Source organism: Euphorbia lathyris, chromosome 1 (assembly GCF_963576675.1).
Source record: "Euphorbia lathyris chromosome 1, ddEupLath1.1, whole genome shotgun sequence".
Classification (NCBI taxonomy): Eukaryota; Viridiplantae; Streptophyta; class Magnoliopsida; order Malpighiales; family Euphorbiaceae; genus Euphorbia; species Euphorbia lathyris.
Genome location: NC_088910.1, coordinates 81,393,730 through 81,531,280, shown reverse-complemented (window position 1 = coordinate 81,531,280; position 137,551 = coordinate 81,393,730). Strand labels below are relative to the sequence as shown.

At 37.4% G+C, this 137,551-nt stretch overlaps 3 protein-coding genes, 1 non-coding gene and 1 pseudogene across 6 annotated transcripts; 2 read left to right on the top strand and 3 right to left on the bottom strand.

Annotated features, from left to right (window-relative positions):
* Positions 1-47,284: 47,284 nt before the first annotated feature.
* On the top strand, positions 47,285-53,258 carry LOC136210772 (protein SET DOMAIN GROUP 40). 2 transcript variants are annotated; one of them, XM_066002179.1, is made up of 7 exons: positions 47,285-47,666; positions 47,755-47,902; positions 48,004-48,135; positions 48,266-48,406; positions 48,801-49,097; positions 51,388-51,941; positions 53,015-53,258. In XM_066002179.1, exons 1-7 carry the CDS (start codon positions 47,515-47,517, stop codon positions 53,064-53,066), a joined length of 1,476 nt encoding a protein of 491 aa, XP_065858251.1. In that variant the 5' UTR covers positions 47,285-47,514; the 3' UTR covers positions 53,067-53,258. The 2 variants fall into 2 exon arrangements, with proteins under 2 accessions (XP_065858251.1, XP_065858243.1); XM_066002171.1 differs by lacking the exon at positions 53,015-53,258 and having other exon boundaries at positions 47,286-47,666; positions 51,388-52,212.
* A 5,878-nt stretch (positions 53,259-59,136) lies between these two features.
* LOC136216261 (small nucleolar RNA Z103) lies at positions 59,137-59,234 on the bottom strand (annotated as a pseudogene).
* Positions 59,235-59,287: 53 nt separating this feature from the next.
* On the bottom strand, positions 59,288-59,379 carry LOC136216260 (small nucleolar RNA Z103). Its single transcript, XR_010683253.1, has one exon. It is a non-coding gene; the product is annotated as a small nucleolar RNA Z103 (small nucleolar RNA).
* A 13,579-nt stretch (positions 59,380-72,958) lies between these two features.
* LOC136203377 (sucrose synthase 5-like) lies at positions 72,959-77,007 on the top strand. The gene is made up of 14 exons (XM_065994510.1): positions 72,959-73,394; positions 73,470-73,662; positions 73,752-73,870; positions 73,953-74,169; positions 74,255-74,350; positions 74,450-74,623; positions 74,736-74,852; positions 74,935-75,101; positions 75,180-75,404; positions 75,495-76,061; positions 76,146-76,284; positions 76,385-76,461; positions 76,700-76,729; positions 76,812-77,007. Exons 1-14 carry the CDS (start codon positions 72,997-72,999, stop codon positions 76,825-76,827), a joined length of 2,535 nt encoding a protein of 844 aa, XP_065850582.1. The 5' UTR covers positions 72,959-72,996; the 3' UTR covers positions 76,828-77,007.
* Positions 77,008-77,386: 379 nt separating this feature from the next.
* Positions 77,387-106,134, bottom strand: LOC136203366 (anaphase-promoting complex subunit 5). Of its 2 annotated transcripts, none has more exons than XM_065994492.1 (20): positions 105,869-106,134; positions 105,636-105,795; positions 105,424-105,542; positions 103,870-104,107; positions 100,148-100,331; positions 99,961-100,039; positions 99,783-99,868; positions 94,357-94,486; positions 92,528-92,560; positions 91,729-91,977; positions 90,024-90,101; positions 89,652-89,914; positions 88,545-88,604; positions 88,337-88,404; positions 84,370-84,475; positions 84,125-84,266; positions 81,324-81,422; positions 80,064-80,328; positions 78,560-78,627; positions 77,387-78,015 (listed from the first exon to the last, which is right to left on the bottom strand). In XM_065994492.1, the coding sequence occupies exons 1-20, from the start codon at positions 106,025-106,027 to the stop codon at positions 77,851-77,853; spliced, it is 2,751 nt and encodes a 916-aa protein (XP_065850564.1). In that variant the 5' UTR covers positions 106,028-106,134; the 3' UTR covers positions 77,387-77,850. The 2 variants fall into 2 exon arrangements, with proteins under 2 accessions (XP_065850564.1, XP_065850571.1); XM_065994499.1 differs by having other exon boundaries at positions 100,148-100,256.
* Between the last annotated feature and the right edge of the window lie 31,417 nt (positions 106,135-137,551).

Genomic DNA, 137,551 nt, shown 5'->3' with positions numbered 1-137,551 from the left:
TCCAGTGCCAGGTATCTTTAATGCTGGAGGATTTTGAGCAACAACTTTAAGCTGCTGAATAGCTTTAGTTTGGACATGACTCCACGATGGGGCATTCTTTTTCAACATCTTTGATAATTGGCTAGTGTGCTCAGAGACATGAGGGATGAATTCCCGGATGTAATTGATGATTCCCAAGAATTGCTGAATTTGCTTTACAGAAAGAATTTCATCAGGGAATCTCAACAATTCTTGAGAAATGTGGGATCCAGGCTGATATTGGCCATCATGGAATCTCATGCCTAAAAACTCCACTGAGTCCTGTCCAATAATGCTCTTCTTTTCAGAAAGCATTATGCCATGCTGATCTACAACGTGCTAGAATTGGGCCAAAAGACTATTATGGGCTTGGACGTCTTTTGAGAAGAGTAAGATATCATCAATGTAGATAAGAGCACTATGAAGGATGGGCTCAAAAATCTTGATCATGGTCTTTTGGAACATAGATGGGGCTATTTTTAGCCCAAAAGGCATAAATCTCCATTAATATTGGGCTGTAGGAATGCAAAATACTATCTTGTAACGATCTTCTGGATGAATCCCAAGCTGCCAAAAACCTGCTTTGAGATCAAATTTTGAAAAGATATGGGCTTCATTGAGATGGACAAATAAGGAATTAATCCTCGGAAGGGGAAATTTGTCATCTATTAGAAATCCATTGAGGGGCTTGTAGTCAATCACAAGCCTTTTCTTTGCACGAACTATTTCTGACCGCTTCTCGACATAAAATGCTTGACAAGCCCAATGAGATGTGGTTGGCTCTATCAAGCCTTGTTGCAACAATTGAGCACATTCTTTTTTTGCCAGGAGAAGGTCAGCAGGTGTCAGGCCCGGATGCATTGCCTTTGTAGGATTGACATCTTCATTAAGCTTGAAAGGCAATTTGATGAAGAAATCCTTATTTTTCCAAAGTGGTGAGGGATGCGAGAATTGTGAGTGGGAATCAGCACATGACTTCAAGAGAAGTTTTGTAATTTGTTGAAAATCTGGTGAGACTTCAGCTAGGGAGTACATCTTAGGGACGCACGTGTACAATTTTAATTGTCGTTTGTAACGAATCCCTTCAGGGAGAATTTGTAACCCTTTAGCTTTCTGATAGACATCAAAAACAACTAAGATGTCTTTGTCTGGAAGTGCTGACCCGAGGACTTTGACCCAAATGATACAGTTAGGGAAAAACTGAATCCCAATGGGGTTTTTGGATCTGAGTGTAGTGGAAAATACTTTGTCGTTTGCAGCCTTGAAATACTCATAGTGGGTTCCCCATGAGGTATTAGGCAAAATTGATGGATTAACCATCGTCTTTTGAGCCCCAGTATCCATAAGACAAATAACAAAAATGGGTCTGTCGTATTTGGACGGCAGTAGATGAATATTTACCAGGGGGTAAGTGGGAGTGAGACTCTCCGATGAGCATGATTGTAGGGAATAGATGGGAAGCAAATCATCAGAAACTGGAAAATCATCATCAGAATATTCTGAAGAAGAAGAATCTGTATAATCTTCAAGGGCAAAGATGGTTTCTGGTGTTGCTTCATCTTTCTATGAGTACAAGGATTCAACATCTGCATCTTCAAGACTGTAGGAAAGTTGTTGGACCAATTTTTGAGCCTTTTGTGGCTGATTTGGACATTTACGAGCGTAATGCCCCTTTTGACCACAAATGTAACACCGATCAGTCCGCTTATTCCGGTTGGTATTTTTCTTGAAAAACTTGAATCGTTTCTGCCGTCTAGACCCTTGATATGAATTAGGGAATTTAGAGAATCTAAAGAGCTTCTTGTAGTGTTTCTTCTTTGAGAGACGATAGTCACATTTGCTATCCTTGCACTTGATATGTAGGTAAGATTTGTTGCAAAATTTCTGAGCAAGATTCCTTTGGGACATGATATTGCTGAAGAGGCGTTGTTGCTCACACAATTTCTCTAGAGCAAGAAGAGTGAATTGGTGAATTTCCCCAATGCTGATATCAGCGAAATTTTTGCCCGTGGCTGTGATGAGACGTTGTAACTCTGGTTGGAGTTCGGTTGGTAGAGAGGCAATGTAGGTGTACCGAAGATTCAGATCATTATACCCATTTACCATGTAGTACCTCTTCACCATTCTTTGATAATGAAAGTCAAGATCTTTTTTCTTCAAAGAGCAGCATTTCATATAAAAGAATTCTTGTTTCATCTGGATGTGATATTTTTTAGGATCGCCGATGAACTGTTGATGGATCTCTCCCAGAGCATGACTAACAGTTGGAAGATTGAGAAAGGCGGCCATCTTGTATGGTCCAAGACTTTGGTACCATTCTCGAAGCGTGCCTGTAAATCGGGAGACAAATTCAGTTAGCACCTCCTTCATGGTGACATCTTACTTAGTCATTTGCAAATCTATCCATGCTGCCATTTCATGGAGATGGTCTATCCATCGATGGGGAGGGAGATGATCAAATGTGAACCAAGGAATAGATGTTGGTTTGGTAGTTTTAGGTTCTTCATAGAACATAAAATCTTCATCAGCTGGTTCTTCAACTGTGGGTTCTGTCACACCAGGGGTTGGTGCAGAAGAATGTTGTTCATCAGCCATGAGTATCTGAGTAATATCAGCAATATCAGCATCAGGTTCTGAAGGAAGATCTTCAGATGTTCCCTCTGAAGAGTCTGTAGAATATTCAGGGACAGTGGTTAGATGGCTAATTGTGGAAGCCATATTGGAAAACATAGGTTGTTTGTCTTTTGAGGGCATGTGATGTTTTGGCTTTGGATAATCTTCTTCAAATGAGCTGGAAGAAGATAAACCTTTTGTGGGTGGAGCTTGGAGTTGTTCATGGATCATCTGAAAAGGGGTATATGCTTGTGCTGGAGGTGGAAAAGGTGAAAAATGATGAGGGGATCCACAAATTCTGGAGGAGAGGTCGAAGGTTGAGATTTAACCTTTGCCAAGTCTGCTTCTACTTGAGCTAACTGATCTTTTAATCTCCTAATCTCAGCTTCTTTCTGGTTGAATTCTTGACCAAATCTTCGCTGGGAAATCAAGGTTCGAAGATTGTTGTCAACCTTTTGGATCTGTTGGGTCAGATCTTTCTGCATTTTGAGGGCAAGCTCTGTCAGAGAATCAACCTTTTAGGACATGTGTTTCTGGGAGGAAACCATATGCTCAAGCTTGTAATCAATCTTTTGAAGGTAATTATTTTGGGCTATGGCATTGTCATTCTGCCACTTTAGCACAGACTCAAAGGGCTTAGGTTCTTCAAGATGGCCAATATGGGAAGGTATGTAAGGAAAGGATATTGTTTTAGACTGGGTGTTGGTCTGTTTGGTCAAAAGTGGAAAATCTTCTGGGGTAAAACTGGTGTTCATCATGTATGGTTGTACAAGAGGTGGTAGTTCTGGAGAATGAACAGGTGGAGAAGGATGACACCGTCTCTTCAGTTTTGCAAGAAATTCAAGCTCCCTTTTGTAGATTACAAGAGGCTTTAGATAAGCTAGGATGGCCTTAAATTGAGGGTCTGGAGTGACATCTTTTCTAGGATGGATACCGATCCAGGGCGCATCATCATCATCCGGCTTTGTCGGAGCTCTGGTTGAAGACGAGCGACAAACTCCTTTCTTGGATGGCTTTGTTGTTTTCTTGCGAGAGTAATTATCGCAAGAATCTTCATCAGAATCAAGTTCTTCTACACATGTACATGATGGATCACACATCCCACTATCGGGAACATCCCAAATGAAATGACCATCTATGTGTGAAACATAGGTGTGTCGACCATCAGGCCCAAAACTATGGATGAGAATCTTCTTTTCTCTAGGAAAAGAGGCCAGAGAGATCATCATGGCTTGGTGAAAAGAGTGCCTTGGGGGTTGGAAAACTGTCTTTACCAGTCCATCTTCCCTATTCTGAAAAGATAAAGAAGTGGTTTGGACAGGTTGAGAAATCTGGTGCAATTTCTCATATGCAGTGAGCCATTCAAGAGGCATCAACTGAGTAAGCTCTTCCCTGAAGATCTGGCGAGGGATTTGTACAATTGTTGGATTGTCATCTTCTTCCGTAATTAAAAACAAGGCTTCAGATGAAGTACTCTGTGTTGGCATGTCAAGTGCATAATTCTGGAGCCGATAAATGAGTTGGTGGTGAATTGTTGCTGCAACAGCTGTAGAGATTTGTTCAGCACCAATTAGTTGTACTTGAATCTTAAAGGTGGAAGGAAGGTTTGGGTCATGTAATGAAAGGTTGAAGTTTTGAAAAAATGTTACAACAATACTACCGACATTGAGCGTTTTTAAAACTGTGCCGATGACAGCATGTTCAAACTTAAGAAATCTGGTATCCAACAGGCTTACACGTGCTGTAACTGGGAGACCCTTCCTGCCATGAAGAGTCAGAATAATACGTACTGCCCCAAGATGGAAATGGGATTATCCTTCTTGCCTCCATTTGGATATGCAAGAAGTAGGAATCTCCAAGGTGACATACTGTTCTGTACTGGTAGCTTTCAGAGAACATTAGTCCATTTTTGAAGTTTGGACATATTCTTTAGCATGCGGTCATCTGGTGGAGATCAAAGACCTGATACTTCGTGTGATAGAAGAATCACGCCTATAAATGTTATAGGGATTGATTAAGGGTAAGTTGGTTGAGTGGATTTGAGCATCTTCTGGAACATAAGAGTAATCCACAAGATTTTCAATTTTTGAGGTTTTGGTTTGTCGAAAGGATGATGGGATAGAAAGAGAAGAAGAAAGTTGGATGGGATTAGAATTAGAAGTTGAAAGTGATTCCATGATTAAATGATCTTTCCTCTGTACTCCTTAATTTAATCAATCATACTTCCATCTTATGGCTCTGATACCAGCGGCTGGGAGCTCCAGCAATTCACACCAAAAAGAAGGCCTCTTTGTAGTTTTATTACCTTTATTAATTAACTTATCATTTAAAAATATGAGAGTAATGGTAATAATTTTGTTAAATTAATAAATTGCCTAAGTCTTTAGGTTGGACCTATTCTTAAGGCTAGTAGAGTTTGTTTTAAATTTTCTTTTGTTGTATCTTCGTCAATTTGTTTTCTCTTTTATTCTGTTTTTGTAATGCTTTAAATAGTCACCTTTACTGTTGAATAGATATGTTGAACATTCCAAATATTATACCTTTGTGTTCGTTTAACATTTGGTATTAAAGCCCGTGCATAAGGCATGATAGAGAATTTCATTTTGAGTGAAAAACAGTGTGAGAGAAATAGAGTTTGTGAGAAAAGGAGAGCCGATTTATAGTAGTAGTACAAATAGAAAATTTCTGCAGCCACTGATCTCAAAGTTTGATGGATATTATGAACATTTGGCAAAGCTCATTGAAAATTTCATTTGTGCTAAGGAATATTTGAACCTAATTGAGGAAGAGATTGATTCGGTTCCACCAGGTACTCAAGCGACTGAAGCACAGATGAAGGTAATAGAGGAGTACCAATTAAAAATCGGAAGATAAAAAATTATTTCTATCAAACCATCAATAGAGAATTTATGTAGACAATTCTCAATGATGATACCTCAAAGCAGATATGAGATTCCATGAAGCAGAAATTTAAGGGTTCCGCGAGGGCAAAGAGAGCTCAATCTAGACGTTGAAGATAGAATTCAAAGTACTCAAACTGAAGGAAGGAGAGACTGTTAATACTTATTTTGGGCGAACTCTCTCCATTGCCAAATGTATAAAAGTGTGTGGAGAGACATTGCAAGAGCGAGAAGTTATGGGGAAGCTTCTCAGATCCCTAGTGCCGAAATTTAATTATGTAGTTTATTCATCACGTGATTCGAATTATGTAACTCTACCATCCTCAATTTCACCCATCAAGACATATCCCTTGGATAAGTCAGTATATCTTATAAAGATACTCTTCTTACCTCTTTGTCCAAGTTTCATAAACTTGCTTGAGGTGTCGTGAGCTACCATGGTGTTGCTTGAGGTGTTATTGTCTTTTATTTCCCCTGAACAACCAGCTTTCATTCCAGGAAGATTAATGACTAATAATGTGATGCTTGGGTTTGAGCTCAATCATTTTCTCCACATGAAACCACAAGGTAAGACGAAAAGGGCACCTCTTAAAATGGATATGTCTAAAGTGTATGATCGTGTTGAGTGGTGTTTCCTCAAGGCTATGATGCTCAAATTCGTTTTTGTTGAAAGTCTGATTTCCCTTGTAATGCAATGCGTTTCAAAAGCCAAATATCATATTGCTAGTAATGGACATTTAATTGGTCCGATTATTCCCACTCGTGATCTTAGGCAAGGAGACCTGATCTCTCCATGCCTCTTCCTGATATGTGCTGAAGGATTGACTGCTTCTATATCTAAGCTTGAAAATCTAGGCCTTATACAGGAAGGGGCGGAGCCAGGACCTATAGGTCGGGGGGGGGGGGGGGGGGGGGCTAAACCGTGAAAAAAATAATAATTTAAATGCTACTTCAGCATATTCATCAAAATAAAATGAACAATATACTAAACAAACTATATCATAAAATGAGAGCAAAAAATATATGCATTTACATTAAGAAAATTAATGCATAACAGGTGGCAATTTACCCCTCCGAGTTGCAATGTTCTAAAATTTTTGCACAATTGCTTCATTTTCGACACCGACAAAAACTCTAAATTAGATTTCCTAAATTAGAAATCCCTAAATTAGATTTTCTAAATTAAACCCTAAATTAGAAATCCCTAATTTAGAATATCTAAGTAAACAACATATGAATAATCCGTAATTTAGTAATTCCTAATTTAGAAATCATAAACCTAAACCTAGAAATAAAGTAAAGAATGAAAATAAAACACTTACTTGAAAATTGGATGTTGAATTGAGTGAGAAGATAAAACAATTGGATTGAGCAATTGAAATTTGGAAAAAAATTGGTGTGATTTGGAAAGTTTTCCAAATAATGGGAGCCTTCTCCCTTTTTGTGCACAACTCTCTTTTCTATTTCTTGTGCGAAATAGAAAAAAGAGTGTCCTTAAGATGGAAAGGGCATTTTAGCCCTTTCCATCTTTTATTTTTTTTAAACCTAGATACGAAAATGACGTCGTTTTAGCATCTAGGTTTAAAAAAAATAAAAGATGGAAAGGACTAAAATGCCCTTTATCAACATCCTAAACGAAGAAGAAGAACACTCTATTCTTCTTCTTCGCCGCCATGGCGGCTCCCTGGCAGAGCCAGGATTAAAACCCCCTCTCAGGGGGTTTCCGGCGGGGCCGGAGGGTCGGCCGACCCTCCCTGCCCCCTAGCTCCGCCCCTGTATACAGGGTTATCGCGTAGCGTGGGGTCATTTAGCAATTACTCATCTCTTATTCGATGATTACATCTACCTTTTCTTCCGTGATACTCGTGATGAATGTGAAGTTATTCGGGACTGCCCAAATCAATATTCAAAGGGTTCTGGTCAGCAAATCAACTTCGAAAAGTCTTCCTTTGATTTCAGTAAAAATTGCTCTGCGCCTATCGAAGCGAGGTGAATTTAATCCTCGATATAAATGTTTCCATTATGTCAGTAAGCATTTGGGCATGCCTTCAATCATTGGGCACGGTAAAGTTCAAATTTTCAATTATATTGAGGAAAGAATGTGTAAAAGACTCAAAGGGTGGAAGTCAATTTTTTTTATCTCGTGCTGGGAAAGAGGTGTTGATTAAATCTGTTCTTTATGCCCTCCTTTCTTATGCTATGGGACTATTTTTACTTCCTAATTAGCTCTATGTAGTCTTGTAGAGCCTTATAAATGCTTTCTGGTGGGGTTCAGGGATAGGTGACAGTAGAGACATTCACTTGAAGTCTTAGGCTCGATTGTGCCTCCCAAAATCTTAAACTGGTATGAACTTCAGAAGAATTGGAGACTTTAATTTATCCCTTCTTTCCAATTAGGGTTGGAGATTGCTGACCCAACCAGATTATCTTGTAGCTAAGGTCCATAAAGTGAGATGTTATCTGAATTCTTCTTTTCTAGAGGCTTCATGGAAACAAAATCATAGATACCTCAGGCGCAGAATAATGGCTAGTCAACATCTCATTAAAGCTAGGGCTAGAAGACTTGTTGGCTCGGGTTCATCTATCTATATCTGGAATGAACCTTGGATACCTGGCCCTATGAATCTGTATGTCATATCCTTAGTGCCTCTGTTAGGTTTTGTCACCATGGTTGCAGATCTTATTTCTTCGTTTAGTAGGATTTGCATGATAATTTTCTCCAAAGTCGTGTTTATGACAGAGATCGTGGGTAAATTTCAAAAATTCCCCTAATCCAAAATAAAATCGGATATGATAGTGAGACATTACTGTTGGTCCCGTGTAACGTGACAATATTAGTTCCAAGGGGGGGTTAGCAACTATTTAAAAAATTTCACGTTAGGCTGACTGTTAATTTTTAACTTAGACTTTCTCAAAGTCTTTTAGCACGGTGATACTGAGTAAGTTTTAGATACAAGCTTAGTCAACAGGTGACTAAGTCTGAATCTGTCCTTGAGTCAGGAGATAACACTTGAGTCTATTCCTGAACTCAGCTTCTTAGTTCACTCAACTCAGCTTATGTTCTTTTTAGCGTTTTAACTAGGCAGTATTATAGCAAGCAATAAGTTAAGGAGATAAGGGTTAGAAAGATATTACTCAGCAGACGTATCCTGGTTCGGCCTCTCCGCCTACGTCCAGTCCCCGGAATTCCTTCCGAGCTTTTTAGAATCCTTTACTGAGCTCTTTAAAGGTAGAGCACAACCCTTTTACAATAGAAAGCTGAGTATACAAGAGTACCTTCCTCTATTCCTCTACTCACTCCTATTTCTACCGTTGAGTACTATGACCGTGTACTAAGCTACTCCTTTCTATACTTCTAGAAATGATAAGTGTTTGTTTGTCCTAAACAACAATTGCTAAGACACTTTAGATGAATAGGATCACTCTAGACTTTTACACAAGATTGGAATTGGTGTAAGATTTGCCTTGCTTTTCTCACAGAACTTCGAATATCAATTTGGTCAGCGTTTTGACTTAATTGAAGATCTGCATCAAATGAAGCGTTTGAATGGCCTTTTTATAGTGACATTTGATGCACCGGTAATTTTGAATTTCGAAATAACCGTTGGAGGGAAACAGCTTCCTGTCGCTTTCACTCAGTACGTGCTCAGCGTCGTTGGCCAATGATATTCTTGCATCTTCTGTCTTCGACAGTACTCAGCAGCTTTTATTCAAGCGTTCAGAATGTTTCCACATTTTTGGCAAAGTCTTCCAGACAGCTTTCTGCATCTTCTGATCTTTACCCAAAGTAGAAATACTTTGTCTTCAAGTTTGTTCAGGTCAGCCGCTGACCCGACTTCATTGTCGCACAACTCAACAGCTTCGTCTTGAAGCTTTTAATCAAAGGCTTCTCGATCCTTCTCGTTCCTGGGTTTGCATGTTGTTCTGCTTCAGCTGCGTTTTGGTCTGTGTGGCTTTCGTCCGTTGACTTGGGCTTGACTTTCTTTTGTGGGCCTTTGGGCCTTACAACTTAATGTCTTATAAATTACTCAACATTGAACAAACACATTAGTATAAATAAATCAAAGCATTTTAAACTTAATGTGTTATAATATTTTTATCATGTAGATTTAATTTCTGTTAAATAATTTTGTCAAATCAAAATCATGTGGAAAGATGTTTCAACAAACTCCCCCATTTTGATGTTGGCAAAAATATTCAATAAGGAACTCAGTGTTGAGCTCCCCCATGATAGTTGACCTTTTCTTAAAATCTTTAAGATTCTCCCTCGTAAGGGTTGAGCTACTGACTTAGTTTTACTTTAAACATTTTAAGGTTTAATCAAGTAAGTCTAAGGTCAGCTTTAGATTAAGGTCAGCACTTGGAGCATTTTAAATTTGACCAGTATTGATACTTAGTTATGCGAAAGATTAAGTCCAATTATCAGAGTAATGATAGGCTGAGTAGTTTTACTCAGAGGCCAAGTACTTGTTCAAATTCTATGTTCCCAAGTTTTTAGTTTGTTATGTTCAATGAGTAGTTAATTAAGAAAGGCCAGCACATAAACACAACATCATATATAAAGAGAGTAGTTGAAAAAGGATGCAAGTATGTAGATAATCAGTTCAACACAAAACATGCCAGATACACAATACAAGTTTCAAGCTAAATCTAGTTTTAGTTCTACTTCTTGATATTGACTTGAACTTGATTAGTTTTGGGTTTGGGTTTGGTTTGGCTTGGTCTGGCAGTTCCTTGTTGCTGAGCTGGGATAGCAGAAGTTGGGCTTTTGTTCTTCTGCTGTTGAGTGCCTTCTGCTGGTTGCTTATCGTTCTCCCCCGTTTTGGCAGCATCACTAGGCTGAGGGGCAGAAGCATAGAATTTCCCCTTTTGAATAGCACGAGTCAGTATTGTTGAATACTGTTGCATTTGACTGGTACTCTCTTTAAGACCAGTAAAGACCTTTATGCCATCGGCCATACTTGATATGGGGATTTTAATGTGAGCGATGAGCATGCTGAGTAAAAACTCAAGTGACTTCCCAATCCAAGTAATGGAGTCGGTCATCCTAGCATATGACTGATAGTACATTCGGAGCATCGAGGAATCGTACGTATGACGCTGAGCATTGATGTGCCGAACATGTGCAAGAGTGGATCAGGTGTAGTGCAGAATGTCATTGGTCTTTACCTGGTCAGTGTCCATTTCTTCTTTACTCAGGTTGAGTAGGCGTATACCGTCACTAATTTGTTCGATGAATCATTGAGAAGTGGAGGAGATAAGTTCACGAGCTCCAGTCAGCTTAGCGGTCAGCTGGGTGAAATGTTGAGTGACTTCAGCAGAAGTTACGGATGATGAGTTCATAGCAGATAAGGCATTGAGTTTCCATTCGATTGAGTCCATGTGATTGACCATCATTAGCTGAAGTTCCGCCAGCTTGACCATGAATTCTTTCTTGGGCTTCTGAGAGACCAAGGAGGTCATAACACTCATTAGCTCCTTAAGACCTTTGAGTTCGGTCAAAAGTTGCGTGACGGATGAAAGTTGAGTAGACGCAGCAGGAATGGACCCAACAATATCGGCTTGAGATTGATCAATTTCTTGTAGAAGTATGTGAGCGAAATTGATGATTCGACGTCCTGAATCAGAGGCGTACAAAAAGTTATAGGAATCATCGTCAGTATTGATCCGTGAAGTCTCATGGGCCGTTTTCTGGTTATCAGCAGGTGATGGAGAAGTTAGGCGGTGTCCAGAAGTAGAAGTGCCAGCATGTTCATTGGCTGCACTCTTATTATTGAGGCCAGCAACATGAGCTGACTGACTTACTAACTGCTCAGTAGAGATTGGAGGTGTTTGCACAACAGTAGAGTTTACCTGCTCAATGTCAACTGAAGGCTGAATTGGGATTGTTGGTGGAGTCAATTCAGAGTTGTCCTGAGCAGGATGATTTTCCTTTGCTAGCTCGTGGTGTTGAGCAGCAGGGACTTCGAGCACTTGCTCAGTGGAAGGTTGAGCATTGGTGTTGGCAGCGACTTGACCCGTGGGAATATCTGGGTCGGCTTGTTCCTGAGTCTGAGGAACAGAGGCTTGATTTTCCTTGACTTGACTTGGAGTGGGTTCAGTGATGTCTGTGAAGAATTGGAATTGGAGCCCAGTCAAGTCAGTGATGGGGTCCCTGAGCGGAGAATCATCCAAGATGTCAATAAGGTTAGGCTTCTGTGCCTTCCGCTTGAACCGTTTTTCTGTACTGCCCTTGTGACTTTTGGTTTGAGGGGAAGGGTCAGCAGCAATAGATTCTGGGGACTCAAAAGATGAGTTGAGTCCGAGATCAGCATAAAGGTTTTCCACAACCTTGTCCTTCACTAGAGACTCAGCTCCTTGCTCATCAGCTTGCTCAGTAGCAGCTGGGTTACTGGGCTCAGCAGATTTTGTCTTGTCAGCTTCAGGCTGTTCCTCAGTATGACCTTGTTCTTCCTCCTAACCACAAGGAGTCTTTTCGAGGTCGATCTCTTGAGCTCGCAGAAAGTGAGAATCCTTGGTGATGATAAAGTCAAGAGGGGCAACTTCCAAAGGTGTCATCCCAGAGGTTTTCTTCCTCTTTAGGGGTTGCTCGAGAGTCTCCTCACTTTCTTCATCAGGGTCAGCTCTCTTCTTCTTTTTCTAGCTGACTCTGGTTTCTTTTTCACTGACTCAGGAAGTGCAGTTTTCTTCTCTCCAACCACCAACCTGATCTTCTTTACAACCTTGTTGATATCTTTGGTTTGTGGTGTTGAGGAGGGGTCATCTTTCCTTTTCTTTTCCCTCCTAGGGTGCTCAGCAGGTGCTTCTTCAACCACAACTCCCTTTCATTTCTGAGGTAACTCAGCAGGTGCTTCTTCAACCATAGCCTCTTTTCCTTTCTTAGGTTTGATCAGAAGGCTGTGAGCTAGCCCGAACAGGATTGCTGAGGTGATCTCAGTGCCCTCAACATCAATTTCCTCTTTTAAGCTGACCTGGTGATCCTGAAGAATTTTGGTGATGAGAGAACCCATCCTAAGGATCCCGGTGCTACGTTGGAAAGCCCCAATAAGAAAGACAGGCATATCGAGTGGCTTATAGGTCAGCATGTGCCAGATGAAGCACTGCTCAAAGTTTGAGGCTGAGGAGGAGGAGTTGACCTTGGGAAAGAGGTAGTTGGTTAAGATGTAGTGTGCTTGTTTTTTAGGCTAACCCATACTAGTACTGGAGATTTCACCTTTGTGGTTTTTGGGTTTACAGAACTCGGCGTTGTACTCAACCCGTTTATAATCATTTGTGCATCGCAGTTCTACACCTTCTGCTTTAAGCTTTAGCAGGATAGCAAGGTAAGAGGGGGTGATGGTGATCTCCTTATTCTTAACCTTAATGACCAGATAGTCATCGTCATCGTCATCGACTTTTAGGTTTACGTAGAATTCCTTCACTAGTTGTGGGTAAGTTGTTCCGGGAAGAGAGAAGAGGGTAGTCCATCCATTCTTTGAAATCCAGTCGCAGGTTCTTTATACTGTTGAAAACTGGAAAGAACTTCCTTTCCCTGGGTTTCTTGTTTTTCTTCTCTTTCTTCTTCTTTGAAGGAGTAGTTTGGTCAGTTTGGGGATTCTCACCGAGGATGCTGACTTCATCCATCAGTTGGTCAAGCTGACTATGGGTCTGTTCATGAGACTCTGAAGAAGTCTCGTTATACTGTTGCTCAGCTGGAGAAGGAGGATTGATGTCGGAGCAGTTGTCATCGTATTGCTCATCGGAGATGTTCTGGGAATCGTTCGACATGGTGTTCTTGAGGGATTTTTGAGAAATATAGAAGATTTGGGAATTGAGAGGGAGATCGATTGCGATATTTTCAAGTGTAAGGTAAATATTGAAAATTCTTTCACTATTTATAGCTGGTAAATGTTGATTTGATAGGTCAGAAATAACGGTGGGAATTTGAACCACTTAGCGTTAGTTATTTACTGTCATTAATGATATTTTACGGTGCATAGTGTTATAATTATGATGCTTACATCATCCTAGTAGCTATTTAATTACACGTGCAAACCCTAATGTGCAAGTTGCTTTACTTAGCAATTGAGATACTCATCACCTAGAATGCTGAGTATGTACGACGGATTTATGAATTGTAAGAAAGGATTTACTCAGTATGAGTATCAACTCAGCATAACAAACAACTCAGCATGCATTTAGTCACTCAGCATATAGAGTACTTGGAATTTATTGAAGCAGATTAAACATACCAATGGCTTCTCTAAGTGTGTTGAATTGCTCACGAGCCAGCGGCTTGGTGAAGATATCAGAAAGCTGCTCATCTGTTGGGATGTAGGTCAGCTTGATCCCACCTTTGAGTATATGGTCTCTGATGAAGTGATCCCTTATGCTGACATGCTTCATCCTTCTATGCTGGATTGGGTTATTTGATAGGTCAATGGCACTTTTATTGTCACATTTGACTTCAATCATTTTAGTTTGAACACCATAATCATCTAGCTGTTGCTTGATCCAGAGGACTTGGGCAACACAGCTTCCAGCAGCAATGTACTCAGCTTCAGTGGTTGACAAGGCTACTGACGACTGCTTCTTACTAAACCAAGACACAAGACAGCTTCCAAGGAAATGACATCCTCATGAAGTGCTTTTTCGCTCCAACTTGTCTCGTCCATAGTCAGCATCAGTGTATCCAATGAGTGTGAAATCATAAGTATTAGGATACCATAAACCTACATTCACTGAGCCTTGCAAATATCTAAGGATTATTTTTACAGCTACGTAATGAGATTCCTTAGGGTTAGATTGATATCTAGCGCAATAACATACTGAGAACTGAATGTCCGGTCTACTAGCTGTTAAGTAAAGTAGGGAGCCAATCATACCTCGATATAATTTGCTGTCTACTGACTTACCATTTTCATCAGCACAGAGGACAGTGTCAGTGCCCATTGGGGTAGATATTGGCTTACAGTTTTCAAGTTCATATTTCTTCAATATCTCCTTAGCATACTTAGTTTGATTGATGAAGATGCCATTCTTGCCTTGTTTGATTTGAAGTCCAAGGAAGAAGTTGAGTTCTCCCATCATTGATATTTCAAACTCAGTCTGCATCTGCTTACTAAATTCCTTGCACATAGACTCATTAGTAGCACAAAAAATGATGTCATCAACATATATTTGAGCCAGCAGGGTATCTTTACCCTTTCTCTTAATGAATAAGGTTGTATCAGCTTTACCTCTGACATAATTTCTAGTCAGCAGGAAACTGGTCAGCCTCTCATACCAAGCACGTGGTGCTTGTTTGAGACCGTACAGAGCCTTTTTGAGTTTATAAACATGGTTTGGGAACTTAGGATCCTCAAACCCTGGAGGCTGATTAACATAAACTTCCTCATTTAGAACTCCATTAAGAAATGCACTTTTGACATCCATTTGAAACAATTTAAAATTCATAAAACTGGCATATGCACATAATATTCTAATTGCTTCAAGCCTTGCCACTGGGGCGAAGGTCTCACCGTAGTCAATACCTTCCTACTGATTGTAGCCCTGGGCTACAAGTCTTGCTTTGTTTCTGACCACATTCCCTTGTTCATCTAGCTTGTTGCGGAAGACCCATCTTGTTCCTATAGTCTTCTAGCTTCTTGGATTTGACACTAAGTCCCAAACTTCATTCCTTTTGAACTGATCAAGCTCTTCTTGCATTGCACCCATCCAGAATTCGTCGTTCTCAGCCTCTGAAAAGTGTTGGGGTTTAGTGTCCTATAGACAATTGTTCTAGGATACAAACTTAATGTAAATGAAGTGTTCTTTATATCATTTGTTTTAATGAGATATATGTTTTCATAACTATATAAAGGCAATCCCTTTTAAGAACTAAATAAAGTCTAATAAAAGGAAATCCATAAGTTTGTTTAAAGTGATTATAAAGTGTTCATACAAACATGAAGTGAGACGAAACTTTATAATAAACTAATAAACTTAAAACCACCCCAAGTCAAGTAATATGTTTAGGATTGACATATCACTGCTGAGACTTGCATGTAACAATGTCTTCTGTCGCGACAGAAAGCTGATCTCACAAGCTTCATATATACAGATATCTGGACAGTTACGTGGATCCAATGAAAAGGAGTTCATTAGGATTGGGGACCCGACTTGAGATAACAGGATGGGTAGATTCATCCTTGTCACCTGTTTATCTCATTGGTATTAATAGGTATAAGTAATCCTCAGACTCAAAGGAATGTTAATTAGTAATTCTGGATTATGGAATGTGACGCTTTGATCCTGTTGTAACACGATCCTTAACAGAGATGACTCTGGGGTGTGAATGGCAGACATTGGGTATCACAGGAAGTAATTGCAGGATAGTTATACATTGGATTGAGCATTTATCACTCCCGATAAATGGGAGATATGTCCATGGATCGCTTGTGGAAGACTTGACTCTAAATCCTTGCAAGGTGGTAGCTTAAGATTGAAATGTAGATTTCTCTTAACCTATCTAATTGGAGTTGACTCGGCCTGTACAAGTAAAACGAACGTCTCGCTATATGTGACTTGACATTATCCATAGTCATAAGATTCATTTCAAGGATGTAGTTGATAAAGGATCGAATTATACTGTAACTAATACGGAAAGGTCAACGATAGAATCAACCTGTCTTCTTATAGCTCTGGGGGAATGTTTCCGGATTTGCCAATCACATTTTGCGTACTCATTCCGTTATGCAAAGATTAAATATAATTCTATGAAAATTAATTTAATAGTTGCATACGGCTAGAAGCAATAAGAACCTAATGGGTCACACATAAGACTTGGAACCCAAAAGAGAGACATATGTTAATTAATTAACGGAAGCCCAACTGAGCCCAATAAGGCCCAATTAATTAAGGGGGGGGGGGGGGCGATTTTATGTATATTAGATACATAAATAATTAATTTGATTTTATCAATTCTAATTAGATTAGGATTATGAATTAAATTAATTAAAGGATAAATAAGTTAGGAGTTTTAATTAGATTATATTACTCATATTATTATCCTATAAGGTTACTAGTATTATCTTTATATTTAAGATATAATTATAGATAATTAATAAGAGTTATATTCCGAATTAAATTCTTATTCAGTAACCTAATTCTATCTAACTAGGGTTTAGATACAAGAGGATATATATACCCCCTTATGCAATTTTTGAAATACCCTAAGCATACTAAGAGAGAGAATTTCGACCCTCTTGTTTGAGGACGAGATTATCTACCGCTTCCTTCCGTTCAATTGATTTTCATCTCTTTCTCTTTATCCTTGATCTTGTGTTGATTAATTAGAGACAATCTACTTTGGTTGTTATAAACGGTTGATTCTAACTTGATCTTCAATTGTTTTGTTTTGTGCTCGGGAGCTCGAAGTAAGAGTTGTTGGCACTTTGTTTGCAACGGTAGATAGAACTTCAGAAAGGTATTTCTTTTATCCCTCTTTATATGAAATAACGATTAACGGATCTTGGGTTAATGGAAATAGGTTAAAATTTTTATATTTCCGCTGCTATACGTTATCCTATTTCCCTTCAAAAAGTTCTTTGGTTCCAGAACTGAGACGAATGCTACATTGCTGAGGTATCTCCTGAGTTGATTTCTTGTCATCAGGGTATTTTTTGCAGCATCGAGAATGGTGCTTTCAGAGTGTCCTCTTGGGATTCTAATTTCTTTCGGTAGTGTAATGTCTTGAGCTGGTTGTGTTTCAACAATCTCTACAGGTACAGATTGGTTAGTGAAAACAATTTGAGTTTCGTTTTTACCTTTGGTCAGCCCTTGAAGTGGTAACTCAGCTGCTCCATTTTGGTCAGCAGGTGCTGAGTGTGGATCATCCTCAGTTGGTTGATTGACCTTCCCTGCAGGGTTAGTTTCATCGAACTCAATGTGTATTGACTCTTCTAAGACCTGAGTTCGTTTATTGAAAACTCTATATGCTTTGCTGTTTGTTGAGTAGCCTAAAAAGATAGCTTCATCAGCTTTTGAATCAAACTTAGCAAGATTGTCTTTAGTATTTAAAATAAAACATTTACAACCAAAGGCACGAAAGTATCCAATGTTGGGTTTTTGTCCTTTCCAAAGTTCGTACGAGGTCTTCTTCAATATGGGTCTGACTAGAGCCCTATTGAGTATGTAACAGGCTGTGTTGACAGCTTCACCCCAAAAGTACTTTGGAAGCCTATTCTCACTCAGCATTGTCCTGGTTATTTCAACCAAGGTTCTATTATTCCTTTCAACTACCCCATTCTGTTGAGGAGTTCTAGGAGCAGAGAAATTATGGTCAATACCGCTGGCTTCACAGAACTCAACAAACTGTTGGTTTTTGAATTCTCCACCATTATCACTTCGGATGTGAGCTAATTTTAGGTCTTTATCATTTTCAATTTTTCTAACTAATGTTGAAAACGTCTCAAAAGTTTCATCCTTGCTACTCAGCAAGATGATCCAAATGTACCGAGAAAAGCCATCTACAATGACCAAGGAAAATCTCCTACCACCCAAGCTCAGCGGCTGGACTGGTCCGAAGAGATCCAAGTGTAGCAACTCTAGTGGACGCTTGGTTGAGACAATGTTTTTACTTTGAGAAGATTTTTGGGTTTGTTTTCCTTGCTGACAAGCATTGCATAATTGATCCTTTCGAACTTAAGTTCGGCAGACCCTCAACTAATTGCTTTCTTGCTAATTTGGCCAGGAGGTCCATGCTTACATGACCAAGTCTCCTGTGCCATAGCCAGGAATTTTCTTCCTTTGACACTAAGCATATATTTTTTGAAAATTTCTTTTCTAAATTCAGCATAAAGACATTGTCAACACGAGGGGCAGTTAAAATCAACTCATTCGTTTTCCCCTCGAGTATTTTACATTCAGTGTCATCGAATATAACCTTTCTACCGCTGTCACACAGCTGAGCTACGCTCAGTAGGTTATATTCAAGTCCTCTGACTAGGGAGACTGACTCAATAGTAGGATTACCACCAACGGTTCCTGACCCTACTATCTTACGCTTTTTGTTGTCTCCAAAACTTACGCTTCCTCCTCATTTAAGCTCAAGTGTGATGAACTGAGTTTTATCACCGGTCATATGCCTCGAGCATGCGCTATCAATGTACCACAACTTTGACTTCTCAGCACACCTCAGGCCTACCTGCAATATAACTAGTTATCTTTAGGTACCCAAGTCTTTTTGGGTCCTCGTTTGTTAGGCACAGCAGGTAATACATCATTTTTAATTTTATGACGGCACACATTGGTGGTGTGGCCAGTCTTACCACAGAAGTCACAATGGACCTTCCTTTGGGGATGCCTTATTGGCGGGTCAGCACCATTATGCTGAGCATGCCAACACACATTGGTAGTGTCTGTTGGTCCCGTGTAACTTAGTAGGATTAGTTCCAAAGGGGGGGGGGGTTAGGAACTAATGTAGCTTTTTCGCTTTATAGTGCTGACTTAATTAAATGTTGACAATTTAACTTAGCTTTAGGTCAGCAAGGCTGAGTGAAGTGTGAGACAACTTTAATCAGAAACTGACTAGAGCTGTTTTAATTGTGAGTTGGGAAGTAACATTTTAGGCCAGCTTCCAACTCAGCACTCTGATTACTCAGCGTCGGCTTGTACAAATTATTTACTGAGTAATTTAAGCAAGCAACACATACATATACATATATATATATATCAAGAGATAAGGTTAGAGATTACTCAGCAGACTTATCCTGGTTCAGCCTCACCGCCTACGTCTAGTCCCCAGAATCCCTCTAGGCTTTTTCAATCCACTACTGAGCTCTTTAAAGGTAGAGCACAAACCGTTTACAATAGCAACTGAGTATGCAAGAGTACCGTCCTCTATTCGTCTACTCAATCCTATCTACCACTGAGCGTTATAACCGAACACTCAGATTTTCTCTATCGCTAAGCACTGTAACCGAGTACTCAGCTTCACACTTCTAACCTTTACAATTGATACAAGATTGTTCTCACCAAATGAAGAACATTTTAGATGAATACAATTCACTCTAGACTTTTACACAAAGATTGGAATTTGGTGTAAGAGCTTGCTTTTTCTTTTCAGACAGCTTCTATTTTGGATTTTCACTTCTGTGAAGATTTTCTTTTCTGTATGTATATTGTTGTATGTGTCGTGAATTCCAAATGATGATCTTGTCTATTTATACTGATTTCTGGAGCTTCAATGATTTGAATTCCGAAATAGCCGTTTGAGAAGAACAACCATCTTTGTCATCACGTGGTCAGCTTCCAGAGCTGCAGGCCAATCCTATCTTCTGATTTACACAGGAGGCAGGCTTGCCAGTTTCGTCTTTTTGTGCCAGGTTCATCTTCTAGCGCCAGGTTTGTCTTCTTGCCAAACGCCAGACGGTCCATGCGTCTCGAAAAGGTCCTTGATCACATTTCTGAGGCTTCTGATTTGTTGCAGAGATCTGTCAGATCTTGTCTTCTAGTAAATGGATCATTGGCGCTGTCCTGACGAATACACAACTTGATTGTTCGACTTTGCCTTTAAGATTTCCTTTATCGGGGCTGAGTTACATCTTACTCAGCTTCTTTGATCGGATTTGCCTTCAAGCGTTATTCCACAAAAGTCTTTTCTTTTAATGAGGCTGAGTTACATTCTACTCAGCTTCTGCTGTGTGTCTTTGCTTATGCTGACTTCGTTCTATCTTTCTTTTTATGAACACTTAGTTCCTGTTCTCGTTAGTTAATATACTCAACATTGAACAAACACATTAGTACAATTAAACCAAAGTACTTAAATTTAATTGTTTTAATCATGGGATTAACTTAAATAATTTTGTCAAATCAAAATCATGTGGAAAGGTGTTTCAACAAACTCCCTCATTTTGATGTTGGCAAAAGTATTAATCAAGGAACTCAGTGTTGAGCATCTCTCATGATTTTTGACCTTTTTGTTCTTCTGAGATTACTCCCCCGTAAGGGTTGCATCTGTTGACTTAGTTTAACTCTAAACCAATCGAGTGAAACTAAGGCTTGCGTTTACTAACTTAGTTCAATTCTAGACCTTCCAAGATCTAATTCAGATGAGCCTAAGGTCAGTTTTTAGAAGCAAGTCAATACTTGGAACATTTGGTCATTACTCAGCTTTGATACTTAGTTAGTCAGAGATATTATGTTAAGTTCATGTATCAGAGTTGGATTCATTTATCAGGTTTGGGGTGTACTGAGTATGATTTACTTGTTTAATCTCTATGTTCACAAGTTTTAATTTGTTGTTCAATGAGTAGTCATGTGTTCAATCAGTATATAGACACAGTAAGTGAGCATCGCATGAATATAGTCAGTTTGTAGAAAAAGATGCTAATATAGATAGTCAGCTCAACAAAATAAAACATGCCAGATATAAAGTTACAAGTCATAAGCTAAGACTATTTCTAATCTATTTCTTCATGTTGACTTGAACTTGGTTAGATTTGCCTTTGCCTTTGGCTGTTCTTTGTTGCTGACTTTGATTGCTCGGGACAGCAGAAGTTGAACCAGGCTTCTGCTGAGTTTCGACAGCTGGCTGCTTAGACTTATCTTTCTCCCCCGTTTTCTGCTGAGTTCCAGCAGCTTGCTTCGCTTGATCTTTCTCCCCCATTTTGCCAGCATCATGAGACGAAGGAGGAGGAGCATAGAATGTCCCCTGTTGAACAGCACGAGTCAGTATCGTGGAATACTGTTGCATTTGACTCGTACTCTCCCTTAGACCCTTAAAGACCTGCACGCCATCGGCCATACTTGAAGCGGGGATTTTTATGTTGGCACTGAGCATACTGAGTAAATACTCCTGAGATTTCCTGATCCAAGTAATCGAATCCATCATCCGAGCATAGGATTGATAGTACATCCTGAGCAGCGCAGTATCATACAAATGACGTTGAACATTAATGTGCCGAACATGCACAAGTGTTGACTTGGTGCAATGCAGAATTTCATTGGTCTTGACCTGGTCAGTGTCCATTTCTTCTTTGCTCAAGTTGAGTAGGCGTATACCCTCACCGATTTGTTCTATGGAGCATTGAGAAGAGGAGGAGATAAGTTCACGAGCCCCAGTTAGGTCGGCGGACAACTGGGAGAAATGCTGAGTAACCTCAGCAGAAGTTGCAGATGATGAGAGGGCGTTGATTTTCCCTTCGATTGAGTTCATATGATTCACCATCATCACCTGTAGTTCAGCCAGCTTCACTATGAATTCTTGCTTGGGCTGCTGAGAGACTAGAGAAGTCATAACACTCATCAGCTCCTTGAGACCTTTGAGTTCGGTCAAAAGTTGCGTGATGGAGGAGAATTGAGTTGGCTCAGTAGATGGGGACCCAGTAGCATCGGCTTGAGACTGATGAATCTCATGAAGTAGAGCTTGAGCTGAGTGGATGATCTTCCGTGCTGACTCAGAAGCATCCAGATAGGTGTAAGGATCATCAGTGTTGTGCTTAGGGGCTGTGTTTTTGTCAGCACTAGATGTTGGAGGATTTTGGTGCGGTCCGGAAGTACAGGTGCCAGCCCGGTCAGCAGCTGCACTTTTATTTAGACCATCAGCAGGAGCTGACTGGTTTTCGAGCTGCATAGTAGAGGAAGGAAGTGTTGGCTCGACAGTTTTATTAACCTGCTCGGGGTCAGTCTGTAGTTGAGTTGGAGTTTGAGGTTGTGGCAACTTAGAGGTGTCTTTAGCAGGTGGATTTTCCTTTGCTAACTCTTTAGGTTGAGCAGTATGAACTTCGAGCACTTGCTCAGTGGAAGGTGGAGCAGAGGTGTCGGCAGAAGTTTGACCCTTAGAAACTTGTGGGTCGGCTTGTTCCTCAGCTTGAGAAACAGAGGCTTGTTTTTCTTTCACTTGATCAGGAGTAGGTTCAGTAATGTCCGTAAAGAACTGAAATTGAAGCCCAGTGAGGTCAGTGATGGGGTCCCTTAGTGGAGATTCATCCAACAAGTCTATGACGTTGGGTTTCAAAGCTTTGCGTTTGAATCTCTTTTCGGTACTGCCCTTTTTAGATTTGGTCTGAGGAGAAGGGTCAGCAGCAATAGACTCTGGGGACTCAGAAGAGGAGTCAAGTCCAAGGTAGGAATAGAGGTTCTCCACAACCTTGTCCTTCACTAGTGACTCAGCTCTTTGCGCTTCAGCTTGCTCAGCAGCAGCTGTGTTTGTTTGCTCAGTAGGACCCATCTTATCAGCTTGAGCCGGTTCCTCAGTACGACCTAGTTTTTCTTCCTGATCACAAGGTGGTTTTTCCAAATCAATTTCTTGACTTCGTACATAGTGTGAATCCTTTGTAATTACAAAGTCAAGTGGGTTAGCATCTACTGGCTTCAACCCAGAAGTTTTCTTCCTCTTTAAAGGCTGATCATGTGTTTCCTCACTTTCTTCCTCAGGGTCAGCTCGTTCCTTCCTTTTCTCAGCTGACTCTGGCTTTTCTTGAGCTGGCTTAGCATGAGCAGCTTTCTTCTCACCAACCACTAACCTGATCTTCTTCGGAGCTTGGTTAATGTCTTTAGTTGGAGGGGTTGAGGATTGGTCAGCTTTCCTTTTTCGTTCCTTTCTGGTTCGCACAGCCGGTGCTTCTTCAACCATAACTTTATTTCCTTTCTTGGTTAGCTCAGCATTTGTTTCTTCAACCATATCTGTTGAAACACCTTTCCACAAGATTTTGATTTGACAAAATCATCCGTGATTAAGAGGCAATTAAATTTAAATGTTTTGATTTAATTGTACTAATGTGTTTGTTCAATATTGAGTGCAAAAATATATATATAAAGTAAGACAGGACAGAAGTCAGCATAAGTAAAGCTGAGTAGAACGGAAGCAAAGCTGAGTGGAAAGCAACTCAGCATGACAGAATGGAAGCTGAGTGAAGTAGAACTCAGAAGTAAAACGAAGCTGACTAAAGTTAAAGATTTCTTTAGAAACGGTTACAAAGAACGGAGCTGACCAAGTATGCACTCAGCTTAGAAGTCGAACATCCGAAGACTACGAAGAAAGCTGAATTACAGTCAGGACAACATGAAGGATCCGTTCACTAAAGGACAAAGTCTGGCAATCTTCTGCACCAATAATTGGAACCTCGAAGACACCTAAAAGACTAATTCCAAGAGTCATGGGACGTTGGATTATTGGTAAAAGACAACTGGCACAAAAAGACAAGCCAGACGCAAGAAGACAAAGCTACGCCTGAAGAAAACAGAGAAAGGGAATGGGGGACCAGTCTGAAGCTGCCCAAAAATTGTTCCCCAAAAGAGCCGTTTTGGTGTTAACAGTAACAACAATTCAAAGGATCCAAATCTGCAATTTCCTTCTATAAAAGGACAATGAAGAACCTTGGATCACAACCGAAGTATTAAGAGAAAAATACAAAGAGAGAAAATTCTGAAAGCACTCAAATACAAAAAGATCTTACACCCACTTTTCTATTCTCTGTGTAAATGCTAGATTGATTGTTGTATAATCATCTAAAGTGTTCTTTAACATAAAAAGAACAAGTCTGTGATCAATAGGAATATTGAGAGTGTTAAGTTGAGTGCTTGGTTGTAACCATTCAGTGGTAGAGAAATCTAGGTGCTGGGTTGTAGCACTTAGTAGGAGTTGAGTAGACGAATAGAGGAAGGTACTCTTGCATATTCAACTGCCTTGTAATTGGTTTGTGCTCTACCGTTAAAGAGCTCAGTATTGGATTCAAAAAGCCCGGAGGACTGGACGTAGGCAGAGAGGCCGAACCAGGATAAGTGATACTGAGTAATCTTTGAACTCTCTTTTATATTGTATGTGTTGTTTGCTATATTTACCCAGCATATAAATTGCCTAAGCTGACCTTGAGTAAATAAGTGGTGCTGAGTTAAGAAGCTGACCTCCAAGAGTGTCGATTCTCAACTCACAAGAAAACAACTTTAGTCAACATCTGACTAAAGCTGTCTTCAAACATATCTCACCAAGCTGACCAAAAAGCTGAGTTAACAAACTCTCAAAATAACTTCCAGTCAGCTTAATTAAAACGCGAAAAAGTTATATTAGTTCCTAACCCCCCATTGGAACTAATTATCAGGGACCAACAAGTGGTATCAAAGCCTAAGCTCACTACTCAAAGATTTAACAATCTTGAGTTGATCCCTAAAAATGGGTGAGAATAGCACTCGGTTCCTTCCAGGAAACCAAACAACACAGATACTCCCTGAGGGGCTATTAATCACTAGACCTCCCCTATTCTTTGGGTCAAATTATACATTCTGGAAGAATAGGATGAAAAACTTTATTCAAGCCACAAACATGAGTGCATGGCTTGCTATTGTTCAAGGTCCACATGTGCCATACAAAACTGTTAATGATGAGAAAATTGTTAAAAGTGAGGCTGAGTGGATAGAGGATGACCTCAGAAAATTACAAAATAATGCTTCGGCTATAAACATGCTTCACTGTGCGTTAGATGCTGCAGAATACAATAAGATTTCAGGTTGCGAGTTAGCACAAGAGATTTGGAAGAAGCTTGAAGTAACCTATGAAGGCACAAGCAAAGTTAAGGAGTCTAAAGTCAATCAACATATGAGACTCTACGAGCTGTTTGAGATGAATGAGAATGAAGACATCTCAGAAATGAACGCAAGGTTCACAAATATTATAAACGAGCTAAAAAGGCTTGGAAAGAACTTCACTGAAGAGGAACAGGTGAAGAAAATTCTGAGAAGTCTGCCTAAGAGTTGGCAAGCAAAGAAAACAGCCGTAGAAGAAGCTCAAGACTTGACTACCTATAAATATGATGAGCTGATCGGATCCTTGCTGACCCATGAAATCTCTATGAAAAACTTTGAAGCTAAAGAGAAAGAAAAATCAGAAGATAAGAAACAAAAGTCACTCGTCATGAAAGCTGACTCGACTGAAGCTGAGTCAACTGATGATGAGGAGATAGCCATGTTCACCAGAAAAATGAAGAAGCTGTTCAGAAGGAATGATAGAAACGGCAAAAGGTCATTTAGAAGAAATGACAAGTATAAAGCCGAGTCAAGTGACAAGTACAAGAAGGACAGCTCGAAGTCTGTCACATGCTTTGAGTGTCATCAAACTGGGCACATCAAGTCAAGTTGTCCCAACCTCAAAAAGGAGAAGAAGGAAAGCAAAAAGGCTATGGTAGCCACATGGAGTGACAGTGATGTGTCAACATCATCCGAAGCTGAGCAAAATGAAACAGCCAACATATGTTTCATGGCAGATGATGGAGCTGACCAATCCCAATCTGAGCAAGCTGACCTCTCTGAAGATTCCGAGCAGGAGGAAAACAACAATGAGGTAACATCCTTACTTTTGCTTAGAAATGAAATGGTAAATGCCCTGAGTGACTTATATACACTAACTAAGAAGTGTAACAAAAAAATTAAGGCACTCAGCAGGCGCTGTGATGAGATTGAAGAGGTCAAACTAAGTGACCTCTGATATCTTCTCCAGGACAACTCTGACCTGCATACCAACATGAAAATCTTACATAAGTTTGTCACAGAGGTTCAATCTGAGTCAAGGAAACTTAGAAAGGATATCACAATGTTACAGAGTCAAGGGAAGGGCTCAAATAGAAATAAACCCCATGCTGGGTACGCAAATACTAGTCAGCATAAGCAATTCACTCAATGTGAGTGTTGTGGAAAAAGGGGGCACACAAAGGATGTGTGTTGGCACAACAAGCGGATTGTCCAATGTGACTTCTGCGGAAGAAAAGGGCATACCACAAAAGTATGTTGGCATGCCCAACACAATAATGCTGACCATACTCAGTTCAACTCACAAAGGGTACCTTTTTGTGATTTCTGTGGTAAGCCAGGCCACACCATAAAAGTATGCCGTCACAAGTTAAAATATGATTTTGCACCTGTTTATACTAACAAGAAAGGACCCAAAAGGAATTGGGTACCTAAAAATGAATAGTTTAAACTGCAGGTCAGCTTGACATGCGTGGAGAAGTCAAAACTATGGTATATAGACAGCGCATGCTCAAGGCATATGACAGGTGATGAAACTCAGTTCATCACACTCGGGCTTAAACGAGGTGGAAGTGTAAGCTTTGGAGACAACAAGAAGGGTAAGATAGTCGGCTCAGGTACTATCGGAGGTAACCCAACTATTGAGTCTGTCTCCTTAGTTAAAGGTCTCAAATACAATCTGCTGAGTGTAGCTCAGCTTTGCAAGAGTGGCAGAAGGGTTGTATTTGATGATACTAAGTGTCAAATACTCGAGGGAAATACAAATGAATTAATTTTAACTGCCCCTCGTGTAGAAAATGTATACATGTTAAACTTAGAAAAACAGTTTTCTAAAAACATATGCTTAGTGTCTAAAGAGGACAACTCCTGGCTATGGCATAGAAGACTTGGGCATGTCAGCATGGACCTTCTTGCCAAATTAGCTAGAAAGCAATTAGTTGAGGGATTACCCAAATTAAAGTTTGAAAAAGATCAACTGTGTAAAGCCTGCCAGCAAGGCAAACAAACTAAAAAGTCATTTCATAGCAAAAATATTGTCTCAACCAAAAGACCGTTGGAATTACTACACTTGGATCTTTTTGGACCTATCCAGCCACTTAGCTTGGGAGGTAAAAAATTTTCCTTGGTTATTGTAGATGATTTCTCTCGGTACACTTGGATCATCTTGCTGAGTAGCAAGGATGAAACCTTTGAGATGTTTACCACATTGATCAAAAAGCTTGAAAATGACAAAGACCTAAGAGTAGCTCACATTAGAAGCGACAATGGTGGAGAATTCAAAAACCAACAGTTTGATGAATTCTGTGAAACCAGTGGCATTGACCACAACTTCTCTGCTCCTAGAACACCTCAACAAAATGGGGTCGTTGAAAGGAAAAATAGAACCATTGTCAAAATAGCTAGGACAATGCTGAGTGAAAATAGGCTTCCAAAGTACTTCTGGGGTGAAGCTGTTCACACGGCATGTTACATACTGAATAGGGCTCTAGTTAGATCTATACTTAAGAAAACCGCATATGAGCTTTGGAAAGGACGAAAGCCCAATATTGGATACTTTCGTGCCTTTGGGTGTAAATGCTTTATACTCAATACAAAAGACAACCTTGCTAAATTTGATGCTAAAGCTGACGAGGCGATCTTTTTAGGGTACTCAACAAACAGTAAAGCATATAGAGTATTTAATAAAAGAACTCAGGTTGTAGAAGAGTCTGTACATGTTGAGTTCGATGAAACTGACCCTACAGGTAAGTCAGCTCAGCCTGAAGAAGATGAACCAGGCTCAGCTTCCGCTGATCAACCAGAAGCCTCTGTGTCATCTATACAGGAGCTGACCTAAGGTAAGCAAGAAATTGAAATATCATTTGCTGACCAATCTATTCCTGTAGAGATTGTAGAAACACATCTTCCAAACGACTCAACACTGCCCAAGGAAATAAAGATCCCAAGAGGACATACAGAACAAGCCATTCTTGATGCCGCCAACAACAAATTAATGACCAGAGATCAGCTTAGAAAATACCTCAGCAATGTTGCATTCGTCTCAATACATGAGCCAAAGAACTTTGCTGATGCTGAGCAAGATGAATATTGGATCAATGCTATGCAAGAAGAGCTTGACCAATTTACCAGAAATGAGGTATGGGATTTAGTACCTAAACCTAGGAATCAAAAGCCCATAGGAACCAAGTGGATCTTTAGAAATAAGCTAGATGAGCATGGAAATGTGATTAGAAACAAAGCTCGACTTGTAGCCCAAGGCTATAGTCAACAAGAGGGTATAGACTATGGAGAAACATTTGCTCCTGTTGCTAGATTAGAAGCTATACGTATATTGTGTGCCTATGCCAGTTACATGAATTTTAAACTATATCAAATGGATGTGAAAAGTGCATTTCTTAATGGCTTTATAAACGAAGAGGTATATGTTAATCAACCTCCTGGGTTTGAAGATCCAAAATTTCCAAACCACGTTTATAAACTCAAAAAGGCCCTGTACGGCCTAAAGCAAGCTCCAAGAGCTTGGTATGAGAGGTTGACCAACTTCCTGCTGACCAGGAACTATGTCAGGGGAAAAGCTGACACAACCTTGTTTATTAAGAAAAAGGGTAAACATACCCTACTTGCACAGATATATGTAGATGATATAATTTTTGGTGCTACTGACGAATCTTTGTGCAAAGAATTTAGCCAACAGATGCAAACTGAGTTCGAAATGTCCATGATGGGTGAACTCAACTTCTTCCTTGGACTTCAAATCAAGCAAGGTAAGAATGTCATCTTTATAAGTCAGTCTAAGTACACCAAGGAAATGTTAAAAAAATTCAGCATGGTAGATTGCAAACCAATATCAACCCCCATGGGTACTGATACTGTCCTATGCAAGGATGAGAAGAGGAAGTCAGTTGATAGTAAACTCTATCGAGGTATGATAGGTTCTTTACTATATCTCACTGCCAGTAGACCGGATATTCAATACTCAGTATGCTATTGTGCTAGATATCAAGCTGACCCCAGGGAATCTCATCTAACTGCTATAAAAAGAATTTTTAGATACTTGCAAAGCTCAGTTGATGCAGGTCTATGGTATCCAACCTCAAATGACTTCACACTCATTGGATATACTGATGCTGACTATGGACGAGATAAGCTAGAATGGAAGAGTACTTCAGGAGGATGTCATTTCCTTGGAAGCTGTCTAGTATCTTGGTTCAGCAAGAAGCAATCATCCGTAAAGCTGTGTTGCACAAGTCCTATGGATAAAGCAACAGCTTGAGGATTACGGAGTCAAAACAAAGACAATAGAGATCAAATGCGACAACAAAAGTGCCTTTGATCTATCTAAGAATCTAGTCCAACACAGCAGGATGAAGCATGTTAGCATAAGGCATCACTTCATCAGAGACCATGTACTAAAAGATGAGATCAAGCTGACCTACGTGCCAACAAATGATCAGCTTGCAGATATCTTCACTAAACCCTTAGCACGAGAACAATTCAACACACTAAGGGAAGCAATTGGTATGTCAAATCCACTCTAAATAATTCTGTATGATTGAATGATTGCTATACTGAGTGGAAATTTGAATGAATGTGCAAATGCCATGCTAAGTAAATTAACAATAAATATCTACTCTTTATTAAGTTTAAAAATAGAAAAATAACCTCATGCTAAATAGACATAAACATTGAGTGGTTATACTAAGTAGATACAAATGATGAGTAAATATCCTATGCTGAGTAGATAGACATATTGAGTCTTCATCTTATGCTAAGTAGAAGCACATACTGAGTGCTCAAACGTATGCTGAGTCATTTAGAGATAGACAAAACATGGGCACTCAACATCACGAATGCTTCGAATTCTAGAAAAATCAAAAAGAAACCCACTCGCGTAAAATGAACCTACATGTGTAACCTCTGGCATCTTGGAAAGACGCACATTAATGACAAATCCCATGCGCCGAAGATGTCATAAATGACAGAATCTTTGTCGGTTGAACGTCCCTAGGTAAAACGACTAGTTAATGAATAAGGGCCGCCGTAAATCGGTATAAAATGTGGAAGAATCCCCACTCATGAATTCTTACGCTTGCAATCTCCTGCAAATCGAACTTCTCTCTCTCCCTAAAAAAAAACCTCAAAACCTTCAAAAATGGCTTCCGGAAAAAACAAAACCCCTAAAGCTCAAACCTCAAACAAACCCACTCAGGCTGACCAGGCGGGTCCTTCGATGGAAATAGAAAGGAAAATGATCAAAGTGCACACAAGGGTCAATAATCTGGAGGTTCTGAAGTGTCGATGGTTTTCTCCAAGCTTTGTCTCGTCTGAGAAACCATTCTGTGAATGGACCGAGAAGAACAAATGGAAAGGTCTCTTCTCTCTTTCAGGAACAACCTATCCCAGGTTAGTACGGGAATTCTACTCGAATCTACATGTTGATGCAGATGACTCTGGCTATTTGGAGACCTCAGTTAAAGGTCAGAAAATCATCATAACCCCTGCCTATCTAGCCACCTTACTAGATTTACTAGACGAAGGAATTCAGTTTAGAACGACGAAGGAGAAAGTGCCAAAAGACACGGCTGAGAAGCTCAAGGGGTTCTGTAAACCTAAGGATCATAAGGGCGAGATACCCAGCACTTGTATGGGAAAAGAACAGAAGATGGTCCATTACATGCTGACCAACTTCATATTCCCCAAACTCAACTCAGCTTCATCCGCATCAAACTTCGAACAGTGCTTCATCTGGCACATGTTGACCTACACTCCGCTCAATCTTCCCGTTTTCCTCGTTGGCGCTTTTCAACGAAGTGGTAAGAAACTCCACTTGGGATCTCTCATTACAAAAATTATTCAGGACAAGCAAATAGAGACGGTGAATGAAACAAGTACACTGGGGAGTGAAATCACTGCAGTTCTACTGGATGGACTGTTGTATAATCAACCCTTAAAGGGATATGAAGGAGCTGGAGATGCTGAGTAAGATGAAGAAGCTGAGCAACCAGAAATTGAGCTTGAAACTGAGCCTGCAAAAGATGTTGAGGCTCATGCTGAGTCACCTGAGACAGCTCAGCCTGAGAGAAGGAAGAAGAGAAAGGCTGTAGAAACCTGCTCAAAAGACATTCATGCTGTCCCAAAGAAAGTAAGGCTTTCATCAAAAGAAAAAGCTAAAGCTGACAAGGCTAAGGAGCAAGCTGAGTTAGCTGAGAAAAGAAAAAGGCAAGAAGAGCCTGAGGATGAGAAAGAAGAAACTCCAGAATCCCCTTTAAAGAAAAGGAAAAAGGGGAACTCCTTAAAGATAGTGGAAGCTGTCCCACTAGACTGTACTCAACCTGAAGGTCATGGAACTGACCAAGAAAAGGAAGTTGTAGAAGAAACTGAGCAACATGTTGAGCACCAAGAAGCTAATACTGAGCAGGAAGAATCTCCAAATGTTGAGAAATGGGGGAGTTTGTTGAAACACCTTTCCACAAGATTTTGATTTGACAAAATCATCCGTGATTAAGAGGCAATTAAATTTAAATGTTTTAATTTAATTGTACTAATGTGTTTGTTCAATATTGAGCGCAAAAGTATATATATAAAGTAAGACAGGACAGAAGTCAGCATAAGTAAAGCTGAGTAGAACGGATGCAAAGCTGAGTGGAAAGCAACTCAGCATGACAGAATGGAAGCTGAGTGAAGTAGAACTCAGAAGTAAAACGAAGCTGACTAAAGTTAAAGATTTCTTCAGAAACGGTTACAAAGAACGGAGCTGACCAAGTATGCACTCAGCTTAGAAGTCGAACATCCGAAGACTACGAAGAAAGCTGAATGACAGTCAGGACAGCATGAAGGATCCATTCACTAAAGGACAAAGTCTGGCAATCTTCTGCACCAATAATTGGAACCTCGAAGACACCTAAAAGACTAATTCCAAGAGTCATGGGACGTTGGATTATTGGTAAAAGACAACTGGCACAAAAAGACAAGCCAGACGCAAGAAGACAAACTTGACGCCTGAAGAAAACAGAGAAAGGGAATGGGGGAGCAGTCTGAAGCTGCCCAAAAATTGTTCCCCAAAAGAGCCATTTTGGTGTTAACGGTAACAACAATTCAAAGGATCCAAATCTGCAATTTCCTTCTATAAAAGGACAATGAAGAACCTTGGATCACAACCGAAGTATTAAGAGAAAAATACAAAGAGAGAAAATTCTGAAAGCACTCAAATACAAAAAGATCTTACACCCACTTTTCTATTCTCTGTGTAAATGCTAGATTGATTGTTGTATAATCATCTAAAGTGTTCTTTAGCATAAAAAGAATAAGTATGTGATCAATAGGAATATTGAGAGTGTTAAGCTGGTTGTAACCATTCAGTGGTAGAGAAATCTAGGTGCTGGGTTGTAGCACTTAGTAGGAGTTGAGTAGACGAATAGAGGAAGGTACTCTTGCATATTCAACTGCCTTGTAATTGGTTTGTGCTCTACCATTAAAGAGCTCAGTATTGGATTCAAAAATCCCGGAGGACTCTGGGGACTGGACGTAGGCAGAGAGGCCGAACCAGGATAAGTGATACTGAGTAATCTCTGAACTCTCTTTTATATTGTATGTGTTGTTTGCTATATTTACTCAGCATATAAATTGCCTAAGCTGACCTTGAGTAAATAAGTGGTGCTGAGTTAAGAAGCTGACCTCCAAGAGTGTCGATTCTCAACTCACAAGAAAACAACTTTAGTCAACATCTGACTAAAGCTGTCTTCAAACATATCTCACCAAGCTGGCCAAAAAGCTGAGTTAACAAACTCTCAAAATAACTTCCAAGTCAGCTTAATTAAAACGCGAAAAAGTTATATTAGTTCCTAACCCCCCCCCCTTGGAACTAATTATCAGGGACCAACAATATCTTCCTCAGCGAGTACTTCTTCAACCACAACTCCCTTTCCTTTCTTGGGTTTGATAGGCTGACTGTGAGCTAGCGCGAATAGGATTCTAGAAGTGATCTCAGTGCCCTCTACGTCAATTTCTCCTTTGAAGCTGACCTGGTGATCCTGAAGAATTTTGGTGATGAGAGAACCCATCCGAAGGATCCCGGTGCTGCATTGGAAAGCCCCAATAAGAAAGACGGGCATGTTGAGTGGCTTGTAGTTCAATATGTGCCAGATAAAGCACTGCTCGAAGTTTGAGGCTGAGGAGGAGGAGTTGACCTTAGGAAAGAGAAAGTTGGTCAGGATGTAGTGTGCTTGCTTTTGAGCCTGGCCCATACAGGTACTGGCAATTTCTCCTTTGTGGCTCTTGGGTTTACAAAATTCAACAATGTAATGAACCCGCTTATAATCATTTGTGCATCGCAACTCAGCACCTTCTGCTTTAAGCTTTAGCAAGTTAGCAAGATAAGAGGGGGTGATGGTGATTGCCTTGTTTTTAACTGTGGTGACTAAATGGTCATCATTGTCCTCAGCGACTGCTAGGTTAGCGTAGAACTCCTTCACCATTTCGGGTAAGTGGTTGCAGGCATAGAAAAGAGGTCGGTCCACCCCATTCTTGGAAATCCAGTCACAGAAGGGTTTTTCTTCATTGATGAAGCTCCTGGAAAACCATCGGGAATGATACACGTTTAGGCCTTTGATACTATTGAAGACTTTGAAGAACTTCCTCTCTTTAGGTTTCTTGTTCGTTTTCTCCTTCTTCTTTTTCGATTGAGTCGCTTGGTCAGTGCGAGGATTTTCACCGAGAATGCTGACCTCAGGCATTGGTTGGTCATGCTGACCATGTTTCTGAGACTCTGAGGAAGTCTCTTGGTATTCCTGCTCAGCAGGAGAGGGAGGATTTACGTCGGAGCGATTGTCATCGTATTGCTCGCCGGAGTTGTTCTGGGAGTCGCTAGACATGGTGTTCTTAAGGATTTGGGAAATACAGAAGATTAGGGATTTGAGAGAGAGAGATCGAATGCGATATAATTCAAGCGTAAAGAGGAATTAGTGGGAAATCATCCACTATTTATAGTCGGAGCGCGTTGATCTGATAGGTCAGAATGGCAGATTGGTTTTGAATCGTTTAACGGCTTTAAATTTTGACATTAATGACACATTCGGCGCTTGGTTTTCTAATCATTACGCTTACGTCATCCTAGGTGTCTACTTAAATACGTGTGTAAGCATTTATTGCGCAAGTTGTTCTACTCAGCGTCTAAGATTCTATCGTTTGAGAGTCTGAGTGTATAGTTTAGCGTAGAAGGGATTTATATCATGTGATGTAACTCAACATTTAGTAATCACTCAATATATATGGTAACTCAACATGTAGTGATTTCATAGCATTCAAGTTTACTCAGCTTATGATAGTTACTCAACATGTAATGATCACTCAACATATTATAATCACTCAACATTCATTTAGCTCAGAAATTCATTGAAGAGGATTAGACATACCGATAGCTTCCCTTAGTATGCTGAACTGCTCACGAGCCAATGGCTTCATGAAGATATCCGCAAGCTGTTCATCCGTTGGGACATAGGTCAGCTTGATCTCACCCTTGAGTACATGATCTCTGATGAAGTGATGCATTATGCTGACATGCTTCATCCTACTGTGTTGGATTAGATTTTTAGATAAGTCAATGGCACTTTTTTTGTCACATTTGACTTCAATCGTTTTTGTTTGTACTCCATAATCCTCTAGCTGTTGCTTGATCCATAGGACTTGTGCAACACAGCTTCCAGCAGCAATGTACTCAGCTTCAGTTGCTGACAGGGCAAGTGACGACTACTTCTTACTGAACCAAGATACTAAACAGCTTCCAAGGAAATGACATCCTCCTGAAGTGCTTTTCCGCTCAAGCTTGTCTCATCCATAGTTAGCGTCAGTGTATCCAATAAGTGTGAAATCATTTGTGTTTGGATACCATAAACCTGCATTCACTGAGCTTTGCAAATATCTAAGGATTCTTTTTACAGCTATGTAATGAGATTCCTTAGGGTCAGCTTGATATCTTGCGCAGTAATATACTGAGTACTGAATGTCTGGCCTACTTGCAGTTAGATAAAGTAGAGAGCCGATTATACCTCGGTATAACTTGCTGTCTACAGACTTACCTTTCTCGTCAGCACAAAGCACAGTGTCAGTACCCATTGGGGTAGATATTGGTTTACTATTTTCCATATCAAATTTTTTCAATATCTCCTTAGCATACTTAGTCTGGCTAATGAAGATGCCATTTTTACCTTGTTTGATTTGAAGTCCAAGGAAGAAGTTGAGTTCTCCCATCATTGACATCTCAAACTCAGTTTGCATCTGTTTGCTAAATTCCTTGCACATAGATTCGTTAGTAGCACTAAAGATAATATCATCTACGTATATTTGTGCCAACAGGGTATCTTTACCCTTTTTCTTAATGAATAAGGTTGTGTCAGCTTTTCCTCTGACATAGTTTCTGGTCAGCAGAAAACTGGTCAGCCTTTCGTACCAAGCACGTGGTGCTTGCTTTAGGCCGTACAGAGCCTTTTTGAGTTTATAAACGTGCTTTGGGAATTTTGGATCCTCAAACCCTGGAGGCTGACTAACATAAACCTCTTCATTTATCACTCCATTAAGAAATGCACTTTTTACATCCATTTGGAACAATTTAAAATTCATAAAGCTAGCATATGCACACAAGATTCTTATTGCTTCTAATCTAGCTACGGGTGCAAAGGTCTCACCATAGTCAATACCTTCCTGCTGAGTGTAACCTTGAGCTACAAGTCTGGCTTTGTTCCTGACTACATTACCTTATTCGTCTAGCTTATTGCGAAATACCCACTTTGTTCCTATGGCCTTTTGACTCTTCGGTTTAGGCACTAAATCCCATACTTCGTTTCTCTTGAATTGATCAAGTTCCTCTTGCATAGCGTTTATCCAGAATTCGTCGTGCTCAGCTCCTGAGAAGTTTTTCGGTTCATGAACTGAGACGAACGCAACATTACTGAGATATCTCATGAGTTGATTTTTGGTCATCAGGGTGTTTTCAGCAGCATCAAGAATGGACTTCTCTGAGTGTCCTCTTGGAATCTTGATCTCTTTTAGCAGTGTTGAGTTTTCAGGAATTGCTGTTTCAACAATCTTTGCAGGGTTATATTGGTTAGCAAATATAATTTCAGGTTCGTTCTTACCATTGGTCAGCCCTTAAGGTTGTGACTCAGTGGCTCCATTTTGGTCAGCGAAAGCTGAGCATGGGTCATCTTCGGTAGGCTGACTTATCTTCTCTGCAGGGTCAGTTTCATCGAACTCAATATGTACAGACTCTTCTACGACCTGAGTTCGTTTATTAAACACCCTATATGCTTTGCTGTTTGTTGAGTACCCTAGAAAGATAGATTCATCAGCTTTAGAATCAAACTTAGCAAGGTTGTCTTTAGTATTTAAAATAAAACATTTGCAACCAAAGGCACGAAAATATCCAATGTTGGGTTTTCGTCCTTTCCAAAGTTCATAGGGGGTTTTCTTAAGTATAGGTCTAACTAGAGCCCTATTGAGTATATAGCAAGCTGTGTTGACAACTTCACCCCAAAAATATTTTGGAAGCCTATTCTCACTCAGCATTGTCCTAGCTATTTCAACTAAGGTTTTGTTCTTCCTCTCAACTACCCCATTCTATTGAGGAGTTCTAGGAGCAGAGAAATTGTGGTCAATGTCGCTGACTTCACAGAATTCATCAAACTATTGATTTTTGAATTCTCCGCCATTATCACTTCGGATGTGAGCTAATTTTAGGTCTTTGTCATTTTCAAGTTTTCTAATCAGTGTTGAGAACATCTCAAAAGCTTCATCCTTGCTACTCAGCAAGATGACCTAAGTATACCGAGAGAAATCATCTACAATGACCAAGGAAAATCTCTTACCACCCAAGCTCAGCGGCTGGATTGGTCCGAAAAGATCCAAGTGTAGTAATTCTAATGGACGCTTGGTTGAGACTACATTTTTACTTTGAAAAGACTTCTTGGTTTGTTTACCTTACTGACAAGCATTGCACAATTGATCCTTCTGAAATCTAAGTTTGGGTAATCCCTCAACTAGTTGCTTTCTTGCTAATTTGGCTAGGAGGTCCATGCTTACATGACCAAGTCTCCTATGCCATAGCCAGGAATTATATTCCTTTGACACTAAGCATATATTCTTTGAAAACTTCTTTTCTAAGTTTAGCATGAAAACATTTTCAACACGAGGGGCAGTTAAAATCAAATCATTTGTTTTACCCTCGAGTATCCGACATTCAGTGGCATCAAATACAACCTTTCTACTTCGGGTTCTCGGTCGGTTCCCATTCGCCTGTCCCCCACCAGCTGAGCTACGCTCAATAGGTTATATTTAAGACCCCTGACTAGGGAGACTGACTCAATAGTAGGATTACCACCAACGGTACCTGATCCCACTATTTTACCCTTTTTGTTGTCTCCAAAACTTACATTTCCTCCTCGTTTATGCACAAGTGTGATGAACTGAGTTTCATCACCAGTCATATGCCTTGAGCATGCGCTGTCAATGTATCATAGCTTTGACTTCTCCACGCACCTCAGGCTCACCTGCAATTGAACTAGTTATCTTTAGGTACCCGATTCTTTTTGGGCCCTTGTTTGTTAGAGCTAACATGTGATGTATCATATTTAAGTTTGTGACGGCATACATTTACAGTGTGGCCATATTTCCCACAAAAGTCACAATATACTGCCCTTTGAGGGTGTTTCCATTTTTGGTCAGCACGGTTGTGCTGAACATGCCAACATACCTTTGTGGTATGTCCTTTCTTTCCGCAGAAGTCACATTGGACATTCTGCTGAGTATTCCACCTTTGTTGACTTGTACCTGAGTACTCAGCTTTTGGATGGAACCTCTTCTTAGCCGATGTATTCAGCTGATCTTATATTGATGTGATGTCCTTCCTCAGTTTCTTAGAATCTGATTGGACTTCAGATACAAACCTATGCATGATTTTTAGATTCTCATCTTGCCTAGTGTTGTCCTGAAGGAGATGTCGAAGGTCACTGAGTTTAACCTCCTTGATCTCATCACATCGCCTGCTGAGTGCTCTTATTTTCTTATTACACTTTTTGATCAGTGTATAAAGATCACGCAGGGCATTAACCATTTCATTTCTGAGCAGGGATATAGATGTTACCTCATTAGAGTGTTCCTCATGGTCAGATCCATCAGAGAGGTCAGCTTGCTCAGAGAGACATTGGTCAGTAGATTCGTTAGCCATGAAACAGATGTTTGCTGACTCGGTGGCATCAGCTTCTGACGAGGTTGACTCATCGCTATCACTCCATGTGGCCACCATTGCCTTTCTGCTTCATTTCTTATCCTTCTTTAAGGAAGGATAGCTTGATTTGATGTGCCCAGCTTGATGACATTTGAAGCAGGTGACGGGCTTTGAGCTGTCCTTCTTGTATCTGCTCTCGCTAGACTCAGCTTTGTGTTTATCACTTCTTTTGAATGGCCTTTTACTGTATTTTTCGTTTTTCTTAAACAGCTTCTTCATCTTCCTTGTGAACATGGCCATCTCCTCATCATCTGATGAGTCAGCTTCTGTTGAGTCAGCTTTCATGACAAGAGATTTTTGCTTCTTGTCTTCAGTTTTTTCTTTGGCCTCAAAACTCATCATGGAGATCTCGTGGGTTAGCAGAGATCCAATGAGCTCATCATATTTGTACGTGGTCAGGTCCTGAGCTTCTTCCATAGCTGTCTTCTTAGCTTGCCAGCTCTTGGGGAGACTTCTCAAGATTTTCTTCACATGTTCTTCTTCTGTGAAGTTCTTGCCTAGTCTCTTAAGCTCATTTATGATGTTAGTGAATCTTGCATTCATTTCAGAGATGTCTTCATTGTCATTCATTTCGAACAGCTCGTATAGCCGCATATGCTGATTCACTTTGGATTCTTTGACCTTGCTAGTTCCTTCATAGGCCACCTCCAGCTTCTTCCAGATTTCTTGTGCTGACTCGCAACCTGAAATCTTATTATATTCTGCAGCATCTAACGCACAGTGAAGCATGTTGATAGCCGAAGCATTATTTTGTAATTTTTTAAGGTCATCCTCTGACCACTTAGACTCACTCTTGACAGATTTTACTTCGTCAATAATTTCATATGGAACAAACGGGCTTTGGACTATAGCCATCCATGCACTCATTTGTTGCCTGAATGAAGTTTTTCATTCTGTTCTTCCAAAATGTATAGTTTGACTCGAAGAACAGAGGAGGCCGACTAATAGATAATCCCTCGGGGAGTATCTGTGTTGTTTGATTTCCTGGAAGGAAACGAGTGCTGTTCTCAGCCATTACAGGGATCAGCTCAAGATAGTTTTATCTTGAATAGTGAGCTACTCAGCTCTGATACCACTTGTTGGTCCCGTGTAACTTAGTAGGATTAGTTCCAAGGGGGGGGGGGGGGTTAGGAACTAATGTAACTTTTTCGCTTTATAGTGCTGACTTAATTAAATGTTTGACAATTTAACTTAGCTTTAGGTCAGCAAGGCTAAGTGAAGTGTGAGACATCTTTAATCAGAAATGGACTAGAGCTGTTTTAATTGTGGGTTAGGAAGTAACACTTTAGGTCAGCTTCCAACTCAGCACTCTGATTACTCAGCGTCGGCTTGTACAAATTATTTACTGAGTAATTTAAGCAAGCAACACATACATATACATATATATATCAAGAGATAAGGTTAGAGATTACTTAGCAGACTTATCCTGGTTCGGCCTCAACGCCTACGTCCAGTCCCCAGAATCCCTCCGGGCTTTTTCAATCCACTACTGAGCTCTTTAAAGGTAGAGCACAAACCGTTTACAATAGCAACTGAGTATGCAAGAGTACTGTCCTCTATTCGTCTACTTAATCCTATCTACCACTGAGCGTTATAACCGAACACTCAGATTTTCTCTACCACTGAGCACTATAACCGAGTACTCAGCTTCACACTTCTAACCTTTACAATTGATATAAGATTTTTCTCACCAAATGAAGAACACTTTAGATGAATACAATTCACTCTAGACTTTTACACAAAGATTGGAATTTGGTGTAAGAGCTTGCTTTTTCTTTTTCAGACAGCTTCTATTTTGGATTTTCACTTTTGTGAAGATTTTCTTTTCTATCTGTATATTGTTGTATGTGTCGTGAATTCCAAATGATGATCTTGTCTATTTATACTGATTTCTAGAGCTTCAATGATTTGAATTCCGAAATAGCCGTTTGAGAAGAACGATTATCTTTGTCATCACGTGGTCAGCTTCCAGAGCTGCAGGCCAATCCTGTCTTCTGATTTACACAGGAGGCAGGCTTGCCAGTTTCGTCTTCTTGCACCAGGTTCATCTTCTAGCGCCAGGTTTGTCTTCTTGACAAATGCCAGACGGTCCATGCGTCTCAAAAAGGTCCTTGATCATATTTCCGAGGCTTCTGATTTGTTGCAGAGATCTGTCGGATCTTGTCTTCTAGTAAACGGATCATTGGCGCTGTCCTGACGAATACACAACTTGATTGTTCGACTTTGCCTTTAAGATTTCCTTTGTCGGGACTGAGTTACATCTTACTCAGCTTCTTTGATCGGCTTTGCCTTCAAGCGTTATTCCACAGAAGTCTTTTCTTTTAATGAGGCTGAGTTACATTCTACTCAGCTTCTGCTGTGTGTCTTTGCTTATGCTGACTTCGTTCTATCTTTCTTTTTATGAACACTTAGTTCCTGTTCTCGTTAGTTAATATACTCAACATTGAACAAACACATTAGTACAATTAAACCAAAGTACTTAAATTTAATTGTTTTAATCATGGGATTAACTTAAATAATTTTGTCAAATCAAAATCATGTGGAAAGGTGTTTCAACAAACTCCCCCATTTTGATGTTGGCAAAAGTATTAATCAAGGAACTCAGTGTTGAGCATCTCTCATGATTTTTGACCTTTTTGTTCTTCTGAGATTACTCCCCCGTAAGGGTTGCATCTGTTGACTTAGTTTAACTCTAAACCAATCGAGTGAAACTAAGGCTTGCGTTTACTGACTTAGTTCAATTCTAGACCTTCCAAGATCTAATTTAGATGAGCCTAAGGTCAGTTTTCAGAAGCAGGTCAATACTTGGAACATTTGGTCATTACTCAGCTTTGATACTTAGTTAGTCAGAGATATTATGTTAAGTTCATGTATCAGAGTTGGATTCATTTATCAGGTTTGGGGTGTACTGAGTATGATTTACTTGTTTAATCTCTATGTTCACAAGTTTTAATTTGTTGTTCAATGAGTAGTCATGTGTTCAATCAGCATATAGACACAGTAAGTGAGCATCGCATGAATATAGTCAGTTTGTAGAAAAAGATGCTAATATAGATAGTCAGCTCAACAAAATAAAACATGCCAGATATAAAGTTACAAGTCATAAGCTAAGACTGTTTCTAATCTATTTCTTCATGTTGACTTGAACTTGGTTAGATTTGCCTTTGCCTTTGGCTGTTCTTTGTTGCTGACTTTGATTGCTCGGGACAGCAGAAGTTGAACCAGGCTTCTGCTGAGTTCCAGCAGCTGGCTGCTTAGACTTATCTTTCTCCCCCGTTTTCTGTCGAGTTCCAGCAGCTTGCTTCGCTTGATCTTTCTCCCCCATTTTGCCAGCATCATGAGACGGAGGAGAAGGAGCATAGAATGTCCCTTGTTGAACAGCACGAGTCAGTATCGTGGAATACTGTTGCATTTGACTCGTACTTTCTTGTTACACTTTTTGACAAGTGTGGAGAGATCACTCAGGGTGTTAATCATTTCATTCCTGAGAAAAGGTAGAGTTGTTACCTCAGTTGGTTGTTCCTCGTTGTCAGATGCACACCAGGAGTCAGGTTGCTCAGAAAGACATGGGTTAGTAGACTCATCTGCCATGAAGCAGATGTTTGCTGACTCAGTGGCTTCAGCTCCTAATGAGGATGATTCATCGCTATCGATCCAGGTAGCCACCATTGCCTTTCTACTGCTCTTCTTGTCCTTCCTCAGGGTAGGACAACTTGACTTGATATGGCCAGTTTGATGACATTCAAAGCATGTGATAGGCTTTGAGCTTTCCTTCTTGTATTTGTTGTCGCTTGACTCAGCTTTGTATTTGTCATTTCTCTTGAATGGCTTCCTGTTGTACTTGTCATTCTTGCAAAACAGCTTCTTCATCTTTCTTGTGAACATGGCCATTTCTTCATCATCAGATGAGTCACCGTCAGTGGAGTTAGCTTTCATGACAATAGACTTTTGCTTCTTGTCCTCAGCCTTCTCTTTCACCTCAAAGTTCTTCATTGAGATTTCGTGGGTCAGCAGAGATCCGATGAGCTCATCATATTTGTAGGTTGTCAGGTCTTGGGCTTCCTCAACGGCTGTCTTCTTTGCTTTCCAGCTTTGGGGAAGACTCCTCAGTATTTTCTTCACTTGCTCTTCCTCAGTGAAGTTCTTGCCGAGCCTCTTGAGTTCATTGATAATGTTGGTGAACCTTGAGTTCATGTCAGAAATTCCTTCACCATCATTCATCTCGAACAGCTCGTACAGCCTCATGTGTTGGTTCACCTTGGATTCCTTGACCTTACTGGTTCCTTCAAAGGTGACCTCCAGCTTCTTCCAAATCTCCTGTGCTGACTTGCAACCTGAGATTTTATTGTACTCTGCAGCATCTAACGCACAGTGAAGCATGTTTATAGCAGCGACATGATTTTGTAGTTTCTTGAGGTCATCCTCTAACCACTTAGCCTCAGCTTTGACATATGTTTGTCCGTCAACAGTTTCAACAGGAACAAACGGGCCTTGGACTATAGAAAGCCATGCACTCATGTTTGTTGCCTGAATGAAGTTTTTCATTCTGTTATTCCAAAAGGTATAGTTAGACCCAAAGAACAGAGGAGGCCTAGTAATGGACAACCCCTCATGAAGAATCTGAGTTGTCTGATTTCCTGGGAGGAAACGAGTGCTGTTCTCAGCCATTGTGGGGATTAGCTCAAGATAGTTATATCTTGTTCAGTGAGCTGTTAAGCTCTGATACCACTTGTTGGTCCCGTGTAACGTGACAATATTAGTTCCAAGGGGGGGTTAGGAACTATTTAAAAAACTTCACGTTAGGCTGACTGTTAATTTTTAACTTAGACTTTCTTAAAGTCTTTTAGCACGGTGATACTGAGTAAGTTTTAGATACAAGCTTAGTCCACAAGTGACTAAGTCTGAATCTTTCCTTGAGTCAGGAGATAGCACTTGAGTCTATTCCTGACCTCAGCTTCTCAGTTCACTCAACTCAGCTTATGTTCTTTTTAGCGTTTTAACTAGGCAGTATTATAGCAAGCAATAAGTTAAGGAGATAAGGGTTTGAAAGATATTACTCAGTAGACGTATCATGGTTCGGCCTCTCCGCCTACGTCCAGTCCCCAGAATTCCTTCCGAGCTTTTCAGAATCCTCTACTGAGCTCTTTAAAGGTAGAGCACAAACCTTTTACAATAGAAAGCTGAGTATACAAGAGTACATTCCTCTATTCCTCTACTCACTCCTATTTCTACCGCTGAGTACTATGACCGAGTACTCAGCTTCTCCTTTCTATACTTCTAGAATGATAAGTGTTTGTTTGTCCTAAACAACAATTGCTAAGACACTTTAGATGAATAGGATAACTCTAGACTTTTACACAAGATTGTAATTGGTGTAAGATTTTCTTTACTTTTCTCACAGAACTTCGAATATCAATTTGGTCAGCGTTTCGACTTAATTGAAGATCTGCATCGAATGAAGCGTTTGAATGGCCTTTTTATAGTGACACTTGATGCACCGGTAATTTTGAATTTCGAAATAACCGTTGGAGGGAAACGGCTTCCTGTCGCATTCACTCAGTACGTGCTCAGCGTCGTTGGCCAATGATATTCTTGCATCTTCTGTCTTCGACAGTACTCAGCAGCTTTTATTCAGGCGTTCAGAATGTTTCCACATTTTTGGCAAAGTCTTCCAGACAGCTTTCTGCGTCTTCTGATCTTTACCCAAAGTAGAAATGCTTTGTCTTCAAGTTTGTTCAGGTCAGCCGCTGACTTGACTTCATTGTCGCACAACTCAGCAGCTTCGTCTTGAAGCTTTTGATCAAAGCCTTCTCCATCCTTCTCGTTGCTGGGTTTGCGTTTTGTTCTGCTTCAGCTGCGTTTTGGTCTGCGTGGCTTTCGTCCGTTGAGTTGGGCTTGACTTTCTTTTGTGGGCCTTTGGGCCTTACAACTTAATGTCTTATAAATTACTCAACATTAAACAAACACATTAGTATAAATAAATCAAAGCATTTTAAACTTAATGTGTTAGAATATTTTTATCATGGAGATCTAATTTCTGTTAAATAATTTTGTCAAATCAAAATCATGTGGAAAGGTGTTTCAACAATTACCACAGACGTGAACGAGTCGAAAGTAACATCTCAAAATCAAAAGTTAAGAAATACCAATCTTATTTGAACTTAGAAACATTTTCATAATATACTGTTACATTTGTAAAAGGTCGAAAATCACTAATAATTTCCAATTACGAATCCTTTTCTCGTACGTTTTACCAAAATGAGTTTGAAACATAGAAAATGACTCCAATTCTAACATGTTAACTTTTAATTTGCCTAACCTCACAAATTAACACCACAATTGGACATTCAAATCAAAATCTGGCATACCGCAACTTCTTTATCCTTTCAAAATTGGCAACTCGAGTGCCTAAACATTCACAAGCACAAAAACAAACCTAATATCTACATGTACAAAATGGTATGCAATACCCTAGAAGACGACTTGGACAATCGTGGCCGTATCCAGTTCTCGCCCTAGTGCCAAACACTTCCCTCAATACCTCGTACTTCTTCGCCTAAAAACATTAAAACATTTGAAAATATGAGACAAAAATCTCAGTAAGCAACTATCAACTATCAACTATAGAAACTAGTTTTTACTCAATCATAGCTATATGTATACCTTTGTGAAAACATTTAACCCAAAACAAACCTTAAACTTATTCACTTGTAAACAACATCCAACTAAAACAGAGTTGTAATCAATAATCTCAAATCAAACTTAACCAAAACGTAATGATTTTTATATAAACACTTACTAAAAACCAAAGTTCGAATCAAATTCAACACCGTATCCATCACCGAGTATCCCCTCGTAAATCAATCCATAACACGCAAACATAATCGAGACGTCTCTTTAACCATGTCTAATCCCGTATTGGTCAACACTTCGTTGTCAATACCCGACTAGGTCTTTAGACTGTGTACACAGGCCATGTTCCTTACTGAACATGGTCTTCAAATATCAAACCACCCGTCCGGACTACTCCTGATGGATACAAACTTTACCAAAAATCTATATATAGAAGGTTGAATTTGATCAAAATGATTTTCATTTCTGAAATAAACCTATATATATACCTTGATGTGAGTGGTTAATTACTCAATTTGATCCTCTAAAAATCTAATTTCTTTTAAAACTTACCCTAAACTTATAATTATTACAAAAATTTGCAATTACCCTCAAAACTATACCCGTAACACTCAAATAACCGACCAATCCTAAAACGAATACAATATAACTTAGGGTTCGGGGTATAATAAATAAAAAATTAAGGACACGGACGTGACATCTGATATGTGGATTCCTCCCCCTGTTGGAAGTCTAACATGTAATGTGGATGCCTTGATCCTCAAGGACCTTGAGAAGGCGGGGTTTGGCTATATCTTGCGTGATGAATTTGGTTCCCTTTTGGCTACTAAGAACGGTGTTTTACCCTATTATTTAGATCCGCATGCGTGAGGCCTTGAGTTGGTTAAACGATATGGGTAAGCACAATGTTATAATAGAATCTGATTCGATCTATGCCGGTTTGTTGAATGCTCATTTCGATGCATCGCCCACGTCATGCTGGTGCACCTCTAACTCGATGGTGATTCAACTACATCCCTACGTATGAGAGAGTGTTTCCCTTAGTAATTGGTTAAAGGCTTGTAAAGTCCATTAGCTTATAAACTAGTTAAGATTCTCATTTCTTTCCTATGTGGGATGAGAATGCTTAATTTTCTTTTATCTTATTCCAAACCATTTCAAGTGGTTTACTTTGAGCATCAATTTCTCATTAATCACTTGTCCGGTTTGAGTTTATAATATACTGCTAAAAAGATCTCCTATTGTCTTAATTTGGTTCTTAAATTAAAATTTGAGGAGAGAGAGTTAAAAATCAGCTCCAACGGCCTGTCAATGGTTCTTCAAATCACTAAGAGCCTTTCCATCCTCTCTGTTAATAGGGAACCTGTTTCTACCTCTTAGTGCCTCCTTAATTTATTTTTTTATTAATAATGTACCATTGATGAATCTTTCTCATTAGTAAATAGAATAATAATTAATAGTTTTAATGATAAAATAATAAATAAAGAGTAAATATAAATGTATTGTTAGAAATGAATATGTATTAGCTATTTTTAAATTACTAAGAGTCTATTATTTATATTATTTTTAGTTATTTTCAGAGAATGATGTGTTCCGTGTTTTTTTTTTATTGTGTTTGGTTTTTGAGTTTGAATTAATACACTCTTTCCTAAATAAAAGATCGGTTTATCTAACCTGTGCCTCATGGCACAGGTTTAACTTTAATGATTAAAGCATTAATTATGTTTTTACGGTTCTTTTTTGGCCTAAGTATAGGGTAAATTACATCTATGGCCACTGAACTTTATTATTTTCACATTATGACTACTCAATTTCATTTCTTCCCGGTATGGCCATTGAACTTTACACTTTCTAACATCAATGGTCACTTAACGTCTCAAAACGACAATTGAAGGCTAAAAATAAAAAATCCAAAGCGTTAATAATGTTCTAAGGAACTTTAATTCTTAAAAATTTTCGTTTTGAGGTTATTTAGGTGGTGTTTGGTTAGGAGAGAGAAAGTGAATTTTAATTAGTTTGGTTTTTTGGTGGTAAGTAATTAAATTTGATAAGGCCTCAATTGAAGTTTTTTTAAATTTTCAAGAATTAAAATTCCTTAGAATATCATTAAGGCTTTGGATTTTTTATTTTTAGACTTCAATGGTCGTTTTGAGACGTTAAGTGGCTACTGGTATTAAAAAATGTAAAGTTCAATGATCATACCTGAAAGAAATGAAGTTGAGTAGTCATAATGTGAAAATAATAAAGTTCAGTGGCCATAGATATAATTTCCCCTATACTTAGGCCAAAAAAAGAACCGTAAAAACATAATTAATGCTTTAATTAAAGCTAATACCTGTGCCATGAGGCACAGGTTAGATAAACCGATAAAAGATTTAAATGATACCTAGGTTAGCAGAATTTTCAGTGCTGGATTTAGTCAAATGTGTTTCGCGCACAAAAATAGCATTGCTGTCGCTCGATTTCCAGGATTATTATCAGAAATCAGAACTGACTCTTTTTTTAGCAAAATTTTATTTTATGCTCTCACTCTACTGCAATTTGCTACTTACTGCAAGTTAAATGCCGCTATTATGAACTACTAGTAGATACATGGAAAACGCAGAGTATGAAAAGCTTGAAGGGTTTTTCGAATGGGCATCGAAGCTTGGAATTTCAGATTCACCAAACAATTTCCATTCTCTACCACCAAATTCCTGTTTGGGAAACTCGCTTCTTCTCTCTTATTTCCCTGATGCGGGCGGGTGAGTATGTGTCTTTTTTTTTTTAACATTTTTTCCCTATTCTCTTTGCGTGACTGCTGAGAATCTGTTTCTTCTGGGATTGGTGCAGAAGAGGTTTGGGCGCCGCTCGTGATCTTAGGAAAGGAGAATTAGTTCTTAAGGTTCCTAAATCTGCCTTGATAACTAGGGACAGTTTGTTCAGAGATGAATTCCTCTCTTCTGCCGTCAATAACCACAACCCTCTCTCCCCTACCCAGGTTTTCTGCTATATTTGAAATGATCTGTCTTCAATTTTTTCATTACTTCACTCGAATTTATGGGTATTGATGCCTTTCATTTTGCTAAATTTCTTATGCAGATATTGGCTGTTTGTTTGTTGTTCGAAATGGGTAAAGGAAAGAGTTCATTTTGGTACCCTTATTTGATCCATTTGCCTCGCTGTTATGATATATTAGCTACTTTCAGTGAATTTGAAAAGCAGGCTTTGCAAGTTCAGTTTGTACTTTTTTTTTTTTTTAAGTTCTTTATACTTTTTCGCTTTGTTAGTTAAGCTTTGATTTGAAGTAACAAGTTTTGTATTGAGACATGGAATTGTTTCTGAAAATCAAAGTTATTGTTAGGTGGATGATGCTATCTGGACAGCAGAAAAGGCAATATCTAAGGCTGAAGCGGAATGGAAAGAAGTTTTTTTGTTAATGCAACAGCTTCAGTTTAGGCCTCAATTTCTCACTCTTAGGGCATGGATTTGGGCTTGTGCAACTGTGAGATACTTTTCTACTTTCACGAGATAGTTCTTGTTCTTGTTTTAAAATATCTCGTCTCCAATATCAGCATGCATGATAGGATAATCGAATACTTTGGCTGAATCAAGCACCTACTTGTAAGTGAATACTTCCTAAAAAATGACCTGGATCAGCATTGCAGGTAGTTGAAATTTCTAAAACAAGTTTTACTCTGAGTTTGTTGAGTTCCTGTCTTGTTTTATTGGTGATCACTGATTACCTTGTGTTTCATGTTGCAATAGTCAGTCTTTAATGTTCTACAGAAATATTATAGGGATTCTGTTTGTCTTATTTCTCTCTAGTAGGTGTTGAACTCTACATCCTTCTTTACAAGCTGCAATTTAAAACTTTAATAATTTAATTCTTTTTATAGATTTCCTCACGAACATTGCATGTACCCTGGGATGAGGCTGGGTGCCTGTGTCCTGTTGGGGACTTGTTCAATTACGCTGTTCCTGAAGAGGAACCAAGTAGCTATGAAACTGCTGAGAGTTGGATGAATGGTTCTTTCTTGCAAGATGATGGCCCTTTGTCAAGTGGGATTTCTAGAAGTAATGTATTTGTGGAGGGATATGATGCACATATGCAGAGGTTAACAGATGGTGGATTTGATGAAGACAATGCTGCATATTGCTTCTATGCTCGGAAAAATTATAAAAAGGGGGAACAGGTACTACAAACTTCTTTTCAGTAAGTTCAAATGCATGTGTTATTGGTAACTTGCACTTTTTTTTTTTATTAATTTTAGATAGTTTTTGTTGTAGGATAAACTATAGTGTAGAATGAACCTTAGACTAGTCATTGCAATATAGTTTTATTTGTTAGATTGTTAGGAAAATGCATTTTGTTATCCATTTTATTCCTTCTCCACAACCTAATCCTCACTCAGCCACCCTTTACGAGAGGTAGAAAGGTGGAAAAAACCTGCATCTTGATTTTAAGAAGCATATGCAGTAAGACCTTCAGGGATATGATTGTGATTCTAATTTTTACATGAGACATCATGAACTTCTTTTGAAAATCTATGTCATTGAGTGATAACACGGGTTGTGTGATAAGGTTTTATTCTAATGTTTACATGGGACATAGTGAACTACCTCAATTGAATGTTCTTATGACATTGCGTGAAAATGGGTTGCTAATTACCATTAATTTGTTTAATTGTTCTAGTTTTTCCCATCTATGAAATATTTGCCTTACTTTTGATTCTTGCACTCTCTACAAGTAGTTTGTGTTGCACTTGTCCGTATGTGTTCCTTGGTCTTTCTGTGTGTGGGTGGTGGGGGGTTGTGTTTTGAAGTAGTTTTACATTTTATTTTTCTTTTCATCCTCTTCCCTTCTCTTTGTTGCTACTATTTTATTTGCAAGGGATAAGGTCCAAATCCCGAACGCACGAAATGATGCAATTTTACCCCTAAACAATATCAATTTTACCTCTAGCAGAAAATTTAAACGGACTGGTTCACTGTCATTTGACTGGTTATTTAATTGTTACATCAAACCTTTCAAACATCAATTATGTCTAAAATATTTATTTGTTACTAACACAGTTACAAACAACCTACCAAAATGCTAGTATTTAAGTCTCCAAATACGAGTTAATCACAAAAAACTGGCTAAAATGTTTATTATGTTATTAAAACGGTTATAAACATGCCAAAATGCATGAAACTACTTTGGTTTCTCGACAAACTTGTTTGGAAGATCCGATGCTGTAGTCGAATAACCGTCAAATCAGTCCTTTCAAATTTTTTTGTTAGGTAGGGTAAATTTACACAATTTCGTATGTTAGAGATAAATCTGCACTTCTCCAAAAACGATAGTTCAAAATTTGAACCTTATCCCTATTTGCAAAGAACATTAATGCAAGTTAAAGTTTTGTTGTACAGAATTCATTCAAAACTTTTTGATAACATTAGAAGTTTTTATTATGTGGCTTACTACAGGAGTTCTATGCGTTGCATGGAATTTTTTGATATTTCTTATGATTGAATACGTACCATTTCCATTTGAACGATTGAAGGTAGAATTGATAGTTGGCAACATGAAATGCTTTCTCTAATTACTGGCTTCAAATTTATTCTTGTTCTTGTGTGATTTTCGTTTTTGGGTTACTACTTGTGAATTCTTGTACTTTGAAAATCGTTATGAAATACCAGAAATTCTCTTTCTAGCAATACTTCTTATAAATTTCCAGTAGTTTTTCTTAAGAAAACTTGAACTCTCAAACACAAGGAAATAGCTGGATAGGCAATTGCCTGAGTTCATTTATAATGCCTAAAATTCAAATTATGGAATCCTAAACATAAAAGTAAAGCTTATTTTAATAAAAACACTAAAAAGTATATGGGATCAAAAATTAAGGATTCTGTAATTTGGTTTTTATAAATTTAATCTCTTTCTAGTAATAATTGTCAAACCTTAGGGTGAACTCAAATTTTTATTGCATGGGTCGTTTGTAAAGCACCCAAATTTATCTCATTGATGTTATATACGTTCTTAACTAGTTTTACATTGTTATCTGATATCTAAGCTTTCAATGCAAGATGTTAATGAGTCGTAACTCTGTAGATTTTACATAGCAGTAAGTGAAGATTCTCACCTTAAACTTTGTGCAATTAAAATTTCAAGGCTTTGGAGAGAACGTTTTCATGCTTGTATTATCTCTCAGCAAAATACCTACTCATTTGCTTCTTTCAGACAAACTATTAGGATTACTCCCACTGTTCAATTCAATATGCATAGAACTTTAGTTTCACCAAGCTTTTGGAGGGAATTTTTACATGCTTGTATGAAATTGCTGCAAAATACCAACTCATTAGCTGAATTGTTGACTTGCAGTCCTCGAAAAGTTGTTTTTTGTTGTAATGTAGGATACAAGAAGAAATTGCTGCCTTTGCTGTTCTGCTGTATCACGTTGATCTAGACTATCATAGCTTAAAATGAAACTTGGTTTGCAGGTTCTCTTAAGCTACGGAACATACACAAATTTGGAGCTTCTCGAATTCTATGGGTTTTGCTTGGACGAAAATTCGAATGACAAGGTATTTATTCCCTTGGAAGCCAGCATGTATATATGTAATTCATGGGCAGTGGATTCGTTGTACATCCATGAAGATGGGAAACCATCTTTTGCCTTACTATCGGCTTTGCGATTATGGGCAACCCCTCCAAACCAGCGGAGATCAATAGGACACCTTGCTTATTCTGGTTCTCAACTTTCTGTAGAAAATGAGATAATGGTCTTAAAATGGATATCTAAAAGTTGTCAATCAATTTTGAAAAGTTTAGCAACGACAGTTGAAGAAGATAATTTAGTCTTATCTAGTATCTCGAAACTCCAAAACTTGAACAAGTGTAGGGAAGTGAAGAAGATGATACAATGTGAATGTGAATTTGAAGGCGAGGTTAGTGCTTTTTTAGAAGCCAATAATGTGCAGAAAGTTGAAAATGTTTGCAGTAAGACAAAGAGGTCAATTGAACGGTGGAAATTAGCAGTTGAATGGAGGTTAAGGTATAAAACGATTCTGATTGATTGCATTTCATATTGTGCTCAAATCATTATTTCTCTCTCAACTCAAAATGCGTAATGCTGCTTTGAACATGTTTTGTTTTATTCATTTTTACTTCTCTCCTTATTGGTGAAATTATTAAAAATGCTCTTCTTTTATTTTGGGTGTTGTTATACCCAGCCTCAAATTCCCACCCCTAGCCCATGAAAGGACGAAAATGCCCTTTCCCTTATTTTTTATGAAACCACTTCTATTTATTTAATTTTCTCTTTTTCTGTTTTCTCACCAGCGGTTAGTTTGCATTAACATATTGTATTTTGAAAAATATTAAGGAAATATTTTCTTTCACTAATTTAATGTAATATTGATAAATTTGTCTGAGAATTAAATCTCATTTATTCTCTTTGTGAACAAATAGGAATATACAACCCTTTAAAGATTGGTGTGCAAGCCCAAGGAAGAAAAAAAAAAGAATTTTAAATTACTTTTAACTTCTTAAATAATAAGTTAAAGCAATGAGATTTTTAAATTACTTCAACTTTCTAAATAATAAGTTTAAGCAATTAGATTCTTAAATTATCTCAACTTTCTAAATAATAAGTCAAGTAATTAATCTTCCTAATTTACGTACCCTCAAGTCGGAGCATGAAGATCTCGAATGTCCAACTTGGTGAAGGAATCCAAAATGTTTTTGAGAGCTTTTATAAAAATATATGCTAGTTTCATGTGTGTAGGTATATAAGGAAGGTAAAATAAGACCATCAATAATCGTATCTCTCATAAAATGACCATCTGTTTCAAAGTGTTTTGTTTTCGTTTGGAATATCAAATTCTAAGCATTATATAAAACAGATAAACTATCACAATATAATTGCATCCCCTTCTTATGTTGCACACTTGGATCATCTAAGTAGTTATTTTAACCATTTTAATTCACAAGTAATAGCCATCATTGAATGATACTCTGATTCAGCGGAAGAATGAAAAACTATAGTCTAGATCTAACGGTGAATGACCAAATTCATTTCGATATTAAGATCCATATGAACACTGCTGGTTGTTCTTTGTTTTTCAGGACACATGAGAATAATCGAGAAGCACAAACCAACGACTCAAAGATCGCCTAGTAATAGGACAACTGGCTCAATTTGAATCACATCATCCTTCCAACTGCACATCATTGTCATAACGTAACAAAATGCCTTGGCCTGTATTCATTTTCAAATAACGCTCCACGCTAAAGCTGCTTCTCAATGTTTCTCTCTTGGCCTTTTCATAAATTGAGACAAAATATGAACAGAATATGCGAGATCTGGACGAGTGATAGACAAATATATCAAATGTCCGCACGTTCTATATTTTGCCAAATCTCTCAATATCTTTCCACCTGATGCTAGGTTATGATTTTGCTCTATCGAAAAAGCTGCAAGTTTATCTCCTAACAACCCCGTTTCAAATAAAATATCTAAAACATATTTTCATTGACATATGAAAAATTCTTATGCATTTTGGGCTACCTCTAACCCCAAAAAATACTTCAATACCCCCCAAATCTTTCGTTTTAAAGCATCTCCTTAAATAAACTTTAAAAATAGGTAATCTCACTTTGTCGTTTCCTGCAATGATGAGATCATCCACATACACCACATATTAAGTTGTATTTTTGCCTTTGTCAAAGTGAAAAGAGAAAAGAGAATAGTCAAAATATGATTGTGAAAAACCATATCTCTTTAATGATGATGCTAGTTTTACAAATCAACATTGTGGAGCTTGTTTCAGTCCATATTAGCATGTCTACGGGCTCAGATACCTATACAAATCGCATTAAATGGATTGGGCTTGGACATATTAAAATGGTGTTAAGCCTAGCCTGTCCCAAGCTCGTATAAGCCCGCATATTTCTGGGTTGGGTTTGGGATTTGTATAATTGTTGTGGGCTGGCCCGACCTGGTATATATTTATTACTGTTATTATATATTTATATACTTATTCTCATAAAACATTACAACAACAAAGCCTTAGTCCCGAAATGATTCGAGATCGGCTAACATGAACCATCATATAAAACCGTGAAATCAAGTCGTGTCGGCGATATAAAGTCTTTCCCTCCACTCCCTCCTACCCACTACCATATTTTCTTTTTATTTTGGTTCATTTCATAACCACTACCATATTTTCCTTTTATGTAAGTAACGTAATAAACTAATGCTAGACGCCAACACACAATCGATTCATTCCTTCATCTCAACTTTCCTTCTCTTCCAAAAAAAAAAATCCTAACCTTAGCCACCAACACTATCATTTTATCACACATTCACCATGCTCACAGCTCTAGAGCTCCATGGAAAGGATGACCATCATTATTCTCTCACATTCACCATATGATTTATCTTGTAGCATAAGGTCGAAATGAGACTTTGGAAGCCACCTTTGGGTAGGAGATCTCTGCTCTTAGGCAGGAACTAGCGAGAGTTCTTGCAGAAATAGTCACAGTTAAAACTGAACTTGGTGGATCCAAGGAGAACTTAGCTCTTTACATGGGATCCATTGTAAATGGGGATGCATGCACGTCAATCCTTTTTAGTATGGGCATTGAGAGCTACAATGAGCCTAGGCCAACACATGGCGTGATAGAGAATGTTCCCATCAAGCTTGGCACGTGGACAGACTACTTGAAATTTTCCATTATGACCATGGATGATAACCTTATGGTTTTTGGCATGGAATTTTTGATCATGTCTAGTTAATGCCTATTCCATTAATGAATTTTGTGTGCATACATGGGGAATGTGAGCACGATGCCATTACATTGAGAGGACATGCCAAAAGTTAAGAATCTCGAGGCAATGCAGTTACTATTGGGGTTATAAAGAGTTGATCCACCAAAAATACCCACAGGACAACCACCCAAGGGAAGGATGGAATGCAATAATGGCAAGAGTGTGGCCAAAGGAAATAGCAGTTCTGTTGAGCCATCACCCAACTGAATGATCCTTCAATAGCAAGCACCAATGAGAAAATGGTGCATGTTCCACAGGCCAAGAAGAGAATAGAAAAGCGGAGAAAAGCTTGCCAATTGGGCCTTGAGAGTGGACAATTGCCTACCGAAGGGAATTCCAACATTGTGCCACAAAGGCATAAATCAGGTAAATTCATCGAGTGGCTAGCCAAAGACGGAAGGTAAGCAGTGGCTAAAACATCAGAGGTAACGAGGGTGTTGCATATTGGAGTGGGTGAGATTTTCGAGCGGTCTAATTCCATCTGTAACACATGTCAATTCAAATGCCCAACGAGCTTGGAGAAATGATCCAAAGAAAAATCGATCATTTCACTGTGTCTCGGGACTAAGTTACACGAAAGTCATAAGGAGGGACAACCGAAATTGAGGTAGAGGCAACAAGCAGTGGGGAGCGATAGGGCAACATGCTCGTAACCTTTGGACAAAGAGAATGTTTCTCCTATATTATGACTTATACAGACTCAAAGGCTAACAAGAGTAGATATTCAAATGTTTCATTAGCCACTAATCCAAAACGACATCTAAAGGAGTCCAATTGCCGCTAAATTTTGAGGGTTGACTCGTTAGGTTAATTTGACCTTATTGAACTTGAGTTGTGCGAGGAAATGCTTATGTGTGTGAATAATTGGCTAAAGAACAAGCTTCCATCCCGAGACAGTCTGACAGCACATCGTCAGGCCCACGCATGGATAACATACTGGATTGACCTCTAGAAATTCAAGACGTTTTACATGTGTGAATAATTGGCTAAAAAACGTGCTGTAAGTCCGAGACAGTCTGGTGGCCTACACGGACGAGCCCGTGTGTGGATAGTGTAAGGATGGAGTTTGACAATAGGCAAACTCAACCCCAAACATTGTCAAAGTTACGAGAAGGCTTCGACATAAAGTGGAAAATGGGACATATCAATGTACTCTGATGGTAGAGACCAAGTTAGTATAAGCAACACTATAAAGGATATGGACTACCCATGCGTTGGATCTCCGCCACCCTATGGGTCAGTAGTCGGCACTAGCTTAAGCGATCCACCCTAGTCCACTAGCGAATGTCTCCATATGGTGGAACTATATGAACTCTATGGTGGAACTCTATGAACTTTATCTTTGTTTGATGTATGAGATGAAGATTTGAGTACAAATCCTTTTTAAGAGACAAGAGCGTGGAACAAATGAGCTTGGAGTTAAGGAGCCTAATAGAAGCATGAGGGATCCATTGGAGTTGTCAATTTGACCAACAAATGCTTAATGAACTCGTCTTGAGTTTCTTTAAGCAAGGAATGGATTCCAGCGAAGTCATTAGAGATTGTGTATTTTTGTGGTGTATTCAAACCCAAGCCCATAATCGTGATATGTAAAAAGGTTGATCATGTTTTAAGAGAAGTTTTGGACTTGCATGTGTTTGGCATGTGCAAAACTCATTGAGACTCATTAAAATTAATTCTATAGCCTTATAGGTTTGATTGGGCTTATTTCTAGCTAATTAAAAGACCCAAATAATGTTAATTAGTGTGCTGAAATTGGGGTCTAAAAGACAAAAACGAATTTCATGATTTTTCTTGTCTAATTAGGATTTCTTTTAGCTTGATGTACTAGGATTCAACTTCCTTTTTAGTTTAGGTTTCTTTTGTAGCCTATATAAATGCTTGTATTTTTCATTATTTTTCATCAATTGAACATCAATATTTTTATGAACAAAAGTTCTTCTTTTCCTTTGGGATTTATTTTTAATCCAGGATTGAATTTTTTATTGTGAGTTTGAAAGACCGGGTCATCATTCTTGCAATATTATCTTGATCGTGAACAATTATTTTGGTAAGGTACTTATAAATCGCCAAACACTCGGGTTCCAATTTAATTATTCGAATTTGTAAAGTTAGATCTCCTTTCACTGTTTTAATTCTTTGGGATTGGTTTGTTATCACCAATTTATGTTTGTTATTTGATTGTGTTAATTTATCTGGAAAACTTGTTGATTTGGTTATTATTTCTCTTTCATAATCAATATCACATCACTATGGGATCCGGAGTTAGCCCATAATGTGTGTCCCTTTTAAGGCGAGACTTAATTACAGGGAGTCCCACCAAGACGGAATGCTGATAGACGCATTGACAAGACGTTTAAAGGAGATATATTCCTTTGATAGGAATTGGACTTAGGAAAGTCTTGGCGTTCACTAGATTTTGACCTGACGGTCCCATGACAAACAGCACACCGACTTTAACCTTTAGAAATGCAACAGAAACCTCTAAATAATAAGAACTAAATTGATGTTGGAAGTGTTAATAGTTGTTTCACTCCACAATGGATTGGCAAAAGGAGTGTCCACAAAAATTTGGATGCATGCATGTGAATATATGTCTGCACGCATATGATTTTAACTTAGAATCAAAATTGAACCTCCACCCTTGGATTGTTTTAATTCTAGGTATCCATTATAGCTTGTATGTTTGTAAATAGAGATTAAATGTTTTATATTTTGATTGGTTGGCTTATCAAGAAAAATCTCACTTGTATTACAGGATTGTAATACTTAGAAATTGTTCCCAAATTCATATACAACAATTTAATACTTCCACTGTACTACTGTTTTTTACTTCATTTCATCAAGAGAGACTGATTGACAAGGAATATTGCTAATGTTTTGTAATACGATTTTCCTATTTTGATGGTTTTAAAGTCTAAATTACATTAGGATTATTTATACCTATGAGAATTGTTGGAACTGGAATATAAAAACAGCAGGAAACCGAACAAAAAATAAATGGGCAGAGTCACGAACAATGTCGCTTTCTTTAAGACGTTCGCGGAATTGCAAGAAAATTGCAAGCAGTATGAACTCTGGTCGCCTCCAGAATAAAACAGTCCTCTGTAATACGAAATTGTATTGCAACCGTACAATTTCATTTCTGTCTACACTCAGGGGGTGTTTGTTTGCTCATTTTTATGCTCATGTTTGCCTTTTCATTTCAAAATGGATAGTTTTAAGTGTTTGGTTAGTGAACTTCTGTTTGCCTTTTAAATCTGAAAAGCAACATTAGGTGTTTGGTTAGTAACCTCCTGTTTGCTTTTCATGCCCGAAAAGCAGCCTTTTACAAAAGCAGAGAATCTCTGCTTTTTGGAAAAGCAACTTTTTCCAACAGCAAACCGTAACAGCAAACAACAAACCGTAAAGCAAACAGCAACAACAAACAGTAGGTAAAACAAACGGGCCCTCAATCTCAATTGCTCAGTTCAAAAGTAAAATCAATTGTATCCCCAATGGCAGTCTCACACACCTATTTATACAGAAAAAATAGAGTTGTTGAGCTCTGATTTATAGGAGAAAAAGGTGGGAGAGAAATCAAGAAGGTGGTGAGACTGGGTTTTAGAGAAGACACGTTCAGAAAAATAAACGTCATGAATAACGTTCGGAAAGACTAAATCAGAGACTAATAAATTAAATAAAAAATATTATTAATTTTTCAATAAAAAATGTGGCATTTACACCACACCAACCCGGTTCGGACGGCGGCTGCGGCGCGCGCAGTGGTGGTCAACCAAGAGGTAGGTCCTCACCCTAACACAAAAGTGGGTACCTCTTGGGGCACACCCCAAATGTGTGAGGACCTAATTAATAAGTATTTCCACCAAGTGGTTTCTTTCCATCCTAAAAAATAAAGACATGAGCTTTTTTTCATAAATTATATTTGGGCCAAACCCAACAATCTTTAAGTGGTCTCTTAATTCTTGATTATTAGGTTTCATTGTACTTATATTTTTCTCTCTAAGTGCTCTTATTCTTTGGATCAATGATATTGCATAATTCCGTAATTAATTCTTTCTTCAAAATTCTAGATTAATTCTTTTTTTCAAGCCAAATTGCTCTCAGAACACTCACTGAATTAACTCCAGATTTAAGTCTTGATTGTTAGAAGAAGAAAAAAAAAGTTAGGATTTCACTCTATTGAACATTAGTATTGAATAATTCAGGATTAATTATTGATTGTTGAAGATTAGAATCGGATAATTGTTACTTGTTAGAGACTGGAATTTGATATTTGGACCCACAACCGATAAAGACTCTTCAGTCCAAAATCTCGACTCCAATTAGATATAATTAGGAGTAACGATGGATAAGATTTCTGGCTTAAAATTCTCTATTCAGATAGTCCATCAACCCCTAAATAAATTGCGCAAAGATGGATCAAAAATCTGGCTTACATCTATCTCAATTTGAGAAAAAAATCGCCCAGTTTATTCAGCTTCGTTCATTTGGGGAAAAATTCATCACCTCCACCACGCAATTACTTCACAAAACAAGATAATATTAAATAATGGAGAGAAGAGAAGATGAATCAGAACATTGGCTTGATATCTCTATAGAGAAAAATCGCTCAGTATATTCAGCTTCGATCATTTGGGGAAAAAATCATCACCTCCATCTTCTCTTTCGTTCAAAATATCACAAGCAAAGTGGAAAATATGTATCCAGATCTGCATAGAACGGAGTAGGGAAAGCGAAATCTACTCCTAAAACAGAATATTAGCAGAAAAGGAAAAAGATATAGCGTCACCTCATACTCAGCGTTCATTGGTACTAGTTCAACACAGGTAATCAGTATATGACGCCATTAAAGAAACCAAATACCAGAATACCTAAAGACTCTAGAAGCAGCAGCGGCCTCTGAGTGAAATAATACGAATTCAGGCTATTTATAGGGTACCATGCTCCCACTCTTTAACCCTAAAATCTCTTCCTCACGTGCCCTGTACGTTTTTTTAGTTCAAAACTGTAACTAATTCACAGAGAAAAAAAAATATTTATAAAATTCATTTACCTACTCATTAAAATGGGCTTGAATAGTAAATTGTTCACGTTAGAGATTCGAATCAAATTATAATTTACCCAATTAAAATTGTGAATTCCTCAATACCGCCCCCCAAATTACTATTACCGCTCCCATTTGGACTTTTTTACCCTTCTCAAAATTTTGATAAAAAACTAAAAATTCTTTTTCTAATATCACAAACTCGAACAATAATAATTGAAATTATGAAAATAATTGATATGCAACAATCTGAATCCCGAAAATGGATGATTATGAGTCGGAAACAATAAAATTTACATTTTTTCTCAAAAAAATCATGAACATAATGCATATTTTTTGTGACGATTAGCATTTTTTGTCACAAAAAATTGAAGATTTTTTTTATTTTTCGTCGTTAAAAAATCTACGATTGTGCTTAGGCCCAATTTTGGTCTAGGTGGGTGCCGGATCCGCCCAGCCACTGGCTTGGGGGGCGGATTCTGGATCCGCTCAGCCTAGTGGCTGGGCGGGTGTTGGATCCGCCCAGCCCATTGGCTGGGCGGATCTGACACCCATCTAGATCAAAATTGGTGTTTTCTTTCTTCAAAATGGCAAAATTGTCCAAATGGAGGCGGTAAGAGGTAATTTAGGGGCGGTAAGTAGCAACACCTGAAAAATTTAAGTAGGAAATAAATCACCTAATAGAATATCTCATTCAGCTCAAACATTTAATTAAATTCATAGAAAAATAAAATAAATTACCTTTCTCTTAAAGAAATCTATCTATTATTATATATATATATATATATATATATATATAAAAGATGGAATCTAAAACATACTTTTCAAAAGATTGAAACTTATAATCTGACGTGACACACTAATATAATAAACGCATTATATCCATTTGACTATCCAAACTAAAGTTTAAAGTCAATTAGAATCTTAAACCATAAAAATCATCAATCAGATCTCTAAACTAAACAAAAATCATCAATTGAGTTTTCATCTTATCCTAAAATCAGAAACTATAACTATTTGACATAGACTGTAATAACCTCTGTGTTAATGGAAAATAAGTTTGGGGAATAGAGTCTGAAACTGTTCAACCAAATTATTTTCGATGAGGACTCAATTAATGATTTTTGTTTAGTATGGGAACTCATTTCATGACTTTTTCTTAGTTGAGGGATCTGATTGATAATTTTGATAATTTAAGATTTTAATTAACTTTGAAGCCTTAGTTTAAGAGCCAAATGGTGTTATCACTATAAAAAACAGAGCTTTTACCGACGCAATTTAGTTGCTGTATCGACGGTTTTTTCTGTCACTAGAACTTTTACAGACGGTTTTTAATACCGCCCCAGAACTGTCAGTACAACAGGCATTGCTACCCTACCGATGGTTTTTGTAAGGCGTCGGGGTAAGGTTTTGTTGCGACGGCTAACTTGCGACGGATTTGGGACAGCTTTGTGACGTTTTTGTGACGGATTTGGGACAGCTTTGACGGATTTGAGTCAGTTCTGCAACAGATTTGGGACAGTTTTGCGATGGATAGATTTGCGACGAACTTAAGGCAGTTTTGTGCCATTTTTGTGACGGATTTTAACATTTTTGTGCCAGTTTTTAAACAAAAGTGCAGTTATATAATATTTGAATACATTTTAAAAATAAATAATTCCAAAGACTTCTTTAATAATCTAATCAAATCAATTAAATTTGTAATGCAAAGCTTAAGAATATGCTTTGATATATGACCAAATGAAGTCAAAATTTATTTATTACAGATCTAAAATTCATAAAATGTCTTGATGCCACTATACTAAGTTCATACAAATAAAATGAGACAAATTAGTTGAAAAAAGTCTTGCAAAACATGAAGAGAAATTGGTGGAGATGAATCGTTTAACTCTTGAAAATTTACTCCCTCTGTTGTTGGAGTGGCCTGCAAAACATGAAATGTTTCAATTTAAGAAAGTTCATATAATAGATTACCGAACAACAAATCAACCAACAACATTGTTAACGAATTACAAAAACTCTCACCCTAATTGGTCTATCAAGCTCAACACACTCAAAAGAAAACTACACCACTGTTATCAAAGGCTAAGAACAAATATGCATCTAAAATTGAAATTGAAAATGGAAGACTTATCAAAAACTTGAATATGTTTAGTAAAGTCTTACATGAGAAGTGCTTCCATGGATTCAACTTCTTTTCTTAGTATCTGCATTCTGGGAGATGAACTCCTAAATGCCTGTGTCAAGAGAGAAAATAAAACCTCAAAATATATATATATGAGTCTGCCTTCATACAAACATAAGCTAAACATGGTGAACTTTAACTATTGCTCATAATAACTTTAACTAAAGTCATGCTGTTAAGTAGAATAATAATCAAAACAAAAATGCAAATGAAGTAGAATGATGTTAAGTAGAAATCCTATTTTTCCATTGTCATGTGGATGAACTTTGTTGGATGTAATAGGATCAATCTCTTTGAGATAATCATAGTTCTTGAAATCATTTCTCCCAAACTCAAGCATGTGATCATTTTGATCATCTCCTGCAAACACATGAAGTGTATAAATAACATTGCATGAATGTAAACGATTTCAAAGAAACTAAGTTCATTACTTGATGCATACCAAGATGTTCATTCACAGGGCTCTCATCCAAACTTTTATTTGTATCATCTAGGAGGAAAGGACTTATAAAAGCCTGATGAGTTAAAAATTAAATAAGAGTGAAAACCATTATAAACAGGAACTAAGAACCTAAGAACTATCCCTTGTACAATCAATGTAACTTTCATTTTCATTTTCATTTATATAATCAATGTAACTTTTGTTACTGAAACAAGATACCCAGATTTGTATAACCCACAAGTTGAAATCTGAAATTTGTTGAGTGTTTCTCATAATGTCCAAAGTTCAATCGAATAAATTTGATACTAACCTTTGTAAGAAAAATGCATAAAAGTTGAGCAGCCCAGACAAACACATAATAAACAAGAACATGACTTGGGAAAGAAATACAATGGAAGGGAAACATGAGAGAAAGGGGGGAAATATCCTGCTTGCTTATTTTATTTTGCCTCTCTTCTTGCTTAACACAAGTGAGAATAAGGCATCAATTAGCTATAATGTTTGCATTGTTAAAGAGTGTCTTGAGTGTTATCTTTATGAAATCATATCAGAACCATGAGATCCCCAATTATAACAGCTGTTACACAACACCAAACAACTATAACAGTTTGCTTTGCTGTAACCTCAACCTATATTGGATCTATCATAAACCTACAACATCATTTGCAATCTACCCCCTAAATCAACAAATAAAAATATATGAGGTCCCCAATTAACAAGTTCAATTAAATCATATAAGATCTAGGTGTCAAACAACAAAAAGTGACAAATTTAAGGGTATAGTTATGTATTAAACAAATAATAAACATTTCAATTCTTTGTAAAACAAGTCAAAATATCGATTAAAGAATCTCTACAGCTAATAATAGGATAATCGCATAACCAATTAGGCTTTTTCAAATATTTTTGAATGAATCTAGGAAGAGCGACTAGGAACAGTAAATCCCAACTAGGTTGGCACCCACTGCTACTCCGAGACACCCGAACCCGCTTTATTAAAAGAATGAAAGAAAAATGAAAGTACATACAAGGTAACCAAGTTAAATGAACCGATACACAGTACGGTTATTTAAGTTCTCGTTAATAAACTCCAAACAATTTGCTGGCGGAGAATCCCACCAGTTAGTCTCCTGGCTCAGTCGACCTATCTTGGCCAAACAATCTGCTACCTTATTGCCTTCACGAAATATGTGTGACGTCACCACCTGCATCTGCTCTAAATATTGCAAAAAATCTTCCCAATCCCATTTGAGAATCCATGGAACTATCCTCGATCTGGTGCGCAACTGGTAGACAACATATGTGGAGTCGCTCTCAATCCAGAGACGAGTCCAACCCTTCTCATGCGCGAATTTAACTGCCGAGATGGCAGCTTTGAGTTCCGCCAGATGCGCAAAAGGAAGCATTACTGGGGAAGTAAAAGCACCAATCGGTAAACCAAGGTAATCACGGAATATCCCACCATAACCTGCTGTTCCATTTGTGATAGAGGCGTCCGTGTTGGCCTTTATCCAACCCTCCGGAGGTCGCTGCCAACGTACTGGGAGGTTTTTTGGGGCCTTGTGAAGCCGCGGACAAATTCCTAAATTTGAGAGAATCTGCGTTTCCACTGCCGAGTTCCAAACTGTTCCAGAATTCAAACTGTCAGCTCGCTTAATATGATTCCACAAGTTACGGAGGGCTGTGAAGATCGACGGTTTGATACCATCATGGATAAATTCATTCCTTATTCTCCAGATGATCCAGATAACATGGATAATGGCACTCTGCCAAAGCGCTGCGATTTGCGTACTTAAGTGCATAGCCAAGGCTTGCATCATCCTGTCTTGTAAAGTTGTAGAGATCGGTATTCTTCTACCAAAGCAATTCCCAATGGCTTCCCATAGCGTGCTTGCAAAACGGCAATTCACGAAGATATGATCATTAGATTCAGAGTTAATCAAACAGAGACAACATTGTGAAGCCAAGGTAATCCCCCTTTTTTGCAGTTCATCATAGGTCGGAAGACGACGGTGGAACGCTCGCCAAGCTACAAGCAAATGTGACGGAGGGATGAACGGCTTCCAAATTAACCGGATCGGATGAATACGCGGAGGAGGAAGTAGCCATCTGTAGAATAGTGCAACCGAGAAATCACCGTCTGCCGATGGTTTCTAGATGCACAAGTCCTCATCCGTCTTGCTGAAACAGGTTTGCTGTATTGCCTCGATAATGTCTGATGGAAAAGGGGGCAGATCATTCCAGCTATTCTGACCACGAAAATGATTAACAGTTTCATTGTGCTGTAATCTTTCCGTTGTAGTTAATTCAAGGCGGTCCGCAATCGTGGGGGTCAACCATTCTGAATTCCAGAAATTGAGCTCAGAATTCTCACAGATAATCCATTTACAATTATTGCGCAGATGAGTATAAGCCGGTTTTATAGAGCTCCAGATTGAAGAGCAGGATATGTGCCTGATCAGACCCGCTCTGTTAATAAATCGTGTTTTGAGGAGTTTAAAGCAAAGTGAAGTCTCCGCGAGAATACCCCATGCTAATTTACCAGAGAGTACCATGTTCATTAGCTCTAGATTTTTCAGACCAAGACCCCCTTTTACTAACGATTTCGTGTAGAGATCCCATGCTGGGGTAACCAGCTTCCTCTTTTCAGTTGAACCTGACCAAACGAAATTCTTCAATTTGCGAGTGATTTCTTTCAAAAGTAAACGGGGCAATTTGTAAGCGATAAAAGAGTGGATGAGAGAACTACAGATCACTATTTTTACCAACGTCAGTCTCCCCGCCATAGAGAGAGCCGTCCCCTTCCACCTTGAGAAGGTATCAGTAACTTTGTCCGCCAGCTTTCTTAAGTGCAGCGATCTTGGGGTTCCCCAAAACAAAGGAATACCCAAGTACATGAAAGGAAGCTTACCCAACCTGATCCCAGTTCCCTCAGCAACCTTCAAGCTTCTACGAGGCGTGATGTGTTTTCCAACGAACAGTTCCAATTTACTCCAGTTTACCCTTTGACCAGACAAAGACCCGTAGCTCTCAAAAGCTGAAGTGATATGCCTTACATTTGCCATGGTTGCCCTGCAAAATAACAGAATGTCATCTGCGTAAAGGAGGTGCGTAGGCATGTGACCGCAAGCTGAGTAAGTAATTGGCGTGATTTTGCCTTTTTCCTGCAACTGAGACAGAGAGCGGCTCAGGTAGTCCTCCGCCAGACTGAAGAGAATAGGGGAGAGTGGGTCTCCTTGTCTGACACCCCGGGAGCAGCCGAAGTAGCCTGAGATCCCCAGAGGAGTCATGATAGAGATGCGTGCGGACGATAAGATGTTCAGAACCCAGTCCCGGAATTGTAAAGAGAAGCCAAACGAATCCAGGACCTCCAATAGAAAATTCCAGTCCATCGTGTCAAACGCCTTGGTAATGTCTATCTTCATGCTCATATTTCCTCCAAAACATTTCTTTTGTAGAGAGTTAACCCCCTCCGAGGCCACTGCAATGCATTGGTGTATGCTACGGCCCTTTATGAATCCAAATTGATTCTGGGAGACAATTTCGCTTGCTATCAGAGTCAGTCTGTCAGCTAGGAGCTTGGAAATAATTTTAAATACAAAATTACTCATCACTGTCGGTCTAAAGTGCTCAATTCTCACAGCCCCCTCCACTTTTGGGATTAAAGCCATGATGCTAGAGTTTAATCCCGTAGAAATTTGACCAGAATCAAAGAAGCTAAGCACCGCACGACAGACATCATGACTCACCGTGTCCCAGAAGGTTTGATAAAAAATGCCAGTGAAACCGTCCGGACCTGGAGCGCTAGAGGGATTCATTGTCATCACTGCTTGCTTGATTTCCACAAGAGTTGGTGCTCGGGTTAAAGATCTGTTCATATCATCGGTGACCAGATGGGGAATTACCTCGTGCACCGTCGATAAGTCCACCGGGGCAGAGCTAAGATTGGTGAAAATCTGCTCATAATATCTCATGATATGCTCCGCCATCTCCTTTTCATCCGTGCAGAGATTACCATCAATCAGTAAGGCTTTAATACCAGCCGCCGATCTGCGTTGATTCGCCATCCGATGAAAGAATGTAGTGTTTCTATCACCCAGAGCCAACCAGTTCACCCTGCTTTTTTCTTTAAGGAACATCTCCTTCTGCGACAAATGGGTGTCTAGCAGGGCGTGTGCTTGTAATTCCTTCTCATGTAAATCAGCAAAAATCCCGTTAATTGAGATTTCTAATTGAATGTCAGCAAGCTTGGATTCACTAGAGGCGATATTTGTATCAAGATGTCCAAACACCTCTTTATTCCACTTCCTCAAAACAGAGCGCAGACCCCGAAGCTTATAGCCAAGCGTTTGCATAGCCCCCAAATCCGGATGATTCTCATTCCAGAAGCTGTGAATGACCTCCCCAAGATCCTTGTGTGAAATCCACATTGATTGGAATCTAAATCTCCCTTTCCCGGAGCTTTTCTTATCAAAATTCACCATCAACGGGTGGTGATCCGAGTGGTGTCGTGCCAGAACCAAGCAATTAACTGACCAATGCTCCGCGAAGTCCCCCGAGATCAAAGCTCTATCAAGTCTACTGTCAATTCTCGCCTGAGCCTGTCTCCCATTGGTCCAAGTATAGAAGGAACCAGAAGTTTGAACTTCTCTCCATTCCCCACTGTCATGGAAATCCCTGAACTCTCTGCATGGACGGCCAGCCGGGGGGTTTCCGGTTTTCTCATGTGCCCCTAGGACGGCGTTAAAATCCCCCACAAGCATCCACATCCTCGGATTAGCTGTCTGTAGCTGTTTTATCTCTTCGAAAAGAATTATTCTTCTGTTGGCCCAAATACTTCCATATACAAAACATAGAAAATGCAGCTTATTCTGAATTAAACAGGTAATGAGAACAAACTGTTCGCTAATCGTATGAACAACCACTGGGTCAAGAACCGATTTCGCCTTAAATATCCAGAGGGTTTTCCTCTCCCGCTGGTTAGCACTAATAAAAACCATCCCCAAACTGTCCCAGTATCTTTGGTTCATCTTTTCAAGTTCAATCATCGGTTCCGCAATGCATAAAAAGTCTGGTTTATGAGATTGACATAAATTAAATAAGAAACTTTGGGTACCTGTGTTAAAGATACCTCTGCAATTCCAGTAGAGCACTATCATTTAAAATGGATGGGTTTTTTGCTGACCCTCTTCGCTCGGGTATTTTGGCTCGCACTGGGGCTGTTATGATTGCTCCCCTTTTTCTTAGAGGTAACCGTCTCCCAATTCTCTTCTTCTGTTTCATCTGCCCAGCTAGTGTGAGAGGTATTAAGCATACCATCAGATTTTGCTGAGGTTCTGTTGTTAGAGTTACTCGGTGAAGGAATCTTCTCCATAACCTTCTCCTCAATTTGCTCCGGACTCTTCCCTTCTGTGTCTGCGCCCACTTTATCATTAGATGCAGATTCAGCGTTTGTGTCAATGCCTGTGTTTTCTTCCACTGGATCATTGGCGTCTACTGCTTTCTGGGGGGTGGTCAAATCCTGAATAATTCGGTCCGTAATCCTTGAGACTGGGACCCATGTTTTCGGCTCCAATTCAACAATCTCGCTGCCCGGAATCGGGCGAGGCTTCTGTGATTCCGCAGGTTTTTTAGGCTGTGTTGCTTGTGGTTTGATATTACGTTTACATTCATAAGCCATATGTCCTATGTTCGAACATACCCTGCAAAAACTGGGGAGTTTCTCATAAACCACATCAATCCAGAACTGTTTTCCCTCTCTTTCAATTCCGAGAGTAGTCGGGAGCTCAGTAGCTAGGTCTACATCCACCAGCATTCGTGCGTAATGTCCAAACTCACCCTCGATCGTGGCTCTATCCAATCTGATGAGACCACCTAGACCTCTAGCAATGTCTGATAATATCTGGGGGTCCCAGTATTCCCAAGGTAAAGCATATAAATGGATCCATACCTGAGCCTGTGTTGATTTTTCAGCAAAAGGATCAAAATCCGCTTTCCAGGGTTGTAGGCGGAATGTTCCCGGCTTGACATTGATAATGCCTTTGCTGGTAGCAGCGGCTTTTGCATTGCTGGAGGTGAGAAAAACCTGATAAAAGCCCCTCCCAATAGAGATTAGCTTCCAAGGTTCTGAAATTCCCCAGATTGCTGTAAGAGTTTGTTTCAGGTCCCCGACCTTTTTCGGTGCATCTCCTTTAGCGAGGATAAGACGGCCAATTAGCGAGTGTTCGCACAAGGCTAATCTCCTGTCATAGGCAGCTTGAGAAATCTTGACGGAACGTATACCTCCAAATTCTGATACTGTTGCCACAGAATCTGCAATTGGAGTGATGTTTTTCCCTAGGATCGACGCAAACGAAGGTTTGCTTTGAAATTTAGTAGCTGCGACCTCCGGAGTAGAGAAACGGAGTTTTGGATTGAAGAGAACTCTGATGTCAATGTGTTCATCGAGGGGTGAGAAGGAAGGTGGCGACATCCTGGTCGGTGGCCGGCAATGGAAATCAGGATGAAGGTTTAGGCGGCGGCGGCGACATTAGGTTTTTTCATAGGCTTTTTCAAATATAATAGAGAACGAATTGAATGGTTTAAAGAATACCTTGAGGTTGTTGCGTTTAGATTTTTTGAGGTTTGAAGAATGAGTAGTTGCATCTAACTAATCACAAAAAGAACCATTGTTATCTAATTTGTTCCAAGAACCCACTATTTAGTTTCTTAGAGAATAATACCTGAGCATTAATCCTTTTGGCATTAATCTGACCATGTATATCAGTATCAGTAGCTTCAACTCTTCTAGCTCTCACATGAATATACTCCTTTTGAGGCTCTTTTGATGCCTTTGAATTTTCATTTGATTCTTCTATGTTTCTCCTTTTAGTTGTTGATCCATCTTTCCCTACTGAAACCTGCATTACAACCCCAATTTCCCATTTTCACTCCTTTGGAACAAAAACTTCATATATACAAAGCCATAAACTCAAGATTTGTTCAACGTTTATACCTTAGTTTTAGCAACAGAGTCAGAGTATGTCTTTTTAGATTTACCTCTAGGAATTCCAATTTTTGCATTCAAACTTTGATACAAAGAAATAAATCATACTCAAATAGAATAAATTCTACATTTATAATAGCAAAAGGATACAAAGTTTTGAGATAAATTATACCCTTGTGGTTGTCCCGAAAATTTCTGAGCTATGAATCTGGCCATGGCAATCACGTTTTGAGATAAATCTTTATATTTATTTTCCATCATTTTAACCTGCTCTTTAAGTGATTGAACCTCGCTATTTTCTTGTCTTGAAGTAGAACATTTCCATCTCTTACCAATATTATAAGATGTGACTCCAAAATAGTTACTTGGAGTTGGTCCCAATCCTAAACCTCTTACCCGACCATTATGATGTTCTCCGGAGATTTCTTTAAATATTTGTTCATTGATATCTTTCATATTAGCATCAGAAGCCTCACTTCTTTCATTTTGGAGAGCAAATGCTTTTTCTTACACATTGAAAAGATGAATTTTTTTAATATATTTATAGTGGTTCATGTATTACTTTAAGCAAACTAAAATAATTGAAATTACCATAAACTTTTCAGCGGCTTCATCTACATAAGTTTCATCTTTTCTCTTATGTGTGGCATCATAAAATGAAAGTCTATCCGGAGAATGACCCATTTCTATGTCCATATTATGCTTATTTCTATTTCTTTTTTCCAAATCAATGAATTCACTATATAATAAACAACCATATTATGCTTATTTCTAATCATATTATTTATATTTTAAAAAGACATAAAAAGTGATTGTCTTACTTGCGAAATGGTGTAATCTCATCACAATGACGTAGCACATAACAATGCGCTTGAATTAAAGACAAATCATCTAAGATGACATCTTCTTCTTTTCCAATGGTCTGACCCTCGCTTGAAAATAGATACCTAACTTTTTCACTCAACGGTGGATCAGGATTCCGTAAGGGGCGATTAAATCTAGTCCCCACTCCCTCTAGGTATCTTGAACAAAATGTCAAGCACTCTTCCGCTATATAGCATTCAGCAATCGATCCTTCTGGATGTGCCTTATTTCGAACAGCAGATTTCATATCAACAAAACCCCTTCACCAAAAAGAATAATGATGTATGTAAAAAAGAAACACCAAGACTGAAGTATGTAAATAAAAAAGAAAATGCATACCTCTCTAATGGAAACATCCATCTGTATTGGACTGGGCCACCTAATTTCAAGTGAACCATCAAATGAGGCATTATAGTGAAAAATGATAGTAGAAATATTTTTTCCATATTGCATAATGTTACCACAATACCCTCTTGAATTTTATCAAGCTCTTTGACATCAATCACCTTCGAGCAAATCGCTTTGAAAAATGTTGCAATATCTATTACAATAGTCGTCACTTGTTTAGATGGACTAGATGCACACAAAGCTACTGGAAGGAGATCTTGCAAAAGAACATGACAATCATGACTTTTTAATCCACTTATTTTCCGCTCTTTTAGATTAACACACCTTGAAATATTTGATACATAATTGTTCTCACGGACCGATCCCAGCACAGGAGGCAACATTGAAAGTCCAACGCCTCCATTATTTGGTGCGGTGAATGTGGAGAGGAAGCGACTTTCTTTTCCTCTCGATCAAGTATGACTGACCATCAGGCTACCCTACCCCTACTCTTGTCAAGGAGATGCTTGTCGCAGCCACCGGGGCATCTGGCTCCAGGCGTGAAGAGCCCTCTTTGAGTCCCATCGGGATGCCACTAAACTTGGCCCCCTGCTTACAGAGGTCGAGCCCGATGAGGAAGCAGTGGGCACCTCCACGCAGCTAGTCAGCATCATTAGAAGCTTCCAAACGACTCAAATGGTACACACTGTGCACAAATAAAGATCATCGAGCAGCAACATGCTCTACAGGAGGAGAACGCTAAAATATGGGAGTTCCTCAAGACTCAAGGGGATTCGCAGAGGCAGAGCTCAACCTCAACACTCCCCGTACCAACCGCACCAATCATATTGCGCCCCGCCTTCACTCCGACAACTTATCTGACAGTCCGCCAATTACGTTAAATTTGGAATGTGAAAAGCTCACATGCTGCGACTTAGCCCCCTTCGATCGCTTGAAAATTTTCCGAAAGACTAGCCCCGTTGCTTGGAATCCAACTGGCCGACACAGCGAGCAGAACCCTACCATCATTCGTCAATCATTCGGTTATATCTGCCTGGACAGAGATCAAACTCCATCTGTATATATATCCAATTTAGTAGATAATTCCAAGTGATTCAATTTGAACATCAATTTCTCATTCATCATTTGTCTGTTTTAAGCTTATAATATACTTTTAAAAAGATCTCATGACATAGAATACATTGCCATACAAATTATTCTAAACTTCATTTATCTGATATATATTTAAATCTCAAGTTGATAAAAAAAATAATAAAATATATATTTTTTCTAACAGTCGGTGAAGAGATTATTAAGATTTCAATAATAGAGCCGATTTGATCTTCTATTCAAAGATTGATTCAATATGCACGGTCTCGAATCAAGTTCTCTAAGTTTCATCACCAGTCAATATAATGCAAGAAGAAAGCAAGAAGAAACGCTTTCACAATCACAATGCAGATGAGATATGTGATTCCACGCATCTTAGAATATTATTACATAATTCAAAAGATCTTAGAATATTATTACATAATTCAAAAGGAGATTAAAAATGAAGTTATTACTTGCTCAACTATAAAACTTATCTTCTCTAATATTAGAACCACATACCCTGATTTTGGTCGTTTTTTTTTAAGAATAATTTTTCCTCTTTTAACTTACTTTTTTGCAACCGAATGATCAATTGATTACATTTTATGCAAGTTCAGGTGTCTAACTACACATATTATGCAAGTTGAGGGGATATCAAGACACTTTGAAAATTCAGAGGGCCAATTAAGTTTTTTGGACAAGTTCAGGGGCAAATAATGTATTAAACCTTTTGTAGTGATGTGCACCTTAACGTTAATATATCAATGGTACAATCGGTCTGATCCTAAAGAAAAATATCTAACTATTCAATTGAATTTTGAAGTTCTTTTCTCAGATTTTCAGTAGTTGAAGAATTTCTAGAATCAAGGATCAAGTTTAAGCAGATATATCACTTACTCAGACTAATCCTCTTTTAGTTATATGCATATCCAAAGAAAGAAACTACTCCAGGAAAAAGGTAGGAGTAAGGCAACCAATAAAACTAAATGGACACTAGCGATAGAAATCTTGAATCCTGGACACTGTAGTCTTTAGGAAAAATAGTATTACTTGAACAAATGTTAAAAGAAAAGGTTAACTTAGATTTTTGAAATCTTGATAGCTAATAGAAAAAAGATACCTGTTCTGTTATCATTAAAGACAAAGAAAGAGTTGGCGTGTGAGCATAAAAAGTAGGTTAATTAGGTTTCTTGATTAGTTTGTTACAAACACGAAAAGAAAAGAATAATACTTTTATGTCTTTTGTTTCAAAACAAGAATCTTTATATTCTCTTAATTTCTGTTATGAGTGTATAAAATGAAGAAAATGTTGGAAGATGAACATAAGATTAAGAAATGGGTTCGAATTCAGGTCCAAGCTTAAAGAGGTCAAACTCCATAACAGATAACATGCCAGAGGCGTTGAAGCAAAGCAGATATCATATGAAGAAATGCTTTGCTAAATATGTTGAGAAAGGTAGAAGGATTATGAAACTTCAAAATCTACTTGATGAAATGGACAATGTCATTGATGACTCAACCATTGAGAGAACCAAAGTCTTGCAAGGTTTACTTGGAGACATTTGGTATTCTACTCAGGAAGCAGTTGTTAACCCCCCATACGTAGCATTTGCCATAAGACCAAGTCCCGGTTTCTGGGAATTTGTCAAGGTTAACTCTGCTGATCTCACAGTTGTTGGAATCACTGCAGCTGAGTATTTGAAATTCAAAGAAATCATTTTTGACCACAACTGGTACATACCCTTTTCTCTCTATTTCACTCAACTTAATTCGTATATGATTTATTTATTAAAGAATCCAATTTTCAGGGCAGAAGATGTAAACGCATTAGAAGTGGATTTTGGAGCATTTGATTTCTCTATGCCTCGCCTGACATTGTCTTCTTCAATCGGCAACGGAGTTAACTTTGTTTCCAAGTTCACAACTTCAAAGTTAAGTGGAAAGCCCCAGAATGCTCAGCCTTTACTGGATTACTTGCTCTCACTCAACCATCAAGGCGAAGTAACTAACTAATCCAATTTATATATTTTCACAAATGGATACCTTCTCTAAGAAAAAAATAACATCAATCTAATTTCTTTTTGGTGTAGAAACTTATGATCAACGAGAGCCTCAATACCGTTACAAAGCTTCAGATGGCACTGATTGTTGCTGAAGTATACTTGTCAGGACTTGCAAAAGACACCCCTTTTCCAAATTTTGAGCTTAGGTCAATTCAATTCTCTTTGACTCTCCAATGGAAGTTGCCTACTGTGCCTATTTTATTTTAAATTTTTTTGCTAATTTTGCAGCTTCAAAGAATGGGGCTTTGAGAAGGGTTGGGGTGATACAGCAGAGAGAGTGAAGGAGACAATGAGATCACTTTCAGAAGTACTGCAAGCACCGGATCCGGTGAACATGGAAAAATTGTTCAGCAAATTGCCAACAATATTTAATATTGTAATATTCTCTCCGCATGGTTATTTTGGACAAGCAAATGTTCTTGGCTTGCCTGATACTGGTGGTCAGGTATTACTTCAACTTCCTTCAAAAAAAAAAAAAAAAGCATTCTACTGTTTCTAAGGCAAAGAGTATAAGGTTATGCTGTAAACAGGTAGTGTACATTCTGGACCAAGTGAAAGCATTGGAGGATGAGTTGCTTCTCAGGATTAAGCAACAAGGTCTTAATGTAAAACCTCAGATTCTAGTTGTAAGTAAACAATTTTAGTAGAAATGAACTTTCTGATTAGGCTATTCAAGTTGAACAAGACTAACAAGTAGATGATTTTCTTGTTTGATGTTTGAACAGGTCACAAGACTAATTCCTGATGCTCGTGGAACTAAGTGCAACCAGGAACTGGAACCAATTAATGGCACAAAGCACTCCAACATCCTCCGAGTTCCATTTACTGTCGGAGATAAGGTCCTCCGGCAGTGGGTTTCGCGTTTCGATGTGTATCCTTATCTTGAGAAGTTCACTCAGGCATTTTCCTAATCTCTGAAATTTGAATGTTTAAATCAGTTTAACTTCCTTTCATGGATTTTCCTAGGGGAAGTACATGCTATTCACTTTTGTTTCTCTTTTGAATCTTCAGGATGTTGCAGTCAAGGTACTTGATCTAATGGATGGAAAACCGAATCTCATCATAGGAAACTATACTGATGGGAATTTAGCTGCAACTCTCTTAGCTAACAAACTTGGGATAACTCAGGTTTCTTGCTTGTGGCTTCTTATAATCTTCCTACTTAACCATTAACACAAGTAGGTATTAACTCAGGATGTTCTGAAATTAGGCAACTATCGCCCATGCTTTGGAGAAGACAAAGTATGAGGATTCAGACATTAAGTGGAAGGAATTAGAACCCAAGTATCACTTCTCATGCCAATTCATAGCCGATACTATTTCAATGAATGCAGCAGATTTCATCATAGCAAGCACGTACCAGGAGATTGCAGGAAGGTTCGAAATTATCCACCTTTGTTTGTAATCCGCTCATGATGTAATGTCTTTTTGAAAACGAAAATGAACTGTTTGCAGCAAAGAACGACCAGGGCAGTATGAGAGCCATACTGCATTCACACTACCAGGGCTCTGCAGAATTGTTTCTGGCATTAATGTTTTTGATCCGAAATTCAATATAGCTGCACCTGGAGCTGACCAATCTGTCTATTTCCCCAACACTGAAAAACAGAAGAGATTCACACAATTCCATCCTGCCATCGAAGAACTATTGTACAGCAAAGAGGAGAATGAAGAACATATGTATGTCTTCATCCTAAATCATTTAATTGAATTTCGAAACCATTTAAAATGACCTATCATCACCTTATTCTCAATGTGTTTAATCAACAGCGGGTACCTATCAGACAAGAAGAAACCTATAATCTTCTCAATGGCAAGGCTTGATGTAGTTAAGAATCTCACTGGACTAACGGAGTGGTACGGCAAGAACAAGAGGCTGAGGAATTTGGCTAATCTTGTCATAGTTGGGGCATTTTTTGATCCTTCAAAATCAAAAGATAGAGAAGAAATGGCTGAAATCAAGAAAATGCATGCATTGGTAGAAAAGCATCAACTCAAGGGTCAGTTCAGATGGATAGCAGCACAGACAGATAGGCAACGGAACAGCGAACTGTATCGCTGCATTGCCGACACAAAAGGAGCTTTTGCGCAGCCAGCTCTTTATGAAGCATTTGGACTAACAGTAATCGAGGCAATGAACTGTGGATTACCAACCTTTGCTACCAATCAAGGAGGCCCAGCTGAAATCATTGTCGATGGGGTCTCAGGCTTCCTTATCGACCCCAACAATGGAGATGAGACGAGCAACAAAATTGCTGACTTCTTCGAGAAGAGTAAGGTAGATGCAGGATACTGGAACAAGTTTTCAGAAGATGGGTTAAAACGCATAAATGAATGGTATATACACTCATTTCATCAACATCATCAACTGCTACACTACCTTTATTTACTTGTGGAAACATTATCTACTTGGTTTTGCAGCTACACATGGAAGATCTATGCAAATAAGGTGTTGAATATGGGTTGCATCTATACATTCTGGCGGCAGCTTAATAAAGAACAGAAACAAGCAAAACAAAGATACATCCAAATGTTCTACAATCTCCAACTCAAAAGACAGGCATGTGTTTAATTGAACGAAATAAGCTACCGAGTGCTAATGACAATTGATAACAATGGATTTCCTGAATTTGAACTTCGTTTTAATGTCACTTCTTCAGGTGAAGAATGTCCCTATCCCAAGCGAAGAACCTCAGCAACAAGCAGAGTCTAAGCCAGTAAACAAAGAGCCACCAAGGCAAGTTATTTAAATCACTGTTTCCAGATAATTATCATTCTAGTTCAAAATCATCTATGGAGTTTCAAGAATACATGTCTACGAGGACATTTCTGCATGTTGTAACCACAAATTTTCCTTGACAAAACTGATAACCAAGAAACAAAAGCTTAAAGAATTGAATGCTACTTAAAGTTGTCTCCTTAGTACCTTTAGTTTTATGCAACCGAATGATTTATGTATTTTTCTGTTTATGCAGCACTAGACGTAGTCAATCCCGATTGCAAAGGTAAGCATAGAATCTCAAAAACTCTATTGTTCGGATTATCCAAAGCAGCAAATAAAAGCATTCTTAACCCAACTATATTCAGGTTGCTTGGAGCCTAAAAGTGTATACAAGGCAGCACAAATACTCACCCGAATTGATGCGTTCCCTCAACTATCTTTTCTGTCTTTGTTCTTTTGCATTCAAAGAAGCAACTATATCTGTAAATTACTGAAAAATAAGCAACTGGTGTTGCAATACTTTCAATAAAACTCCGCATGATATTAATTTTCATTTGAAAAGTGAAGCGTTCTTTCAAACTCCCAAAGTTTCTGCCTCAATCATTTCTTTTATCACAAGTCTTCTCTAAATTGACTCAGAGGATACAAACTGTAACTTGCAAACAAATTATTCATACTTGCACGTCATCCATTATTTCATTCCTCTGTAAACTAATTCCTTTTTATGAGAAGAAAGAGGGCCAATATCTAAATACTTCTTATGCATTAGCGCGATCCCTTCAACAAACAATTTGAAGAAAATATCTCAAAAACCCTATTGTTCAGATTCTACGACAAAGCACATAAAAGCATTCTTAACCCAGCCATATTCAGGCCGTTTAGAGCCTAAAAGTGTAAACAAGGCAGCACAAATACTCACCTAAAAGTGTAAAAATGAATAATGACCTTGCTTTCACACTGGAAGTTTCAAATCACGTTTAATTTGTTATCATACAATCATATAAAATAACATCCATATATGATGCAAATTGGAACTGAAAATTTATGTCTAGCTTCTAAAAATCTAATACTATTATCTAGAATTTAGGTGTAGAATAACTATTACAAAACTAAATTTTGATGTTAAAATAGTACCTAGAGAAGCCCCAAATGAAGTAGCAGACAAATTATAAATGGTGTCACACCAGGTATTATACCTACCGACAGGTGAATGCCCATAAAGGACATTACGTAGATACAAAACCCCATCCCCTCCCCCACTCCACTTTCTTCTGTTTTTTTTTTTTTTTTCAAAATGGCAAGCAAGATGGGTATAAGATGCATTCTAACGGGAGAATATATAAAGTACAAGCCAACTGTATCAAGTAAGTCAAAACACATAATTTACATAATATAGAAGTCGTATTATCGTGATAAATTTATCCAAGGATCATCCTCATCCTCAGGATTCTCAAGAGCTGTAATGTGTTTCTTGAACGAAGCTGCAGCTTCTTCCCTTTCATTTATTTTCCCCAATTTGTCAAATACTATGGCCATTAAGTAGAAAGTCTCCGCAGCCAATTCATGATACTGTGCAGCACAAGTAATGCATCTTTGTCAATGAAAGCAGAAAAAACACCTAAACAAAAATGGAAACATCTACAAAAACCTCAAGCAAACAAGAGTACATTGGAAAGCAAGAGACAACTTCACACCATAAAAGCACAAACCATATAAACCTGATTTCTTATCAATATCAGAAGATTAATTCTAAAATTTAGCACATGTTATCAACATAAAAAACTCGCCAATGAAGAGTCATTAGCAAGTCACCATGAGAATCAGAGAAAATATTAATGGTCAAACTAAATAAAATTCTACCCTTTTCCCTTCTTTTTAAAACTTCAACGTTGCTTTTATCTACTTACCGAAGTTGACAATTAGCATTCTAGGTAACCAAAATGATGAACTTAATTGTTGAAGGGTTACCCATGGCATGCAATGTTACATATCTGAATTCAGAAGTTCAGAAAACTTGATGGCCCATCAATTTTGTCAAAAATATTATGAAAAATAAGAAACAGTGCTAAGTTTATTACAGAATTAACATCTGTTCACTCAAACTGCAACTCACCTCCAATATCTGAAGCTCATCTGAAGCTTGCTTCAAAGGATCGAGTACAACCTCAGGATCTTTGGAAACTACAGAGATAAACCCATAAACATATATAAGAATATAAGCAATTCGATTATATCAAAACGTTGAAAAACAAAAAAACAAAAAAAAAAACAAAAAACAAATTGAGTACACATGTTAAGGGCCCCTGCAAATAGGATCTCGTCACAAGGGCCTATCTTTTAAACTCAATGGTGATTTGTAAGAGATCACCGTAACTCCCCTAATTCTTAATTGACTAAAATTCACAATGAATTTTATTTAATTTGATCCTAGCGCTTAAATAGACAAGAATCCTAAATGCGCAAGAATTCTTATTTAGAAAAATGTCTAAGTAGTAAAGCTCCTAAATAATTAACTATTAAATAATAAGACTCGTAAATAATTGAACTCCATAAATAATAGGTTAAATAATTTATTAGTCAATATATTCTGACCTAACACATTGTTTACTCCTTATATTTTCAAAAACACATCATGAGGTCCCTAATGTTTTTCACTGTCAACGATTTGGCCCTTCTATCTATTTTTAGCTTTTTACCATTAGTGGCAAAGGAAATTACACTATCCTTCTTTATTAATTAGAATATTTAACATCTCTCTCCTCTCTCTCTTGCAACTCATCAACTGATTGTAACGAAAAATTAACAGCAAAATTAAATTAACTCAATCAAACCAAATAACAATTAACAAAACCAAATTATAGAATCTGATAAAGATTGTGGGAATATTTCAACATGTGAACATTTCAATTTAAAAGATAATACTCCCTCCATTCTCAAATAAGTGTCGTTTTAGATAATTGTTTTTGTTCTTTTTTAAGTGTCGTTTTCGTTTTTCAATAAAATTTAGTATAGCTTTTTGGACTAAGCATTTAAATTTTGTCTTGATTTATGTATTTTTTAAGTTTTCAAAGTTTTTTCTCCAACCATTGTAGGAGAGAGAAGTTTTATTTAGTTAATCAATGTAAATTTATTAATTTAAGTGCATATTAATTGTGTTTCTTAATTTGTGTGAAAAACTCTAAAACGACACTTATTTGAGAATGGAGGGAGTAGATACTAATGGATACTGATACAAAAGTAAGAAACTTTGCAGATTCAAAATCTCCAAATCATCAATACATACATAAAATCTATTTTAATTGAGTTTTAGTATTTTAATAGTTTCATAAATCATATTAAATTATTTATGTAATATGAAATTGTTCATGAAGGTGATATATATTATATTTTTTACAACATTATGAATTTGAACCGAATCTTACGATTCAATTCACAAAATGAGGATTTTGATTCCCGTTAGAATCTCGATTTGCCAACTATGCCAGCACCCTTACAAGCCAAGATGGAATAGACTCAGGCCCTCTCAGAAATGTAACAACACTGAGGCCTCTATGATGATCAAGTTTTATCATCTGTTGAGACTCAATGGTGCATTAAATAAAAAGGGGAGAGAGAACCTGAATAACTTGGATCCGAAAGATAGCATTTTGCCTCAGCAATGTGAGCCCTTGCTCGCAACTCCAGACCTCCATTGCCGAGAACCATTGGAAGTACCCCATGTACAAGAACTAAGGCCCTCTTTGCATGATTTGATCCCTGCAAGAGCCACAACTCAGCCAGAGTGAGAGTAGCTGATGCCTTGAGGAGATCCAAGTTAAAAGATTGGCAAAATGAGAGGCTAGCCAATGCATATGGAAGCCCTAAAACAGCATTTCCCGATTTCTGTTCGCAACACAAAATGGAAGTTTTAATATCACAGCACCTCAATACATGAGTGCAAAATAAATATACTGCACCAAGGAATAACAAAGATGGACTTTATGAAGAAATAATTGATGAAAGAAGGCACCTGGTAAAAACAAATGTACAGCAGACACTTTTATAGTGGTCAGTTTACAATTATTACTAGGAATAAGGGCACTGTACTTTTTGCCAAATTATGCAGAGACTGTACAAGTTGTATTGAGCCTTAAATTTTCTTAGCAGTTGATTCAACAAGGAGTCTTTGCTTAGGAGGAACAAAGTTTATTATGGATTTTGGCATCTAGGTAGATCAAGGAATAGGTTAGATTTTTCTGCCTATTAATGCTCATGCTTGGGAAACATTATTGTTCGTTTCTATCGATGAAATTCCAGCAATTAAGACTTTTTTTGAGCTGTATGGTGCAATTCTAGTCATAGAAAAGTCTTTTTTACATTGGAGTAACTAGATACTGGTACTGTGAGGCTAGAAGTTAATTTGTTGTCTCAAATTCTCCCTTAATCATAGGAGGATAAGCTACATCTACAGTAATTTCAAATCCTTATTTCTCAAGTTCTGAAAATCCTAACCTGATTGATTAAAAAGAGCTCTTTCCATGGCTTAATAAAGTCTAATTTAAATTAATAGAAGAAAAGTTAACTTGCCAAATGAAAGTGCACTAATGAATTCAAATACCAACCAAGACTCAGAAGAATGGAACTTCAGAAGAAAATTGTCCAGGCTAGAGTCATGGAACTGTATTATTAGCCTCCATTTCAGAAAATACTTACATGAGCAAGTTCTCCATCTAATATTTTCTTTTCACCCTTGTGATATTTTGTGAAGCATGCATGCAATTATATGATTCAAAACTCGCACATAACTACCAATAGGTTTGCAGTGCATTTAATGATGTTCAACATGTAACATCTTAGCTTAAATCTCACATCAATATTGGGCAAATGCTCCAGCATACCTTGTGAATTTCAGCAAGCAGAAGAAGAACGGTGGCATTCTCAACCTGCATATTGAATTTGTAACACATGCAAAAGAGTGAATGTGCAACAGCTGCAGCCTGTGGTAGAAAACCGTATCATAATGGGTATAAGCCTTTGGAAAAAGAAGCATATTAAAACTGACAGTAAGGAGAAACAAACAAAAGCTCTTCTCAGGAGAAAAAAAAAAAAAAAAAAAAAAAAGGAAATTTAAGTGAGAAACATATTGTACCCAACAGCATGCTAAATCTAACAAGATTAGAATGGCAGATATATTCTCATTGATGCCATCCATCAAGTTTAATGAGCTTGTAATAAATAAAGTTGTATTGAGTGGTCTAAATTTAGAAGACAGTACATGTACACAGTGGATTAGAGAACTTTTGCATTCAAAAAATACCAGAAAAGAATTCTAACTCTGTTACTATCTACACTTATCATGTCAAAGAAAATATGAAGTCCACATTTCCGTGTGCATCCAGAATGAATATGTAGTGCAATCAGACGTGCAAATTATGCATACTATCCTTGAATCAAAACTGCAGGACCCAATCTTAACCTAAATTGGCTCCCCCAACCAAGGCAGTTAAAAGCACTATAGATCCTTGTACGCCCTTAGACTCAAGGCATAAAACAAATTGAAGCGCATGAATTAGAAACTCAGACAAAGAATCATACTGCTATTATATATTTTAAAAATGAATAGGAAATTAAAAATTGTTAGCAAACAAAGTAGCATGCTGCTACAGCCTACAGCATATTAATAATCAATAGGAAATTACTTATTTAATTTAACTTGAACAGGCTGCTGACTAGCATTATTTAAATTTTAATTTTAATTTAATATAAGTAGGCTGCAATAGAATTTTTAATGTTAAACCGTGTTTTAAGAACCCAAAAAGACTTCTGGTCTTCCTAAATAAGTTTTTAATGAACCTGTTTTAAAAAACTCCAAAAAATAGTTTGTCTTCCTAAACAAGAATTTTGAACTTCCTAAAACACTTTAAATTAATTCCTAAGGTATTCTCTTAAGTAGCCATTTAATGTAAACATATCCCGAAAAAAAGCAAGGCATCTAACCACTTAAATACAACTGATCCAATTCCTAAACTAAATACACTTTTAGTACACCCAAATCACTTAGAAAAGGAAAACAGATCATGTTAAAGTAGTAAACAGAAAGAACTGTTATAAAACCATGGAAATATAGAGAAATCCATGGGTTACCATGCAGATTAAGAGTCTACATGAATATATTAAACTTAAGATGAATACACATATTTATACAAGGTTCTCCCTAAGTTATTCCTACAATTAAACAAACATAGCAACCTCACTAGACCCTACTAGAAGCCATCTAGCTGTCATAGAAGCCTTAGGCACGCTTACATTTATTACATTGACTTATTGTGTAACACTCCCCTCAAGCTGAAGCGTGAATTTTAATCATGCTCAGCTTGCTATAGATACAGATAAAATAGCCTTAAAAACAATACAACTGAAGAGAAAAAACTTAAGATACTTTAGAATATAAAAAAATAATGAGGGAGATGCAACTCAGAAGAACAAATCTGTCAGGCAGAAAGTAGACGACGAGACACCCGAACATTAATCCTCATCAGAAATGGAGAAGCATAACCCATTTGAAACATCGCTGCAAGAGTCTGCCAGCAACATCAACACAAAAGGAGATTCACCGGAAAACTAACCGGACAGGCAGGTCGTAAACAGAGAGGCGGCTATGAAAGAAGAGCTGAGACTTGGAACCCTAGGTCCAAACAATCTGCTCACAAGGGCAGACACTGAAGCTGAAAGAAGCAGTCCAAAAATATAAACCCACAATTTCTGCACTCAAGGGCAGAAAACAAATTCTGGAATCTTAATCTAGAAACCTAGAACAGAAGCCAAAACAAGGAACCCAGAAATTCTGCACACAAGGGCAGAAATTGAAGCCAAACTAGGCTCTGATACCATGTTATAAAACCATGGAAATATAGAGAAATCCATGAGATACCATGTAGATTAAGAGTCTACATGAATATCTTAAACTTAAGGTGAATACACATATTTATACAAGGTTCTCCCTAAGTTACTCCTACAATTAAACAAACATAGCAGCCCCACTAGACCCTACTAGAAGCCATCTAGCTGTCATAGCAGCCTTAGGCATGCTTACATTTATTACATTGCCTTACTGCGTAACAAGAACAAACAAAAGAAAACAACCCACAAATTGCCTTTTGCACCTGGCCTTCTTTACCAGGCCAGCACCTCTTTGAAGGCTCCCCTCACCTCTGAGGTGCTCGTTGTTTGTGCCTAGGCATGCACCTGAAGCACCTTTTGACTACACTTTTTCTGACTTACAGGCAATACAAGCAGTAACAAATGTAATTCAAAAATCTAAATTAGAAGAACAAGAGTATCAATTGGCAGAGTTTACACACCATCTACCTATCATAAAAATAAAAAAAAAAATAAAAAAAACTTTGATTTAAAACAAATGTCCTATCATGTGCTCAGCTGTCCTTGCAGATCCACATATGCAGAGGACTGAAATGAGAAGAACAACAAAGCAAGAAGGAGAAGCAAATGACTATGTGCTTTGTTTTGACAGGCTAAATCATCAAATTAATACTCTAGGAACAATGACAGACTGAAGAGTTCTAGTACATACAATAATATAATGGGGTTTTTCATTTTCAAGGAAATGGAAAACTTCCCAGTGTTTGAAAGTGAGAACAAAAAAAATTAAAGGGAGTTCAGTAAAAACTAATAATCAAACCTCGCTGTATTGTTTTGCTGCAAGCAGTGTGCGAGCACGACGAAGGCTTGCAACTCTTTTTAACTCCATGTCCACACCAGTGACAGGTGATGCCAAGACTCCAAGTTCATCGCATATTTCTTGTGCTAGTTTCAGATGCCCCCTGAATAATGAAGTAAATCTAACTTTATTGAAGAGGAAAAATAAGATGGAATACACCAAAAATAAATTTTTAGAATTATAAAATATCAAATTCAATAGCTCACCTATGTAAAGCACGTTCATGAAGCAGCTGAAGTTTTAGTAGTAAAATTACTGATCTTGAGACAGAGAAAAACTTCCCTTCTGCTACTTTAAGGGCAGCAAAAGCCTCTGAAGATATACAGAAATTTGGAAGAGTAAGCAAAAAACCATGCCTTTTGAAGAATATTAGGACTCTTATCCATAAAGTTCTAGTCTGTATGATAACAAATATTGGGAATTTCTTTGAGGTGTACATGTGTGAAGTTAAGGTGTTTTGCAATACAATTCACCTCAAACTGAATAAGGCAAAATATCTGCATCAAGTGAAAAGAATAATAAGGAAAAATGAAGTAAAACTTTCGAAATTGTTTTCATTTCATCAGAAATGAAATTTTATTGTACCAATCAAATGAAGTAGGATTATAAATAACGAATGTGTGATATCGTATATGCGTTGGTAAAACTGATCCCTCTCATGAAGAATAGTCTTGTTTCCAATGTTAATATAGCACCTTCACATGTTGCATACCATTCAAGGGCATTCTCTAATTCAAGTACACCAAACTTCATCCACAACTTCAGAAGTTGTTACCAAGAGTGCTTGTCAAACATTTTCTTCATTCTGCATTCTTTTTCTCAAGTTTCAGTCTCACATCACGCTCAGCTTATACTTCTTGAACTATTGTCTCAGTTGAATGACAATAACCACCATGCTCAAGGAAACACACGACATTATATATATATATATATATATATATATAACATTTGGTACATGATTTGCGAAACGGAGAGCCAAAACATCTAGTGGAGCTATGGATGGCACTATTATAGGCAAAATCTGCTTTGGACACAGCAAAATCCCATGTCTTGGGCTTGGTCTACAAATGCTCCTCAACAAATTGCCAAAGGTCCAGTTCACCATCAGTTTATAGGTGAATGGCATTATGGCAGTGATAAACTTGAAAGAAAATCAAGCAAAGCCAAACAAAGTTTTCTAAAAATGACAAAGCACCTTGGTGTCTCGAGAAATAATAATGACCGCATACTATTGTTTCTTACCAAGGCACTGATACAGCGGGTGCGTGGCGGGAGTTTAATAAAAGATCCAACAAAAAGAAATAGCAAACACTAGAACAAATCTAATCTAGAAACCACTTGGACAAAAATCAAGAGAGTTGAGAGGGGGAAATCTCAACAGAATTTTATTGATTAATTATCGAAGTCTGAAAAACTAATACAACTCTAAGGTATTTATAGGCTTAGATAGTCCTAAACCAAAAATGAAAAGATAAAAAAATAAAAAAAAAAATCTTAATTGAAAATAAATCTAATTACCAATTTAGATTTGGATTTGGCTTGCTGCAACCGATTCCTATTGGAGATTAGAATTGCAGCGGCAACCCATTCCTAATTCCAATGTGGTGAACTGAACCTTATCCAGCTTGTTGAGGAGCATTTAAAGAGAGAAGCTAAAGACATGGGATTTGGTTCGAAGTTTGGTTATAATAGTGCGACCTATGGCTTCACTGGGCATTCCCCATTCTCCATTTGCTTACCAAATCTTCCCTTAAACTTTATGTTTTTGCCTCATAATCGTAGTTATAGTGCTTTAGTGGAGAAAACGACATAAGAAGCCCAAGGACTCCAAGCTATGCAGCTAAATTGAAGTAAATGGTTGCAAGCATTCTACAAATTTTTGAATGTCGGACTCACGATTGTTGACACGATATGGATTATTCGACTTGATATGGGGCATATTCCATTAGTGTTGCCAGTCAGTTTATATCTTTCCCCACCTTTCATCATTGGGCGGCACTTGAATAGATTTTATTTTTATGCTACTAAAAAGGAGCTCTTGGACGAGTTTTACTCTACAAGAATCATGGGCATAATCAAATTTTGAATGTTTCTCAGATGTAGATTGGGTATGATCCAACTATCCAAGGTTGATCAAAGATCTACTACTGCTTATTGTGTTTTGTTGGAGGAGTTTCATGGAAAAGTAAGCAACAACATGCTATGTCTAGATTTACTTCTGAGTCTGAGTATAGAGATATGCACAATCTGTTTCTGAGGTATCATCTCCTATTTGAACTTAGTTTTAAAGTCTCAACTCCAGCTAAGTTGTAGTGTGTATGACAACCAAGCAGCACTTCATGTTGCATCCAATCCCGTTTTTCATGAACAAACTAAGCATATAGAGATTGCTTGTATTCTATTTGTGAGAAACTAAAACAAAACCTAATCTCTACAAGACTACAACATATGTCAAGCCTGGTGAACAATAGGGAGTTATTTTAACACAAGCTTTAAACGGTTCAGGTCAATTGTATTTGTAACAAGTTGGCTTGAACAATATCTATACTCTAGGGGAGAGATAACTTAATATATAGGAGGAATCATAGGAGTAATTAGGGGAGAGATAACTTAATACAATCAAGGGAGATCATACATAAATTGAGGCCCCTGATCTTTCATTTTTTGGTTCATTAAACCCTTGATCTTTTATTTAGATGCATTAAGCCCTTGATCTTTAATTTTTTGTCACACTAAGCCACTGATGAACAAAAAGTCAGCTTTGAACATAAAACTCGGTTAACAAGGTGTTCGAAATTGGTATTTTTAACAGTTTGAAAGCAGTTTTTGATATGTGTAATGTGGCTAAAGGGAAACTATAAAACCCTTAATTCAAACTGTAAAATTATAATTTCAAAAATAAATGATCAGGGGCTTAATGTGTCCAAATAAAAGATAAAGGGCTTAATGAACCAAAAAATAAAAGATCAGGGGCCGTAGGATGCTTTTTACCATTATCTTTCATTAGTTGTTTTTTTTTTTTTGTGAAGAAATTATATTTCATTAGTTAGAACCCCATACATGTATATATTTGACTCATTTTCTATGAATCAATTTTTCTATAATCAGATGGAATAATTTCACTTGCAATATCGCTAATTACAGTATAAAAGACATAAAACTTCAAAGATCTATTCCATTACTCTAGCATCTAGTTAGCTTAATTCAATTTTCATCTATAAGAATGCCATCATATAAGCAAACGAGCAATATAAAGGAGTATCATGTGCTACTCCCTCCGTTCTTTTTTATATATCGTTTAAGGTTTTTCATTAAAACCAATGCAACATGAATTACACTATTAAAATGACTAATTTATCCTTAATACCTCTCTCCTAAATTTCTACTTGCTATGCAAACATTCACTCTCTTCTTAGTTTTTATGGCTTAATTAAGATTATCTGCATTAATACTTAACTTCTCTCTCTTACCATAAATAAGGGAAAAATTGAGAAAATATTTCTAAAAGTGCATTGGTAATACAAAACGACATAAAAAAAACAAATTAGAAAAGCTAAAACGTCATATAATAAAAAACGGAGGGAGTATATTATTTGTTAGTAACAGTTTGAAAATGATATGAGCTTAAGGCTAATAATTCGAGTACACCAACTGCTAAATGCAACTCCATGTCACCTCCAGTAGTGCTCTCACTAGCTATGCCTTCACATATACTCTTCAACATATGTATAGATTCAACAGAATCAACTAACCCAAAATCTCTTGAAGCTGTCATAGAAACTTTCTAGACCTAGACTGTCATATGCATCTAGAAATCAAACCCTATCAAACATAGCCTGAAGAGTCAAATTTCATAGTAAATCTAAACTTGGGATATCAAATACAGAATAAACAAATAAATAAAATTTAAACGAAAAAAAGAGGATTAAAAAAACTCAACCTCAACTTAAAAAAACCACTGTTATTGTACTCTATTGAACTTTAGAGAACAAATGGTTCATACGTTTACACAACCAGTTACATATAATGATACACCATATTTTGAATACTCAAGCATGCACCAAAATTCAATGACTCAAAAATAAAATAAATAAAAGAGCTCAATGTGTTCTATAATGTAACAATCACATGAAGGTGTAATTCATAGTAAAGTGTCCAAGTATTCGACCAGACCTTTATATCCTTGAAAGACTGCTAAATGTTGGATGAGCTTTGCATGCACCACTGCTGCATCTGATGAACTTGTGAAAACCAAGACAAAAACAGCATGAGTAGTACAGAAGGAACTACAGAATAGGGAAAGAACAGAGAGAACATAAAATATATATTAAAAAAAAAAAAAGAAGGATGAGTCATTCTTGTTACACTACAGATGAATTACCTTGAGCTATCAGTGAAGCAAGTTGTATAAACTAGAGCATTTATTCGGGCAAGTGGGGCACTGTTGAAACAGGTAAAAGGAGAAAGAAGCAGTTATCTGAATTTACTCCATTATGACGACAGTGAAAACCAGTTGGACGAATCTAGTATTTACATTAGTGAGAATTCAAATCAGCAAAGCATCATATTATACCACTCACGAGAAATAAAATAAAATAAAATAACCATGACAATGACAATGATCTCACCATACAAAATAAGTAGCAAATAACAATTGGAAAAGATCACTTGAGCTAAATCTTCAAAAATAATTCCCAAATGGAAGAACTAAAGTCGATTTTAAAATTTCATCATCCAATTGCCAGTAGGCTTTATTCTGTTCCCATCATTCTGATTTAAGCTAAACATCTAAATTCAGACCCATAAAGTGAAAATGGAGAATAAAAGAAGAGAACAAATTGAAGTACTGAACATAATATTGATACAGCCCTTGACAAGCACAGATGGCATATTAACTCTAATGAATTATCTTGATTCCAGGGAAAACAAATGGTATCCCATTTTTGGTTTTGAATACTCCATTCTTTTAAGTTGACAAAAAGAACAGGACTGAAGAATCATTATAGAGCTGATTTATCATTCGCCCATAATATAACACCTCAAAAGAAGATAGAGAACCTTGATTCCCAATTGTTTGCATTTGGGAAATAAATAGAACCTACTTTGCTACAATGACCAAATTGAAGTATTGAACATAATATTGATAGTGCCTTAGACAAGCATGGGTGATATTTTAACTATGACAAATTAGCTAGTTTCTAGGGAAAACCAAATGTTATCCAATTTTTTCGTTCTTGGTACTTCGTAAAAATCATTATAACCGCTGATTTATCATTCTTCCATCATCAAACACCTCAAAATTAAGAAAGAGAACCTTGATTCCCAGTTTTTTTTTTGTCCTCAGGAAATAAATAGAGGCGGCTACTGCTAATTAATAAAGGGTGGACTAATTCACAAAGAACATTACACGAAGCCTATAAAATATCAAATTTGTACAAGAGAAACAATGGACTTTAACAGGTCATTCGATTTTCAGTTTGAAGATCACCTGGCATACATCTCCCAGGCAGTGGCACGAAGTAAGTACGAAGAACCTAATAGTTGCAAAACAGATCTGGGAATTGAACTTGATTGCACACAGCACTGAAGAGCGAGAGAGTTTTCTCCACATCCATTCTCCTGGGACAACACTATTGAACCAATTGGATTTGTCAAATTTTTAAGCCAAGTTGTACTAAAAGCACCATCAATCGTCACAGTGGAGGGTTCAGAGGCAAATTCACTAATCAACTGAGAACATAACCTCAGTTCCTACATTAATGAAAAAGGAACGGTACAAATGAGAAGGAAAATATACTAATTGACAGTGTTATCTGATTTGCGTAGTAATTTAAAAAATAATCATGAAGGGTGTAAGTACCTTGCAAACATTGATTGGAGACGTTTTAAGTTTCAAGGAAGCTTTGGGACCAAATGATTGCAGAGGTCTTTGCACATGCTGCACATAAAATTGATATGACAAACTCACATGACGCATAACAAACAAGAACATTAAGGATATACATGTTTGGATTTCAAGCCTGGACACTCTAATCATATTAACTCAATTTCCTCAGAAGAAAACAAGAATATCTTTCCACTTATGTTGAGTCAACTTTAGCATCATAGCAGCATGGATAGGGTAGCTTTCACATTAACATTTTCCACTGGACCCAGAACCAATAAGATCTTGTCATATATTCTGAATTTCTGATGTCCTGGAAGACTATACTTATAAAGCTCACAGTATAGTTTTGTGATAAGGCAATGCAAGGAATACATGTAAATACAATATATTAAAGCAATTTACATCCATGACAAGCAAAATATGACTCAGTGAAAACTCTAGCAAACGAGACATGCACGCAAGCACAATACTACAGCAGCAATATAAATTGGGAGTTCGTACGTGCATACTTTAGTGATCATAAAACTGCATATTCATAACTGTAAATATGTTGCTGCAGATAGTAAACAAATGTATGCACTATTTAAACTACAACTAGTTAGCAACACAATAAACCTGCCAAATATTCATGACTGTATAAATGTTGTTGCAGAAGGTAAACAAATGTCTTTTTTGAATCAATGTAATAAAGCTGAACTATTTAAACTACATCTAATTAGTAACACATTAAACCTGTCAGATGTCATATTCACAAAATTTAATATATGTACACCCAGGTTCATGAACACTACATTGATTCTTTGTTTTCTTTTTTTTTGGTGTGTGTGTGTGTTGGGGGGGGGAGGAGAGAGACTATGTAAACCACATATAATTAGTAACACATTAAACCTGTCAAATGTCTTATTCACAAAATTAATAATGAACACTACATTGAATTTTTTTTTTTTTTTTTTTTTGAGGGGGGTCGTTTCAACAAAAAGGAAAGGAACCAACAACAACAAAGCCTTAGTCCCGAAATGATTCGGGGTCGGCTAACATGAACCGTCATACGAACCCTTGAAATCAAGTCGTGTCAGCAACATAAATTCTCTCCCTCCACTACCATATTTTCCTCAGTCCCCAATAAACTCATATCACTCTCAATCACCCTCTTCCAAGTTTGCTTAGGCTTTCCCCTACCCCTCACCATTGCATCCCTTTGCCACTCCTCAATCCTTCTAACCGGCGCATCAAGCGCTCTTCGTCTTACATGGCCAAACCACCTTAGTCGGTTTTCCCTCATTTTATTCTCAATAGATGTAACCCCTACTTTTGTCCTAATTATTTCATTACTCACCGGATCCTTTCTCGTATGACCACACATCCATCGCAACATACGCATCTCCGTCACCGACATCTTATGAGTGTGACACATTCCGTACCATATAACAATGCAGGTCTAATTGCCGTGCAGTAGAATTTTCTCTTTCATCTATTAGGCATGCCGGGGTCGCAAAGGAACCAACAACTCTTTGAAGAAGTAACAGATTAAAAGCCAATCAGTTAATAATACACCACCCCCACAAAGCACGATGATCATGTTCGCATTATCCTATTACTCATTACAACACACACAAAAGAAGAAGAAAAAAAACAGCAGCAAGTTCGGGAAAAGTAAGGTCCAGCTCCACGTCCTTACCATCAAGTCAAATTTGGCCATTGCAAGATGATTAGAAGCAACTAATCTTTTCAACTTTAAACTTTCTGCTCTCTTCAGAGACTCTCTCAAAAGAACAAACAATTGTTGTGCAACAGAGACAGAAATGGCCATGCTTGTCATGGGTGAGTAGGATGTCCCAAGTATTCCAACTGTAGTTGAGCTACCAATTTCAGATAACATGTTGCAGATCGTGGATAAAGTGTAAGCAAGACAACTGTCGTTACTTTGCTGCAGAAATTCTAGATAATCAGAAACTGCCAAAGTATAACTGGAATATATAACATGCAACAACTTATTGAGAAACAAGTCCTTTAAAGCCATTTTGAACCAAGAAACAATCCAAACGCTAACAGGTAAATAAGGGTTTGTTTGGTTGAGCTTTAGTTTTCTAGCAGTCCGGGATCAACCTTCACTTGCTGAAACATAAGAACTGAGTACTGACTGTATTATCGACTGACAGCTTGTGAATTTTATACAAAAACATTAAATAATACAAAGTGTGTGAAAGCTGGACATTTTACCTATTGGATTCAAAGAGAGTTTTTCTACAAACAAAATGTTATTTTATAAGCAGAGAAAACATTTATTGAGAGCTACAAGGATAAGTAAGGTTTTATACAAATTTTAGATCGTTTTCATTATACATAAAACTATAAATTCATTTAATATGCATCAACAATTGACACTTAACGAAAGGGAAAAAAAAATACTTTCAGCTCAGGAAACAAATAATATTAATCATATTATGGCGATTTGAAAAGGCATGAAATAAAATTACCTCCTGAGAAACACGAACTGCTTCAGTTAAGACCTGAAGATTGACAAGCAGAATAAAGGATAAATGATAATGATCACAATGTTAGAAAGTAGAGTCTGTAAATGCCTTTAAATCAGATGAACCAAAAGTTTACTGAATTTACCCAAAAATTGCCTAAGCTCAACTCAGCTACCATTTTCGCTCCTTTACAATCACAAACTTAGAAAGTAGAGTTTGTAAATGCCTTGAATTCAGATGAACCAAAAGTTTATTGAATTAACCCAAAATTGCCTAAGCTCAACTCAAATACCATTTTCTCTCCTTTCTTTTTCATTATCTCATTTCTTTAAACCCTAACTGAATATAACCAACCCCTAAATAACTTGCATTCTCTGAAGCACGGACACGCCATAGACCCAACATATCGCGTGTCGGATGCGTATCCGATACGGAAACGGCCGGAAACGTCTGGGACATGGTGTCGGGGCCGTTTCCGTAATATCGGAAAGTTGGACACGCGTATCAGTGAAGGATATGCGAGTCCCAGAAAAAAAAACAAGCGATTCTTCAAATGTGAAAAAACAGCCGTTCAACTTCAATCATTGATCGTCGTTATTAAAGCCAGAAACTCCAAAGGACAGGGGGAATTAAAGCCAGAAACTCCTAATTAATACAAAAACTCCATAGGTTTTTAGTGTTAAGGTGGAAAGCTTTTATTATGTTTAGTTAAGAGTTTTATAATTTCGTTTATATGTATTTATTTAGTTATACTACAAAAAATCATATATAAAAATATATTTTTAATATTTATAAATGTGCCCCAATATTTTTAATATTGGGGCGTGTCCCCCACGTATCCGTGTCCTGTGTTTTATAGAAATGACGTTTCCCGTATCCGTGTCCGTGTCGGATACCGTATCCGTATCCGTGTCCGGGCAACATAGCTTGCATTCGATAAGATCTAAGCCTAGTTGATCAAGTATAAGTTTGTTATAGTCCAAGGATTCGTAAGAAGTGGGACATATTCTAAAATTTCTAGCAGTCCAGTAATGTGATGAATAACAATTATTAACCATAGATCTTATACTTAATCAAATCTTCTGATTCACAATTGCAAATTTGAAATAAGGAAAAAAAAAATAAGGCTTCAAAACTGCATGGATAGATCAATTGGAATAAAAGCAGTTCACATGTATCAAGGAACCAATTGAACCAAAAGCTTAGGCTTATGTGTTGAAATTTAATCTAACAAATGAGGTTGTAGGGCTTCGAACCCTCGACCACTTGGTCGAAGAGGCTCTATACTGTCATGGAACCAATTGAACTAAAAGCTCAAGCTGATACTTAAAGGTCCCCTTCATATTAATATCTGACACACCCCCACACGTGAATGCCCATTAGGCTTGAAGCGTGCACAAGACAGGCCCATATTACCATGTCCTGCAATTAACTCAACAAATGGGGCTGCCAGGAATCGAACCCTAGACCACTTGGTCAAAGTGGCTCTGATGCCATGTCATGGAACCAATTGAACTAAAAGCTCAAACTGATAGTTAAGGCCCACTTCATATTAATATCTGACAGAAACCATGTCAAAAAACCAATTGAACTAAAAGCTTAATCTTATAGTTAAGGCCCGATATAGTCTTTATATTAATCTAACAACATGAAATACATAGGTAGATGAGGATGAACAAAGGATTAATACTACCAAACCCTAATTCTTGGGCCATAGCTATGTCTGAGATGAGCATAATGAACTCAGTACAGATCAAGTTGTACACAAAATCTGAATTTTCTTATTAGCATGTTAGTTTTTCTTTTAGGAGGAAATTCTTTCGAATGCTTACCAATAGAGCCTGCTTGGGATGTCCAAAGTAGAAATGCATCATCCCCAAACATAGCAAAGCAATCTCGTATCTTTCAGACTTACTAGATACAGAAGAAGGTGGAGCAAATTCAAATCCCTCTGTCCCTGCACTTTTATTACAACATATATCAAACTAGTTTCAGTTATGCCTAAAAATCAACAAAATCCAGTTAAGATCAAGAATAGAGTAAAAGGTCATCTATCATCATTAATGCTTCGAAATAATTGGAAGAAAATGAAAAAATTCCAATCATGAAACTAATTTAAAAAAATAGAGTGATCTTTATGAAATAGAATATTAATAGATACACATCCAAAACCACCTTCATCTAATGTAGATTCCAAGGTCCACAAAACTTAAATAAACCTTTGCTACACTCATCATTTATCTTTAACAAAATTCCAATGCTTTTCCATAGCCAAATCAGTCTAACAAATGTAATTGAATTAGTAGAAGAAATCTTCAATGTCATATTACATTCAAACCGTAGCAAAATGAAGGCCAGTATATGGACCTAAACTGAATCTTTGAGTTATTATTACCGGGTCACAAATATTATATTGTAAAGCACTTTAGCATGTGAAGTACTTGCCTATTTCCATCATGATGGGATTTCACCTAAATCCTCATGCCATCAAAAAATTTGACTCAACCATTGTGGTAAATGCCATTGTAAATATTAGTAACACATTATAATGCTTCCAAGTGTGGATCCGCATATATGTTGGATAAATTATATGACACAAGTATACAATGAGAAAATACTGCAAACTGGCCCTGCATTGGATTTCATTGATCCTTCGATAGATGAGACAGAATATTATGGAGGGGAGAGAATAAAAAGTAATCCATGGATGAGAAGATATGTGAGCATAGCTCAGCAAACAACTGAATAGCAACCAGTTGAAGAACCCAGCGTAAAGAAAACAAGGGCTTGTTTCGGGAAAATTGCATTCATGGTTGTCATGGAACCGTTTGAACCAAAAGCTTAAGCTGATAGTTAAAGGTCCACTTCATATTAATATCCGACAATGGTCACTAAAGTTTAGGGCCAGTTTCAAACAGATCACTGAATTTCATTTGTTTCAATAAAGTCAATAAAATCATTCCACCAATTTAGACTGAAAATATCACTAGAATAGTGACATGACAACTACGTTTGAAAGAACTTACCTTTACATATAACGTAAAAAAGTCACGTGATTCTTTTACTGCCACGTGACGGTTTCAAACACTTGAATTAAGTAAATAAAATATAATTTTTATTTTTTTTTGCTGTCATGTAAGAGTCCACCATTTCCAAATAGTGGTCATGTCTATTCCTGTGATTATTTATGTCTGAAATGGCTGGAATGTCTATTGAAATAAAAAAGAAAGTTCAACGACTTCATTGAAACAAAATGAAGCTCAGTAACTTTTTTGAAACTGACCCCAATTCATAACTCCATTCAACACTTGAAATTAAAAACTTAAGTGCTTATTAGTATTAAAACTGTTAGATAACATAACCTACTCAAAAGTTTCAGTTAAATTTAAGAATTCAATTCATTTGATAACTCAAAATAAAACTTAAAATTTTAAACTCAACATTATCAATGAAAATATTTTAAAGTTTTAAATCACAAGTGATTATTGCCTCTTAAAATATCCTTGTATTACTAGTTTCATAAGAATTATTTTTATACCCTTTAAAATATTAATATATCTTTGCGTTTAGTACTTTATTTTCAACTCTTGCCAAGTAACTTCATTATAACAGTTCAATATTTATAATATTCAACACTTTCAATATTTATTTTCTTATCACTTAATTTCCAGTTTCACCAAAACCGAAGATTCTTAAAAACAAATTAAAACACCCCAACCCAACTCACAACATAGAAAGAAGTAAGAATGAATCCGACTATAATTGCAATGTAGAACAATTCAATGGAAAAAAAATAAAAACAAAGCCATGATATGCCTTCTTTTCATAAAACGATCGGTAGTATTCTCCTTTTGGACAACAATGATGCAAATAAATCCGTTAATTCAAGTGGTACTTAAAAGCATTTCAAGTTAGTGAAATGAAACAACCTTGAGAGTTGAGAATTGAAAATTGAATGATCTTGCGGACAAAAAATTATGTTGTCATATAGAGCATTTTCAAAGGAATCCAAAGGCCACAATTTTCTATGTTCAAAGGCCACAACTTGGTTTGTCATATAGAGCATTTTCAAATTATGCTGTGATAGTCAAGAATCTTCATATTGCATCAGTCTTGTGTTTCATGAACAAAACAAGCTTAATGAAATTGGTTGTCATTTTGTTTGTGAGAAGTTAGAGCAAAATCTGATCTCTACACCATATGTCAAAATTGATGAGCAACTTGAAGACATTTTCACTAAAGCCTTAAATGGGGTTCGAGTTAACTATATTTGTAACACGTTGGCCATGATTAATATCTATGCTCTAAACTTGAGGGTAAGTGTTAAGGAATGTACAGGTGTACCTAGTTGTATATAGAGAAGTAATAAGAGGAATTACAGAGACTTTATTTCCTTAGTTAGACTTTCTTTCTTGTATATATACACAATGAATTCTTGAATTAATATACAATATATTTTCTCCTCATTCTCTCTTACAGAAGCCTTCCTCTTCCTAGTCACTTTCTAGCATACTCAGATATCACCTCTAAAATCTTAATTCACAGCATCACTACAAATGCTGAAGTTCAAACATTCAAGTAACTTAGATAGCATTTCAACATGTAGTTGACCATTGTGTTGTGTGCACAAAAGGTAGTTCAATTTTGTAATCTTTTCCTTCCAAAATGGTTTAACAACATAAAGCCTTGATCAAGGTTAAAAATTATGGCAAGAATTCAAGACTTTCTTCAAATAGTTTTTGAAACTATCCGAAAGGCATTGTACTGCTGAAAGACAGAAGTGCAAACAATTGAAATTCTCTGGCTTGAAGTTAGCAAAAATTCATCCCATGCTGCCTTTAATAGAAGCAGCTAATTTAGAGATGGAACCTTCTAAATACAGTTCAGTGGTTGCCCTAATGTTTTTAATTTAATCATTGTAGCCTTTCCAACCTCAACTTCTCATGTAACCAGCAAACTGAATCTCCTCCAAACACCAGAGAACCCCCAAATGCTTAATCCCATAAGTTAACATCGATCACCCAGAATTCTAGGTCAAGTTTGTTGTCAAAAGACCATAAACTAATTCATATGGACAAAGGGACACCAGTTAGAAGGAAGATAGAATTGCAAATTGGAAGTTTGTTGTTGTAAGATGATAGGTTGACTAAACTTTAGTGAGCTCATTAAGATGGCAATGCCAAAAACTATATGTAGCACATGCTAAACTAAAGATTATAACTAGGATTAAAGCCCTATTTGGTCCCTCTAGTATCCAAAATTTTGTCATTTACCCCTGTAGTATCATTTGGTAACATTTGCCCCCTAAAGTATTCCCATATGTAACATCTAACCCATTTTGGATGGAAATTTATCTGATTTGTTAACTTTTATGCATGACACAATTTTTAAGTTTTAATTTTTTTTCCATGTAGACTTCATATGTGCATAAAAGTCAATAGGGAAAAAATAATTAAAAAAATTGTCATGTGTACATGTCACGTCACATGTCAAAAATTGTCATGTGGTAAGAATTAACAAATCAGTTAACTTTTCATCCAAAATGGGTTAAATGTCAAGCAAATGTTACCAAATGATATCACAGGGTGCAAATGATAAAATTTTGGATATCACAGGGGCCAAATAAACCTTTATGCCCTATAACTACTACGCTATGATGAAAAAAGAAATATACTAGATCAAATTTGTTACCCTTAAAGCTTGAAGGGCATTACATATGCTACAACTGATTACTTTATACTTTAGAATATAAGCAACAAGTTGGCATATGATTTTTCTAACTAAGGGAAGAATTTCTCCACAACAGACACTAGGCACTAGTGATTTATTGTCCTTAGGAGTGTATACAGATTCCAAACCAACTCTGCTTGAAGGAACCTATTTGACCAATACACTAGCACGCACATATAGGTTAGTAAAAGGTCTGAAGTTTCAACAGATCAACCAAGTTAGATTTCCAACTTTAATAGGCCCTAGAAGAAAGAGTACAAGATGAGTAGCGAAATACAGGTTGCTCATCAAATAGAAGACACAATTAGATATAGAAACTCTTTATACTAGCTAGTTATTATCCTTTTTTTAGCTAATTATTATCCTTTTTTCAAAGAAAGGGGAGTGTATACAGATTCCAGCCCAGGTCTTCTCGAAGGAAAGTATTGACGAATACACTAGCACATATAGATCAGTAAAAGGTCTGAAGATTCAACAGATCAAACAAGTTAGATTTCCAACTTCAATAGGCTCTCTAGCATGAGTAGCGAAATATAGGTTGCTCATCAAATATGAGAAGCAATTAGAAATGAAAGCTCTTTATGAGAACTCCAATAAGAGACTGCCGCAAGGACTGAAAAAGCAAGATATAATTTGGAAATGTTTCTAAAGCAAAGATGAGAAGCAATTAAAATGTGAGTTTGGATCAATAACAGTTATTCTCTCCCTAGCATGATTTTTTTAGATAACATGTACTTTCATTCCCTATAGGTCATTTCCAAAATAATTGAGCTGGAAAAAAGTCAGTCAAAAAGGAAGTGCAAGAGATCAAAAAAGGAGGGAGCATGAGATCCTCTTTTTTATTGTGAAATCTGAAATAGCATGCATAACAAAAGAAAAGAAATAGAATTGCTAATGACCACAGCAGGTTTAAAAGGACAAGTTTGTGGCCTGACCAGAGTAAAGGAATGGATCAAGTATTTCTTACTTTTTTTTTTTTTTTTTTTGCGGCCCGGTCGCATTACGCGTCCCCGCTGAGCGAGGGTCCGGGGAGGGGTCCCACCACAAGGGTGTATTGGGGGCAAGCCTTCCCTTGCCAATTTAATTGGCAAGAGGCCGCTCCTAAGACTCGAACCCGTGACCTCTGGTCACACGACAACAACGTTTTACCGTTGCGCCAAGGCTCGCCCTCTATTTCTTACTTTCTTCTAATTAAACAAAATTGACCCTAGCCTGACTAGTTAACATGTTGGGACTAAGGCTTATTTAATACAATTAAGGATTAGCTGATATAATGTGAAGTTTATATAAAAGATTATATGTGGGGTAAAAAAAAAAAACAAGCAAAATTGGAATAACTTTTGAATGGAACAAAGCTTAGTGAGAAACCACCAAACATTAGTTTTACGAAAGAATAAACTACAGCCATGCTAAAACTGCCCATGGAGAGATCTCAATGAACATTTTAGAGAAGGTCACAAGAACTGCAGATATAAACCATCACGTAGCAAAATTAGGAATCAAATGGCAGCCTAAATTTTTTATTTACCTGTAATCAAAGTAGCAAAGAAGATTCTCCACAGCAGCAAAATAATCATCATGATAAAGGCTACTCAAGTACCGTAAATAGTGAACCTGTATCATAACTCAGCAGACACCCCAGAAAAGTGAAAAACAGAATTTATAAATACAGAGACCCATCAATATTAACATGAATTATAACTTACACGATGTAGATCAGGAGCCAACTTTTTAATCTGCCTTAAAGTAAGTTCAAAAGCATTGAAACGGAAAGAACTCCCATGCCTGCCACAGGGAAATATACACACAATATTCAATTCACTCCTCAACCATTATGACAGCTCAAAGGAATAAAGAGTAATTATAAGGATAAATTGTCAACGTGACACTAACTTCTCAATTGCATCTGCTTGTTCCATTAAGTGTCCTTGTACCTGCCAATTTGTTCTCAAGAATACTTCCCGTTCCTCATCATATTGATCAACATCTCCTGATGCATTTCCTGAAGGATATAAATATTGACAATCCTCATTATCTTTAATGCCGCTGGGTCCTGGGTCAGAAATAACCTCAGTATCTGCAAAATTTTCTTTTCCTGCTTATTAAACTGATAGTAGTAACCATTTTGCAAAATAGACAAAGATACGAAAAGAAGTGTACAACGTTAGATTGCAGAACCCTTCAAAAATAATGCCCATGGTCAAGATTTAAGAAGCAAGTAGCTAATACTTAATAGACAATCGTAAGCCCAGAATATGACTAACTTCCACAGGATGCTCGGAGAATCTCATTTCAACATAAGAGGAAATGTGCAATTAAATTTTGAGATCCTTGAGCTTCTGTAGCTTGATGCAAGGGAAAGTCATTCTGAGCTAAATCATATAAATTCCTAAGCAACACAAAGAAAAATAGAAAATATTTGGGGAGTGCAAAATGATTTACTTGAGATTATTGCTGAAACTGCAAATCTCATTGATGGCTTTGAAAACAAAACCAAAAGCTTGTCCATAACAACAGGCAAAAGAAGCTAGGAGGAAAGAAGGAAATATAATTATAGCAAACTTCAACTGGTTTGGCTAAGTTAATTCTTATTTGTCATGCAAAAAAAATAAAAGCAAAAGCCTTTTTATAAAGCCCTTGTATTTAATTTCCCTCGGCTAAAAACATACATCTAACAATAACACTTCTTTCTCCCAGGAAAAAAAGGGTAACAGTGTTGGTAAAAGGATTGGGCACCCTTAAGGTGATGAGATTTCAAATCACCTGAGGTGCTAGGCGCCAGCCTAGGCACTACATACAAAGAAAGGAGTAAAAACATATAACATAAAGAAGCATTGAAGTTTCATAAAATAAACATACAACCGTGTAAGTTATCATTATCACCATAATCAAGTCTCAAGACCTGAAAAAAACAAACGAATTAAAAAGGTTGTTGATTTATTCCCCTTGTAATTTTCCAATTCTTTCTATGGCAGAGGAGAAGCATTATTTGCATTCTTTTTTTTCTTAAAAAAAACAAATGTCTCTTTTTCCTAAAGAAGCAAGTGTCAGCTATTTTTCCTAATTAATCTTCTGCAATTTTGCTGGTTTTCCTACTCCTCTTCCCTTAAATATGTTTAATTTGTATTGGAAGCTAAAATATTGTATTTGACATCCTAAGTATTATTTATGATGGTACCTTATATTACATACCGTCCATAACCCCTTGATTTCTTTTCATGATTCCTTATAAGATTAGATAAAAAAAGTGAATTTATTGAATACTTGCTTCTCTAGGCAGCGATCAGTAAAGGTGCATTGCCAAGGGAGCTTTGAGGCACTACTGTCTCATCTGACACTTTCAACAACACTGATGGATATGGCAATTTTTTATTTTCTATAGAATGAGTTCAGTAAATAGTACAAGATTTAAACTACACTATAGCCACATCCAAGTTGAAATTCTCAAAGATGATTCAAATATTCATACAGGAAAGAAAAAACTGCGTAGCTCTGACTTGCCAAAGCATCCACATTGGACATTCAAGTATTTTAAATTGTAGTAAGGCCCCAAAATTGCAGATCATTTATCGGCATACTTCACAATGGATTTTTGCCTGTAGTGAGATGTTGCACTTCACAAAGCTAGCAGAAAGAATACAACATCACCAGTTTTATAAATGAATTTATTTGGATTGCACAGTGCAGCCCACTCACTGGTTGCTGATCACACCTTTATACTCTCTGCAGAAGTACTGTCATAAGTTCAGCATAATATATCTACCAAGCATGATAATAGGAAAACAATAATTTCCACCTACACCTTACCCAAGAGACAGAAATTCTGAAAACATGCCAACAATTTTTTTAACAAATTTCCCTAAAAACTTTTATGTTCACACTTCTATAATTGGAAACACACATTGGCCCAATCCTATCAATATTTTGCAGTAGCCTCTTGCCAATTAAATTGGCAAGGGAAGGCTTGCCCCCAATACACCCTTGTGGTGGGACCCCTCCCCGGACCCTCGCTCAGCGGGGACGCGTAATGCGACCGGGCCGCCCTTACTCGTGCTCTTCCAAAAACTTCCTATAGAGGATATTGATTGACACAAACAAGTGGAATTTCAGACAACAGAATAAAAACCATGGAAAAAATTATCAAGAAGATTAAACAGAATGAGCTCAAAACGTCTAAAGAGGGAAAGAATAAAATTTCAAACAATACATCAAGGATCCAGAAAACAAACTAGTAAACAGAATGAAAAATAATTGGCGACTTAAAAGAGTTTGACACTTGTTATACTAACATCCATTCTTTTGATTTCATCAATTTTTGTCATAGAAGTTAGATGGTATTTCAAGACCTGGATTCTTTTTTGGCTAGTCTTGACACCTGTAACAAGAAATTAGTGTCTCATATTGTGCAAAGGAGGCCATGGGGCTTGAGGTCAATGGCAGAGAAAATCCTATAAAGTAGTATCGCGCAAGTTTGTAGCCACATAAGCTATTGAAAACATGAAGCCCAAGCCAGCCAATAATGAACCCCAAAACTATTACTACTAGTAGTAGCAAGGTACTTATAATTTTAGACAAGGAAATGATGGAGGTTAACCATATCATCACCTTAAGTTTATGATCCAAGTTGATTATAAAATAGGAAAAGTTAAACAACAAAAAGCAATTAAAATAACAAGTTGTAATTAGCGAAAGCAATCATGTTCTCAGATTCTATTGACAATACAAAATTAGGTGAGTTTCAATAGTGTCGTGGAACCAATTGAACTAAAAGTTTAAGCCGATAGTTAAAGGCCCAAGTCATATTAATATCTGACACACCCGGCATGCAAATGCCAAATGCGCTTGAAGCGCGAACAACACAGACCCACCTTACCATATGTTGAAATTAAATCAACAAATTCGGTTGCCAGGAATCGAACCCTTTATCACTTGGTCAAAGAAGCTATGATACCATGTGATGGAACCAATTGAACTAAAAGTTTAAGCTGATAATTAAAGGCCCAAGTCATATTAATATCTGACAAATAGCAAGAAACAAAATTTCCAAAGTGATTGAAAGAACCAACCTACCTATACTAGTTGAAGATCAGAGTTCATTCTAAAAGTCAAAACTAAATCTAAGCTCACTACCAAAAAACAATTGAAGTACTTAGCAATAAAATTAGTGAGCCAAAACATGTTTTCATAAGTCGAAATGCAACAAGCAGTGTAATAGAATGAGACATACAAGCAAAATAAGAACTATCATGCCAGGAGATATGTAAGAGAGACTGAGGAAAATGTCCTCTATATTCACGTTCACTTACTTCCTGAATAGAATTACACCAACAATGGCACAGAAAAATAAAATATCTCTAAAGATGAAATCTGAACTAAAAAAACTACTGACAACTTAACGCTCAAAGAAACCTCTATCAATAATTTTATGGAGTATTTGTCACATAAGGCTAACTGCTCTTCTACATGCCAACTTCTCCTCACGCTTAGCATTGAATGCTTTCATAAGAAAGCAACGCAAGTAGATGAGAACTAACTTAAATATTTAACTAAATTACAAAAAATACAATTTAAATTTAGAGCACCTATTACTGCTTTGCTGAACATATATACCATACCTTCTATCAATCCACAAAATGCTTGGGATGCATGAAGGTGGAAAGGAACTCTTTCACTAGGCTGCTTTCTATCTTCAACTTCATCAGTAACTTTCTCAAAATCATAATTCTCCAATTCCATATTTTCATCTTCCAACCCATTACTCGAGCCATCTAGGCGATGCAACCCATATGGCAGGCAACCTGAAAGGACTTGCTTGCAATAGTTGCCCATATTTAACCAAAGGTAGCACGCACCCTGCATTAAACTCAAAAATTAAAGAGATAAAAGCCTGGTTAGGTTAGTAATTAAAAGAAAATTGAAAGCAGTCAAGTTCTTGAAATTGTCCAAATTAATGGTTCAAAACTCCACAACAAAGCAACAAAATGGCTAGAAGTAAAAACTTCTGACCAGTAAACTTTTTTCGAAAAGAAATCAGACTTCTGACCAGTAACCTATTGGAGATAAAATATGAAAATTTTGCAGTTTACAAGTTCAACTGCATATCCGAGAGTTAAATGGCATAAATTAAAGAACCAATTAACTGTTGACGCCAATAACTATTTCTCCACCTCTTATCATAGCTTGATGAATGTGAAGCCACTCGCATTATGATAATGTAAGCATTAAGGCTTTAATTTACTTGCTGGGAAAAAGTAAAGGACTAATACTATAATCTACAAACTAGTTGTGATATAAAGCAACAAATGTGGCTGAGAGAATCTGAAAGAAAAAAGGTGGTAAATTCTTGAAGACCTTCCTATGTAATACTGCGTTTCTTGGCATTGGCATATCATTACTAGAATGTGTAAAGAAAAACTCATTTCCTATGTTTGTCACTTTGAGTAGGTGTGAAAAAAGGCGAAAAGAACTCACTAGGATCCTCGCCTTGCTTAATTTGGTTAGTGAGTAAATGGGGAGTATAGAAGACAGGATATACGGAAAAGAGTCCTCAACACCTCATACTTCCAAGTTATCTCTTTAAAAGCTGAGAAGTTTCCCTGGACTTACTTTATTCTTCTGGAAGCAACAGTTTGCCAAATCTCTTAGTTTAGTAGTATTGGGAATTACAGAAGTTTCATCAGCTTAAAATTCTATTTAAACAGATACAGCCCCTTATTGTCTATAGCAGTTTTACATTTCCAAAGCTCATATAAGGAAACCAAATATGTTTGCCCAAATTGATTAATAACCACAAAAAACCTTGCTAATATTTAAGCAGGCCCTAAGGCAGTTATCACTCTTAAGTTTTAACTTTTCAGATTTTTTTCCCTTTCCCATTTAACCTACGTATATTCTAACAAAGAAATTTTTTATCTTTCATTCCTCTAAGAACAAAATAAAGCTATATAATGAGGCAGACATGGAAGATAGAGAGAAGTACATGATTTAGGTAATCATGATCCATAAGAAATTGAACTCGCGAAGATTCCTTTTTGCTCAATAGACATGCATTTGAGAATATCTATTTGAAGTTATATTATAGCAAGCAATACTGAATCCAACAAAAGACAAAAAGCAGTAAACCTGGTGAGATAATTTAAACCATGAATAAGCAAAATAATGGATGGTACCTCAAATAACATTGTATTAAAAGCCAGTATACAGCGACGGAGATACATTCCAAGTATACTATTAGGATCAAGAATTACTTGATTATCTTCTAATACAGCTTCAGATCCTCCAAGGATTCCTTAACAAACAAAACGAAATCAGAACTTTTAACTGATATAAGCGACAAAAGAAAAGCAATCAGTGAGTGTTAATTTTAAGACACAAAACTGACCTCTCATTTCACCAAAGAAAATGAACAAATCGTCGGGCGCTTCAAAATGAGAAAACTTATTCGTTAAATTATCAATAAACAAGTGTCCCAATGAACCTCCAATTTCCCTCAACTGAGTTATGAGTTCCTCAAATTTTGGCTCCAGAATATCATCATAAGACTGAAAACATAGAAAGAAATTCTCAAAAAAGCGAGCCCAGAGGCTAATCTGTATAGTAATATAGAGTAATTACCTTAGTGAGAGACAAGAGGTACAAGCCAAGGCGGTTATGCTGGGACACCGAAGAAAAAGAGAAGGGGGAGGATACTTGAGTGGGGTTGGTGTACAACTGGAGAAGGTAGCAGACGGAGACTTTGTGCGGAGTTAATGAGAATGTATCGGCGACTGCCATTTCTGATCTTGGGATGATGATAGGTGAGTTCCGCCGGAAGAGAGATTTTTGAGTGCTAGTGTGAGCGGGAGTTACTGTGAAAACGAGTGATCCGGGCCTGTGCGGACTTTTGAGAATGTTTTTCTAGCATACCGGATAGTGCTTTAAAATAGTCCTAATACACAAATAATCCATGAACTTGTCTAAATGTTGCAACTGTCCCCTCAAACTTTCAATTATAACAACTTACCCTTTAAACTTGTCAAATTATAAAACATAACTCTAAATTTGGAATTTTTTACCCCGTACTTGAAGCAACCGTACAAACGTTTCCCCGGATTCGTATCACGCCAAAGATATGATTATCACACTCCACAGATGTTGCAGTTTTTGTATTTCACGTGTTTCTTCAATTGCAGTCCATGTCAGCAATTTGGGGTTATATTTTACAATTGCACAAGTTTGAGAGGTTATGTTTTACCATTTGACAAGTTTAAGGGGTAAGTTGTTACAATTGAAAGTTGGAGGGGGCAGTTGCAATATTTGGACAAGTTCAGGGGGTTATTTGTGTATTAAGCCTTTAAAATATAGAGAAAAAAAATTTTTAATCGAAAAAATAACTTTATTAAATCAAATCATAACGAATAAAAAAAAATCATAACGAATAACATCGCTAAGGAAGTGAGGGGTGGAATCTCATTCACTATGTACATAGATACATAACTTATGGCTCTTGTTAGACAATGAAGAATTCGTTGAACGTTTAACAAAAGAGACTGAAACAGAATCTAGGTCTTAACAAAAAAATTACAATAAACAATAATGTCATGTAAATAAGAAAGATTGAAAGAAGGATGATGAATGTCGTGGTAACCGAGAGACAATCCAAATGAATGTTCACATTACTGTATTCTACTACCTCAACCATTATCAGTTCGTAGACACCTTCCAATGGTCCATAATATGCATAAACACACTCCCCTTGAGAATTTCTCATGGTAAACCCCATAAAGCAATATCTCGCCTTATAGAAAATGCCAACATCAACATTGCATGCAAACGCTCCCTCCGCTGGATGCTGCCATCGTACCACTACAACTAGCGTCTCTGAGTGTTGTTTCGACCACAGTAGTTGGGCTTCCCGCCACTCAAGTAAGTCTTTCTTCACTGTTGTGACAAGTACCACATGAGTATATTGTTTTTGTTCCCAAACAACAGCATTTCTATGTTTCCATAACTGCCAGACGGTACTTGCAATTTCCGCTACGTCTATGGAACCAAGATTTTATAATGTCACACCGTACCACTCAAGAAAGTTTGTGACGCCCTCAAATCGATGATCAGGGTAAAATAGAGCATAAATAGTAGCAAACCATGGGCATAGTAAAAAAACATGGTTCTCTTCCTCGTTGTGAGCTTGGTAGATCGGACAGATATTGGGGTGATTATTATGACGTTTCGCCAAATTGGCCATTGTATGGAGACACAATGAGAAGAGTCGCCAGACACAATTAATAATCTTTGGTGCTGCCTTTATCTTATATGACCATACAGAACCGGCAGCAGGATTTGTGACAGGTGCTGCCATAATTAAAGCTTGATAACCGTTGCGAAATGAGTATGGACCATCTTTCTCAAAAAACCAGTACCACTCATCTGCCTTACTTAAATCACGTCGCGGTATCGCCAAAACTAATCATTGATCTTTTTCGTTGAACACTGCCTCCACTAAACTACGATTCCACCATCCATCATTAATTGATAGATCTCGGACCGTCCGAGTGAGTAGCACGATATTCGATATATTAAGAGGCATCGGCTATATGCGCATTGGTAGCCAGGGATCAGACCATACTACAATCAAATTGCCGCTACCCACCTTGTACCATAATCCTTTCAGAAGTACATCCCGTCCTACCAAAATTGATTTCCATAGATATGATGGGTTGTGGCCGAGTTATGCCAACATGAAATTAGAGCTGCTGAAATATCTGGCCTTCATATTTCTGGCCGCTAACGAGTTCGGATTAACTAAAATGTGTCATCCCTGCTTTGCTAGCAATGAGAGATTAAACAATCTGGTATCCTAAAATCCAATTCCCCCCTGGGTTTTACAGCGGCAAAGACGATTCAAAGACTGCCAATGAATCCTAGAGTTCGAGTCCCCTGACACTCTCCACCAGAACCTATTCAGCATTTTATCCATTTGATCGCAACTGATTCTGTAGCTAGAATATACTCATGATATATGTTGGAATTGATTGAAGAACTGACTTGATTAGAATTTCTTTACTCGCTCGTGACATAAAATTTTCCTTCCAATTGTTAAGACGGTTCACAATCTATCCTTGATGTATGTAAAATTATGCATAGTGTTACGGCCTACAGAAATCGAGGCTCCGAGATAAAGACCCAAATTTGCTACCTCTGTAACACCAAACATGATTGCCACTGAATCCCGATCCTAACTATGTCACACCCGTGTCTAAAATTCTAATTTTGATTTTCGTAATAGATAGTCTTAATTAATTTAAGTATATTATTGAGTTCAATTTAATGTTTTTAGGTGTAAATAAAAAATTTTGGGTAATTTTTATAAAAATTATAAACTCAAAGAACTTTAACTGATATTTATTTTGAATTAATTGTCCTAATAGTTTGATCCGATTAAAAAAAAAAAATCACCTATATTATATTCTTAAAATTAAAAATAAATTATGATTAAGTTATTAATGTTTAGTCTTGTATATATTTAATAAAAAGAATGGATGGTTAGTATCCAAATAATAATAATATAATAATAAAAGATGTTGTATGATATACATGTAAACATTTACCTAATTCAGAATCCACATGTCAATGGATTAACTATACAAAGTATATATGCCATTAATCTAAGCAAAAACAATTCAAAATCCACACGTCAATGGATTAACTATACAAAGTATATATGTCATTAATCTAAGCAAAAACAAACACATGTGTCAATCTTATGGATTAAAAGTCATATGTCAAATAAGTAAATATATTATTATGACAGGTAGGAGTATAAATATAAAAGAAAGGTGATCTAGAGAAAGGGGTTTTTTTAGAATATATTATTTAGTTAATTATAACTTTGCTGAAATTGGAGGTTGTTGAATCAACAATATAAACATTTCGACTTTCAAACATCTTTGCTCCAATTTTCGTTAACCCTTTCGGATTAGCTGTCAGCGGTTTGGTGACCGACGACGATATTTCGGTAACTGTATTTTATACTTAAATTAGTTTTAAAATATTATAAGTAAGATTTTGAATAAGTTTAGTTTCGATAGTTTCGTCAAATTTTAATAGATTTACGATTAATGAGTTAGCGTCTATCAATTACTAATAAAATATAAATTTTAGACTAGTTGTCCTTTAGATTTAAATAATATGAAATTCGATATTAATAAACTCTTAGTAGCGTCACGAGTTTAAAGATATAATCGATCGGAATTAACTATGTCGGTCTATAATCTCTATCTTAGAGACTAAAATAGACTAATAAAAATACTTTGATTATTTTAAATCTTACTAATAAAATAGTTTAAGCAAAAGTTAAAGTTATGAATTTGAAGGTCTAATGTTGATATTTACCAATTAGAGTCGGTATTTATATTTGCCAAGTAGACTCGGTATTAAGTCGAATATAAAATTAGTACTAATAAGATTCATAACAGTGAAACGAGTCCAATAGTAACAATAGTTCGAATTAACTATGTCGGTTTAGAATCTTTATTTCGGTGACGGAAAATAGTCCGATAAACATATTTAACTTTAAACGATATTAAATTTTATCGATATAATATTCGGATAAACTCTAATTTATCGAGATAAAATAAAAGGACTAATATCGATAATTGCCAATTAGAATCCATAAGATTAGTACAAGAGTTTGAATATTATTACATAAAATTAGTACCGGAAATTGAATATAAAATTAAGATATAAAATTAAGTTTATAAAATTAGTTCAAATAGACTTATGATAATATAACGAGTCTAACGATATGTTTGTTTAAAATAGATATTCCGCTAACCGATAAAAATAAGTTTTGGTTTTAAATTATTTAAGGCTTAATACACAAATAACCCCCTGAACTTGTCCAAATATTGCAACTGCCCCCTCCAACTTTCAATTGTAACAAGTTACCCCTCGAACTTGTCTAATTGTAACAATTTACCCCTTAAACTTGTCCAATTGTAAAATATAACCCCAAATTGCTGACATGGACTGCAATTGAAGAAACACGTGAAATGCAAAATCTGCAACGCTTGTGGAGTGTGATAATCAGATCTTTGGCGTGATACGAATCCGGAGAAATGCTTTTACTGTTGCTTCAAGTACGGAGTAAAAAAATTCCCAATTTGGGGTTACGTTTTACAATTGAACAAGTTTAAGGGGTAAGTTGTTACAATTGAAAGTTGAGGAGGACATTTGCAACATTTGGACAAGTCCAAGGGGTTATTTGTGTATTAGGCCATTATTTAAATGGCTTTGAATACGTTTTATTAAATTGTTTAAAATATTTATATACTTTTGATTTCGATTATTTGAAGAATAGTTATTTATTATCGTGATATTTTGAAAATTGGGTTGGAAAATGAATTTGACTATTTGATGCGAATTGTTTTTGGATTGAGAAAGCTGATTCGATTGTGATTATTATTTATGAGATTTGGATTGAATTCCAAATATGATTTTTATGTTGTGATATTTTGAAAGAAAGATCAAATGGTTTTGTCCATCTAGGATTGTCCGGGGTAGGAGTTGTAAGTTGTAAGACCATACCTAAGGGCGGTATGGCCAGAGTGCACGGCTGGTAGTCCTAACGTTAGGCAAGGCGAGATATAAATGAGATATCTCGATTGTTGATATGATTGATGTTATGATAAGCTATACGGGTGGAATTCGAGGATGGACACACACATATGAGTTTCGTATTACGTTTTTGCAATGTGTGATGATTTGATTTGTTAAAGATTTTGATAAAAAGGTTTATTTGATTACGAGTTGGTTTGATAAAACGATTATAGATTGGTTTGAATAAAACGTATATTTGGTTACTATTCAGTTTGATAAAACGTTTATTTATTTTAATTCGGTTTGATAAAACGTTTATTTATTTTGATTCATTTTGATGAAGTGATTTATTTATATATATAATTATATACTAATAAAGTGAAGTATGCAGTTAAATCATTACTGACTTAATTAACGTGACAATAAGTTAAAACGAGTTAATAAGTCAAGAGAACTACTGAAGTTAAGAGAACTACCTAAAATAGGTAGAACTACGTGACTTTGATTCCCGATTTAAAGATTAAAAGACGTTCGGGGATACGTAGGAAGCTTGATAGAATTATCGAGCTCAAGCCAAATAATTAATAAAATTTTAGGTAATCCAAATGAATTTTTATCTAATAGAAAATTGATTCGCCTTTTTGTCTTACGAATGCCTGTTATCTTGTTTTCCCTTAATACCGGATGCTGTTTAGGGTCGGGTGTGACAAACTAAGTGTGCCCTTACTGAAGAATAGGGATGATTTCTGGAAATTAATACTCTGCCCAGATGCTCGCTCATATACCTGCAAATAATGTTGAATAACCGAAGCTTCCTGAGTATTGGCTCTAAAAAATAAGAAACTATCGTCCGCAAAGAAAAGGTGTGAGATTATGGGGCATGCCTTGTAATCGTACAACCATATAGCAATCTCGCTCTCTCCTTAGCCAATAATAGCGACGATACACCTTCTACATAAATCAGAAAGAGAAACGGTGATAACGGGTCTCCTTGATGGAGCCTCGAGAAGGATCGATAGGCTCCATATCACTACCCCCATATAGGATTCTGTACCGAATGGTCGTGACACACATCATAACCCATTTAATCCACTCAGCTTGGAATCTGAGTTTCTCAAGCATAGTGCACAACAAATCTCATTTCCACCCGGTCGTACGCCTTGCTCATATCTGTTGGTCCCGTATAACGTGACAAGGTTAGTTCCAAGGGGGGGGATAGGAACTATTTAAAATTTTGTCTGTTAAGGCTGACTTCTTTTCTTTTAGAAAAGGTTTGCACAGAGGCGCTAAGTAGTTTTAAGACACAAGCTTAGTCAACTGGTGACTAAGTCTGCTTCTTTCCTCGAGTCAGGAGATAGCACTTGAGTCTATTCCTGAACTCAGCTTCTTAGTGCACTCAAATCAGTGTCTATTCGTTACTTAGTCAGTTTTATAGCAAGCAATATATAAAGGAGTTTAAAGGTTAGAAATATGTTACTCAGCAGACATATCCTGGTTCGGCCTCTCTGCCTACGTCCAGTCCCCGGAACTCATTCCGAGCTTTTTGAATCCTCTACTGAGCTCTTTAAAGGTAGAGCATGAAACCCTTTACAATAGAAGCTGAGTATATAAGAGTACCTTCCTCTATTCCTCTAGTCACTCCTATAACTACCGCTGAGTACTATAACCGAGTACTCAGCTTCTCCTTTCTATTCTTCTAGAAATGATAAGTGTTTGTCCTAAACAACAATTGCTAAGACACTTTAGATGAATGAAATCACTCTAGACTTTTACACAAAGATTGGAATTGGTGTAAGGTTTGCTTTGCTTTTCTCACAGAACTTCAAGTATGAATTTGGTCAGCGTTTCGACTTGATTGAAGATCTGCATCGAATGAAGCATTTGAAAGGCCTATTTATAGTGACACTTCAAGCACCAGTGATTTCGAATTTCGAAATAACCGTTGGAGGCTAACGGCTTCCTATCGGTATCATTCTGGACGTGCTCAGTGTCGTTGGCCAATGAGATTCTTGTATCTTCTGTCTACGCCAGTGCTCAGCAGCTTTTCGTCAGATGAACAGAATGTTTCGACATTTATAGTAAAGTCTTCCAGACAGTTTACTGCGTTCTGAGCGTTACCCAAAGTAGAAATACTTTGTCTCTAAGTTAGTTCTGTTCTGCCGTTGACTTGTACTTCTTGTCGTTTAACTCAGCAGCTTCATCTTGAAGCAATTGATAGAGGGCTTCTCGATCCTTCTTCATGCTGAGCTAGCGCTTTGCTTAGAACGACTGTGTTTTGTCTTTCTGGGCCATGAGGTCTTGATCTGTTAACTTGGGCTTGACTTCCTCTTATGGGCCTTTAGGCTTTTTATCTTAATGTCTTATGAATCAATTAACTCAACATTGAACAAACACATTAGTGTGAATAAATCAAAGCATTTAAATTTAATGTGTTAGAATATTTTTATCATTTACATAAATAATTTTGTCAAATCAAAATCATGTGGAAAGGTGTTTCAACAAACTCCCTCATTTTGATGTTGGCAAAAATATTCAGTAAGGAACTCAGTGTTGAGCTCCCCCATGATAGTTGACCTTGTTTTACTCAAGATACTCCCCCGTAAGGGTTGAGCTACTGACTTAGTTTTACTTTAAACATTTCAAGGTTTAATCAAGTAAGTCTAAGGTCAGTTTTCAGAAATAGGTCAGCTCATGGAACATATTCTATTTAACTCAGTTAAGTTCTTCGGAAGATTTAGATATCAGAGTACGCTGAGTATATCTTTGTTCAATGAGTTTTAGTTAAGAAGACATATAAAAGAGGTCAACTTATAGATCAACACAGCAGACAATCATGAAGCAAAGTAAGCACATAACACAGTTGATTTATGAAGATACGTTAAATATTCAGCGCAAAACATAAGTAAGCATCATATAAGATTAGTCAGTTTTGAAAAAGGTAGATGCATGCATAGTTTTGTATTAATGGTTAGCACATCAAAATACATAAGGAAAAGACTACAGGTTTTAAAATCTAAGTCTAGCAATCCTAGTCAAGCTATTTTTTTCTTGCTGACTTGAGCAGAATGCTCTTTGGCTTTTCCCTTTGATTTCTGCTGACTTCCAGATGCTTCTCCTGTATGCTGAGTTCTTTGAGCTTGTTCTTTCTCCCCCGTTTTGCCAGCATCAGGTGGAGGAGGAATGAAGGTGTCTTCGATGGCAGCACGAGTTAATCTTGCAGAATATGCCTTAAGCTTCTTAGTGCTTTCATTGAGACTGTCAAAGACGGGAATACCATCATCCAGAACAGAACGGGGAACCCTGATAGCCGAGGCACTGAGCATACTTAGCATGTATTCTTGAGACTTCCCAACCTAGTGGATAGTGTTAGTCAGCATGGCATAAGCTTGATGAAACATCTTTAGCAAAGCCAAATCATAATACTGACGTTGAACATTCGAGTGGCGCACATGGTTGAAAGTGACTCGAGAGTACTTCAGAATTTCATTCGTCTTGAGTTGGTCAGTTTCCATCTCTTCTTTACTCAAGTTGAGTAGACGGACAGCCTCACTGATTTGCTCAATGGAGCATTGGGAGGAGGAAGAGAGTTGCTTATTAGTTCTGGCTTGCTCAGAGTGAAGCTGGGTGAAAAGTTGTTGAACTTCAGCAGAAGTTGCATACATAGAGTTCGCAGCTGACGGGTTTTGAAGTTGACCCTGGAGAGAGTTCATGTGATTGACCATTGTCAGCTGGAGTTCGGCCAGCTTTGTTATTGATTCCTGCTTGGGCTGTTGAGACTGGAGTGAAGTCATGACACTCAGAAGATCCTTAAGACCTTTGATTTCTGTGCGAAGCTGAGTGACAGACAAAAGTTAAGTTGGCTCAACAGGAACTGACCCAGCGGCGTCAGCATTGGTTTGATGGAGGTCCTGGAGTAGAGCTTGAGCTGAGTCAATAATTCTTCGACCAAACTCAATTGCGTGTAAGTAGTTGTAGGATCCATCAATGTGTGGCCCAAATGTCGGAATATGAGTTGAACCGGATGGAGGAGGGGTTTGATTCAGTTCATTATTTGAAGTGCCAGCATGATCAGCGGCTGGACTTGAGTTTAGATTGCCAGCAGGAGCTGACTGGTTGATGTCCTGCACTTGTGGTTGTGGAAAAGTATGATCGGCAGAATTATCTACTTGCTCAGAGTCAGACTGAAGCTGACTGGTTTGTGGAGGTTGAGGTGTTTTAGCACTGATCTGAGCAGGTGTTTCCTTAGCTAGCTCAGTATGTTGAGGAGCAGGAACTTCAAGCACTTGCTTGGTATCACCTTGGCTTAGAGGAGCAATTGAGTCGGCATGTTCCTTAGGCGGAGAAACAGAGGCTTGCTTTTCCCGTTGCTCTGGTGGAGACTCAGTGGGATTTGAGAAGAATCTGAACTGTATATCTGAGAGGTCAGTGATCGGAACCCGCAGTGGTGAGTCACCCATAAGATCAATCACTGGGGATTTATGAGCCTTCTTTTTAAGTCTCCTTAATCTCTTAGTCTTTTGAGGAGAGGGGTTAGCAGGAATGGACTCAATTGAGTCAGTAGTTGAAGTTGCCCATTGATCAGCATGATCATTCGCTATTGGCTCAGCTTCTTCTTCAACCAGCTCAGTGTTGGTTGGTTCATATTGCTCAACATCTACTGTCTCATGTTGCTCAACATTTACTGTCTCCTCAGCATCAAACTGACCACCCAGTTCTTGTTCATGTTGGTCAGTGAGGTTCTCCTCAAGAATAATGCCCTGACTTCTCACAAAATGAGAGTCTTCAGAGATAACGACTCCAAGTGGGGGTACATCGATGGGACTTAACCCAGAAGAGACCTTCTTCTTCTTTCTAAGTGGTTGCTCATCGGGAGTGTCCTCTTTTTCTCCTTCTTCCTCAGGCTCAGCTTGCCTTTTGAGGTTTTCTGCTGACTTAGACTCAGCCTGACCTTGTGCCACTTGAGGCTTTGTTCCTCTGGATACAAACCGAACCTTCTTCGGTGGAGAACCAGCATCTTTTGAAGAGGTCTGAATAGCTTTTCTCTTTTTGTCCTATTTGTTAGCTTGAACTTTCCTCTTTTTCTTCCCTTCTCTGGTCTGCATCCCCTCGGTTTCCTGAACAGCGGCCCCTTTTCCTTTCTTGGGCACAATTGGTTGATCACAGAATAAGCCAAACAATGCAGCTGCAGTAATTTCTATACCCCAAGTGTGGATTTCCTCAACCAAGCTCACCCGGTGATCTTTGAGGATTCTGGTAATAATGAAGCCTAACCTAAGGGTTCCAGTACTTCTTTGAAACCCACCGATTATAAAGACTGGCATGTTGATCGGCTTATAGGTCAGCATGTGCCAGATGAAGCACTGCTCAAAGTTTGATGCTGAGTTGGTGGAGTTGACCTTTGGAAAGAGGAAATTGGTCAGTATGTAGTGGGCCATCTTTTGATGTTGACCCATGGAGGTACTCGAGATTTCCCCTACATGACCAGGAGGTTTACAAAACTCAGCGGGATACTCAATTTTCTCTTGGTCACCTGATCTGCGAGGTTTTGCTCCTTCGTTTTTCAGTTTTAGCAGTGAGGCAATGTAAGAAGGGTTGATGAAGATATCTTTCCCTTTAACCTTGGTGACCATGTAGTCCCGGTCATCATCAGCGGCTCTGAGGTTAGCGTAGAACTCCTTCACTAACTCAGGATAAGTGGCTTCTCGAGTCGAGAACAGCTCGGTCCAGCCGTTCTTTGAGATCCACTCACAGAAGGGTTGCTCAGCTTCCACAAATCCCTTCGAAAACCAGCGAGGGTGGTCAACCTTATACCCCCTCACACTCTCGTAAACCAGAGATTAGGTACGTTCCCTCGGTTTCTTTCCATTTTCCTACTTCTGTTTCCCTTTCGAAGAGGTAGCTTGGTCAGCCTTGGTTTTCTTGCTCGGTGTAGTGACTTTAGAGTGGTCACGCTGACTAGTTTCTTGAGACTTGGTGGGAGTCTCGCTATATTCCTGCTGAGCAGGAGATGGAGGATTTTCATCGGAGCAGTTGTCGTCGTAACAGCCTCCGGAGAGATTCTGAGAATCCGACATGATTTTCGGAGAGATTTAAGAAGTTTGGGAATTTTAGAGAGAAGAGAATTTGAATACCAGAAATTTCTAAGCGTAAAGAGGTACAAGTGGGAATTCGTCCACTATTTATAGAGGTTTCGAGTTGATCTAAAGCGTTGAGGTGGCCGTTTGACCTCGAGATACTCAACCGACAAAGATTCTGGCATTTATGACATAATCGGCGCATGTATTTCTAATTATTACGCTTACATCATCCTAGGTGGCTATTTAATTCGCGTGTTTTGCATTAAATTTTGCAACGGATCTTTATTCAGTGTTAAGGATTCCAAATGTTTAAAGTTCTGAGTAGTCAGTGTTACGCAAAGGAATTATTCCTGTGCTTAGTAGCTCAGCTTAAGATAACCACTCAGCGTGTATATCTACTCAGCATGTAATAGTTATTGACTTAGCACAAATCATTTAGCATGGTAATTCACTCAGCATGCATATATCACATATTATACTTGGAATTTATTGAAGAGGATTAAACATACCAATGGCTTCTCTAAGTATGTTGAATTGCTCACGAGCCAGTGGCTTTGTGAAGATATTAGCAAGCTGCTCATCCATTGGGACATAGGTCAGCTTGATCTCTCCCTTGAGTACATGATCTCTGATGAAGTGATGTCTTATGCTGTCGTGCTTCATCCTGCTGTGCTAGATTGGGTTCTTTGATAGATCAATGGCACTCTTGTTGTCACATTTGACTTCAATTGTTTTAGTCTGAACGCCATAATCTTCTAGTTGTTGCTTAATCCATAGGACTTGAGCAACACAGCTTCCAGCAGCAATGTACTCAGCTTCAGTGGTGACAGGGCTACTGACGCCTGCTTCTTACTGAACCAGGACACAAGACAGCTTCCAAGGAAGTGACATCCTCCTGAGGTGCTTTTTCGTTCAAGTTTGTCTCGTCTGTAGCCAGCGTCAATATATCCAATGAGTGTGAAATCATGAGTATTGGGATACCATAAACCTGCATTCACTGAGCCTTGCAAATATCTAAGGATTCTTTTTACAGCTATGTAATGAGATTCCTTAGGGTTAGATTGATATCTAGCACAATAACATACTGAGAACTGAATGTCCGGCCTAGTAGCAGTTAAGTAGAGTAGAGAGCCAATCATACCTCGGTACAACCTGCTATCTACTGACTTACCATTTTCGTCAGCGCAGAGGACAGTGTCAGTGCCCATAGGGGTAGATATTGACTTGCAGTTCTCAAGTTCATACTTCTTCAATATCTCCTTAGCATACTTAGTTTGACTGATGAAGATGCCATTTTTCCCTTGTTTGATTTGAAGTCCAAGGAAGAAGTTGAGTTCTCCCATCATTGACATTTCAAACTCAGTCTGCATATGCTTACTAAATTCCTTGCACATGGACTCGTTAGTGGCACCAAAAATAATGTCATCAACATATATCTGAGCCAGTAGGGTATCTTTACCCTTCCTCTTAATGAATAAGGTTGTATAAGCTTTACCTCTAACATAATTTGTAGTCAGCAGGAAACTTGTCAGCCTCTCATACCAAGCACGTGGTGCTTGCTTGATACCATACATAGCCTTTTTGAGTTTATAAACGTGGTTTGGGAACTTGGGATCCTCAAACCCTGGAGGCTGATTAACATAGACTTCCTCGTTTATAACTCCATTAAGGAATGCACTCTTAACATCCATTTGAAATAATTTAAAGTTCATATAACTTGCATATGCACATAAAATTCTTATAGCCTCTAGCCTTGCCACTGGGGCGAAGGTCTCACCGTAGTCAATACCTTCTTGTTGACTGTAGCCCTGAGCTACAAGTCTTGCTTTGTTCCTGACCACGTTCCCTTGTTCATCTAGTTTGTTACGGAAGACCCATCTTGTTCCTATGGTCTTCTGACTTCTTGGATTTGGCACTAAGTCACACACTTCATTTCTTCTAAACTGATCAAGTTCTTCTTGCATTGCACTCATCCAGAACTCATCGTTCTCAACTTCAGCGAAGTTCTTTGGTTCCTGAACTGAGACGAATGCTACGTTGCTGAGGTATCTCCTAAGTTGATTTCTTGTCATCAGTGTGTTTTCAGCAGCATCAAGAATGACACTCTCTGAGTGTCCTCTTGGTATTCTGATCTCTTTTGGTAGATTGATGTCTTGAGTTGGTTGTGTTTCAACAATCTCTGCAGGTGTAGATTGGTCAGTGAAAACAATTTGAGTTTCGCTCTTACCTTTGGTCAGCCCTTGAGGTAGTGACTCAGCAACTGTTTCTTGGTCAGCGGGTGCTGAGTATGGATCATCCTCAGTCAGCTGCTTGTCTTTTCCTGCAGGGTTAGTTTCATCGAACTCAACGTGTACTGACTCTTCTAAGACCTGAGTTCGTTTATTGAAAACTCTGTATGCTTTGCTTTTTGTTGAGTAGCCTAAAAAGATAGCTTCATCATCTTTTGAATCAAACTTAGCTAGGTTGTCTTTAGTATTTAGAATAAAACATTTACAGCCGAAGGCACAAAAGTATCCAATGTTGGGCTTTCGTCCTTTCCAAAGTTCGTAAGGGGTCTTCTTTAATATGGGTCTAACTAGAGCCCTATTAAGTATGTAGCAAGCTGTGTTGACAGCTTCTCCCTAAAAGTACTTTGGAAGCCTATGCTCACTCAGCATTGTCCTGGCTATGTCAACCAAGGTTCTGTTTTTCCTTTCAACAACCCCATTCTGTTGAGGCGTTCTAGGAGCAGAGAAATTATGGTCAATGTCGTTGGCTTCACAGAATTCAACAAACTGTTGGTTTTTGAATTCTCCACCATTATCACTTCTGATGTGAGCCAACTTTAGGTCTTTATCATTTTCAAGTTTTCTTACTAATGTTGAAAATGTCTCAAAGGTTTCATCCTTGCTACTCAACAAGATGATCCAAGTGTACCGAGAAAAGTCATCTACAATGACCAAGGAAAATCTCCTACCACCCAAGCTCAGCGGCTGGACTGGTCCGAAGAGATCCAAGTGTAGCAACTCGAGTGGACGCTTGGTTGAGAGAATGTTTTTACTTTGAAAAGATGTTTTAGTTTGTTTTCCAGTCTGACAAGTATAGCACAATTGATCCTTTTCGAACTTAAGTTCTGGCAGTCCCTCAACTAGTTGATTTCTTGCTAATTTGGCCAGGAGGTCCATGCTTACATGACCAAGTCTCCTGTGCCATAGCCAGGAATTTTCTTCCTTTGACACTAAGCATACATTTTTTGAAAATTTCTTTTCCAAATTCAGCATAAAGACATTGTCAATACGAGGGGTAGTTAAAATCAATGCGTTTGTTTTCCTCTCGAGTATTTTACAACCAGTGTTATCAAATATAACTTTTCTCCCGTTATCGCATAGCTAAGCTACGCTGAGTAAGTTATATTTAAGTCCACTGACTAGGGAGACTGACTCAATAGTAGGATTACCACCAACGGTTCCTGACCCTACTATCTTACCCTTTTTGTTGTCTCCGAAACTTACGCTTCCACCTCGTTTACGCATAAGTGTGATGAACTGAGTTTCATCACCCGTCATATGCCTCGAGCATGCGCTGTCAATGTACCACATTTTGACTTCTCAGCACACCTCAGGCTTACCTGCAATATAACTAGTTATCTTTAGGTACCCAAGTCTTTTTGGGTCCTTGTTTGTTAGGCTCAGCAGGTAAAGCATCATATTTAATCTTATGACGACACACTTGCACAGTGTGTCCATTTTTCCCACAGAAGTCACAACTGACCTTCCGTTTGGGATATCTTACTGACTGGTCAGCACCCCAGTGCTGAGCATGCCAGCACACCTTTGTGGTGTGTCCCTTCTTCCCACAGAAGTCACACTGGACATTCCGCTGAGGATTCCATCTCTACTGACTAGTACTTTGGTACTGAGTGTTCAGAGGAATATTTCTTTTATTCGGAACCTTGAGTTGATTCTGAATAGATGTGACATCCTTTCTCAGTTTCCTAGAATCTGATTGGACCTCAGAGACAAACTTATGCATAGTTTCTACGTTGCTATGCAAAGTTCAGTTGTCTTGGATAAGATATCGAAGGTCACTCAGTTTGACCTCTTCAATCTCGTCACATCGTTTGCTGAGTGCTCTAACCTTCTTATTACACTTTTTGATAAGTGTGTAGAGGTCACTCAGGGCATTTATCATTTCATTTATGAGCAGGGGTAGTGATATTACCTCAGTTGAGTGTGCCTCATCGCCAGATGCAACGGAGGGGTCAGCATGCTCAGAAACACAAGGCTTAGTAAGCTCATCTGCCATGAAGCAGATCTTTGCTGACTCAGTGGCATCGGCTTCTGATGATGATGACTCATCACTATCACTCCAGGTTGCCACCATTGCCTTCTTGATGTTCTTCTTTTCCTTCCTCAAGGTAGGACATCTTGATTTGATATGGCCAGTTTTATGACATTCAAAGCATGTGATTGGCTTTGAGCTGTCCTTCTTGTACTTGATGTCGCTGGACTCAGCTTTGTACTTGTCAAACTTCTTGTAAGGCTTCTTTGAATACTTATCATTCTTTCTGAACAGCCTTTTCATTTTTCTAGTGAACATGTCCATCTCTTCATCGTCTGTTGAGCTCCCATCAGTGGAGTCAGCTTTCATGACAAGAGACTTTTGCTTCTTGTCCTCAGACTTCTCCTTCACCTCAAAATTCTTCATTGAGATCTCATGGGTCAACAGAGATCCAATGAGTTCATCATACTTGTAGGTGGTCAAGTCTTGAGCTTCCTCAACAGCAGATTTCTTGGCTTGCCAGCTTTTGGGAAGGCTCCTCAGTATCTTCTTGACTTGCTCTTCCTCAGTAAAGATCTTGCCAAGTCTTTTAAGCTCGTTGATAATGTTTGTGAACCTTGAGTTCATTTCAGAGATTCCTTCATCATCATTCATTTCAAACAGCTCGTACAACCTCATGTGCTGGTTCACCTTGGACTCCTTAACTTTGTTGGTTCCTTCGTAGGTGACTTCCAGTTTCTTCCAGATCTCCTGCGCTGACTCACAACCTGAATACTCTGCAGCATCTAACGCACAATGAACCATGTTTATAGCCGAAGCATGATTTTGTAGCTTCTTGAGATCATCTTCTGTCCACTCAGTCTCAGCTTTAACAATCGTTTGGCCGTCAATAGTTTCAATAGGAACAAATGGGCCTTGGACTATAGAAAGCCATACACTCATATTTGTTGCCTGAATGAAATTTTTCATTATGTTCTTCCAAAAGGTATAGTTAGACCCGAAGAACAGAGGAGGCCGAGTAATGGACAGTCCCTCAGGAAGAATCTGAGTTGTCTGATTTCCTGGGAGGAAACGAGTGCTGTTCTCATCCATTGTGGGGATCAGCTCAAGATAGTTATATCTTGCTCAGTGAGCTTTTAAGCTCTGATACCACTTGTTGGTCTCGTATAACGTGACAAGGTTAGTTCCAAGGGGGGGGATAGGAACTATTTAAAATTTTGTCCGTTAAGGCTGACTTCTTTTCTTTTAGAAAAGGTTTGCACAGAGGCGCTAAGTAGTTTTAAGACACAAACTTAGTCAACTGGTGACTAAGTCTGCTTCTTTCCTTGAGTCAGGAGATAGCACTTGAGTCTATTCTTGAACTCAGCTTCTTAGTGCACTCAACTCAGTGTCTATTCGTTACTTAGTCAGTTTTATAGCAAGCAATATATAAAGGAGTTTAAGGGTTAGAAATATGTTACTCAGCAGACATATCCTGGTTCGGCCTCTCCGCATATGTCCAGTCCCCAGAACTCGTTCCGAGCTTTTTGAATCCTCTACTGAGCTCTTTAAAGGTAGAGCACGAAACCCTTTACAACAGAAGCTGAGTATACGAGAGTACCTTCCTCTATTCCTCTACTCACTCCTATAACTACCGCTGAGTACTATAACCGAGTACTCAGCTTCTCCTTTCTATTCTTCTAGAAATGATAAGTGTTTGTCCTAAACAACAATTGCTAAGACACTTTGATGAACGAAATCACTCTAGACTTTTACACAAAGATTGGAATTGGTGTAAGGTTTGCTTTGCTTTTCTCACAGAACTTCAAGTATGAATTTGGTCAGCGTTTCGACTTGATTGAAGATCTGCATCGAATGAAGCATTTGAAATGCCTATTTATAGTGACACTTCAAGCACCGGTGATTTTGAATTTCGAAATAACCGTTGGAGGCTAACGGCTTCCTATCGGTATCATTCTAGACGTGCTCAGTGTCGTTGGCCAATGAGATTCTTGTATCTTCTATCTACGCCAGTGCTCAGCAGCTTTTCGTCAGATGAATAGAATGTTTCGACATTTATAGTAAAGTCTTCCAGATAGCTTACTGCGTCTTCTGAGCATTACCCAAAGTAGAAATACTTTGTCTCTAAGTTAGTTATGTTCTGCCGCTGACTTGTACTTCTTGTCGTTTAACTCAGCAGCTTTGCTTAGAACGACTGCGTTTTGTCTTCCTGGGCCGTGAGGTTTTGATCTGTTGACTTGGGCTTGACTTCCTCTTATGGGCCTTTAGGCTTTTTATCTTAATGTCTTATGAATCAATTAACTCAACATTGAACAAACACATTAGTGTGAATAAATCAAAGCATTTAAATTTAATGTGTTAGAATATTTTTATCATTTACATAAATAATTTTGTCAAATCAAAATCATATGGAAAGGTGTTTCAACAATATCCAATTTCAGTGCGATCATCCCTTTTTTATTTTCTCTCATTGTCTTCAGTCGGTGTATGGCCTCATATGCTACTATAATGTTATCTGTAATAAGACGACCTGGGAGAAACACACTTTGCATTTCCAAGATCACCGAACTCAGTACCTGTTTAAAACGATTAGTTAGGATTTTGGATACGATCTTGAATAACACGTTATATAGAGCAATGGGTCTTAGATCCATCACGAACTCTACCTCAGTTTTTTTCAAGATCAACACAATAAAAGTGTCATTTAGCTCACTAGGGACAAAGATGTATGGAGCATTTCCAAACATACTGAAGTGACGTCACCCCCTACAATGTGCCAAAATCGCTGGAAGAAAGTCGGATTTAAACCATCAGGGCCCGAGATTTTATCAGGATGCATCGAGAAACATGTTTGCTTGACTTCTTCTTTGGTGAAATGTCACCCCAATTTCGTATTATCTTTAACCGAGACTGATAGCTCCCATTTATATAGGGTTTTTAGGATTAATTTAGTTTGTTTTAATTAGCTTTTAGTTAAGTTTCTGTATTAATTTGTTAGTTTTTAATTAAATTTAGTATTTTCCATTATTTATGGCGTTTTTCTGTGTTTTCAGGTGTTTTTAGGCCTATTTGAGCATTTCCGAACCAGACCCAATCCTATTGGAGCATTTCCGGATCATTCAGGGACCATCAGAGCACTTTTGGGATTCATCAAGGACCATTAGAGCACTTTTCAAAAGTCCAGGGACCTAAACAGATAAAAGCCGGAGCAAAATCGCCCCATTTAGGACCTGTCTCGCCGAGACAATACCTGTCTCGTCGAGACAGGCCCTCGTCTCGTCAAGACACTCCTTGTCTCGATGAGACGAGGCGGGGAACGGCCCACCAGTGCCTTCCCCTTTGTTGAAATGTGCGGATTGGGCCTGAAGCCCACCAAAAACACTTTGTAAAAGCCCATTTCCACCCTTGAGGCATTAGGGTTTCCTCCCTAACTCTATAAATAGGGAGCTAAACCTAATCCTTGAGGGGGGGATTAGCCATTTAATAAATTAGAGAGCCGCTAGGGCTTTCTCTCCTCCACAATGTAGATTTCTAGCTTTTATTTCAGTTTTATTTTCCCGTTTCTAGATTAGATTTCTTTTCTATTTTGTTATTTCTTTCAAGAACAATTGATGGGATAAGTTCTTCATCTTCTATTTCTGTAATTGGAATCGGCAAAGCGGGTTTTGGATTACTATCTCTCCCTCTTATCTTTTCCTTTTATATTTAATTGAAGCGTTTTCCATTATTCATATATGCCTATTGCTATGATTAATTTGTCTATGAATTAATCCCCATCCAATTTGGGATGGGGATGAAATTGATTGTTTGAATATGTGTGATTAGGGATTTAGGGCCTTTGATTGATCAGTTTATGCATACTTAATGCCTAGAAATTGTTAGGAACAGGATTTATGCTAGAATGAACATTGATAATGATCAACTAGCCTGTTTATGTATATAATGTGCTTAATGCATGTGACCCTGACATTAAATAGGATTATAGATAGATGAGAACCTGACCACGGAATCATCTATACCGAATTTGTATAAACCTGACCTCGCTAGAGACCACTAGGAGTGCGGCTTCGTGGCTGGGCTACGACTTTAGCCTTAGTTGCCAATGAACCTAATGCTTTGCATGACCTAGGGTATATGCCTAATTAAGCCGTCACCCGAATTCATGTGAATAGGTTAGACAAATCCCATACAAATTTGTCTTTCTCACTAGGGCAATTACCGTCAAATCATTGGTAAAACATAAATCTGAACTCCCTAAACCCATACATAGGATTTAATCAAAGGATTCCTCAACCTAGATTGTGCCAACCATTAATCCACCTTCTACCCTGTCAATTGTTCACTTTATTTTGTTATCTTTATTTCCTTTAATTCAATTAGTTAATTAGACAAAAACCCAAACTATCATTCAACCCTCTAAACAATTAGATCATTCTAGGTTGATTTGCTAGTTATAACAAATAGTCTTTGTGATTCGATCTCGTGCTTAGCACAATATTACTTGTTGCGATAGGATACATTTGTCCTATTAAATGCTATATACTTTACGAGCATCAAGTTTTTGGCGCCGTTGCCGGGGACTATTTTGATTATAATTAGATTAAATTTGCTTGGGACTATTTTATTTATAATTAGATTATATTTCGAAATACCCGACAACAACACCATCAAGTGTTGCTGGGGACTATTTCGTTAATAATCTGTGTAAACTGAATAGGTTGAAACAATTGTTTAGATTTGTATATAAAAATTAAAAAAAAAAATATTTTTTTCGGGTTTTTCGTGTCGTCTCGTCGAGACACTTGGCTGTCTCGACGAGACACATAAAAAAAAATTCTGAAAAAAAAAAATTCGTCTCGTCTCGGCGAGACACTTTTCATCTCGCCGAGACGGACACGAAAAAAAAAATTAAAAAAAAAATTTAAATTAAACGTTTTTTCTTTTTCTTTTCTGTTGCTTTCTCCATTCTTATGTTTGTTTTCTTTTTTTCTATTGGCAGAACCGTCTAATCGGAATACTCACCGACGCCGGATTGATTTTTAGGACTGCAGCTTGGAATTGAAAATTTAGCATCGGAAATTCGGGGTTGGATTGACAAGCCACCCCTGAGGGAGTTTTTCTATCCTATTTCTTTTCTGCACTTTATGTTTTACTTTTATGTAATGATGGAAGTAAATGCATGTTGTAAGTGTGGGGAGGAGATACTAGGATATGAAGATTTTTGATTCTGCCATTTGCATGTTTTTAATTTCTTTTTGTTTTTCTATATTAGGTTGCATGTTTTTGTTTTAATTTTAGGATTTCATGCTTTTTGTTTTTGTTTGCTTTTTAATTCTAGGAATAAAAGAATCATAGGCAGTTGAATTTGATACATTTAGCTATCCCGCAATACAATTGACAATGCGCTTAAAAATTTGCACATTCTAAATGAAATTGATGCATGCGAAAAATCTTGAACAACGTTTGAGTCTCCAAAGAGTATTATTTGCCTAAAATTGACATGGAACGGAACGTTAGTTGAGGCTAGGATTGATACAAATAACCCTTCAATTGTGAGTTAGAGCCATAAAGATCAATATTTTAGACTCGTGATTAGGAACAATTGATCTCTTAGGTGTGGGATTACATTTATTGTCTTTGTGCTCATAGGAATTGCATCCAATACTGGTTGAATTTTGTGTTTTTATTAAACTTGAAATGATTAGGCAACCTAGGTATAGCCCTTTGTGAAATTTAGTCTATTTCTTTGTTTAGCCAAAATCCCTTAACAGTTCCACTAGATAAGCCCCTTTGAGCCTTTTACCCCTTTCTTTGATCAACCATGTTACAAACCTTAGCCTTCTTAAATATCCTTTCTCACCCAAGTTAATTGACTCAATTTAGTTTTGATAAATCCTTAGACACACATATCCTTCAAATTCTTGCTAGCAATCATTAAAAGGTTGTACTTTTAATAGAAGAATCAACCTTTACCCATTTGATTTTCACTCTTTATCCCCTCTATTCAAAAGAAAAAAAATGGTTAAAAACCAAATCAAAAAAAAAGAGAAAGGGATAAAAGACGTGTTTATATTTGTAGTTGCTTCCCGAATACTTCATTGACTCACAAACACAACCTTGAGCTTAAACCTTCTTTTACATAGCGGAAAACGTGTCCCTTTTGGATTTTGACTTGCTTGAGGACAAGCAAGATTTTAAGTGTGGGGAGGTGGTTTATAGCTCCCTAATGCGAAAAATTTGTCCTTTTTGCAAAATTTTACCTATTTGAGTCATTTAACTTTTTGCCTATAAATTCCTTTTTTCCTACCCCAACCTTTAGCCAATGTTACAATCCTTAAAGACCTATGATTTTGTTTAATTTTAATGAATTAATTTTGACCGGATGGATGATACAATCCCAACGTGACCACTTTGTGCAATAAAATGTAGAGCGTTTCAAAACAAAAAAAATTTTACACCCAAACACTTGAGCGTTAGAGTGACCACTTGTGAGCTATCAACTTTAGTCATTTTCTTTCGTTTTCATGAAGTGTTGATTGATAAAACCAATTAATCAGTTTTTGGAGACTCGTCTGAGGTTCATTATGTTTTTAATTGCAAAATAAGTAGTCTGAACTGTTGTGAATAATAAAGTGTAGTAGATTCTTGTTTTTGTAAGGGAGCTATTTGTTGATTTTTCTCTGCTTTGGATTCTGTCTTGCTTGAGGACAAGCAAGATTCAAGTGTGGGGAGGTTGATAGCTCCCATTTATATAGGGTTTTTAGGATTAATTTAGTTTGTTTTAATTAGCTTTTAGTTAAGTTTCTGTATTAATTTGTTAGTTTTTAGTTCAATTTAGTATTTTCCATTATTTATGGCGTTTTCTGTGTTTTCAGGTGTTTTTAGGCCTATTTGAGCATTTCCGAACCAGACCTAATTCTATTGGAGCATTTCCGGATCATTCAGGGACCATCAGAGCACTTTTAGGATTCATCAGGGACCATTAGAGCACTTTTCGGAAGTCCAGGGACCTAAACGGATAAAAGCCGGAGCAAAATCGCCTCATTTAGGACCTGTCTCGTCGAGACAGGCCCTCGTCTCGTCGAGACACTCCTTGTCTCGATGAGACGAGGCGGGGAAAGGCGCACCAGTGCCTTCCCCCTTGCTGAAATGTGCGGATTGGGCCTGAAGCCCACAAAAAACACTTTATAAAAGCCCATTTCCACCCTTGAGGCATTAGGGTTTCCTCCCTAACTCTATAAATAGGGAGCTAAACCTAATCCTTGAGGGGGGGATTAGCCATTTAATAAATTAGAGAGCCGCTAGGGCTTTCTCTCCTCCACAATGTAGATTTTTAGCTTTTATTTCAGTTTTATTTTCCCGTTTCTAGATTAGATTTCCTTTCTATTTTGTTATTCCTTTCAAGAACAATTGATGGGAGAAGTTCTTCATCTTCTATTTCTGTAATTGGAATCGGCAAAGCGGGTTTTGGATTTCTATCTCTCCCTCTTATCTTTTCCTTTTATATTTAATTGAAGCTTTTTCCATTATTCATATATGCCTATTGCTATGATTAATTTGTCTATGAATTAATCCCCATCCAATTTGGGATGGGGATGAAATTGATTGTTTGAATATGTGTGATTAGGGATTTAGGGCCTTTGATTGATCAGTTTATGCATACTTAATGCCTAGAAATTGTTAGGAACAAGATTTATGCTAGAATGAACATTGATAATGATCAACTAGCCTGTTTATGTATATAATGTGCTTAATTCCTGTGACCCTGACATTAAATAGGATTATAGATAGATGAGAACCTGACCACGGAATCGTCTATACCGAATTTGTATAAACCTGACCTCGCTAGAGACCACTAGGAGTGCGGCTTCGTGGCTGGGCTACGACTTTAGCCTTAGTTGCCAATGAACCTAATGCTTTGCATGGCCTAGGGTATATGCCTAATTAAGCCGTCACCCGAATTCATGTGAATAGGTTAGACAAATCCCATACAAATTTGTCTTTCTCACTAGGGCAATTACCGTCAAATCATTGGTAAAACATAAATCTGAACTCCCTAAACCCATACATAGGATTTAATCAAAGGATTCCTCAACCTAGATTGTGCCAACCATTAATCCACCTTCTACCCTGTCAATTGTTCACTTTATTTTGTTATCTTTATTTCCTTTAATTCAATTAGTTAATTAGACAAAAACCCAAACTATCATTCAACCCTCTAAACAATTAGATCATTCTAGGTTGATTTGCTAGTTATAACAAATAGTCTTTGTGATTCGATCTCGTGCTTAGCACAATATTACTTGTTGCAATAGGATACACTTGTCCTATTAAATGCTATATACTTTACGAGCATCAGAGACACACGTCGAATACCAAGTAGGATGTCTGATGCGTCGCTTTCACGACTTTTGAAGATATCCTGGAAGTATTCTTGTAATATATGCTCCATTTTGTTGCCCCGCCCGCACCACTCCCCATTATTGTTTCGAAGTTCATAGAAAGTGTTACGACATTTCTTAGTCGAGGTATATGTATGAAAATACGCAGAGATCGGATCCCCCTCCCGTAGCCAAAATAATTTTGCATGTTGTTGTAAGGAATCTTCTTATCACTGTAATAGTTTGATATATTTTGATGTAGCATTTGCAGACTATTATCTGCCGAATCTATCCACACGCTTATGGAAACGAGACTGTAGTCCTCACAATACTGCCAATGGTCTATGGAACTGTCCCTCCAACTTTGCACTCTATTGTCTTAACGTTGAAGTATAATATTGAATTTTTTCTGCAATATAAGCAGTACTCGACGTATCCTAGGCCTCATGAACTATCTCACTACAATGCTCCTCTCTGCGCCAACTGTTTTCAAATCTGAATCATTTAATTGTCGGAGTCTGAACCCTAGCTCATAGTGTAACAAGTAGTGTAGAGTGATCCGAACAAGCCATGAGCAAATTTTGAAGCTTTGAGTCCACAAATTGGCATTTCTCACTACAAGAAATATGACATTTTATGACGATTTTTCTTTCCACGAACACAATTTCGTCACCAATAATCACTTAATTATGACGTATTTTACCTTTTGTCATTGTTTTTAATTTTCTCATGACACTTTTTAAGAGTGTCTCTATTGATTACCTATTCGTCACCACTAGATATATTTTATGACGAAAAACAAAAAGTCGTAACCTGTAGTTTAGGATGCTAAATTCATTAGAATGCATTTTGGAGGGAAAACATTTCCATAATGAAATAATGATAATTTGTGACAAATTTATCGTCATGTTAAGAAATACTTTTATATGACATATTTTATTCGTGAAAACTTAATTCGAACAAAAGATAACAAATTAGATTTCGTCATTTTTATTATCTTTTGTGATACTATTTAAATATTGTCATGTATTTTAATATTATTATGACGTTATATGAATGATCATCACCGTAATATTTATGGAGAAATTTTAGTACTTTCAAAATGAAGAAAAATAATAATTCAATGAAAAAATTATTTTTAAATGATCACATATTATTTTTTCATCATGGGAGATAATATGCTATTGACGATTGTAATACGTCATAAAATAGTTAAAAATGTGACAAAGTATATGTTACTATCATTTATTGTTATCTATTTGAATATTTTGTGATAATAAGGTAAATGTTTATAATGTAATGTTAATTTTTTTTATGAAATAATGTAATGTTAATCAAGGGTAAATTTCATGAATGGTGTATAACCTTTCACCAATTTCACACTTTAGTGTACAACCTTCATTTTGTCTCATTAATGTGTACAAACTTAAGAGTGACCTCCCACTGTGATGTACAGCCGGTGAAAATGACCGGTCAACGTCAGTCAACGCGCCACCTAAGAAGTTTTTATTCCACTCATCAATAAAAAATGGTCCCACCATATTGAAATTACTTAAATACCCCTTATGGTTTCCCCTCTTTCAGAAAGACTGAGACTGGGTTTCAAGACAATTCTGATCCTTGGTTTCTCTTTGAAGAATCATATCATCCCATGAATCAAATGAAACAATGAATGCCTCACGTCTGGAAACTTTTCATCTTCCTCATCTAAGATTTCTAGAACCTCAATTTGGACTTCCTTTGATCTTTAACACTAACGGCATCACTTTCTCTGTCTTCTTGCTTTTCTGTATGCTCTTCAATTAGAAGTTTCTTGTCTCTTAACAGAGAGAAAATCATGAATCGAGTTCTTCTGTAGTTTAGAATATCATGTATAGCTTCAATGTTGTTGTAATCTATTGGGTTTTTTATTTTTATTTTTTAACCAGACCTCCATTTGGATGGATAAAAATCAAGGTTGATCTTGATGGTGGAAGGTCCAGGAGGGAGAGCGCAGGTATGATTGCAAGAAATTTCCTTGGAGAACATATCATATTCCTTTAAGCTTAAGATTGCAGATTGAAAATTGGATAATTTCAAATCTCACTAAACCAATCTAAAATTCAGATACTTTGTAAATCAAAAGCACACCTTTAAATTGGTGGTTCAAGCTGGCAAGAGTTGAAGAAAAGAAAAGATCTGAAATTCGATTTATTTGCTACATTTCTAATTGTTTTCATTAATTGTTTGTGTTGGGACCTAAGAAGAAGAAGCCTCTTCTTTGAATCGGAATTCCTGATAGATCTAGTAGCATAAGACGATGATAAATTGGGTTCTTCTGCTAGGATTTGGTTTTTTCTTTTTTCAATTAAAATAGATCGATTAGAAAGACAAGTTGGTCCGAGATATCGGTGCACGGAATTTCGTGTAGCAAGCTTGATGAGAGATAATCAGACTGGTGAACTATTTGAGTTCATTTTCTGGTTAATTATAGAACTTCTAGGAACTTAGCGGCCATTGAGCTTCATCTTCCGTTCATATTTATGAATTGCTGCATAGAGATAGAGAATATATCCCAATGAAATCTTTTCTATTTTGGGTTGCTTCTAATTTGAGTTGATTATGGAGAGACTAGTTAGAGAGAGAAAGTAAAAAAATCAATGGAGGAGAGAGAGTGTATCACTAAGGAAAGATAAAGAGAAATGGGAAGATGGAGAAAGGGATAAGCAATAAGGGTATTTTTGTCATTTCAATCTTAGAGGTCCCACATTTTAAATGGAAGAGATGAAAAATATGATGATGTGGCGCATTGACTGGTGTTGACCAGTCATTTTCACCGGCTATACACCACAGTGAGAGATCACTCCTAAGTTCGTACATATTAGTGAGACAAATTGAAGGTTGTACACCAAAGTGTGAAATGAGGCAAATGTTGTACACCATAGATGAAATTTACCCTGTTAATTAATGATCTTTTTTATGTCGACATAGAATATAATATTATTTATGATAATTCTTACTTTTCATAAAACAATTCTCTTCAATTATAGATCATAGTTTTGTTTTTTTTTTGAGAAAAATTATAGATCATAGTTATTAATTACTCGACAACTGTTACTCCAATATTTTTGTTTTTTTTGAAGAACTGTTACTCCAATATTTAGGTCATAGTTAAAGTAAAAGTAAAAAGTGAAAATTAATATGTTTTTTATATAAAAATCATGACCAATTAGAAGACATGGAAATTTGAAATGCAAGAGCTATATATAATTAATGTATACCATATGCTTGAGTAACGGAACAAACCCATTTAATTTTCTTTCACGGTAAAAGCGGCACATGATTAAGAGTTATGCTATGAAAATGGAAATCGTGCGATTGTGAAATCAAAGATAATAGAAATTGAAGCCAACTCTTTTACTCAGGCCAAAACTTATCTCCTGCATCTGAAACTTTTTCTTCACTTATCTTATATTTTCTGTCTCTCATGTTTGTTCAATGACAAATTGAGGGTAAACTACATACGTGGTATACAACCTTTACCCATAATCACACTTTGGTGTACAATCAAAATTTTGTCACACTAAACTGTACAATCTTTTAGTGACCTCCCACTAAAGTGTGCAGCAGGTAATTTTGACCGGTCAACGCCTGGTCAACGCGTCACCTCATCACTTTTAACCTCCTAATAAATAAAAGTGGATCCCACCTAATACTAATAACTAATTTACCCTTAATTATATTTTTTTTATTTTTTTATTTTCTTTATATTAGTTCTTTTCTCTCTCATCTCGGGTAAATTTCACATATGGTATACAACCTTTACTCTAAATCACACTTTGGTGTACAACCTTCAAAATGTCACACTAATATGCACGAACTTAGGGGTGACCTCACACCGTGGTGTATAGCCGGTGAGAATGACCGGTCAACCCCAGTCAACCCGCCACGTCACCCATATCCCACTTATTCGAATTAAAAACGTGGGCCCCCTAAATGTGTATTGTCTAAAATACCCTCATTGGTTTTCCCTCCTAATTAATCACCTACCCATCTCCCAATACACATCCCTTTGTTTTATCAGATTCATATCTTCTCTCTCTCCATTCCTCATCGTTCTTCTTCCTTCTCTTCGACATTGGCAAATTATCTGGGTTGCAGAGGAAGATTTTAAAAAACCCTAACATATACAAACGAAACAGTGTTCGTGATGTCTTCAACCACGCATAGCATCAATCGATTTGGAAGCGGAAGGATCTGCCACTATGGAATCGAAGCACCGCTGAAAACTTCATGGAGCGATTCAAATCCAGGAAGAAGATACTTCAACTGTATCAATTTCGGGGTAAGAAATTATATCCTCTTCTCTTCATCTCAAACTCAAAATATCCATCTTCAGGATCTACAAACAGTCAAAAGCAATAATCACAATCATCAAATAAGCAATAAAACAATAAACCCATTCATCAAATTCATCAAATAACATATAAACCAACAAACCAAACCATACAAAAAATGAGATAGCACTTAATAAATACACTTACAGGGCTTTGCCATTGCGGATTCTTTTTTACAGCGGTGGTGGTCCAGTGTACTACGCTTCCATACGGAGTCGGTTGCACTGAATGACTAAAAATCATAAGTGTCAGTTGGAATTATTTAAACAACAACCAAAGAGCTTTCTTCAGAAAGCTTTTAAACATCATTAAAAGAGCTTTCAGACGAAAAAAACGATCTTTTTTCATACATTTGAACTGAAAAAACGATCATTACAATGACGAAAAAAATGATCATTAAAACGACGAAAAAACGATCATTAAAACGACGAAAAAAAACAATCATTAAAACGACGACAAAAAAAACGATCATTAAAACGACGACAATAAACGATCTTTAAAACGATGACAAAAAACGATCTTTCTTCATACATTTAAACGGTTGTCCCTTTTAAACAACAATCAAAAACCTCAATCAATATGACTTGTAATGGTGAGAGAAAGCAAAAAAATAGCAACCCAGTTATCCTTTTAAACAACGAGCAAAAATACGAGCTTTATTCGAAACGAGCGAAACAGAGATATTATCTGCATGGAATCGGTAAAAGGAAGTGAACTTACCTCTGCCGTATTCGAATAGGAAATAGATGAAGTTCTCCTTGTCTTGCGATTAACACCGTTCTTGCGATCACTTCTTCTTGTATTGCGATATGGGTTTCGATTTGTTTACGGAGCAAGAACTGTAAAACCTAGGGTTTGCTGTGGAAGTGGAACCTTCACAATCGAAAGAGAGAGAGAGACGGAATTTTCTGAGTTCGAACAAATGAAGTAATGATAGATAGATAGAGCATTTTTTCTGTTTAAAGGTTGAATCAGAAAACGAATGGACGTGTATTGGGAGATGGGTAGGTGATTAATTAGGAGGGAAAACCAATGAGGGTATTTTAGACAATACACATTTAGGGGGCCCACGTTTTTAATTCGAATAAGTGGGATATGGGTGACGTGGCGGGTTGACTGGGGTTGACCGGTCATTCTCACCGGCTATACACCACAGTGTGAGGTCACTCCTAAGTTCGTGCATATTAGTGTGACATTTTGAAGGTTGTACACCAAAGTGTGATTTAGAGTAGAGGTTGTATACCATGTGTGAAATTTACCCCTCTCATCTCTCCACATCTCTCTTTTCTTTCTCCGCCACCGCCTCTGCCACTGGTACCTCCTCCTCCTCCTCCTTCTTCTCTACTTCATATTTCCACCTTCGAATATAAAAATAAAAATTCAATCTTGAAGCTGAGAAGAGAAAGAGATGGTGTCTTCTTATTCTCTTTACTAATTTTAGCTCCACTTTTTCTTTGGTTTGAGTAAATTATTTTCCATTCAAACAAACAAACATCCTTAATTTAGTTTCCAGTTTCTTCTCTTCTCTTCTTTCTTTCTTTCTTTCTTTCTTTAACCTGGTATGTTTCTCTTCTTTTCTCTTTTCCTTCATCTTTTAATTTATTTAATCAGATTGAGTTTTTGACTTTGTTGATTTTAATTTGAAGCTTTTGTTCCTCAGTTTCCAATTTCAATCCTTCCTTTCACGTTTGGATCGTCGTTTATTGTTGACGGTTTCCATTCCAATTTCAATTCGATTTCCGATTATGTTTTTATTGTTGACGGTTTCGGATCGTCGTCATGGCTCCACCTCTGTCTTCATCATTGCGACTCGTCCACCACCGTTCATCTGCTGTAGGAACTAGCAAAATTATGGTAGATGGAGAATGATGAAGGAAAATGCAAACGGAAAGAGGGAAAATACAGAGGGGTAAGGCGGCGGCCATGGGGGAAATATGCGTAGGAGGAAGAGAGAAGATAGGGGAGGGATAGGAGAGAGAAAAGAATTAACATAAAAGAAAAATAAAAAATAAAAAAAAATATAATTAAGGGTAAATTAGTCATTTAATAATAGGTGGGATCCACTTTTATTTGTTAGGAGGTTAAAAGTGATGAGGTGGTGCGTTGACCAGGCGTTGACCGGTTAAAATTACCTGATGTACACTTTAGTGGGAGGTCACTAAAAGGTTATATAGTTTAGTGTGACAAAATTTTGGTTGTACACCAAAGTGTGATTATGGGTAAAGGTTGTACACCACCACGTATGTAATTTACCCGACAAATTGAGTGCAAGTTGAATTCTTTCATGGCTTTATTCTTACATAATAATTTACAAGCACGCACTCGAAAGTAATAGAAGAAATTACCTAACAATGAGAATAAATATCTTCTTCGATGCATTTGTCACTGTGGCTACTTACAGTGAGTAATTTATAAAGGGTTCAATTACTCTCTCTGACGTAAGTTTTCGAGTGCTTCGTTTCTCTATATATCTTATTCAATTTTAATTATCATATCATATTATAAGAATCAATTGAGTAAGATTGTTTCTTTGAAGTCCATACTGACCCATGTTAGATTCCATAGTTTGTAACCCAATAAGGTTCTGTAGATAAAAGGTAAGTTTCATGAAATAGAATCAAAGGAAGGATTTTTTTCTTTTTGAAGATAAACAAATTTCAAAATTTACAATCCTAATTGGTATTTTTCACTACAGGTCAACTTTTTCTTCACAATGCTGTCGTATAGTATCACCAAACCTGGCACGCTCTTGAGGCCCATTGTAGTTGTCGCTCTCAACTACCATGTGTTATCGACTTGTTGAGCCAACTAGGCTGGCATTACCTGCTGGAAGATTCTAATTTTTAGTTTGGGATCATTTGGAATTGAAATGAAGTTGATAATATATTGTATATATACACAATTTGTTGTTGTTTGAATTAATTGGTTTCTACCATCCTCTTTTGGTTGTATTAAACACAAGTAATCAAAATGTCATTTTGTTAAGCAGGATGGAATGATGATTTATGAACTTGAGCAATAGTACTCATGTCAACAGGCTTCTTCTTGCTTGCATTTGATACCATCTACATATTTTTCTGTTAATTAATATATGGAGTATCATGTATTGTACACTGATTTTTTTTATAATTTCACACTAATTAAAGCTAGAAATTTTTATCTTATTATGTTATGAATGTTGCTAAGCAAATTAACTTATATATATAACATTCCCGATATGATTGATGCCTCCAAAGCAACTTGGTGATGCATGACAGGTTGAGCCAAAAACCATCTCTTTTATCTCTCTAGCGTGAACTTTCAGTGATAATAACATTGCCACAACTTAATACTCTTTAGTGACAAATTAAATTTAAAGTGACAATAATTATGACTATTATAATATCGTTAAAATTCTACAATTTTAATCAAATATAGATATGCGTCACCTTAATTGTACTTTTCAATGACGAAATATGAATTTTGTCAATTAGATATTTAAGTTTCATGACAAAATTTAATCTTAAATGATAGAAATTATTAAAGTTATAATGTCACTAAAATTCTATAATTTCAATCTTATATTAGAGTTCGTCACCTCAACTATAGTTTTAGATGACGAAATTTTGTTTCACGTCATGTAAA

What these genes read in the sequence shown, in the direction of transcription:
- LOC136210772 (XM_066002171.1), top strand. Translation starts at nt 47,515, where the DNA reads ATGGAAAACGCAGAGTATGAAAAGCTTGAAGGGTTTTTCGAATGGGCA. An exon ending in GGATTTGGGCTTGTGCAACT is followed by an intron (nt 48,407 to 48,800) that starts GTGAGATACTTT and finishes TTCTTTTTATAG; the next exon opens with ATTTCCTCACGAACATTGCA. An exon ending in ATTATAAAAAGGGGGAACAG is followed by an intron (nt 49,098 to 51,387) that starts GTACTACAAACT and finishes CTTGGTTTGCAG; the next exon opens with GTTCTCTTAAGCTACGGAAC.
- LOC136203377 (XM_065994510.1), top strand. Translation starts at nt 72,997, where the DNA reads ATGGGTTCGAATTCAGGTCCAAGCTTAAAGAGGTCAAACTCCATAACA. An exon ending in GAGGAGAATGAAGAACATAT is followed by an intron (nt 75,405 to 75,494) that starts GTATGTCTTCAT and finishes TTTAATCAACAG; the next exon opens with CGGGTACCTATCAGACAAGA. An exon ending in GTAAACAAAGAGCCACCAAG is followed by an intron (nt 76,462 to 76,699) that starts GCAAGTTATTTA and finishes CTGTTTATGCAG; the next exon opens with CACTAGACGTAGTCAATCCC.
- LOC136203366 (XM_065994492.1), bottom strand. Translation starts at nt 106,027, where the DNA reads ATGGCAGTCGCCGATACATTCTCATTAACTCCGCACAAAGTCTCCGTC. An exon ending in CATGAACGTGCTTTACATAG is followed by an intron (nt 84,267 to 84,369) that starts GTGAGCTATTGA and finishes TTCATTATTCAG; the next exon opens with GGGGCATCTGAAACTAGCAC. An exon ending in ATGAGCTTCAGATATTGGAG is followed by an intron (nt 78,016 to 78,559) that starts GTGAGTTGCAGT and finishes TGTGCTGCACAG; the next exon opens with TATCATGAATTGGCTGCGGA.